The sequence below is a fragment of the Gigantopelta aegis genome, chromosome 6 (assembly GCF_016097555.1).
Source record: "Gigantopelta aegis isolate Gae_Host chromosome 6, Gae_host_genome, whole genome shotgun sequence".
Taxonomy (NCBI): Eukaryota; Metazoa; Mollusca; class Gastropoda; order Neomphalida; family Peltospiridae; genus Gigantopelta; species Gigantopelta aegis.
The window spans coordinates 1,980,768-2,124,946 of record NC_054704.1 but is presented as its reverse complement, the minus strand read 5'-3'; the positions used below and the strand labels follow the sequence as shown (position 1 = coordinate 2,124,946).

At 39.8% G+C, this 144,179-nt stretch overlaps 3 protein-coding genes across 5 annotated transcripts in view; all 3 read right to left on the bottom strand.

Moving 5' to 3' along the window:
- Window positions 1–38,674, bottom strand: part of LOC121375073 (digestive cysteine proteinase 2-like) — a 38,990-nt gene extending 316 nt beyond the window's left edge. Inside the window, exons 1-10 of one of the 2 annotated variants that reach the window (XM_041502300.1) lie at window positions 38,541–38,674; window positions 36,539–36,685; window positions 33,377–33,549; window positions 25,414–25,657; window positions 17,403–17,598; window positions 10,443–10,633; window positions 9,104–9,195; window positions 8,645–8,806; window positions 2,962–3,151; window positions 1–689 (exon numbers count right to left, since the gene is read on the bottom strand). The exon at window positions 1–689 is cut by the window's left edge and continues 316 nt beyond it. In XM_041502300.1, coding sequence (XP_041358234.1) covers window positions 502–689; window positions 2,962–3,151; window positions 8,645–8,806; window positions 9,104–9,195; window positions 10,443–10,633; window positions 17,403–17,598; window positions 25,414–25,657; window positions 33,377–33,549; window positions 36,539–36,685; window positions 38,541–38,586 — 1,629 coding nt within the window. In that variant the 5' untranslated portion in view covers window positions 38,587–38,674 and the 3' untranslated portion in view covers window positions 1–501. Of the gene's footprint in view, window positions 690–901; window positions 979–2,961; window positions 3,152–8,644; window positions 8,807–9,103; window positions 9,196–10,442; window positions 10,634–17,402; window positions 17,599–25,413; window positions 25,658–33,376; window positions 33,550–36,538; window positions 36,686–38,540 lie in introns of those variants that run through there. The other variant, XM_041502301.1, reaches the window with a different exon arrangement.
- Window positions 38,675–52,703: 14,029 nt separating this feature from the next.
- Window positions 52,704–107,059, bottom strand: LOC121374331. 2 transcript variants are annotated; one of them, XM_041501399.1, is made up of 3 exons: window positions 107,024–107,059; window positions 95,876–96,285; window positions 52,704–55,411 (listed from the first exon to the last, which is right to left on the bottom strand). In XM_041501399.1, the coding sequence occupies exons 2-3, from the start codon at window positions 96,183–96,185 to the stop codon at window positions 53,106–53,108; spliced, it is 2,616 nt and encodes an 871-aa protein (XP_041357333.1). In that variant the 5' UTR covers window positions 96,186–96,285; window positions 107,024–107,059; the 3' UTR covers window positions 52,704–53,105. The 2 variants fall into 2 exon arrangements, with proteins under 2 accessions (XP_041357333.1, XP_041357331.1); XM_041501397.1 differs by lacking the exon at window positions 107,024–107,059 and adding an exon at window positions 100,223–100,376.
- Window positions 107,060–125,715: 18,656 nt separating this feature from the next.
- On the bottom strand, window positions 125,716–134,969 carry LOC121375826. Its single transcript, XM_041503486.1, has 2 exons — window positions 134,216–134,969; window positions 125,716–128,565 (listed from the first exon to the last, which is right to left on the bottom strand). Exons 1-2 carry the CDS (start codon window positions 134,529–134,531, stop codon window positions 126,836–126,838), a joined length of 2,046 nt encoding a protein of 681 aa, XP_041359420.1. The 5' UTR covers window positions 134,532–134,969; the 3' UTR covers window positions 125,716–126,835.
- Window positions 134,970–144,179: the final 9,210 nt, after the last annotated feature.

Sequence of the window (144,179 nt, the reverse complement as noted above, 5' to 3'; positions counted from 1 at the left end):
AACACCAAATTAAATCCAAAAACCTTTGCCATTAATAAGAAACACCAATAGGCAAGCAACAGTTATGGAAACACTTGAGACAGATGTTCATTTTGCCATGCAGCTAAATTACGGGAATGTCTACTTTTGAGCACTTAGCTACTGTAGTTAATATAATAACAAATGTTGATATTTAAAAAAAAAAATTCTAATACATAACAAATAACAGTGTAAACACTAAACCACATATAAACTATATATTCATATTATATTAACTATATTTCTAAGAAAAGTACGGGTAAAAAATATTGCTGCATACAAAACTATCAAAATAATTTGAATTTCAATGGAGTAAATAAATTATTATCTATTAACGTTAATAACGAATCACCTGAGTTCTTTTGGACAGGAAACAATTTTCAACAAGGAAATTAAAATTGTCACTAATTTGACTTTTTGTTATTTTTGGTGGAGACTATTTTAAACAATGAAATTAAAAGTGACTAAATAACTTGACATAGACTATTTAATCTTCACAAACGTGGGACTCGTGGCGACTCCGCAGATGTTGTCTTTCTGGGATATGAGCACGTAGCCGTCATTTCCCCAGTACGTGGACCAGGAGTTCTTGATGAGCCAGTACGCCTGTCCATTCATCACACCGTAACCCACCGCCAGCACAGAGTGGTCCAAGTCATCGGGCTTGTTACCTGCAGATACACACATTAATACTTAGTACAGAGTGGTCCAAGTCATCCGGCTTGTTACCTGCAACAACACACATTAATACTTAGTACAGAGTGGTCCAAGTCATCGGGCTTGTTACCTGCAGATACACACATTAATACTTAGTACAGAGTGGTCAAGTCATCGGGCTTGTTACCTGCAGATACACACATTAATACTTAGTACAGAGTGGTCCAAGTCATCGGGCTTGTTACCTGCAGATACACACATTAATACTTAGTACAGAGTGGTCCAAGTCATCGGGCTTGTTACCTGCAGATACACACATTAATACTTAGTACAGAGTGGTCCAAGTCATTGGGCTTGTTACCTGCAACAACACACACATTAATACTTGGTTAAAACAATACAAACATTAATGTTTATTACTAAGGAAAAAAAGAAAGAAATGTTTTATTTAACAACGCACTCAACACATTTTATTTATGGTGATATGGCGTCAGACATATGGTTAAGGACCACAAAGATTTTGAGAGGAAACCTGCTGTCGCCACCACATGGGCTACTCTTTCCGATTAGCAGCAAGGGATCGTTTATTTGCGCTTCCCACAGGCAGGATAGCACAAACCATGGCCTTTGTTGAACCAGTTATGGATCACTGGTCGGTGTAAGTGGTTTACACCTACCCATTGAGCCTTGCAGAGCACTCACTCAGGGTTTGGAGTCGGTATCTGGATTAAAAATCCCATGCCTTGACTGGGATCTGAACCCAGTACTTACCAGCCTGTAGACCGATGGCCTAACCATAACACCACCGAGGCCGGTATATTACTAAGGAAGCAACTGATCTGGTTTGTTACTACCTGTCAGAAATGTCGAGAACAGTACTTGGTTCTCCATAACAGTGTACCACACAAGGCTTATTTCAAGGTCTGTAGTCGAGACTTGGTTACTGACGTCTGGCTCCTCAGCTGCGCTATTCTATCATCCTGTTTATATTGATCACATGCAAGTTGTACTCTATCGTCATGCTCTGTACACATCCGTCTAATAAATGTTATATCCACCCATACTAACAAACATCCATATACTGAAAACATGGTAAAAATGTACAGGAAAAAGAAGAGACATGAATATGTTAAAAACACTAAAAAGTTAAAGACTTTGAACATCTTCCATAGTAAAACAAAGTAGAAGATCATGCTGTAGTGAGTACATATGTTCTGTATTTGGCCTATAATTATGAAACAGTCATGTTTGGCACACCTCTAAACCTGTCGAGGTCATTGCTAGTATGTAGCTGAAGCTCTGTTTTAAGTAAGGACTCCGATGACTTTCTGTACTTCTTACAACACAGACGATCATAGCACATTCCTTTCTCAAGGTTCTCTACAGTACTCACCACAGGTAGGATCATAGCACATTCCATTCTCAAGGTTCTCTACAGTACTCACCACTGGTAGGATCATAGCACATTCCATTCTCAAGGTTCTCTACAGTACTCACCACTGGTAGGATCATAGCACATTCCATTCTCAAGGTTCTCTACAGTACTCACCACAGGTAGGATCATAGCACATTCCATTCTCAAGGTTCTCTACAGTACTCACCACAGGTAGGATCATAGCACATTCCATTCTCAAGGTTCTCTACAGTACTCACCACTGGTAGGATCATAGCACATTCCATTCTCAAGGTTCTCTACAGTACTCACCACAGGTAGGATCATAGCACATTCCATTCACAAGGTTCTCTACAGTACTCACCACTGGTAGGATCATAGCACATTCCATTCTCAAGGTTCTCTACAGTACTCACCACAGGTAGGATCATAGCACATTCCATTCTCAACGTTCTCTACAGTACTCACCACAGGTAGGATCATATCACATTCCATTCTCATGGTTCTCTACAGTACTCACCACAGGTAGGATCATATCACATTCCGAGGTTCTCTACAGTACTCACCACAGGTAGGATCATAGCACTCCATTCTCAAGGTTCTCTACAGTACTCACCACAGGTAGGATCATAGCACATTCCAAGGTTCTCTACAGTACTCACCACAGGAAGATCATAGCACATTCTCAAGGTTCTCTACAGTACTCACCACAGGTAGGATCAAAGCACATTCTCAAGGTTCTCTATAGTACTCACCACAGGTAGGGTCATAGCACATTCCAAGGTTCTCTACAGTACTCACCACAGGTAGGGTCATAGCACATTCCAAGGTTCTCTACAGTACTCACCACAGGTAGGGTCATAGCACATTCCAAGGTTCTCTACAGTACTCACCACAGGTAGGATCATAGAACACTCCGTTAGCGTAGAACGAGAAAGACTTGAGCGCGGCGTCGATGCTCACAGAAATGGGCCCCTCCTTGGCGAGTGCCACTTTGAGAGCCTGTAGGTCCCCCGATGTGACGTTCACGTAGCCGCTCAGGTTCACGACCGGCTTCACATTGTCAGAGTGACACCGCCCGTCCTGTACAAATAAACACAGAAAAATTAAAATATCAACTCAGGTTTGTCAATAGCTTCAGGTTTTTCAAGTGAGCAGGTTTTCAAGTGAGCAATGTCCATCCTAAAAACAAAGAAATATTCAGAGTTTTGATAATTTAAGTGATAATACCCATTCTGTATTAAAAAAAAAGCCCCAAAAGGTTTCTTATCTAATTCTATGGACTAAGTATTACATTTATAGATTATATTAGACGTCTAACAGTCATGGTTTATCAATGTCCTGGGGTTTTATCAAAGAAAACATTCCTTTCATTTGTGAGAGCCAATTAACTTGTAATTAATTAACTACAAACCACAGTATAATACACCTGTGAGAGCCAATTAACTTGTAATTAATTAACTACACGCCACAGTATAATACACCTGTGAGAGTCAATTAACCTGTAACTAATTAACTACAAACCACAGTATAATACACCTGTGAGAGTCAATTAACCTGTAACTAATTAACTACACGCCACAGTATAATACACCTGTGAGAGTCAATTAACCTGTAACTAACTAACTACACACCACAGTACAATACACCTGTGAGAGCCAATTAACCTGTGACTAACTAACTACACACCACAGTACAATACACCTGTGAGAGTCAATTAACCTGTGACTAACTAACTACACACCACAGTACAATACACCTGTGAGAGCCAATTAACCTGTGACTAACTAACTACACACCACAGTACAATACACCTGTGAGAGCCAATTAACCTGTAACTAACTAACTACACACCACAGTACAATACACCTGTGAGAGCCAATTAACTTGTAACTAACTAACTACACACCACAGTACAATACACCTGTGAGAGCCAATTAACCTGTGACTAATTCAACTACACACCACAGTATAATACACCTGTGAGAGTCAATTAACCTGTAACTAATTAACTACACACCACAGTACAATACACCTGTGAGAGTCAATTAACCTGTAACTAATTAACTACACACCACAGTATAATACACCTGTGAGAGTCAATTAACCTGTAACTAATTAACTACACACCACAGTATAATACACCTGTGAGTCAATTAACCTGTAACTAATTAACTACACACCACAGTACAATACACCTGTGAGAGCCAATTAACCTGTAACTAATTAACTACACACCACAGTACAATACACCTGTGAGAGCCAATTAACCTGTAACTAATTAACTACAAACCACAGTATAATACACCTGTGAGTGCCAATTAACCTGTAACTAACTAACTACAAACCACAGTATAATACACCTGTGAGTGCCAATTAACCTGTAACTAATTAACTACAAACCACCGTATAATACACCTGTGAGAGCCAATTAACCTGTAACTAACTAACTACAAACCACAGTACAATACACCTGTGAGAGCCAATTAACCTGTAACTAATTAACTACAAACCACAGTATAATACACCTGTGAGAGCCAATTAACCTGTAACTAATTCAACTACACACCACAGTATAATACACCTGTGAGAGCCAATTAACCTGTAACTAATTAACTACAAACCACAGTACAATACACCTGTGAGAGCCAATTAACCTGTAACTAATTAACTACACACCACAGTACAATACACCTGTGAGAGCCAATTAATCTGTAACTAATTAACTACAAACCACCGTATAATACACCTGTGAGAGCCAATTAACCTGTAACTAATTAACTACAAACCACAGTACAATACACCTGTGAGCCAATTAACCTGTAACTAATTAACTACAAACCACAGTACAATACACCTGTGAGAGCCAATTAACCTGTAACTAACTAACTACACACCACAGTACAATACACCTGTGAGAGCCAATTAACCTGTAACTAATTAACTACAAACCACAGTACAATACACCTGTGAGCCAATTAACCTGTAACTAATTCAACTACACACCACAGTACAATACACCTGTGAGAGCCAATTAACCTGTAACTAATTAACTACAAACCACCGTATAATACACCTGTGAGAGCCAATTAACCTGTAACTAATTAACTACAAACCACAGTACAATACACCTGTGAGAGCCAATTAACCTGTAACTAATTAACTACACACCACAGTATAATACACCTGTGAGAGTCAATTAACCTGTAACTAATTAACTACACACCACAGTACAATACACCTGTGAGAGCCAATTAACCTGTAACTAATTCAACTACACACCACAGTATAATACACCTGTGAGAGCCAATTAACCTGTAACTAATTCAACTACACACCACAGTACAATACACCTGTGAGAGCCAATTAACCTGTAACTAATTAACTACACACCACAGTATAATACACCTGTGAGAGCCAATTAACCTGTAACTAATTAACTACACACCACCGTATAATACACCTGTGAGAGTCAATTAACCTGTAACTAACCAACTACAAGCCACAGTATAATACACCTGTGAGAGCCAATTAACCTGTAACTAATTAACTACAAACCACCGTATAATACACCTGTGAGAGCCAATTAACCTGTAACTAATTAACTACAAACCACCGTATAATACACCTGTGAGAGCCAATTAACCTGTGACTAATTAACTACACACCACAGTACAATACACCTGTGAGAGCCAATTAACCTGTAACTAATTAACTACAAACCACAGTATAATACACCTGTGAGAGCCAATTAACCTGTAACTAATTAACTACAAACCACAGTACAATACACCTGTGAGAGCCAATTAACTTGTAACTAATTAACTACAAACCACAGTACAATACACCTGTGAGAGCCAATTAACCTGTAACTAACTAACTACACACCACAGTACAATACACCTGTGAGAGCCAATTAACCTGTAACTAATTAACTACACACCACAGTACAATACACCTGTGAGAGCCAATTAACCTGTAACTAACCAACTACAAGCCACAGTATAATACACCTGTGAGAGCCAATTAACCTGTAACTAATTAACTACAAACCACCGTATAATACACCTGTGAGAGCCAATTAACCTGTAACTAACTAACTACACATCACAGTACAATACACCTGTGAGAGCCAATTAACCTGTAACTAACTAACTACACACCACAGTACAATACACCTGTGAGAGCCAATTAACCTGTAACTAACTAACTACACACCACAGTACAATACACCTGTGAGAGCCAATTAACCTGTAACTAATTAACTACAAACCACAGTACAATACACCTGTGAGAGCCAATTAACCTGTGACTAACTAACTACACACCACAGTACAATACACCTGTGAGAGCCAATTAACCTGTAACTAATTCAACTACACACCACAGTACAATACACCTGTGAGAGCCAATTAACCTGTAACTAATTAACTACAAACCACCGTATAATACACCTGTGAGAGCCAATTAACCTGTAACTAACTAACTACACACCACAGTACAATACACCTGTGAGAGCCAATTAACCTGTAACTAACTAACTACACACCACAGTACAATACACCTGTGAGAGCCAATTAACCTGTAACTAATTCAACTACACACCACAGTATAATATACCTGTGAGAGCCAATTAACCTGTAACTAATTAACTACACACCACAGTACAATACACCTGTGAGAGCCAATTAACCTGTAACTAATTAACTACACACCACAGTACAATACACCTGTGAGAGCCAATTAACCTGTAACTAATTAACTACAAACCACCGTATAATACACCTGTGAGAGCCAATTAACCTGTAACTAACTAACTACACACCACAGTACAATACACCTGTGAGAGCCAATTAACCTGTAACTAACTAACTACACACCACAGTACAATACACCTGTGAGAGCCAATTAACCTGTAACTAATTCAACTACAAACCACAGTATAATACACCTGTGAGAGCCAATTAACCTGTAACTAATTCAACTACACACCACAGTATAATACACCTGTGAGAGCCAATTAACCTGTAACTAATTAACTACACACCACAGTACAATACACCTGTGAGAGCCAATTAACCTGTAACTAATTAACTACAAACCACAGTACAATACACCTGTGAGAGCCAATTAACCTGTAACTAATTCAACTACAAACCACAGTATAATACACCTGTGAGAGCCAATTAACCTGTAACTAATTAACTACAAACCACAGTACAATATACCTGTGAGAGCCAATTAACCTGTAACTAATTAACTACAAACCACAGTATAATACACCTGTGAGAGCCAATTAACCTGTAACTAATTAACTACAAACCACAGTACAATATACCTGTGAGAGCCAATTAACCTGTAACTAATTAACTACAAACCACAGTACAATACACCTGTGAGAGCCAATTAACCTGTAACTAACTAACTACACACCACAGTATAATACACCTGTGAGAGCCAATTAACCTGTAACTAACTACACACCACAGTACAATACACCTGTGAGAGCCAATTAACCTGTAACTAACTAACTACACACCACAGTACAATACACCTGTGAGAGCCAATTAACCTGTAACTAATTCAACTACACACCACAGTACAATACACCTGTGAGAGCCAATTAACCTGTAACTAATTAACTACACACCACAGTACAATACACCTGTGAGAGCCAATTAACCTGTAACTAATTAACTACACACCACAGTACAATACACCTGTGAGAGCCAATTAACCTGTAACTAATTAACTACAAACCACCGTATAATACACCTGTGAGAGCCAATTAACCTGTAACTAACTAACTACACACCACAGTACAATACACCTGTGAGAGCCAATTAACCTGTAACTAACTAACTACACACCACAGTACAATACACCTGTGAGAGCCAATTAACCTGTAACTAATTCAACTACAAATCACAGTATAATACACCTGTGAGAGCCAATTAACCTGTAACTAATTCAACTACACACCACAGTATAATACACCTGTGAGAGCCAATTAACCTGTAACTAATTAACTACACACCACAGTACAATACACCTGTGAGAGCCAATTAACCTGTAACTAATTAACTACAAACCACAGTACAATACACCTGTGAGAGCCAATTAACCTGTAACTAATTCAACTACAAACCACAGTATAATACACCTGTGAGAGCCAATTAACCTGTAACTAATTAACTACAAACCACAGTACAATATACCTGTGAGAGCCAATTAACCTGTAACTAATTAACTACAAACCACAGTATAATACACCTGTGAGAGCCAATTAACCTGTAACTAATTAACTACAAACCACAGTACAATACACCTGTGAGAGCCAATTAACCTGTAACTAATTAACTACAAACCACAGTACAATACACCTGTGAGAGCCAATTAACCTGTAACTAATTAACTACAAACCACAGTATAATACACCTCTGTGAGAGCCAATTAACCTGTAACTAATTAACTACAAACCAATACACCTGTGAGTGCCAATTAACCTGTAACTAATTAACTACAAACCAATACACCTGTGAGAGCCAATTAACCTGTAACTAATTAACTACAAACCACAGCCAGGTACTGCCCGTACTGCCCCTCCGAGGTGATCCCACCGTTCTTCATGATCCACATGTACGAGCGGAAGTCCTCCCCACCATCACACCCATTGTTACCCTCACCCCACGAGCAATCCATCAGCTCCTGCTGCGACAGTCGAACCAGGGTCCCAGTCTGTGGATGCAATCACAAAATAATGAGAACAATTTTAACAGAAGAAAACAAAAAACAAAATTCTGTAATACTATTAAAATATAAGTAAACATATAACATTAAAAATAAAACATAAAATAAGATAAGCTGTAAATATATGAAATTAGATTTGAAAATAAGTGAAATCAGTCAAAGAGAAATGATGGCAGGCAGTAAATATGATGGCAGGCAGTAAATATGAAAGGGGTCAGTTTACAGACAGTAAAATAAAAAGTACACAATGATCTGTCAGCTATTTACCAACTGCGTGTGCAGTACCTTTAAGAAATTGGCCCCCTCAATTGTTCCCGTTGTTCCAAAACTCCAGCACGATCCACACACAGCCTGGTCTTTGACTGGCGTCACAGCACCTGGACAAAAACAAAAACACCCAAGCAATTCTCATACCCAATCTCCATTTAAATAGCCTGGTTAAATTGCATCACAGATCTGTTTATGTTTATCATACATTACTTAAATCAGCTCTTTATTCAGGGCCATGTCAATATGACCCAGAATATGCGCCAGAAAGCATCTACAACTGTGTAATGTCCATCAACAGGTCAGCACATATCACAATCTTCAAGCCACGCAGGACTCATTGAAAAGAGAAACAATCCACAAGATTTCATCCGACAACCCACCACATCTCAAATGGATGCTACACCACAGAGTTTCCACCCCCTCACTCACCGAGAATTACAACACACAGTGACCAACACAATGGGTGTAGACTATATTCTCAACACACTGACACTAGTACTGTAGACTATATTCTCAACTCACTGACACTAGTACTGTAGATTATATTCTCAACTCAACCGACACCAGTGATGTAGACTATATTCTCAACTCACCGACACTAGTACTGTAGACTATATTCTCAACTCACTGACACTAGTACTGTAGATTATATTCTCAACTCAACCGACACCAGTCCTGTAGACTCTATTCTCAGCTCACTGACACCAGTGATGTAGACTATATTCTCAACTCACCGACACTAGTACTGTAGACTATATTCTCAACTCACTGACACTAGTACTGTAGACTATATTCTCAACTCACTGACACCAGTGCTGTAGACTATATTCTCAACTTACTGACACTAGTACTGTAGATTATATTCTCAAATCACTGACACTAGTACTGTATATTATATTCTCAACTCACCGACACCAGAGATGTAGATTATATTCTCAACTCACCGACACCAGTGCTGTAGACTATAATCTCAACTCACCGACACTAGTACTGTAGACTATATTCTCAACTCACTGACACCAGCAGTGTAGACTATATTCTCAACTCACTGACACCAATGATGTAAACTATTTACAACTCACTGACACTAGTAGTGTAGACTATTCTCAACTCACTGACACTAGTATTTTAGACTATATTCTCAACTCACCAACACCAGTGATGTAGACTATATTCTCAACTCACTGACACCAGCAGTGTAGACTATTTACAACTCACTGACACCAGCAGTGTAAACTATATTCTGAACTCACTGACACCAATGGTGTACACTATTTACAACTCACTGACACTAGTAGTGTAGACTATTCTCAACTCACTGACACCAATAGTGTAGCCTGTATTTCCGACTCACCGTACAGCCTCCAGTCAAGTTGGTCTGGGACGTCCGAGAGGTTATACTTGGACATGTCGAATGGGAGGCCGCCATGATTGGGCGTGTATGTGTAACCTCGCATCAACCTCATCTCTCCCTCACTGCGATCGGCCAGGTGGTTCACAGCCAGGGTGAAGGTCAGACCAGCTCGGTTCTTAGAGTTGATGAATCTAGACAACATAAAACACATCTGTAAAGCAGATGACAAACTGACAGCACCATGTCAATGTAACACATGTAACTGGTGGCTGTTGGGGAACAGGTTTATAGAAACAGGTCTAGAGAAACAGGGATGAAATCAGAGGCTGCACCTAGTGTTTAGTAGCAAACAGGGATGAAATCAGAGGCTACACCTAGTGTTTAGTAGCAAACAGTGATGAAATCAGTGGCTACACCTAGTGTTTAGTAGCATGCAGGGATGAAATCAGAGGCTACACCTAGTGTTTAGTAGCATGCAGGGATGAAATCAGAGGCTGCACCTAGTGTTTAGTAGCACATAGGGATGAAATCAGAGGCTGCACCTAGTGTTTAGTAGCAAACAGTGATGAAATCAGAGGCAACACCTAGTGTTTAGTAGCAAACAGTGATGAAATCAGAGGCTACACCGAGTGTTTAGTAGCAAACAGTGATGAAATCAGAGGCTACACCTAGTGTTTAGTAGCAAGCAGGGATGAAATCAGAGGGTACACCTAGTGTTTAGTAGCATGCAGGGATGAAATCAGAGGCTACACCTAGTGTTTAGTAGCAAACAGTGATGAAATCAGAGGCTACACCTAGTGTTTAGCAGCATGTAGGGATGAAATCAGAGGCTACACCTAGTGTTTAGTAGCAAACAGTGATGAAATCAGAGGCTACACCTAGTGTTTAGTAGCAAGCAGGGATGAAATCTGAGGCTACACCTAGTGTTTAGTAGCAAACACTGATGAAATCACAGACTGTACCTTGTGTTTAGCAGCAAACAGGGATGAAATCAGAGGCTACACCTAGTGTTTAGTAGCAAACAGTGATGAAATCAAGAGGCTGCACCTAGAGTTTAGTAGCAAACAGGGATGAAATCAGAGGCTGCACCTAGTGTTTAGTAGCAAACAGTGATGAAATCAAGAGGCTACATCTAGTGTTTAGTAGCAAACAGTGATGAAATCAGAGGCTACAACTAGTGTTTAGTAGCAAACAGTGATGAAATCAGAGGCTACACCTAGTGTTTAGTAGCAAGCAGGGATGAAATCAGAGGCTATACCTAGTGTTTAGTAGCAAACTGTGATGAAATCAGAGGCTACACCTAGTGTTTAGTAGCAAACAGTGATGAAATCAGAGGCTACACCGAGTGTTTAGTAGCAAACAGTGATGAAATCAGAGGCTACACCTAGTGTTTAGTAGCAAACAGTGATGAAATCAGAGACTACACCTAGTGTTTAGTAGCAAACAGTGATGAAATCAGAGGCTACACCTAGTGTTTAGTAGCAAACAGTGATGAAATCAAGAGGCTGCACATAGAGTTTAGTAGCAAACAGCGATGAAATCAGAGGCTACACCTAGTGTTTAGTAGCAAACAGTGATGAAATCAAGAGGTTGAACCTAGAGTTTAGTAGCAAACAGTGATGAAATCAGAGGCTACACCTAGTGTTTAATAGCATGCAGGGATGAAATCAGAGGCTGCACCTAGTGTTTAGTAGCAAACAGTGATGAAATCAAGAGGCTACATCTAGTGTTTAGTAGCAAACAGTGATGAAATCAGAGGCTACAACTAGTGTTTAGTAGCAAACAGTGATGAAATCAGAGGCTGCACTTAGTGTTTAGTAGCAAACAGTGATGAAATCAAGAGGCTACACCTAGTGTTTAGTAGCAAACAGGGATGTAATCAAAGGCTGCACCTAGTGATTAGTAGCAAACAGGGATGAAACCCATACATATGAAATCGGCCCCTTGTGTTTAGTAGCATGCAGGGATGAAATCAGAGGTTACACCTAGTGTTTAGTAGTAAACAGCGATGAAATCAGAGGCTACACCTAGTGTTTAGTAGAAAACAGGGATGAAATCAAAGGCTGCACCTAGTGTTTAGTAGCAAACAGGGATGAAATCAGAGGCTACACCTAGTGTTTAGTAGCAAACAGGGATGAAATCAGAGGCTACACCTAGTGTTTAGTAGCAAACAGTGATGAAATCAAGAGACTGCACCTACAGTTTAGTAGCAAACAGCGATGAAATCAGAGGTTGAACCTTGTGTTTAGTAGCAAACAATGATAAAATCAGAGGCTACACCTAGTGGTTAGTAGCAAGCAGGGATCTAATCAGAGGCTACACCTAGTGTTTAATAGCATGTAGGGATGAAATCAGAGGCTACACCTAGTGTTTAGTAGCATGCAGGGATGAAATCAGAGGCTACACCTAGTGTTTAGTAGCATGCAGGGTTGAAATCAGAGGCTACACCAAGTGTTTAGTAGCAAACAGTGATGAAATCAGAGGCTACACCTAGTGTTTAGTAGCATGCAGGGATGAAATCAGAGGCTACACCTAGTGTTTAGTAGCAAACAGGGATGAAATCAGAGGCTGCACCTAGTGTTTAGTAGCAAACAGTGATGAAATCAAGAGGCTGCACCTAGAGTTTAGTAGCAAACAGTGATGAAATCAGAGGCTACACCTAGTGTTTAATAGCAAACAGGGATGAAATTAGAGGCTGCACCTAGTGTTTAGTAGCAAACAGTGATGAAATCAAGAGGCCACACCTAGAGTTTAGTAGCAAACAGTGATGAAATCAGAGGCTACACCGAGTGTTTAGTAGCATGCAGGGATGAAATCAGAGGCTACATCTAGTGTTTAGTAGCAAACAGTGATGAGATCAGAGGCTACAACTAGTGTTTAGTAGCAAACAAGGATGTAATCAAAGGCTGCACCTAGTGTTTAGTAGCAAACAGGGATGAAACCCATACATATGAAATCGGCCCCTTGTGTTTAGTAGCATGCAGGGATGAAATCAGAGGTTACACCTAGTGTTTAGTAGCAAACAGTGATGAAATCAAGAGGCTACATCTAGTGTTTAGTAGCAAACAGTGATGAAATCAGAGGCTACAACTAGTGTTTAGTAGCAAACAGTGATGAAATCAGAGGCTGCACTTAGTGTTTAGTAGCAAACAGTGATGAAATCAAGAGGCTACACCTAGTGTTTAGTAGCAAACAGGGATGTAATCAAAGGCTGCACCTAGTGATTAGTAGCAAACAGGGATGAAACCCATACATATGAAATCGGCCCCTTGTGTTTAGTAGCATGCAGGGATGAAATCAGAGGTTACACCTAGTGTTTAGTAGTAAACAGCGATGAAATCAGAGGCTACACCTAGTGTTTAGTAGAAAACAGGGATGAAATCAAAGGCTGCACCTAGTGTTTAGTAGCAAACAGTGATGAAATCAGAGGCTACACCTAGTGTTTAGTAGCAAACAGGGATGAAATCAGAGGCTACACCTAGTGTTTAGTAGCAAACAGTGATGAAATCAAGAGACTGCACCTACAGTTTAGTAGCAAACAGCGATGAAATCAGAGGTTGAACCTTGTGTTTAGTAGCAAACAATGATAAAATCAGAGACTACACCTAGTGGTTAGTAGCAAGCAGGGATCTAATCAGAGGCTACACCTAGTGTTTAATAGCATGTAGGGATGAAATCAGAGGCTACACCTAGTGTTTAGTAGCATGCAGGGATGAAATCAGAGGCTACACCTAGTGTTTAGTAGCATGCAGGGATGAAATCAGAGGCTACACCTAGTGTTTAGTAGCAAACAGTGATGAAATCAGAGGCTACACCTAGTGTTTAGTAGCATGCAGGGATGAAATCAGAGGCTACACCTAGTGTTTAGTAGCAAACAGGGATGAAATCAGAGGCTGCACCTAGTGTTTAGTAGCAAACAGTGATGAAATCAAGAGGCTGCACCTAGAGTTTAGTAGCAAACAGCGATGAAATCAGAGGCTACATCTCTAAAGTTTAGTAGCAAACAGTGATGAAATCAGAGGCTACACCTAGTGTTTAGTAGCAAACAGGGATGAAATTAGAGGCTGCACCTAGTGTTTAGTAGCAAACAGTGATGAAATCAAGAGGCCACACCTAGAGTTTAGTAGCAAACAGTGATGAAATCAGAGGCTACACCGAGTGTTTAGTAGCATGCAGGGATGAAATCAGAGGCTACATCTAGTGTTTAGTAGCAAACAGTGATGAAATCAGAGGCTACAACTAGTGTTTAGTAGCAAACAAGGATGTAATCAAAGGCTGCACCTAGTGTTTAGTAGCAAACAGGGATGAAACCCATACATATGAAATCGGCCCCTTGTGTTTAGTAGCATGCAGGGATGAAATCAGAGGTTACACCTAGTGTTTAGTAGCAAACAGCGATGAAATCAGAGGTTGCACCTAGTGTTTAGTAGCAAACAGCGATGAAATCAGAGGTTACACCTAGTGCTTAGTAGAAAACAGTGATGAAATCAAAGGCTGCACCTAGTGTTTAGTAGCAAACAGGGATGAAATCAGAGGCCACACCTAGTGTTTAGTAGCAAACAGTGATGAAATCAAAAGGCTGCACCTAGTGTTTAGTAGCAAACAGCAATGAAATCAAGAGGCCACACCTAGAGTTTAGTAGCAAACAATGATGAAATCAGAGGCTGCATTTAGTATTTAGTAGCAAACAGTGATGAAATCAAGAGGCCACACCGAGTGTTTAGTAGCATGCAGGGATGAAATCAGAGGTTACACCTAGTGTTTAGTAGCAAACAGCGATGAAATCAGATGTTGCACCTAGTGTTTATTAGCAAACAGCGATGAAATCAGAGGCTACACCTAGTGTTTAGTAGCAAACAGCGATGAAATCAGAGGCTGTACCTAGTGTTTAGTAGCAAACAGTGATGAAACCAAGAGGCTACACCTAGTGTTTAGTAGCAAACAGGGATGAAATCAAAGGCTGCACCTAGTGTTTAGTAGCAAACAGGGATGAAATCAGAGGCTGCACCTAGTGTTTTGTAGCAAACAGGCATGAAATCAGAGGCTACACCTAGTGTTTAGTAGCAAACAAGGATGAAATCAGAGGCTACACCTAGTGTTTAGTAGCAATCAGTGATGAAATCAGAGGCTACACCTAGTGTTTAGTAGCAATCAGTGATGAAATCAGAGGCTACACCTAGTGTTTAGTAGCAATCAGTGATGAAATCAGAGGCTACACCTAGTGTTTAGTAGCAATCAGTGATGAAATCAGAGGCTACACCTAGTGTTTAGTAGCAAACAGGGATGAAATCAGAGGCTACACCTAGTGTTTAGTAGCAAACAGTGATGAAATCAGAGGTTGCACCTAGTGTTTAGTAGGAAGCATGGATGAAATCAGAGGCTACACCTAGTGTTTAGTAACAGTGATAAAATCAGAGGCTACACCTAGTGTTTAGCAGCAAGGACTCTTGTATACCGTATTGTTCCTATTTGTAGCGCTCCCTCTAATATAAGCGCCCCCTATGATCACGAGAAATGTATCATGAAACGGTGCCCGTAAAATAGTAAAACTGGCTTACCTGACTGCCGACTTGCAATGATTATAATCGGTAAACAAATAAAATCCAAACAGGTGAAGCACTACGACACTAGTATGGGCGAACAATATGTCACACATGTCGTTTATCAAATGTATGTCGCTGTTATCTCCACGCAGAATGAATGCAAGACATTTCGTTAACGCTATTCAAAACCGGAAGTACAAACATACCGGAAGTACAAACATACCAGTAGGTATTTACACCGACACCGTAACACCGTTTAAAAAACAGGTAAATGATACTCTAATTAGCGTGCCCCCTTTGTGTTTTGCATCGCGCCCGGGCACTACAAATAGGAACAATACGGTATGTACTTTCCATCAGTCACACGGCAGGACTAGGAATACTGTACGGTGATGAATCATACAGTACTGTGTTTAAGAGAAAATAACCTCACTCTTCCACCATGGAGATTAATGTCATCTTACAGTAATCACTGAAGCCAGCAAGCAGTACCACAAAATTTATAGAGAATAACTACAATGTAGTTAATGATATCGCATATCTGCTTTATCCTGTGAAGGTATTAATGGAAAAGTTCTCATTCGGCCTGCACAGGATAAAGCAGATATCAGAAGTCATTAACTTGTTATTATCTTTATCCTGCAGACCCAAAACATTAAATGGAAAAGCTATTATTTCTGTTATTTCAGCCACATTGTACGATGACCTAGAGGTCAAATGAGCGATTTTGTAATGTAGCTATGCATGTCTCACCTCAGATTCTGTCTGACCATCAATACACACCCTCTCATGTCTCACCTCAGATCTGTCTGACCATCAATACACACCATCTCATGTCTCACCTCAGATTCTGTCTGACCATCAATACACACCATCTCATGTCTCACCTCAGATCTGTCTGACCATCAATACACACCATCTCATGTCTCACCTCAGATTCTGTCTGACCATCAATACACACCATCTCATGTCTCACCTCAGATTCTGTCTGACCATCAATACACACCATCTCATGTCTCACGTAGGATCTGTCTGACCATCAATACACACCATCTCATGTCTCACCTCAGATTCTGTCTGACCATCAATACACACCATCTCATGTCTCACCTCAGATCTGTCTGACCATCACACACACCATCTCGTGTCTCACCTCAGATTCCGTCTGATCATCAATACACACAATCTCATGTCTCACCTAGGATCTGTCTGACCATCAATACACACCATCTCATGTCTCACCTCAGATCTGTCTGACCATCAATACACACCATCTCATGTCTCACCTCAGATCTGTCTGACCATCACACACACCATCTCGTGTCTCACCTCAGATTCCGTCTGATCATCACACACACCATCTCGTGTCTCACCTCAGATTCTGTCTGAACTTCACACACACCATCTCGTGTCTCACCTCAGATTCTGTCTGAACGTCTGTTTACGCAGCTCGCTCTCCTTGTGGGAAGAATACTCTTTGTGGTGCACCTTCTTGAAGTTGTCAAAACTCTCGTGCACGTGGTCGTCATAGCGATTGATGTACTCGTGCATCGGGTTGAAGAGAATGATCCGACTCTTGTCTCCGGGACCTGGGAACCCGGCACATGTCAGATCTGAAATAAGATCAACACAAACAGAACATAAACCACACGCTTCACTGCTACAAACAGAACATAAACCACATGCTTCACTGCTAGAAGCAGAACATCAACCACACACTTCACTGCTACAAGCAGAACATCAACCACACGCTTCACTGCTAGAAGCAGAACATCAACCACACACTTCACTGCTACAAGCAGAACATCAACCACACGCTTCACTGCTACAAACAGAACATCAACCACACGCTTCACTGCTAGAAGCAGAACATCAACCACACACTTCACTGCTAGAAGCAGAACATCAACCACACACTTCACTGCTACAAACAGAACATCAACCACACACTTCACTGCTACAAGCAGAACATCAACCACACGCTTCACTGCTACAAGCAGAACATCAACCACACGCTTCACTGCTACAAGCAGAACATCAACCACACACTTCACTGCTACAAGCAGAACATCAACCACACGCTTCACTGCTACAAGCAGAACATCAACCACACGCTTCACTGCTACAAGCAGAACATCAACCACACGCTTCACTGCTACAAGCAGAACATCAACCACACGCTTCACTGCTACAAGCAGAACATCAACCACACGCTTCACTGCTACAAACAGAACATCAACCACACGCTTCACTGCTACAAGCAGAACATCAACCACACACTTCACTGCTACAAGCAGAACATCAACCACATGCTTCACTGCTACAAGCAGAACATCAACCACACACTTCACTGCTACAAACAGAACATCAACCACACGCTTCACTGCTACAACAGAACATAAAGCACATGCTTCACTGCTACAAACAGTGGCATACAGTCCTTAAGTGGATGTTCCAAATCAATTATCAAAAATGTGCTATAGTTACAGAAGTCAATGGAAAAGCCTCAGAATCGGACACTGACTGCACATTACAGTTCTCAATGTTGTAACTAGTATTTGCAGCATTATAAGGCAACTGCAACCATCTTCAGATTCTTCTATACTCTACAATTCGCTGCATGAGAGCCAGAAGGACGTAAGTGCATAAAAATTCATTTTTAAAAAGCCAAGATAATGAAGGAAAACTGTTTTTCTTGATCAGTAGATAAGATGTCAAATTTCTTTTCATGACAATGAAAGCTGAACATATTTACGATTTCTTTGTATATCTGCGGTATTTATAGCATTTTAGGTGTTTTAGTTATTTGCTTAAATAGTTGTAGTTACAACAATTTGTTTTTAAAAAGGAGAAAGCTTGTAAATAGAGCAGATTTAGAAGCAAACATTCAAAAAGGAATACAAGTAGAAGTACGTATTAATAAAATCACCGCTTAAACAAAATATTACGTGAAAAAGTTATTTTACTTTTGTTAATAATACGATAAATAAAATAAAACTACTCTGACTCGTGAAAACCTTGTTTTCTTTGACCCACCCCTGATTTTGTGTGACTAAGTCTGGTGCAGGGGTTCTGCCAGAGGGTAAAAAGGTATGGTGCCATACCCAAATATTTTTGCAGAATTTTTTTTCAAGTTAACTTTTTGACCAAATTAATTACTCTTATCATTACTGTATGATTTTCTTAATCCTAACCCTAAACGTAACCCATTTTCTTTTTGAAGGAGGACCCCCCCATACCCCTGTTGACTGGTTGCATTCAATTCCATAGAGCCATACCCAAAAATTTCTTTCTGGCAGAAATACTGTGGTGGTAGTGCTCCATGTTTGTTGTTTGATGATGATGCATCAGAATCAAACAACTTGTCCATACAAAAACTTTTTCTAGGCAAGTATTCGTTCCTGATGAGTCATCAGAAAAGCTGATGTCATGTTGTGTGCAGTGTTCTTTCCATGTTCTTTGAGCCATGGGAGTCCTTTTGCAGATAGTTCCTGGTTCTGCTGCCTCAGGGTGTAGTACAAGCGATTACAATTAGAGATCGGTTAATGCAGGATAATAGTTAATGTAATAAATATAACTTACATCACTTCATTTGTCCATGATTATATATAAACCACACCCACCATTGTTTTGCACGTGTGTATTTTGTATAACTATGTTGTATTATTTATATTATGTATCCAGCTGATGAGTTGTAAAACTCAAAGCAAATAAAGAACTTGAACTTGAAGTACTAGTTTCAAGAATACCTGGTTTATCAGCTAGTGCAACAGACAAACCAGAATAGTTAAGCAAACTGAAGCTGGTATCCTTTAATGAAGAAACTGTGTTTAGCAGCTTATTGGTTTGGGATACACTGGGTTCAAGTGAAGCTCATTCGAAGGATATAGGGTTTACATTTCCAACGAGGGTGTGTACTGAATATCAAATCCAGAAGTAGTAAACACTATACCATGTCCACCTGTTGAGTATGCAGGATTATCTCCAGGTTATATTGAGTTAACTAACCACTACAGCTTCTGCTGTGCGTTGGTCTGGGTTCTGTTGTGTGTTCAGTGCACACTCCTAGTTTTGTTGTGTATTTGGTGACCTCTCTGGGTTCTGTTGTGTGTCCAGTGATCTCTCCAGGTTATAGTGCGTGTTCAGTGATCTCTCCAGGTTCTGTTGTGTGTCCAGTGATCTCTCCAGGTAGTACTAAACCAAATAACTTCCGGCTGGGTCAAAGTTCGAGGTGCACCGAACTTTTGATAGAGAAGTGAACACCACAAGTCCTGTGATTGGTTATAAATGTGAGTGTTGGTTGTAAAAAATAATAGTTTCATCTGGGTTAAAAAAATATGCAATTTTATTTCATCTAGTACCAATGTGTCAATTAGCCTTGTGCTTGAAACATGTATGGGGTACCTGTAAAAAAAAGTACTCACATTTTGTGCGGAACTAGGGTAGTCATAGACGCTACCCATTATCTCAGAAACGAGCAGCTTGACCCCCAATGTTTTCTGATTCACTTTAAGTGTGAGGGGTGGTAGTATTTATATCTGTGGCATTGATACGGTTGATATGCTGCAGGTAGGAGTTTTAGCTACATATGTTACTATTGTCGTCTATGGGATTTGATTTGGTAGTATACACCCTCCAGGTTCTATTGTGTGTTCAGTGATCTGTCCAGGTTCTGTTGTGTGTCCAGTGATCTTTCAGGTTATGTTGTGTATTTGGTGATCTCTCTGGGTTCTGTTATGTGTCCAGTGGTCTCTCCAGGTTATATTGTGTGTTCAGTGATCTCTCCAGGTACCGTTGTGCGTCTGGTGATCTCTCCAAGTTATATTGCAGTGATCTCTCCAGGTTCTGTTGTGTGTCCAGTGATCTCTCCAGGTTCTATTGTGTGTGTTCAGTGATCTCTCCAGGTTCTATTGTGTGTCCAGTGTTCTCTCCAGGTTCTATTGTGTGTTTAGTGATCTCTCCAGGTTCTGTTGAGTGTCCAGTGATTTTTCCAGGTTCTGTTGTGCCTCCAGTGATCTCTCCAGGTTATGATGTGTGTTCAGTTATCTCTTCAGGTTCTGTTGTGTGTTCAGTGATCTCTCCAGGTTCTGTTGCGAGTCCAGTGATATTTCTAGGTTCTGTTGTGTGTTCAGTGATCTCTCCAGGTTCTATCGTGTTCAGTGATCTCTTCAGGTTCTACTGTGTTCAGAGATCTCTCCAGATTATGTATGATGTGTGTTCGGTGATATCTCCAGACTATGTTATGTGCAGTGTTCTCTCCGTGTTTTATTGAGTGTTAAGTGATCAATCCTGAGGTTTCTGTTGTGTGTGCTAAATTATTTTCTGGGTCTGTTGTGAGAGATATGTCATGTTCAAGTTCTCTTGTGTGTGCCACGTCATGTTCAGCTTTTGTTGTGAGTTCTCTATTATGTTCAGGTTCTGTTGTGAGTGCTATGTTATGTTCAGGTTCTGTTGCAAGTGACTGGATAAGGGCCGTGGTATGTGCTGTCCTGTCTGTGGGGAAGTGCAAATAAAAGATACCTTTCTGCATTAGGAAAAATGTAGCGGGATTCCTCTGATGACTACGAGTCATAATTACCAAATGTTTGACATCCAATAGCCGATGATTAATTAATCAATGTGCTCTAGTGGTGTTGTTAAACAAAACAAACAAATAAACTATCACAAGTGCTATTTTCTATGGTGATTATTTTCTCATGTTCAGCTTTTTGCTATGTTATGTTCAGGTCTTGTTGTCACTGATGTGCCAAGTTCTGCTGTGTATGCTATATATCATGTTCAGGTCCTGTTGCATGAGCTATGTCATGTTCAGGTCCTGTTGTGTGAGCTATGTCATGTTCAGGTCCTGTTGTGTGAGCTATGTCATGTTCAGGTCCTGTTGTGTGAGCTATGTCATGTTCAGCTTCTGTTGTGCATGCTATGTTGTGCTAATGTTTTGGTGTATGTGTGTGTGTGTGTGTGTTGTGTCATGTTCACGTTCAACATTCTGTTGCAAATATTCCTTAACTGTAAAAGTTGACAAAAAGTTCATAGATCTTGCTATCGTTTATGTTGAGGTCACATTCACTTTATTCACCTTTTAATCTTAACGTCTGATTACACTGTCTTCTATTACTGGACTTTGCCCTGGATAACTTACAATTGCATTTGTATGTGACATATTGTTAATCCATAATGCCTACATGTAGGGCAATCCTGTAGATCTTCAAAGACAGCTGAAAGACGGAACTTGATCACCGTAACATACAATTAAATACATCCAAAATCAGTGTAATTATGCTTGCACATTGGTCGTATATGCCACATACAACATTATTATGAATTAAAATTGTACCTACAAATACAAATTACATGTTGGAAACTTTGCTTCGATTAAAAAACCTCAAGAAAATTCACCAAAACATGTCTATTATTATAATTATGGTGCACATAAAATAGCAAACCATACAAACATTAATGTTACTGCAATTCCTATTTATATATATAGACACGATTCTTGTCTGTTGTCAAATGGTTCGTTGCATGCAGTATCAAACAAAAAATCCATATTAGACCGGGATCTCACAGCGACAAAAGTCATATTATTTTTAGGATTCAAGCACATACAAATATTGACATAATGTATGCTCTATTGTACTTCACATTTGTAATTTCTATCACAAACCGATAACAAAGAATGCATATGGGTCGTATTTGGTACATACGACCTATATCAGACATAATTATATAATGAACTGTCTTTAAAAAGGGTGTATCTACCACATACGACCAGTCGTGTTTACATAATGGACAGCAAGCAAATCGGAGGAAAGTCGTATATGTCAGTTACGTCTATATTCGTGCAAATTGGTATCTGTGATTCACTTACGGCCATTTAAATCCTTATGTATAAGCAATGCTATTAGGGACACAGCTACGATTTTTTGTGACAATATGTAATCGGGAATGGCAATTCCAAATATGCAAAAAAGATGTTTTAGGTCGTATCTGCCACTTATGACCTTTTAGCTCTGACGCAACAAATTATGAGCACTGATTAAGACTAAGATGAAGAATAGGCTAGCTGTCTTAGCAGGCCAATATGAGGATAGCGGAGATGTGTGCAGTATACAGAGAGAACAGAACCTGGGGAGGTCACTGAGATCACACTGAAAGGTGATGAGAAGAGTGAGTCAGAGAACAGACTCATTGAGTCAGAGAACACACCTATTGAGTCAGAGAACAGACCCATTGAGTCAGAGAACAGACCCATTGAGTCAGAGAACACTCATTGAGTCAGAGAACACACCCATTGAGTCAGAGAACACACCCATTGAGTCAGAGAACAGACCCATTGAGTCAGAGAACAGACCCATTGAGTCAGAGAACAGACCCATTGAGTCAGAGAACAGACCCATTGAGTCAGAGAACAGAGTCAGTGAGAAGATAGTCTGTACCAGAATGACAGTGTGTGTTGATCTGTTATAGGATTCGAATCACTGTCTTCACTTTCAGAATCCACTGAGCTACCTCACACCCTGGTAAAACAGTGAGTAAAGTGTGTTCTCTACCACTGAGCTACCTCCCACCCTGGTAAAACAGCGAGTAAAGTGTGTTCTCTACCACTGAGCTACCTCCCACCCTGGTAAAACAGCGAGTAAAGTGTGTTCTCTACCACTGAGCTACCTCCCACTCTACCACTGAGCTACCTCCCACTCTACCACTGAACTACCCCCCACCCTGGTAAAACAGCAAGTAAAGTGTGTACTCTACCACTGAGCTACCTCCCACTCTACCACTGAGCTACCTCCCACTCTACCACTGAACTACCCCCCACCCTGGTAAAACAGCAAGTAAAGTGTGTCCTCTACCACTGAGCTACCTCCCACTCTACCACTGAGCTACCTCCCACCCTGGTAAAACAGCGAGTAAAGTGTGTTCTCTACCACTGAGCTACCTCCCACCCTGGTAAAACAGCGAGTAAAGTGTGTTCTCTACCACTGAGCTACCTCCCACCCTGATAAAACAGCGAGTAAAGTGTGTTCTCTACCACCGAGCTACCTCCCACCCTGGTAAAACAGCGAGTAAAGTGTGTTCTCTACCACTGAGCTACCCCCCCACCCTGGTAAAACAGCGAGTAAAGTGTGTTCTCTACCAGTGAGCTACCCCTCCCTGGTACAACAGCGAGTAAAGTGTGTTCTCTACCACTGAGCTACCTCCCACCCTGGTAAAACAGCGAGTAAAGTTTGTTCTCTACCACTGAGCTACCTCCCACCCTGGTACAACAGCGAGTAAAGTGTGTTCTCTACCACTGAGCTACCTCCCACCCTGGTAAAACAGCGAGTAAAGTGTGTTCTCTACCACTGAGCTACCTCCCACCCTACCACTGAGCTACCTCCCACTCTACCACTGAGCTACCTCCCACTCTACCACTGAACTACCCCCCACCCTGGTAAAACAGCAAGTAAAGTGTGTACTCTACCACTGAGCTACCTCCCACTCTACCACTGAGCTACCTCCCACTCTACCACTGAACTACCCCCCACCCTGGTAAAACAGCAAGTAAAGTGTGTCCTCTACCACTGAGCTACCTCCCACTCTACCACTGAGCTACCTCCCACCCTGGTAAAACAGCGAGTAAAGTGTGTTCTCTACCACTGAGCTACCTCCCACCCTGGTAAAACAGCGAGTAAAGTGTGTTCTCTACCACTGAGCTACCTCCCACCCTGATAAAACAGCGAGTAAAGTGTGTTCTCTACCACCGAGCTACCTCCCACCCTGGTAAAACAGCGAGTAAAGTGTGTTCTCTACCACTGAGCTACCCCCCCACCCTGGTAAAACAGCGAGTAAAGTGTGTTCTCTACCAGTGAGCTACCCCTCCCTGGTACAACAGCGAGTAAAGTGTGTTCTCTACCACTGAGCTACCTCCCACTCTACCACTGAGCTACCTCCCACCCTGATAAAACAGCGAGTAAAGTGTGTTCTCTACCACCGAGCTACCTCCCACCCTGGTAAAACAGCGAGTAAAGTGTGTTCTCTACCACTGAGCTACCCCCCCACCCTGGTAAAACAGCGAGTAAAGTGTGTTCTCTACCAGTGAGCTACCCCTCCCTGGTACAACAGCGAGTAAAGTGTGTTCTCTACCACTGAGCTACCTCCCACCCTGGTAAAACAGCGAGTAAAGTTTGTTCTCTACCACTGAGCTACCTCCCACCCTGGTACAACAGCGAGTAAAGTGTGTTCTCTACCACTGAGCTACCTCCCACCCTGGTAAAACAGCGAGTAAAGTGTGTTCTCTACCACTGAGCTACCTCCCACCCTACCACTGAGCTACCTCCCACCCTACCACTGAGCTACCTCCCACCCTGGTAAAACAGCGAGTAAAGTGTTTTCTCTACCACTGAGCTACCTCCCACCCTGGTACAACAGCGAGTAAAGTGTGTTCTTACTCTCGGGTACTGCAAACTGCTGCTCGGGGATGGGTTTGTTGGAGATGAAGTTGCTGCTGTAGTCGAGGATGTACTTGTCGAAGTGTGAGCCAAGCAGCGAGTCGTAGCCCATCATCATGTATCGCACCGGTTTCCTCGTCCCCACCTCCACCCACATCGTGTACGTGCTGCTCTTCTTCCACTCCATGTCAATCAGCTGCCACTTCTCACACTTTACCCCGCCCACTATCTCCATGCCTACTTTCTAAAACATAATAAACACAGGTCACTCCACCCACTATCTCCATGCCTACTTTCTAAAACATAATAAACACAGGTGACTCCACCCATTATCTCCGTGCCTACTTTCTAAAACATAATAAACACAGGTGACTCCACCCATTATCTCCGTGCCTACTTTCTAAAACATAATACACATAGGTGACTCCACCCACTATCTCCGTGCCTACTTTCTAAAACATAATAAACACAGGTGACTCCATCCACTATCTCCGTACCTACTTTCTAAAACATAATCAACACAGGTGACTCCATCCACTATCTCTGTACCTACTTTCTAAAACATAATAAACACAGGTGACTCCGCCCACTATCTCTGTACCAACTTTCTAAAACATAATAAACATAGGTGACTCCGCCCACTATCTCTGTACCTACTTTCTAAACATAATAAACATAAGTGATTCTGCAATCTAATTAAAATTAGCTCCACTATTACATGTGGATCTAACACCAGCCAGTTGGAGCTCATGTCCACCAATCAAAACCTTACTTGCAGAATCCTGCCAGTGATTTAAAAATAATTTGAAAACATTCTGAATTATCCTGAGGGTATACGACATGTTTCGTGTGAATTACGAATGCCTTAAAACATGTTTTATTTTATAAAATAAATAATTTGTAATGTAAAACTGAAGACTGATTCAGTTGGGTTTTTTTTTATAAATAAATAAATAATTTTTAATGTAAAATTGAAGATTGATAATCCACCCGTACGTATTGGTATGGTTCGCTGTACTGCGGCCACTAAAACAGACTCGCCTGATATTTTTAGAATTTGTATGCTCCCAAATAACGTTATAAAAGGCGAAGTGTGATTGGTCAATATTTAAATTATTATTTACAGACGAAATGTTACCTGGACATTGGGGACTACGCAGTGTTGTTAGTTTTAAATCACTGGCAGGATTCTGCAAGTAAGGTTTTGATTGGTGGACATGAGCTCCAACTGGCTGGTGTTAGATCCACATGTAATAGTGGAGCTAATTTTAATTAGATTGGTGATTCTGTCCACTATCTCTGTACCTACGTTCTAAAACATAATAAACATAAATGACTCCACCCACTATCTCTGTACCTACTTTCTAAAACAAAATAAACACAGGTGACTTCATCCATGACTCCATCCACTATCTCTGTACCTACTTTCTAAAACATAATAAACACAGGTGACTCCATCCACTATTAGAAAATTTGTTTCTAATTTTCATTATTATTCATACTTACCTAGTGCTAGCACAGCAAATATGCTATTCAACCTGAGTCATACCTACACACTGCAGAATTCTCTCCCTTCCGGATATGCGCAATGCTATCCTTGCACGGGCTACCTGTAACTTCATTCTCGGTTCAAAGTCCACCCAAATCCACCGAGGGAAAGCCTCATAGGGGTGGGTGGGAGGTATAGTTTGTTGTGCTAGCACTAGGTAAGTATGAATAATAATGAAAATTAGAAACAAATTTTCTAATAGTCTTATTCAACTTACTGTGCTAGCACAACAAATATGCTATAACGGATGTGCAATGACACCGTTAGAGCACGTGAATTCAACATTAATGGGAGGAGGTAAGAAAATAGAGGACTTACCCGTACCCAAAAAGCTCCTTTGAAGTAATGACATGGAGATAGGACGAACCACGACATACGGTAACAAGGAGTCAAAAACAAAACTTTTGGGAATAAAAAGGGGCTTTCCAAAAGAAAAACTCATCCCCATGAAAGGGAGGGAAAACATCTCCCCAGGGAGAGGAAACGGTAGACAACACTATGAAAAACAAAAACCCATCCCTCAGAAAAGGGTGGAGTGTTAAACATGTCCGAAGCGTGAATTGATGGCAGTCGGACGGAAAAGAGGTCGACCCCTTTCCGTTGCCCTGCGCACAGACATGACGTGTTGAGCTGCAATGACTGTCTGGATCATACGCGTACCGTCAGTACCAACCGCCATATCCCGGAAATAGAAACGGTCAAAAGTGTGCCGTCCTTTCCAAACCCCTGCATTCATGACCTTTATATCTAAAGAGTCATGAAAATTCAGGGAAGCAGAAATGGCTCGGATCTCATGTGGTTTAACAGAGAAATTCCGTAACACATGATCACCCGCCATCTCATATGCTAACTTGATGGTAGCTGCTATCCATCGAGACAAAGCATTTTTTGTGACATCACCCGGCCTAATGGTATAAGAAATAAACAATCTCTTTTTACCCTGCCGCCGGTTTTTCGTACGCTACAAATAATACTTCAATGCTCTCACCGGGCAAAGAAGTATATCCGAGTTGTCAGATGACAGTGTACGAGATAAACTGTGAATGACAGTAGGTGGAAACTCTTCCCCCGGAGACTGGTTTTTAGCAACAAAGATAGGGTCGGTACGTAAAGTGACAGACCCGTCCGAATTGTAATCAACCAAGTCATGCAAAAAAGCATGCATCTCACTGATCTGACGAGAAGCTGCCAGTGAAACCAGAAACAGAGTCTTCCACGTCAAGGCACGAAGACTAGCAAACCTCAACGGCTCATAAGGCGCACCCTTAAGAGCATGTAACACAAGAAAGACATTCCATTTCGGAATAATGGAAGGTCGTTCAACCGTGGATTGCAATGATTTAAGTAAATCATGCAACACCAAGTTCATAGAAAAGTCACGACATCCACACTGTTTAAGAGTAGTGAAAATCGCAGCTCTGACTTTTCACTGTCGTGAATGTCTTGGACCAACACCAGAAAGTACTCCGCTAAATCGTTGACAGTAGGCGATAAGGGATTGAAATCCCGTGCATTCGCCCCAACGAACCCACATACGCCAGTGACACTGATAAACCGACTCGGTAGATCTGCGCTTTGCTGAAGAGACGAGCTGCGCAATTCTTATCGAAAAACCTCTGCGTCGCAAGGAAGCCCTGATAACCTCCACGCATGAAGCCGGAAGACCTCCGGCTTCGGATGCCACACCGTCTGACTCAGTCGCTGGCTGAGTAGATCGGACAACACTGGTAACCGGAACGGGACTGCCACTAACAGTGACAGGAGCTATGGAAACCAGGGCTGCGCCACCCACAGAGGAGCTATCAACGTCACGTGACAAGGTTCCTGGACCACTTTGGTCAACACCTTGCCGAGTAAGACAGGAGGAGGGAAGGCATAAAAATCCAGTCCCGCCCAATCCATACTCAACGTGTCGTACTCCAACGCCAATGTGTCCGGTACCGGGGACACGAACACCGGCAATTGGTTGTTCAACCGTGTGGCAAACATGTCCACCTGTGGACTGCCCCACACCCGAAGAACTGCTGCGACCACCCCTTTGTTCAACATCCACTCCGTCTAACAGGGGTATGTCGACTGAGGGCATCGGCTAACACATTCACCGATGAAGGAATGTGTTTCGCCCACAGAGTCGTCCCTAGTTGGTCGCAGAATTCCAAAATCGCAAGAGCTTTTCAACCCAAAGTCTCCAATTTGGTTCCACCCCAACGATTGAGATATGCCACTACCGACGTATTGTCGCATCTCAACAGAATTCAACGGTGTCGAAGAACACACTGGAAATGAAGACAAGCACGATGCACTGCCTCCATCTCCAAACAGTTGATATGAAGCTTCCTCTCGGAGAGATTCCATACCCCTGAAATGTGTTGATCCAACAGATGCACCCCATACCCGTGCAGCGACGCATCCGTGAAAAGGATCAGATCTGGAGCAGGGGGGTGCAACGGAACCAATAGGGCCATGCACTTGTCCAACAGGCACTCCTGTATCGGATGAGTGAACCATGGACCCAGAGGCACTATCGTGTCCCAATTGTGACCGTCCCACCGTGGGGACAAATGCCACTGGAGTGGTCGTTTGAATCGTCTGAACCGCACGATCAATGAGGCCAGAGATTCGAGGTGGAAACGCGCATCGGTGGGACGAACCGACGCTACCACAAGATCGAAGACCACTCCGAGATATGTGAAAATCTGAGCCGGCATTAACTCCGATTTCACCCAATTGGGAATAAAACCCAATTGGAGGATCGTGTCCAAAACCAACCCGACATTGGTCTGACACTCCTGTTGCGACGAAGCTGGGATCAACCAATCGTCTAGATAGGTATGCATTCGAACCCCTAATGAATGAACATGACCTACCACCGCATGGGGACTCGTCGCCAAACCGAACGGGAGCACACAAAACTTGTACGCTTTCCCGTTGAACAGGAAGCGCAGAAACTTCCAAAACGCCTTGTGCACCGGGACATGGAGGTATGCGTCTTTCAGATCGATCGAACCGCTTACCACCCGTAGGCGCAACGCCTTTGGTGGACTGAGAACGGAACGCAGTACGACGTTTGCGTCCTCGCTTAGCGGAAGACGGGTTGTTACCTGGTTGCCTCCTAGTGTCAGGAACCCTAGGGATCTGAGCCGACTGTAAAAAAGCAGCCTTTTTCACAGGAGGAGGCTTGAACCCTGAAAACGTGGACCGACGTTTACCACGTAAATTTTACCGTACCGAACGTGTACGAAAAAACGTCTTCACAACGTTTGACGCACATCAATGTCACAAAGTGAACTGTGCGCCTCCTGTGTAAGTGGTATACCCGGCTCCTCACGAGGAGTGACCAAATTCAAAGAACGGTTCCCGAAGGAGACACCCTTGAATGTAGGCTGGGCCTCAACCTGAGGTATAGCATCCCCACATACCTGTCGGACCTGGTCCCTGACAAAAGCCAGAACCACCGGATAATCGCACTCCTCCTCTACCTCCGAACCGAAGTGAGAGAGAGCTGGGTCAGCGACAGAATCCGGTCCAACCGAGGCTTCCTCTGAAGCCAGGTAACTGTCCATTGGATCCCGAAGATCTACATGGACTCCTTCCCCTAATCGAGACAACCTGGGGCAGCGTCTCCCGAGACGGAAACAATAGGAACCGAACAACAATCCCTAACCGCATCGTCAAACTGCTGTCGAGACGCAGTTTCTGCTGGTTTTGGCAGAAAACCAGGGGGGTGGGGTGGGGGAGGAATGGGAGCCGCACCTGACAGTCCCGTCTGCGAAAGCAATGATCACAACTGAGGCGAAGCGTTAAAAAAATCCACAAAACTCCGAAACAACGTTTCCTAAAAACCTAATGGTCGTTCCTGCGCCAAGTGCGGAACGGTCGGAGTTTGCAGCCACAGAGTACCCCCAGCCGAGGGGTATCTGTGCGAACCTCATCCTCTATCGAGTAAAGTCGAAGAGGTAGGGACCAAAGACGGTGCAAACTGTGAGGAGATGGCCATTGCTACCAAGATCTGTTTATTTGTGACTCACTAATTTGTTTGTTTGTTGTTGCTTTTAGCATGAAATCCATGACTCCGCATCAACCATGCCAGAATTCCTGACAATTCAAGTAAATAGTTCAGATTGATGATGAAATACACAATACATGTACCACATTGACAAAAGATGATTTTGGAGTTTGGAACTGCACATTGTGACATTCCGGAAATAGAACTGGTTAAAGGTCAATACTTCATAGAATTTGCTTGTTTACATTTGAAAATATGTTGTAGGTGTGTTGCAGGATGACACTTGAATTTTGTACATGAATATATATATATATATATATATATATATATATATATATATATATATATTCATCTCTCCATCCATCCATCTGTCTGTCCATCTATCAATCAATCTGTTTATCCATCCATCTATATGTTTGTTCATCTATTCATCCATCCATACTGTTCATCCATCCATCCATTCATACTGATCATCCATCCATACATCTGTCCATCCGTCCATCCATCCATCTGTCTTATCTATCCATCCATCCGTCTGTCCGTCCATCTGTATGTTTGTTCTTCTATCCATCCATCTATCATGTCTATTCATCCATCTGTTCATCTATCCATCCATCTATCCATTCATCCATCCATCATCTATCTGTATGTTTGTTCATCCATCCATCCGTCTGTCTATCTATCCATCTGTATGTTTGTTCATCCGTTCATTTATTCATTCATCCTTTTGTCTGTCCATCTATCCATCTATGTGTTTGTTCATCCATCCACTCGCCCATCAATCCATCCACATAAATGTCTGCATATCTGTCCATCCATCTGAAGAAGGGGTGTCACAAAACTAGCGAACTAATAGTGTTACCATAAACAATGTTTTTTTAAAACTACAATATTTTTATTATTTAAGCATATAGAACAGAAAATCCAATTACGTTTGGTGCATATATGACACCGCACTCAGCATTGGTTTAACTACGCTGACTTATCCAGGTCAAAAACAAAGCCAGTATTTCAAAAGTGGGACACTTTTGACGGGCTCGTACCGATCTCGGTTTTCATTGGCTTATCACAAGTATAGAATTCCCCAACAAGAGATCACGTGAGATTTCGCAATTTTTGAACAAATTTAACTGTCTTGATTGAGGGGTCGTCTCATATCTCCAAAACATATTTATATCCATAGAGGTATGGTACAACGCCTTTCCAGGGGTTGGTGGGTGGGGGATTTGCCTTGAAATTTTGACAGTTGCCAGCTGTTGGCATATGCGTTACATGTAAGGGGGTGTTACTAATTACTTAACGCTCTAGGGGTAGAGGAAGAGGGTACTGTGTTCGATTTACTTAACATTTTTCAAGACTATATGTTAGTTTTATTCATTATTCATAAGGTGTTTTTTGGAAATGCGCGGTCAGTCTAGGATCGTTCCCTATCGGCGGGTATACAAAAAGACCATGGTATGTGATATCCTGTCTGTGGGATGGTACATATAAACAATCCCTTGCTAAAAAAAAATGTAGCGGGTTTCCAAGGTGCATGTGCAGGGATTCCAGCGGGGTTGGGGTTATAGACTGTGTTGAGCGAAGTTTACGTGGGGCCATGCTCCCCACCAAAAATACATTTCAGTTTTTTTAAAGCTTGGGCAAGTAAGAGTTTCGACCTCCAATACCCTGCCCCTGCACATACACCCGATTCCTCTCTAAGATTATATGTCAAAATTACGAAATGTTAGACATCCAACAGCAGATTGCAGGAAGGATAGGATATGTTTTATTTAACGACGCACTCAACACATTTTATTTACGGTTGTATGGGGTTGGATGATTATTAAATCAATATGATTTATCTTTGATGTCGTTAACCCCCCCCGCCCCCCCGCCTCCAACTTTACCCTTTCCAAAGAAAATAATATTTATTTGAAGTTGTCGATTTTAACACGTAAAATTAAGAAGTGAAAACGTTAATTGTCTACTTTAGTATATTTTATTTTAAAAATATATACATGATTAATGTGTTACTAGTATACAAACTAAACTTTCAAAGTTCTACTAACACTTTATAAAATATCAATTCTGAAATAGGAAGGTACGACTGTCGATAATACGTTGGCAAGATCAAACTACAGTGCAAGATTTCTCTTTTAATTTTTTGAGACGAATCCTACAATTTGAAATCGGCAAACGCACTTGTTAACTGAAACTGACAACAGACTGTCGTTTGTGCTTTGCCGAGCTATGGTGGCAGAGACGACGAATCAAGCATATACGTTTGATGATATCTGTTCATAGCGAACACACATGACTTTTTTAAAAGTGCATTTGAGCTTGTATTTCACATTTGTACATGATGTTATAATATGGTAACCAGAGAATGTAACTTTAAATGATTATAAAACCCCATGGATACTTACTTTGAATTTGCTCAAGTCTGGCAGGACACCTTGTATGGAGACAGTGAAGTTCTGAGTGCCATTAACTTGAAAGCAGGAGTTTTTGTTCTTCACCGTATAGGTTGACATTGGGGCGATTTTGTATGTTTTTCCAAACGGTTTCTGGTCTGCACGCTGAATGCTAACCACCATGCCTATAGGAAAACAATATTACTAAACTGAAAAATAGTTCTTATAGGCAAACAATATAACTGAAATAAACGGCTCTGAAATGTATCCAGGATTTTTTGCCATGGTCCCATGTCTGATGGGACTGGGAACAACAATGCGTGTAACTCATACATGGTCCCATGTCTGATGGGACTGGGAACAACAATGCGTGTAACTCATACATGGTCCCATGTATAGCTGATGGGACTGGGAACAACCAATGCGTGTAACTCATACATGGTCCCATGTATAGCTGATGGGATTGGGAACAACCAATGCGTGTAACTCATACTTGGGATATGTTTTCACGCCACTGAATGATGCAGTACACCACTGTTAAATTACTTTATTGGAACAGACATAATTAATTAAATATATATATATATATACTCTTCAAAAAAAGAAACGCAAAAGGGTACAAATGGGTTATAACTCCGATTTTATGTTTCCTACCGGTTCATGCTTTGTGAATATAAGGTCATTGCATGTCCCAAACACATTCCCACGGTTACATTCGATAAAACGCAGCTACTGTACAATAAAGTTCCAAAATGTGAATATTCGCAAAAACGCAGCCACGTGCAAACCATGTCACCACTGCACGTGCGTTGTCTGCACGTGCAACATGAACACCGACAGTATAAAAGTGCAGGGTGTTCGCTTGCCTGGCCTCTGTATCTGGCCGACAGTTGACAATCCAGGATATGCCACGTCTCAGTGAACCGCAGAGAAACAATGCCATCGGCCGACTAGACGCAGGCGAATCCAGAACGGCCGTTGCCAGGGCATTCCATGTGTCCCCAAGCACCATCTCCAGACTGTGGGACCGTTACCAGCAACATGGATCAACACGTGACCTCCCTAGATCCGGTCGACCATGGGTCACTACCGCCGGGCAGGACCGCTACATCCGGGTACGCCACCTTCGGGAACGATTGACTACTGCCACCTCCACAGCCGCAGCAATACCAGGTTTGCGCAGGATATATCCGACCAGACCGTACGGAACCGCCTACGTGAGGTAGGAATTCGTGCCAGACGTCCAGTTCGAGGTGTCATCTTAACACCACAACACCGTCGACTCCGACTGCAGTGGTGCCAGATTCATCGACAATGGCCTCAACTGCGATGGAGACAGGTGTGGTTCAGTGACGAGTCCCGATTTCTGCTCCGACGTCATGATGGAAGATGTCGCGTGTATAGGCGTCGTGGTGAACGTTATGCGGCAAAACTGCGTGCAGGAAATGGACAGATTCGGCGGGGGTAGTGTCATGGTGTGGGCAGCCATCTCACACACTGGCAGAACTGACCTGGTCCACGTGCAGGGCAACCTGAATGCACAGGGCTACATTGACCAGATCCTCCGGCCACACATCGTTCCAGTTATGGCCAACGCCAACGCAGTGTTCCAACATGACAACGCCAGGCCTCACACAGCACGTCTCACAACGGCTTTCCTACAGAACAACAACATTAATGTCCTTCCTTGGCCATCGATATCACCTGATTTGAACCCAATTGAGCATCTATGGGACGAGTTGGACCGACGCCTCCGACAGCGACAACCACAGCCCCAGACCCTGCCCGAGCTGGCAGCAGCCTTGCAGGCCGAGTGGGCCACCATCCCCCGGGACGTCATCCGTACTCTGGTTGCTTCAATGGGCAGGCGGTGCCAGGCAGTTGTCAACACACGCGGAGGCCACACCCGGTATTGACTCCAGATGACCTTGACCTTGGTGGTGTGTCCTATCACTTAATCACAATGGACTAGAGTGAATTGTGAACAATCCTGCAACATTTGGTAATTATCGGACCCATTCAATAATTAAATCAATTCTCCAAATGTTACGACAATGTGGTTTTGCGTTTCTTCTTTTGAAGAGTATATTACTGGTTGTAGTGCACTTAATGTGTCAAATTCACTGTTCAATACAGCAATAAGCTTGAAAGAAAACCAAGGATATATAAAGAGGTGGGGGTGTGGGAGGGGGGGATTTAGGTCAGGTGCTTTGGTTGTATGGTTGAACTTCTTCTTGGCAGACCCGCAGACCCAATGGGTCTACCACTGTCCCATGACTGGTATATCAAACACCATGGCATGTGATGTCCTGTCTGCGGGAAAGTGCATAAAAGATCCATTGTTGCCAATTGAGAAATGTAGCAGATTTTCTCTTACTACATGTCACTGTGACCCAATGTTTGACATCCAATTAGTCAATGAAACTTCCATTATTAATCCTCTCAACACCTCGGTACAAATTCCAATCTGGCTAATGACATATACGTTACACACAGGTGTGTTGATACTGTGATAAATTGTGAGTACTTACCTCCATAGTAGTCAATCCTACTCCTGTTGTTTGTATGATACTGTGTTACATGGCGACTACTTACCTCCATAGTAGTCAATCCTACCCCTGTTGTTCGTATGATACTGTGTTACATGGCGACTACTTACCTCCATAGTAGTCAATCCTACCCCTGTTGTTCGTATGATACTGTGTTACATGGCGACTACTTACCTCCATAGTAGTCAATCCTACCCCTGTTGTTCGTATGATACTGTTGTACATGGCAACTACTTACCTCCATAGTAGTCAATCCTACCCTTTGTTCGTATGATACTGTGTTAAACTGGCGACTACTTACCTCCATAGTAGTCAATCCTACTCCTGTTGTTCATATGATACCGTGTTAAACTGGCGACTACTTACCTCCATAGTAGTCAATCCTACTCCTGTTGTTTGTATGATACTGTTGTACATGGCGACTACTTACCTCCATAGTAGTCAATCCTACCCCTGTTGTTCGTATGATACTGTGTTAAACTGGCGACTACTTACCTCCATAGTAGTCAATCCTACTCCTGTTGTTCATATGATACTGTGTTAAACTGGCGACTACTTACCTCCATAGTAGTCAATCCTACTCCTGTTGTTTGTATGATACTGTGTTAAACTGGTGACTACTTACCTCCATAGTAGTCGATCCTACTCCTGTTGTTCGTAGAGTCATAGTACGCGGCAAACGGCTCCACTATTTCCGCATATGGCAGTTGTAGTACACCTTGTACCATGTACGTTTTGCCAAAGTCTGGGGGACTGTCAGCGAAACATGTCTCTACAAATATAGATGTGCTGAACTGTAGTAAGCCGCCACTGTCACACAACATGTATTACATATACTGTACATGTGAAATAAGCAGTTTAATGTATCTTGTAATTTATGAAAATGTATTATTGTAATTAAAGTAGTGTACCGTAATCACAACAGATACATTATACATATTAAAATAACAATCATTATAATGTGTTAATAAATTATGAATGAATATCTTTAGCATATTTAGAATTAATTCCTTACAAGCAGATTTCAATAGTTTTCCATTGCTGCAAACTTAATCCAGTTTGCAGTATCTCTCTTATGTAATGAACAGCCACAGGTTCAACCAGTTTTGAATAGGTGTCAGGTTTCTTCTTCTTGTGCTTGTACAAGACAACATGCAAGTTTAATGTCATGAGTGAACTTTAAATTTTAAATCTATCAAAACTGCCAGTTCTAAAGTCTGAACTACGTTGTTAACAACTACGATAAATTATTCTCCTACCTTTAATTACCATTAGATTTCCCCCACATTTTGTACAGACAGAAGTCTTGAAAAACCCCATTACAATGACACATATTACACATACAAGATGATAACTATGTAACCAATATTGACTTCACTGAGATTGCAAAGGGCAAAAAGCATGTAATTTTGGGCTGATTGCAAAAGGGGTGAAAGGATGTAATCTAACATCATAACATGTGCTGTGATATAAAAGCACTTGTGATGACGTCATATTAATTACATCACATACTTCGGAGGCTTCCACCCCTCTTGAAGAGTATTCCATAAAAAAGTAACATAGCAGACGGCAAAAAACTGCATACTTTTGTCCTAAGAGATCTTAGGAAAATCAGATAGGTGACATGTTTATCATCTAGTATGTGGAATTTGTGTCATTGTAATGGGGTTTTTTTTCACAATTTGTATGGACTAAATCCTGAGTAAAATCTAATGGTAATTAAAGGTAGGAGAATAATTTATCGTAGTTGTTAACAATGTGGTTCAGACTTTAACAATCTGTTTGCAATTAACATTTCTCAATTTTAAAATCAAATTAACCAATTCATGATAGTAAATGAAATTATTAGGTTGTAATTTTGTATGGACAAGTTCTTTAGGCTATACTATTTACATTTCAAAACAACAACAAAAGGTGCTAAGCTTAATTTTGGTCAAATATGCAAATATGATAGAGCACCTTTAAAGGGACATCCCTGAGTTTGCTGCAATTTTAAAGATGTTAGTGGCTGTATATTAAACATGTTTCTGATCCTTCTCAGGGGCGTGAGTGAGCTGGACCTGGGAGGGGGGTGGGGGTGGGCAGGGGTTAGAATATGAACCAAGTAGACCTTTTCTATTTTGTTTTTGCACCACCAGAAACTCCATTTGTATAAACCTGTATGTTTTAGTTCTGAAAGCGGACCATTTGCTTCAGCAGGGGAGGGGGGGGGGGGTCGTCCGAACCCCCCCCCCCAGCCTACGCCCCTGGTTCTAATATTTTACTAGGTTAAATTTCATCTTATTTCCTAAAATATTTTGTTACAAAATCCAGTTTGGGCTTCTAAAAAATATTAAGACGACCAGAAACATATTGAATATACAGACACTGATATAAGTTTAATCGTATAAATAATTTATTAATAGGAAACATCTTACAATGCAGCAAACTCGGGAATGTCCCTTTAATTTTAATTTCAATTTTAAGACGTTACATAACAAGGAAGTTGTTCTGCCCGACGCCGGCTAACTAAAACGCCTGCTGCGAGGTTGAGGCCACAACCGACAACACCCGCTGTTAAAAGGACACAACCTTGTAGACTGGTATCTCAGAGTTAATTAACAAGATGAAAGGGAAGAAACATTTACCGACAAACAGCAGGATCACAGCAACACAACACGCTTTCAGAACCATCTTGAACAGACTCCTATCACATGACAGGTCACGGGGTCCGTGTCACGGGATTCGCTTCACGCCCGACTCGAGGCAGTCTGAGGGCTGTTCCATCACATCGGGTTGGGGGTAAAACTGCGTCACTAACACGCATCCTTTATTCAACGGACAGGAGGACGTGATATTCATGTAAGGGCGGATCCACCGGTGTAGTCAGGGAGCACAACAAGACATTTTGTTTCCACTACCACATTTGCCTGGACATCACCATGTATAGCGTAACATGCAAAATATGCCGTGGTCACCCCCCCCCCCCCCCCCCAAAAAAAAAAAAAAGTTCATCCGGCACGATATTTATTATTACGATGTTTATTGCTGTGCCGTAACAATAAATGTCTAAATGTTTTTAAAAAACCCCGGATTGTAGATGTTTACCTTGTTAAACTACCCACCTGCATGTGAATAGCCCGCAATATAAAATCCTGGCTACGCCGAAGTATCCCCGCCTGTTACCGACCCCTGTCAGGCTGCTGGTGCTCTCTTGCACCTGACAGTACAGGCGGTCCCTTCTCCCACCCACTCCAAACCTTTCCTGTCCTGGACGGAGGAGCCCATGACAAGCGTGCGCTAAAACAGCTTGCTCTGAATGTGCACGTTGATCCCTATACCATACCATACACCAAAGTGCGGATACAGGCCTCGGTGGTGTCGTGCGTGCTTAATCCATTGGACATAAGATTGGTAGGTACAGGGTTCGCAGCCCGGTACCAGCTCTCACCTTAGAGCGAGATTTAACGACTCGCTGGGTAGGTGTGAGACCACTACCCCAGCTTCTCTCTCACTAACAGCTAACGACTAACAACTGACCCACTGTACTGGACAGATAGCCCAGATCTATAGCTGAGGTGTGTTTTCCTAGGACAGCATGCTTGAACCTTTTAAAATTGGATATAAGAAAAACAAAAGAGAGACACACAGACCGAGAGATACAGACAGACAGAGACAGAGAGAGAGGGAGAGACACACAGACAGAGAGAGAGAGAGACAGACAGACAGAGAGAGGGAGAGACAGACAGACAGAGAGAGACAGACATACAATGAGAGAGAGGGAGAGACAGACAGACATACAGAGAGAGAGGGAGAGACAGACAGACAGAGAGAGAGAGGGAGAGACAGACAGACAGAGAGAGAGAGAGAGAGAGAGAGAGAGAGAGAGAGAGAGAGAGAGAGAGAGAGAGAGAGAGAGAGAGGGAGAGACAAACAGACAGAGAGAGAGGGAGAGACAGACAGACAGACAGAGAGAGAGAGGGAGAGACAGACAGAGAGAGAGGGAGATACAGACAGACAGACAGACAGAGAGAGAGAGAGAGAGAGAGAGAGAGAGAGAGAGAGAGAGAGAGAGAGAGAGAGAGAGAGAGAGAGAGCGAGAGAGAGAGAGAGGGAGAGACAGACAGACAGAGAGAGAGAGAGGGAGAGACAGACAGACAGAGAGAGAGGGAGAGACAGACAGACAGACATAGAGAGAGGGAGAGACAGACATACAGACAGACAGACAGAGAGGGAGAGACAGACAGACAGACAGAGAGGGAGAGACAGACAGACAGACAGACCAAAACTTCCAAAAATGCAGCGATGCGTGTTTTCTTTCTTTTCTTTTGTTGTTGTTGGTGTTTTTTGTGGGTGTTTTGTTTGTTGTTTGTGTTTATGTCCTCATCTGCCTTGGTCCCTTTTCATTTGTTTTGGTGCCCCCTCATTTGCCTTGGTGCTATAAATGCTTCTCTTCACATTTTCCATATAGCCACGGCAACTTTATGTCTTGGACTTTGTCCTCAATGTCATGGTGCGTAACAATATTATCATTTGAAGCAAGGGGACATTACTTCTGGTAGGGGTCTGATGTACGATCGGTCTGGGATACCCTAGTTCCAGCCAGCGCACCATGACCGGTAATAAAAGGCCGTGAAATATGCTATCCTGTCTGTGGGATGGTGTGTATAAAAGGTCCTTTGCTACTAATGGGGTAAATGTAGCGGGTGTCCTCTCTAAGACTAAAACGTCAGAATTACCAAATGTTTAACATCCAATAGCCGATTATTTATAAATCAATGTGCTCTAGTGGTATCGTTAAACAAAACAAACTTTACTTTAATATTTAACATTCGTGTGATCTGAGAAAACTGTGCTATAAAGTGGCAGACCCGTACAAATGGATACTAAATTGGGTTAATCTACAAACCTGTATCACAGTTGAATAATGTCGGTCACTTTGACACGGGGAAATACCCTTAAAGCGGCAGTATCCGGAATAGTTTTATTATTTAAGCACATAGAACAGAAAATCCAATTACGTTTGGTGCATATATGACGTCGCACTCCGCATTGGTTTCACTACGCTGGCTTATCCAGATCAAAAACAAAGTCAGTATTTCGAAAGTGGGACACTTTTGACGGGCTCCTACCGATCTCGGTTTTCATTGGCTTATCACAAGTATAGAATTCCCCAACAAGAGATCTCGTGAGATTTCGCAATTTTTGAACAAATTTAACTGTCTTGATTGAGGGGTCGTCTCATATCTCCAAAACATATTTATATCCATAGAGGTATGGTACAACGCCTTTCCAGGGGTCGGTGGGTGGGGGATTTGCCTTGAAATTTTGACAGTGGCGTAACATTTTTCAAGACTATATGTTATTTTTATTCATTACTTAGACCTAAAAAGGTATTTTTTTTAGAAATGCGCGGTCAGTCTAGGATCGATACCCATCGGCGGGTATATAAAAGACCATGGTATGTGATATCCTGTCTGTTGGGTGGTACATATACATGATTAATGTGTTACTAGTATACAAACTAAACTGTGAAAGTTCTACTAACACTTTATAAAATATTAATTCTGAAATAGGAAGGTACAATTGTCGATAATACGTCGTCAAGATCAAACCGGTTTTAACGAAAGACTAGTACCGTATCCTCAACCGAACGTTCTTCGTACAGCACAAGATTTCTCTTTTAATTTTTTAGAGACGAACCCTACAATTTGAAATCGGCAAACGCACATGTTAAAGGGACATTCCTGAGTTTGTTGCACTTTTTACGATGTTATCGACTAACTAAGACTTTTTAACGATCGTAATTACATATCAAATATATTTTTCTGCATAAAATATTAATGGCTGTATATTAAACGTGTTTCTGATTGTTCTAATATTTGTACTAGGTTAAATTTCACTTTATTTCCAAAAATATAATTTTTTCGTATGTACAAAATTATTTGAAGACAAAATCCAGTTTGGGCTTTTACAAATATTAAGACGACCAGAAACACATTGAATATACAGACGCTGATATTCTAAACCAGAAAATATATTTAATATGTAAGTTTAATCGTAGAAATATTTTATTAGTCGGAAACATCTTACAATGCAGCAAACTCAGGAATGTCCTTTAACTGAAACTGACAACAGGCCAATCTAACTGTCGTTTGTGCTTTGCCGAGTTATTGCGACACAAGCGACGAATCGAGCGTATACTTTTGACGATCTCCGTTCATAGCGAACACACATGATTTTTTTAAAGGGACACACCCTAGTTACGGCTAGTTGTTAACCATTACGGCGTTGTTTTTCGCTATTAAACCCATTTTTCACAAATAAAATTGCACTTTACTTACCGTTTATTATTTAGAATATACATTTCCATTCACCTGAAGTGTTTTTTGGTAATCCTGGTAATCCTGGTGTTTGTAATACCACAAAATACATTTTTCGTATTTCTGAAAAACTCACGCGCGTCTGAGAAAAAACCGTTGGGCAGACAAGGTCTAATCTATTTTTAGAGGGGATATTGGTATACCACGTGACCATTATCATTTTGGTTCGGTTTGTTTTCTCGTGCACGGTTCGCGCAATGAACATCCGATTTGTTGTTGTTCATTTGTAAGATTTTTCTTCACAGTTCGTGAACATTTTCAGTAACAATAAAGTTCAGACAAGTAAGTATCTCAATACAAAACGTTACAAACCCTTAATACCAATAATTTTGCTAAGTCCTACGATATCTGGAGAGGGGATACAACCAGGACAGAACAGTTGGAACATGTCCAGGAGAGGTGCAAAGAACGCACCCCCAAGTCTGTGAAATTTGTCGTAACGTAGGCATTGCTGTGCTTCGAGCGACATCTACCGGTGACATCAGAATACAAACTTTCAAAATTATTTCAAGCAATTGGGACATGGGGATTCCCATGGTATTTATCGATATAAAACCTGCTTTTTCACTCCATTTGATAAAAACGTGATCTAAGTGTGTTACAGGTTTGTAGATTAACCAAATTATAATTTATTTTCGCTGGATGGAACTAGGGTGTGCGGCTTTAAAAGTGCATTTGAGCTTGTATTTCATATGTGTACATGATGTTATAATATGATAACCAGAGAATGTAACTTTAATTGTCAAACTCAACAAATAATATTAGCTCATACTGAAAGCCGATGCATTAATGGTAAGGTATTACCTAATTGACGTCAAGACATACGAATACCAGTCTTGTTTTGAAAATGACACAAATTGTGGGCTAATCTGTTACAGCGCGATACTTAGTCCATTTTAATGTTAGTTTTACAAATACCGTAAATCCTTCAATAGAGCGTCTCGAAATTAATTTCTTTCTTTTTTTCTTCTTTTTTTTGGTTGCTTTTTTTAGCGTCGTGTCATGATTAGAAGCCTGCCTTCTGTACAGGCCAACTTCAGCTATTGTATCTTTGTCCGGTTGAAGGGACATTCCCGAGTTTGCTGCATTGTAAGATGTTTCCGACTAATAAAATACTTCTACGATTAATCTTGCATATTAAATATATTTTTTTGTTTAGAATATCAGTGCCTGTATATTCAATGTGTTTCTGGTCGTCTTAATATTTATAAGAAGCCCAAACGGGATTTTGTCTTCAAATAATTTCGTACGTACGAAAAAACAATATTTTAGGAAATAAGATGAAATTTAACCTAGTACAAATATTAGAACGATTAGAAACACATTTAATATGCAGCCACTAATATTTTATGCAGAAAAATATATTTGATATGTAATTACAATCGTTAAAATGTCTCTGTTAGTCGATAACATCTTAAAATATGTAGCAAAGTCAGGAATGTCCCTTTAATGACCATGTTATATTCGTCATTTCCGTTGACAACAGCGAAGGAGAATGGTTTTTCATTTTTCAGTGAAACAGGTACCAAAACGTTAGGAAAGTCACAAAAGTTTGCATGCAAAAATAGAAGCCTAAGCTTCTATTTCATAATGTACGGTATATAAACATGATTGAAAAGTCAAAAACTTTGTTGACCATAATTAGGCCAAAAAAAATAATAGTTGTGGCCTCGGTGGCGTCGTGGTTAGGCCATCGGTCTACAGGCCGGTAGGTACTGGGTTCGGATCCCAGTCGAGGCATGGGATTTTTAATCCAGATACCGACTCCAAACCCTGTGTGAGTGCTCCGCAAGGATCAATGGGTAGGTGTAAACCACTTGCACCGACCAGTGATCCATAACTGGTTCAACAAAGGCCATGGTTTGTGCTATCCTGCCTGTGGGAAGCGCAAATAAAAGATCCCTTGCTGCTAATCGGAAAGAGTAGCCTATGTAGTGGCGACAGCGGGTTTCCTCTCAAAATATGTGTGGTCCTTAACCATATGTCGGACCGGCCTCGGTGGCGTCGTGGTTAGGCCATCGGTCTACAGGCTGGTAGGTACTGGGTTCGGATCCCAGTCGAGGCATGGGATTTTTAATCCAGATACCGACTCCAAACCCTGAGTGAGTGCTCCGCAAGGCTCAATGGGTAGGTGTAAACCACTTGCACCGACCAGTGATCCATAACTGGTTCAACAAAGGCCATGGTTTGTGCTATCCTGCCTGTGGGAAGCGCAAATAAAAGATCCCTTGCTGCCAATCGGAAGAGTAGCCCATGTAGTGGCGACAGCGGGTTTCCTCTCAAAGTATGTGTGGTCCTTAACCATATGTCTGACGCCATATAACCGTAAATAAAATGTGTTGAGTGCGTCGTTAAATAAAACACTTCTTTCTTTCTTTCTTTAACCATATGTCTGACGCCATATAACCGTAAATAAAATGTGTTGAGTGCGTCGTTAAATAAAACATTTCTTTCTGATCTAAAAAAACCGTGCGATCCTAACGTTTTTAAAGAAAATGAAAAATAAATAAATAAATAAAAAGTCGATCGACCCTAAAAATAGGCATTGTTTACTTAGCTTTTTTACAAGAAGACTTCCTAGGTACGTTTTTAAATCATTACCTTAGAAAAAGGTAACATATTAACTACTTAGATCACATTTTAACTTTTGACAAAATCCAAAAATTACCAGATTTTTGGTAAGAAGTCAAAACCTCCACATAACTTAAAAAAATAATGTTCCATTTGGTCAATTTCATCATCTACCAAAACTGAAGTGCAAAGGGATATCTTGAAAAACGTTCTTGACGTTAGCTGACTTTGGTGGTCGGATATGGGGTCAAAGGTCATCAAGGTGCAACACTGTTTTCATCAGAATGACATAACATCATAAATAGTTGTCAAAACCATAGGTATTCACAATACTTAATGATACATTTGTCTGCTGCATATTCAGCTCCTTTGCGGGATACAGTGGCGGATCCACTGGGGATGTGGGTAATGACATGTGGCCGAAGGCCATAAAAGTTTCCGAAGGGATTTCTAGTATTCTTCATTGTAAAAAAATAAAGAAGAAAGATATATAACTGTTGCAAAATTTAGGGGCTCTCCCCCCCTCCCCCCGTCTTTGATCCACCACTGGGAAACGTAGCTAGTATATCTTCTTGCAGAAAAGCTAAATAAACAATGTCTATCTTTATTCTGAGATTACAATTTTTTGGGGGTCGTAATTAAAGGCATTCCCTCATGACGTCATAATTTGACCTCTGTTGACTCTGAAAATTATCCAATCTAAACCGTCTTTATTTTATTGTATAGGGGAAACTACAAGCTTCATTTTGGTGTATAAAATGCTATGATAAATTGATATCTCGCCAAGATATGTCAATTGTAATCCCCCCTACCCCTAATTTTCGGTCACTTTTTTACCATATTAATTTTGTACATACGGTAAAATTTCTCACTTATTGCCAAGAATGAGAATGTCCACCCTGATTTTTATGATGGCCCAGGTGGTCCCCTCACCAAATATGGAAGGTGATTTAAACTGGGAACTGGGAAACTCTATTAACGTGCCCCTATCCACAGAGGTTCAGGCACGCCCACTACGGATTTAGCCTCTGACTTCGCCAGTGACCAACTCCGGAGCGGGGGGTGGTGATTTAAAGGACCTCTAATGCATGCAACAAGTGGCCAGCTCCAGGAATATAAGTTTGAAACCACCATAACAATAGAGTAACCTCCCCTGTATTGGTCACTGGTAAACCGCTGGCTTGATGCGCTGTCCATTTGGGATCGATCCCCGTCAGTAATTCCACTGGGCTATTTCTTGTTCCAGCCAGTGCACCACGACTGGTATATCAAAGGCCGTGGTATGTGCTATCCTGTCTGTGGGATGGTGCATATAATTTTAAGATCCGTTGCTACTAATGGAAAAATGTAGCGGGTTTCCTCTCTAAAACTATATATCAAAATTACCAAATGTTTGACATCCAATCCAATCAATGTGCTCTAGTGGTGTCATTTAAGAAAACAAACTTTGATCACTGGAATAGTAGGTAAAACAAATGATATATTCGTGGATGTGCATTCATGTATGTTTCACTGTTTTGTAAAACGTAGTGCCGGACATATTCTATTCTATTCTATTCTATTTGACCATAGTTTGACACCCAATAGCCGATGTATTGTTCGTGTTGGGATGTCGTTAAACATCTATTCTATTCCATGCTAGTACCGGCCAATGAGCTTCTATAAACATTTACATTGACAGGAATATTACTCTTTGACAATGGCCACCACCCTCTTCATTCCGGTATTATAGCAATACCTACTCTACATGTCTACGTAATTATCTTGTAGCATTTATTTCATTATTACACTGTTAATGTGCATTTCAGCATTTCCTTTACTTTATGGCCAATTAAAACTGTTTTCAATGTAACGTGCTTAAAATAGAGACATATCTCCTGTGATGGTTTCGACATGACTGATTAAGAGTTTAGCTGACAAAGCTAGTACAAATGCCTGTCTCATTAAGAGTTTAACTGACAAAGCCAGTACAAACGCCTGTCTCAGTAAGAGTCTAGTTTACCAAGCCAGTACCAAACGCTTGTCTCATTAAGTCTAGCTGACCAAGAGAGTACAAACGCCTATATCATTAAGAGTCTAGCTGATCAATACTACAAACGCCTGTCTCATTAAGAGTTTAGTTGACAAAGCCAGTACAAGCTATTATTTCATTAAGAGTGAAACAGGAATATATTTATTTTGAATATCGCCTGTTTCCCAAAATTGGTGCCGTCACCAGGATAATCTTTAAAAAAATTAACCAGGATTTAGGTCATTTGAATATATTATGAAGTAGTATTTAGAAAACCCCTGAAAAAACCCCTGGCTGTCATGGAAAGAATACTAGATGAATCTTGTAGGGCAGCTATGTGTTTTATTGATGAAGATAATTCCTTAAATTTTCCCAATGCAAGGAAGTGTATATAATCCAGATACATCTCAAAATCATCGATGCCAAACGATTGTTTATACAGGTAGTTTAGGATATGAAAAAGAAAGAGCATCTTCTAAAACTCAGGGCCTCGTTCCACGAAGCGATCTTAGCGCTAGGATCACCGTAAGTGTATACAGTCGTTATACACTTAATGTGATCTTAGGGCTAAGATCGCTTAGTGGAACAGGTCCCAGGAGCGTAACTATACAGGTCCAGTGGCGGTTAAAAAATGCATTTAGGGAAACGATAGTACAATAGGTTGAAAAGAGTTTCAAGTCTGAAGTGTTTAGAGTGCTGGAGACCTAAACAGATTAGATAGTGGCAAGGGGAGGATCTAAATATTGAAGAAATCCCCACATTAAGATGATGCCAGGAGAGAAAGCCTTCTTGGAGCAATTAAAGAGCATTGGAATATCCATTGGAAGTTATGAGTATTGTGTAGTACGTGGAATTATCTTGTGGTTGAGGGTGACAAAATACTATACAGAATAGTTAGTGGTCAGCACAAAATTGTTATACAGATTGGGGCACCTCAAAATATCAGGAAAGAAATTCTGCACAAACTGCACAACTGTAGGACCTCAGGACAACTCATTCGAGACAAAACAATAGTAAAGTGTAGATTCTACTGACCTGGTCTAGCGGGAGATGTGGGTTCATGGTATCAATTATCTGATTTTTGTTACAGAAGGGAGTGAGGCCTTTGATTTCGAACTTCTTCAATATTATGTTCTTCCTCTGTGTCACAATATGTTTTTGAATAACCTTTGCATGGTCTTCGTTTTTAATGGTTTGGTTGTTTTTCATAGGTTTAAGCAGCTGGTCTGCTGAGCGCTCACCTCTGAGATATATTAAACGGTTAGTTAATCAAGAGTTTAGTTGACCAAATCAGGACAAATTCATTTAATCAAGAGTTTAGTTGACCAAGTCAGTACACGTTCGTTTAATAAGGAGATTAGTTGACCAAGTCAGTACACATTCGTTTAATAAGGAGTTTAGTTGACCAAGTCAGTACACATTCGTTTAATAAGGAGATTAGTTGACCAAGTCAGTACACATTTGTTTAATAAGGAGTTTAGTTGACCAAGTCAGTACACATTTGTTTAATAAGGAGTTTAGTTGACCAAGTCAGTACACATTCGTTTAATCAAGAGTTTAGTTGACCAAGTCAGTACAAATTCATTTAATCAAGAGTTTAGTTGACCAAGTTAGTACACATTCGTTTAATAAGGAGTTTAGTTGACCAAGTCAGTACACATTCGTTTAATAAGGAGTTTAGTTGACCAAGTCAGTACACATTCGTTTAATAAGGAGTTTAGTTGACCAAGTCAGGACAAATTAATTTAATCAAGAGTTTAGTTGACCAAGTCAGTACAAATTCGTTTAATCAAGAGTTTAATTGACCAAGTCAGTACACATTTGTTTAATAAGGAGTTTAGTTGACCAAGTCAGGACAAATTCATTTAATCAAGAGTTTAGTTGACCAAGTCAGTACACATTCGTTTAATCAAGAGTTTAGTTGACCAAGTCAGTACACATTTGTTTAATAAGGAGTTTAGTTGACCAAGTCAGGACAAATTCATTTAATCAAGAGTTTAGTTGACTAAGTCAGTACAAATTCATTTAATCAAGAGTTTAGTTGACCAAGTCATTACAAACGTCTGTCTCCAGATACGTGCTCCTTCCACTTGAAATCACCGTACAGTGTATCGAGAAATCACGTTTTATGTAAGAGAGCATTTTAGGGGCCATTCAGATATTACGTAACGGTCAAGGGTGTGTACTGGGAGTGTAGGCCCAAACGTTATGTGGCGTTACAGGCGGGTGGGTGTATGTACTGGACAGCGTTACATAACGAATTAATGTTAACTCATTCTAATATGTTCCCCTCATGAACGCTCTATGCCAGAACAACAATAAGCCTGTAGGTGGTTATAGCTAGACGTATACACACACTAACGAATCTTAACGATTGATTATAAGTCGAGTTGAAATATGCTTAATTTAGCAGGGTTTTTTTTTTTTTATCAGATCAGTGATTAATAAACAGCACAAAGTAACTCAACTTTGTTATTTAATATCATACTGCAAACAATGTTAATCAATAGTTCCTCAGTACATTTCAGACGTGCGAGATTAAAATCATTTAAATAATACGTCAGAACGGAAACAACTAATATAAACGCGATATTTTGTTTTAAAGTCAAAATTCCATAGCACCACCCACCCACCCGCCTGTTACCGACCACGGCAGTCCCTCTTCCTTCCCATCCCCACCTTTCCTGTCCTGGACAGAGGAGCCGACTCTTGTGCCCAGGATTGGCGTGCGCTACAACAACTTGCTCTGAATGTGCACGTAAAGCCCTATGACCTGACCTGACCTGACCTTTTAAAGTCTAAAATAATTTACGTTAGACAAAATAGTTTACTAGTCACTTAATTTATTGATACAATTCAATTGGTGAATACCGGAATTTTACAATTAGAACATACAACCTTCTGTAAGAGACACGATTCGCTTACTTTAAACGTATAAACTTAATGACATTAAATACACATTGCTTGTTTCGGGGGGGGGGGGGTAAGGTTATATGCTGGGGAGTGTGGTGTAGCGTTATGGAGCGTTACGGGGGGGGGGGGGTGTTTGTCTAATTTAAAAAATAGCGTTACGTAGTATTTTAACGTCCCCTGACAGGGGGTGACTGTCACGTGTTTAAAACAATCTCCAGGTGTAATAATTATCTCACACCACTGTCAATAAATACCACCAGACTGCATACGAATGTTCCATCGTGCTGATAGTTTACTGTCTTCTCATTGCCTATTTCTCGCCCTGTCAGTGATTCGTAGCTCTGTCAGCGATTCGTAGCTCGGTTAGTGATTCGTAGCTCTGTCAGTGATTCGTAACTCTGTCAGTGATTCGTAGCTCTGTCAGCGATTCGTAGCCCTGTCAGTGATGCGTAGCTCTGTCAGTGATTCGTAGCTATGTCAGTGATTCGTAGCTCTGTCGGTGATTCGGAGCGCTATCAGTGATTCGTAGCTCTGTCAGCGATTCGTAGCCCTGTCAGTGATGCGTAGCTCTGTCAGTGATTCGTAGCCCTGTCAGTGATTCATAGCTCTTTCAGTGATTCGTAGCCCTGTCGGCGATTCGTAGCTCTGTCGGTGATTAGTAGCGCTGTCAGTGATTTGTAGCCCTGTCAGTGATTCGTAGCTCTGTCAGTGATTCGTAGCCTTGTCAGTGATTCGTAGCCATGTCAGTGATTCGTAGCTCTGTCAGCGATTCGTAGCCCTGTCAGTGATGCGTAGCTCTGTCAGTGATTCGTAGCCCTGTCAGTGATTCGTAGCTCTTTCAGTGATTCGTAGCCCTGTCGGTGATGCGTAGCTCTGTCAGTGATTCGTAGCCCTGTCAGTGATTCGTAGCTCTTTCAGTGATTCGTAGCCCTGTCGGTGATTCGTAGCTCTGTCAGTGATTCGTAGCTCTGTCAGCGATTCGTAGCTCTGTCAGCGATTCGTAGCCCTGTCAGTGATTCGTAGCCCTGTCAGTGATGCGTAGCTCTGTCAGTGATTCGTAGCCCTGTCAGTGATTCGTAGCCCTGTCAGCGATTCGTAGCCCTGTCAGTGATTCGTAGCTCTATCAGTGATTCGTAGCCCTGTCAGTGATTCGTAGCCCTGTCAGTGATTCGTAGCCCTGTCAGTGATTCGTAGCCCTGTCAGTGATTCGTAGCTCTGTCAGCGATTCGTAGCCCTGTCAGTGATTCGTAGCCCTGTCAGTGATTCGTAGCTCTATCAGTGATTCGTAGCCCTGTCAGTGATTCGTAGCTCTATCAGTGATTCGTAGCCCTGTCAGTTCTAAGCAGTAGGACTACTGCATGACTGTTGTATAAAATAAACAAGCCCAAACACACACCAAAACAATCCAACAACGTAGAATATCCTGTCGTGTCTGATGGAAAGTACTCTTTACTATTTACCGGGAGTACAGCGTGTTTTTTTCTCTCCTTTTCTGAACCACGTGTCCCAAATATGAGAAGTGAAACATGTAAAATCTAGTAGTTAAACAATAAGATATATTATAGTAATAATTAATTCCATTCTTTGAAAGGAAAAAAACATTATCAATTACCCTTCTTTATTTTTGTATCTCAGCTTGGTTATAAATTCATCTATACTATGGTTATCATAGTGTGGTTGTTGACTTATTAAAAACAGGAATTTTGTGGTCGTGTAGAATTATAGAAGTATTGCACGTGCACCTGTGTGTGGCTGTGGAGATCGTGTAACATGCGTTCATCAGAGAACTATTCAAGCACGCCTATTGTGGACACAACTTCTGAATTCACCAGAAAGTTTCGGACAAGACGCACCTGGTTCAGACTTTACCTTTTAGTTCATCAACAAACTTCAGGGCTAGTAATCAGAGGAGCATTTGCTCTCCCATTAAAAAAAAGAAGAACACGTAATGAAAAAAGGTCCTTGAATTTAGACTTGTCTTGCTAAAAAAAGAACCCTATACTGGCCCGATTATTACTTTTTCATACACCCCCACCCCCCGCCAATTATTCATATTTGATACGGCCCTGAAGTTATGAACATCAAAGGTTCCCCAACTGAATCACTGCGTCTTGTCCGAAACTTTGTCCACACACAGGTTCAACACTCGATACAGGAAGGTTGAAACTAGATGTCGCCAACGTTGCTTTTAGATTTGTTATGACTTGTAACGAATAAGATATATTATAGTAATAATTAATTCCATTCTTTGAAAGGAAAAAAACATTATCAATTACCCTTCTTTATTTTTGTATCTCAGCTTGGTTATAAATTCATCTATACTATGGTTATCATAGTGTGGTTGTTGACTTATTAAAAACAGGAATTTTGTGGTCGTGTAGAATTATAGAAGTATTGCACGTGTACAGAGCTATTACTGGCTATTATAAAGGTTGTGTCTTATTCGTTACAAGTCATAACAAATCTAAAAGCAACGTTGGCGACATCTAGTTTCAACCTTCCTGTATCGAGTGTTGAACCTGTGTGTGGCTGTGGAGATCGTGTAACATGCGTTCATCAGAGAACTATTCAAGCACGCCTATTGTGGACACAACTTCTGAATTCACCAGAAAGTTTCGGACAAGACGCACCTGGTTCAGACTTTACCTTTTAGTTCATCAACAAACTTCAGGGCTAGTAATCAGAGGAGCATTTGCTCTCCCATAAAAAAAAAAAGAACACGTAATGAAAAAAGGTCCTTGAATTTAGACTTGTCTTGCTAAAAAAAGAACCCTATACTGGCCCGATTATTACTTTTTCATACACCCCCACCCCCCGCCAATTATTCATATTTGATACAGCCCTGAAGTTATGAACATCAAAGGTTCCCCAACTGAATCACTGGAAAGAGAGGCCTGTTCATACCCGTGTCGAAAAAAATTAAGAAAACGGCATTTCGTTCAAAACACAATACACAATTATATTTTCATAGGAAGCATACATTATTTTAAACATTCTACTAAAAGTACCAACGTCAGAAAGTTAATATACAAACAAGTAAGATGTATATTACTGTTTCATATATAACACGTAAACGTGCCGTTCGAAACACAATATGTAAACAATGTGTATGAAATGCATATCAAAGAAATACTTCTTTAAAAAGGGATTTTAAATTTTTTGTTTTAGAACTGAATATTTCTCTTTTTATCACATTTTTGCAAGCTGAGACATGCTTTGATCTGGAAAAAAATCCACTGAATTAAATCATACACCCACGATAGACCCATGGGACAGATCCGGTTGTTCATATATAAATAAATGCTGATTTAGTGGTGTCAACAACAATAACAACATTAGGCCTTCTTCGGTCTCCAGCCACCAATAAAATCTAATATTTTCTTTATTTCTAAGGCATTTAGTTCTGGAAATCCTCCCTTGAGAAGTTTCTTGTCCAAGGAACACAACATGTTTCCATCTATCTGCTCGTTGGAGAATCGTATAACGACTCGGTCTTTCATTCCGATGAACCGTAAACATTTCGCCACGTCCTTCACACTAAGATGACGGACATCGTTTGGAGGAACAAAGTCGTCATCATGGAAGTCGCCATACTCGGCGTAGCTGTAGTCGCTACCGTTGGTGTTGCCGTACTCCCCCCTGGAGCCCATGGAGATGGCGGAGTCATCGCCGTGTTTGCCGTACACGTCGCTGAGTCCGTTGACTGACACGGACCTGTTGTACTTCCTGTAGGCGGTGTCGACGTCGTGGTATCGGCAGTGTCCAGCGCTCTGGGAGTAGTACAGCGGGCTGCCGGGCTCGGGACCCACGCGGTCGTCTGCGGGAGAGTGGGCGCAATACTCACTGACGCAGACGTCGTGGTCCTGGTGCGCGTCTCTGACGTCAGAGAACGAGTCGGTGAAGTGGAACATCTCCATGACGTTCATGTGTTTCTTGAGGTTGTGGCTGCGCACCGTGGCGTTAGGGTCCATGTTGAGGTTCCTCTGGGAGCGAGTCTTGTACTTGAGGCTGCAGTTCTTCGGTCGCTCCAGATCCAGATCGTCCATGAACCTGCCGTCGTAACTCTGCGGTATATGAGCTCTCCACGGCGGAGGTTTCGCCTTGTGCGACTCGTACAGGTGCGACGTGCTCACGTACTTGCTGGCCGACGTCCCGTACGGCCGGTCCTTGGAGTAGGCGAAGCTGAACAGGTCATCGATGTCGATGGGACATGTATCCTGGTAAGGATCTCGAACTCCGTAGTGCGACGTCGGTTCGCTGCTCACTTTGTGCAGCCGTCTCTCTGGCTCTCGCGGTGCTGAAGGCGGCTTCCGGCGCAGGATGACATCAGCGCCGGCGAGGTAAGGAGAGTCGAAGTTGTCTCTAAGGGATGCTGGGACCATGTACCCGTCCTCATCCTCGTCGTCATCCTGCAGGTCGCGGAGATCTCGGAACATCTTGGGCGGTTTCGGGGCGGGCGGCAGCTGCTCGTAGATTGAATCGTCCGTCATGTCTGCGTGCACGGCGTCTCTGGAGGAAGAAGACACACTGTCGTGCGGTACAGGCGGCAGGTCGCGCTCCTGAATGTGTGGCTTGTAGATGGACCCATACTGATCTGCCGGGGCAGACGGTTTGGCAGCAGACGACTTGTACACTTGGCTGGTCTCAGTTCTGTACGTCTCCGAGTCGTTGTCCGAGCTCTTGGCCGTGCTGCTTTTACGGTCTTCTGAGTCTTCCTTGTCGGCGTCCTTATCGAGGCCGCTGTAGAAGTCCTCGTAGCTGACGTCACTGCGCGACAGTCTCTTGGAGAACACGTCGTCGCCTTTGAGAACCTTTAATTTAGCTCGCTCGCGTTTCGTCCTCCGCACGCTCAGTTTGTCCAGTATGACCGACGTCTTAGATTTCTTAACCTCCTTGTCCGCCCTCTTGGGCAGCTCAATACTGTCACCTCCGTAAGGAGATTCTTGAGAAAAAATTTCTCCATGACTGACCATTTCAACAGGCTCAGTCCTAATACACTTCCGTCTCTTAGCCACTTGCTTAAAGAATAGAAAATCACTGTCAACAGGTATTTCACCGACGAGTTTATTCCCGTCCCCAGTGTTACCGGAATGATCGGAACTCACAACAACGTACTTCTCGTCTCTCATGCTTTCCAATCGAACTACACCACTGGGACAGTCGGCCTTCTCGATCCACACGGAATATATGAGCTGCACGTTGACCGGGAAACCAAAGGCCTTGATGAGGTCGAGGAGTTCGTACACGGCGTCGTAGTTGGCCACTGTGGAGTCTCCGACCGGACTGAAGACCCCGGACATGATGAGCGGGATCATGATCTCCTTGCCCACCGGGTCGTAACACTGCAGGTAGCGCATGTCCTGGTCCTTCCTCGACGTCTTGCTCGACTTGAGCATCTTCCGGAAGAATCCCTTCGACTTGGACTTCTTGTTGTCCATGTAGATCGTTCCCCTGGAGAGCACCTCGCCAGGTTTGATCTCGCACGGCATCCAGCAGCTGGCGCCATTCTCGTCGGTGCTCATCTGGTAGCCAACTGTCGTCGTCCGCACCAGGAAGCGCCGAGGTTTAACGCTGTTGATGCTGTTGATGGTGTCGAAGTATTCCACGGGCCGACCGTCGCTGGGAACGACTTCAAACCAGCCTGAAATAGAAAACATGAGAGTAATTAATGCCTGCTTTGTTTGTTTTGTGTCTGATCGTCTCTCTATCTGTCTGTCAGTCGGTCAGTCTATCTTCGCCCGTCCATTAGTACGCCAATATGTGTGTCTGATCATCTCTCTATCTGTCTGTCAGTCGGTCAGTCTATCTTCACCCGTCCATTAGTACGCCAATATGTGTGTCTGGTCATCTCTCTATCTGTCTGTCAGTCAGTCAGTCTATCTTCACCCGTCCACCAGTACGCCAATATGTGTGTCTGATCATCTCTCTATCTGTCTGTCAGTCGGTCAGTCTATCTTCACCCGTCCATTAGTACGCCAATATGTGTGTCTGATCATCTCTCTATCTGTCTGTCAGTCGGTCAGTCTATCTTCACCCGTCCATTAGTACGCCAATATGTGTCTGATTATCTCTCTATCTGTCTGTCAGTCGGTCAGTCTGTCTTCGCCCGTCCACCAGTACGCCAATATGTGTGTCTGATCATCTCTCTATCTGTCTGTCAGTCGGTCAGTCTATCTTCACCCGTCCATTAGTACGCCAATATGTGTGTCTTATCATCTCTCTATCTGTCTGTCAGTCAGTCAGTCTATCTTCACCCGTCCACCAGTACGCCAATATGTGTGTCTGATCATCTCTCTATCTGTCTGTCAGTCGGTCAGTCTATCTTCACCCGTCCATTAGTACGCCAATATGTGTGTCTGATCATCTCTCTATCTGTCTGTCAGTCAGTCAGTCTATCTTCACCCGTCCACCAGTACGCCAATATGTGTGTCTGATCATCTCTCTATCTGTCTGTCAGTCGGTCAGTCTATCTTCACCCGTCCATTAGTACGCCAATATGTGTCTGATCATCTCTCTATCTGTCTGTCAGTCGGTCAGTCTATCTTCACCCGTCCACCAGTACGCCAATATGTGTGTCTGAGCATCTCTATCTCTACATGTCCATCCATACGTGCATCTGTCTACGTTTGTATGTATATCCATTTATTTTGTTTGTGTCTTTAACGAAACATTTGAATATACATATTATTTACATAAATGATAAAGCTAATAATACTGTAAAACAAACATTTAAATAAACACGTCGACTGTACACAACCGACCTCAATGGTGTCGTGGTTAAGCGATCGGACATAAGGCTGGTAGGTACAGGGTTCACGGCCTGTTACCGGCTCCCACCCAGAGCGAGTTTTAACGACTCAATGGGTAGGTGTAAGACCACTACACCCTCTTCTCTTTCAGTAACCACTAACAACTAACCCTCTTTCCTGGACAGACAGCCCAGATAGCTAATGTGTGTGCCTAGGACAGAGTGCTTGAACCTTAATTGGATATAAGCACGAAACTAACTTGAAATGGAAGGACTATACACATGCACATACGAATAAGAATGGGCGTTAACTCTCTACCAGCTACTATATAGGTGGGCGTTGGAGCAAATAGTCTATTTTTGTAATGAAAATCGGACAAAACCTGATAAAACTGGTTCGACACTTGGACTCGCCCCACTGAAATTGCCTGTGTACCTCCATGTTGTGATTTGAAAAATAACCCTGCTGTACAGAAATGCAATAGTTGCTGTATTGACAAAACAGCCCCAGATAATGAAGTCAGAATGTTCCACAAAGTTGACGATATTATGTTATAGGTACTGAAACGAAACGTATTTGTCTTAAAACCATCCACTTAAAAATATAATAATACCCCCCTCCCCCCCCCCCCCCCCCCCCCCCACACACACACTTCAGACTTGATTAATATGAGAAATGCAGACAACTCACAGGTATAGAAAGGTGTAATGCAAGAAGTTCGCTTGGCTGAAATCCAGGTCAACTAATCAATAACTGTATGTATTGTATGTATTACTACTTTCACTTAATATCTACTTCAATGTGTTTGGCATTCAGAGACATCAAGAGGTGATTACTCGTGAAAATCAGAGACTTTTCTGTCAGTCAATGTTTATCATGGATGGATTCCATCACAAAGACATCGGTTGTACCCATGACAGGTGTGCGTGGACATTATATATATATATATATAGATATGATGGGGAGCACATTCATATAAAACCAGGAATCGGTCATAAAACCACAGAAACAAGAAAACACAATTATTGTTTAATTGTAAACACATATAACGATACTTGACTTTAAAGAAAAGAAAACAAATACTTCAAAGTAAAATAAAAGAGGGTTTAACTTTGATATTTAAGCTCACAAACATGTACAAATTACGGGCAACACCCAGAACACACACAACATCAAACATAGATAGTCTATCATTGGCTGGATCCGCCACAAGAGGGCGCACGTGCGCAACCCCAGAATCCAAATTAATGGCAGTCGTCTGTTACAGCTGAAACACAAAGCGTATTATTTCGAGAATAATTCGTCAAATCCTGACTTAACAAGATGATCCACAAGACCGCAGCCCAATTAAGCACGTAACTGTCTTCTCGACAAACTGCCCTTCCTTCTTTTTAAATTTCGTTTTCACAGAGTCTACACGGGCTGTTTGCTGTGCAAGCACTCGCTGCGGACCTTGTGTATTCCGCAGATAAAGCGCAACTTACCAGGAGACCACTTCCCGCGTAATTTGATGACAGAGGAGAGATTTCACGCCTCCATATTAACCGTTGTGTTTCCGGTTCTTGTTAATCCCCAAAGATTTTGTTTTATCTTTTAAAGTGCCGTACTTTGAGGTGCTTTTACCATTTCCACAGACCTAATGTGTTGTGTGCCATGAGAATATAGGATGTATTTCTTTAGAACAAAGCCACCATCTATACAGAATGCATCACAACACAACAGGCATTACAAGCAGAAAGCTGATATTTTATTAAAAGAAAAATGAATATTAAATATTTTGTAGTATGCTTTTAGATGTACTATTAAAGATTTCTGTGACATCATGATGTGTTGACGTAAACCTAGTGATATTTGATTTTGAAGGGACCACCCCATCATCCTATGAACCGCACTGTTGGCTCACACGGTGGTTGTGGCGTCACCGAAAAACAAAAAAAGAAAACAATTCAGACTTAAATACTATATTTAAACATTAACGGCAACTATATAACAGCTGCTGTTAGCACGGCAGGATGAGCGAATTATACAGGCCCGTTCCAGTGTTTTAAGTGTGTGAGTGGGAGGGGGGGGGGGGGGTTACAATATATGAGGCATGTAATATATATATATATATATATATATATATATATCTCATGCCCCACACGGCATTGACGATCCTGATAATAATAAAGTTTTTTGTGGCAAAGTAAATTCGAAGGGGGCATGACTTCTTTTGCCCTGGCTACGCCAGTGTAGTATGGGACAAATTGTCTATACAGTACACCTCATGTTTCAATGCATAACACGTAACCGTGTTTGTGAAAATCAAAATAATCACACGCCAAAACAATATTGTATGCACCTTTAGTACTTTTTATATTAACGCAATAAGCTTACGTCATATTAGATTGGTTTACAGGTACCAGCGATCTTAGGCGGATATTAAAAAAATAAATAAAATTAATTTGTTTTGATCATACTACATATAACAAAGTCATCTTAGCCTTTGAGTAGGTTTTACGAGTCTGTTATCTCTAGGCAACCAAATATTGAAGCCATGCACTAGGCGTTGTTAGAGGATCGTTAATACGTTACATGAGGAGGATTTCAATTTATTATTGAACATGCTCGAATAGTCACGCTTTAATTGCGCAGGTATCTTTGTAATACAGTTATAAACTTTGACAGTCATAATGTGGGTATAAAGTGCACGTACCGGTGAAGTGACACAAGGCTTCTGTCCTACATTAAGAACTGTATTACGTCTTTAGTTTAAAGATACTAAACGCTTTGGTCGTCCAAAGGTTTGTAAGTACTAGACAGGATTTCGTCTCTATATCATATCGTACGTACCAAAACAAACATGTCTACATGTATTAGAACTAGAATGATGTTTCACATAGTACAAACACCAGGACGATCAAACACATTTAATACACATCAACAGATATTCTATGCAGACACAATGTATGCAATATGCAATATTAGTCATTAAGACGTCTCTGTTAGTCGGTAACACCGTAACAATGGCAACAAACCCAGAACAGGCCCTTTAAATAAGGAGACAGTTTTACACTACGGTAAAAAATAATTAAACTTTCTCAAGAAATAATTTATTTGAATCTTTATGGAAATGCTGACATGCTGCCTTAGAATGTTTTCTTGTCTGATAAGCATGTGAATGATTGGAACGTAAGAACGAGAATGAAACAGAGAGTGAATGAATATAAATGATATAAATAAGGGAAGGAGATAGTAAATGAAAGAAAGAGTGATTTGAGAGCGAATGAAAACTAATAAATGAGAGTCAAATAATAGACGAGAGAGAGAGAGAGAGAGAGAGAGAGAGAGAGAGAGAGAGAGAGAGAGAGAGAGAGAGAGAGAGAGAGAGGGAGGGCGGGGGGGGGAGAGACAGAGAGCGACGGAGAGACAGAGGGACAGAGAGAGAGTGACAGAGGGAGACACACACACACACACACACACAGAGAGAGAGAGAGAGAGAGAGAGAGAGAGAGAGAGAGAGAGAGAGAGAGAGAGAGAGAGAGAGACGGAGAGAGAGAGACGGATTGGAGTCAATGGACTTCTGTGAAGTGGCTAACATTTTCAAGAATATTTAAGCCAGCCTTTACATTACAAAACTTTCAAACATCCTTTCACTGACAAATGATATTTCTGTGCATGCCAATCTGTTACAAAAAGACTTGCACAAACACGTGTTTTTGAGATCTTGGCAAATCTTTTAAACAGCACCGTATGTAGAATGTAGCGCTATGCATATTAAAATTTGAACTACACATGCTCATAGCCTCAAACACTTAAATATCTTATAATGTGTGACTAATGCATTAATATGTTTGCTTGGGAAGTAAACGGAAAGACGTCGGGGGGGGGGGGGGGGGGGGATTATTCGCTACAAGGCGACATTTCTATTAAAATAAATCTTACCTTTAAACTAACAGCGAAAAATCACGACAAATTGATCTTTTTGTAATGTTTTTAAACATCTTACGTACTCGATGTGGATGGTTAAAAAGCGCACAGGAAGAGACATGTTTCGGAGGTTGACTCTGTGCCGTGAGAAACGTGTATGTAGCCGGTGGGTGAGTGTGAATCTCGAAATAGCCGAGTCTGACTCGCAGGGAACTATGTTCCACACGTGATGACGTCTTCACTTCGATCGTGTTAAGAATGCAGATCGGTCCCTAACGAGTCACTGCGATGTGGACAATGTTTACAGTGACGTAACGACAACATCGACATCCTAGAATGGACACCACTGCGCGGGTAGTAAAACAGAAATACATGTAGTAAAAATAGCAGTGAGTTTAATCAGGCAATGCATGATGATCGCAATGAATTAAATAGTAATGCATGATGATCGCAATGAATTAAATAGTAATGCTTGATGATCGCAAAGTACGATAATCGAATCATCTTAGGAACAGTTTCCTTAGGCATGTGCCTAAAATTATCATAATATTATGCTTTATAATAAACCATCAAACTATAATTGTATTAGGTTACAAAGTTTGTTAGGTTTGCTGAATATTTAAAAATAGATATAAAGCCATTGTTTAATTTTATTTTATGAATGATTCGTAATGAAACAAGATCGCTCTCCTAATGGAGCAGATTATTGAAATTGGCGGGAAACTGCGAGCTGTTCCAATAAGTGACTGTATAATATAGAGGGTTTCAGAAATATTTGACCCAGGATACAAATTTACACCTACAAACGTAACCAGTTAATAACGACATCAATATCTATAAAAATATTGTAAATACATCAAATGCAAAATGTCCAATATTTTTTACTTTGAATTCTTAGTAACTTTAAATTCAAAATCGACGTAAATGAAAATGGTTAGAAATGTTCCTGTAACAAAAACATCAAAAGGATGACCACCATTAAACTAGTATTGTATGTCACTGCTTAAGAGGTGTGTAAATTCTGACCAATGGATAACTGTGTGAGACAAGAAACCAATTCGAGCAAGACAGGCCACCCTATCCCGACCAGCAACCAATAATGTTTAATATGGATATTGTTGTAAACATGGGCTTTTGGTGTACTTGTTGGAATACACAAGTCAGAAGTGGGTTTATTAATCTACAACCAATCACATTCCAAACAGACGGTCTATCTACTAGGCTGAATTCCACCTGAAGGCTGACTAATAACAGGTGTATTTATTTCACCGGGTACATTTTACATTTTGGCGACTCAAACAAAGATCCCCAAGACTCGCTTGTACTCAGCCATGATACTGAGTTTTTTTTAATGTAGTGATACTACTTTAGAATGCTTCTCCCTTATTATAAAGTGATTGGTCGAGTTTTAAGACATACAGCCATTTTAAAGAATGACGACACTTTTGACATCAGATAGCCTATAACCGAAAACAACAACTATATTGACCGACACCCGTTTACTGAGTGAGAAATCACAAAGTCGGAGTAATTCACGTTGCTGTCAATGTCACCTGGTTGGAGATCGGCGTGCACACGTCATGTTGACTCTGGCATAGGCTCCAAGAGCGCGACATTGCCGCAGACCTGGCGACAGCATCGCACTATGCCAACGTTTGTTTGATGGACTCTGGTATCCCGCCACAACTATGTCGTAGTTTGGACACCCCCCTCCACCGCGACCCCATGACAGGAAAAGTGGCCGCACTGCACATGCGCGAGGCCGTATCTGTGGGGTGGCAGCCATGTGTTATATTCCTGGATTTCGTCGGTAGTGTTGACACGAGCAAGTGCCCGCCATAATCTCAATGCATCAGATTGCGAGTTCATTAACTTGCTAAAATTTATAGTTAGCACCGATACGGTACATAGTGGACTGGGTGCAAGGAGTACTGCTTCGTCCTGTTTGAAACATGGTGAGAGAGAGAGAGAGAGAGAGAGAGAGAGAGAGAGAGAGAGAGAGAGAGAGAGAGAGAGAGAGAGAGAGAGAGAGAGAGAGAGAGAGAGAGAGAGAGACACACACACACACACACACACACATATATATATATACTGAGAGTGAATGAAAACTAATGGAGAGAGAGAGAGAGCGAGAGAGAGAGAGAGAGAGAGAGAGAGAGAGAGAGAGAGAGAGAGAGAGGGGGGGGGGGGGGGGATTGGACACGATTTTTTTTTAATATGGAAAATATCAACCGAGTGTATGTTAATCGGTATTTGTTGAGGCTCTGTCGAGACAAATACCGATTAACAAGACAAGGTTGATATTTTACATATTAAAAAACACGAGTAGCGAATTCTATTTATCCAATAACACTTCTAAAATAACATTTTACGGTTTACTAAATTTCCTTGTACTTTCAGAAATGAATTTTGACATTTTACGGATGGTGCTTATCCTATTACACTTAAATAGGTCTTTAAATTTTAGTGTGGTAGATTTTATTAATAATAATATGGCTTTCTAAGCCTTTAGTTCCATTTAAATAAGTAGTGATATTCATCTCCAATATCATTTCCTTCGGACACTTTACATAATCTGTTTTCAACTGGGGTGCTATTTCAGCATCCTGTTTTTATTTGTAAATTGTGATTTCAGAAGGGTGGTCCACAATTTTTAAGGCTATTAATAAAGTATTTTTCCAAATTTAAACCTTGTTTAAAAATAAACTATATTTTGCCTTTGGATGTAGACTTGATGTTTGCATCCGTGTTGAGTTAACTTTTAAATATTCTAATCTCATCAGTATAAAGATTGTGAAAATATGTTTCAACCCTTAAAAATTAACACTAAGTTTGGTTGACCTACAAACCTGTAACACATATGGATAAAGTTACAACAGAGTGAAGCAATAGTAGGTGATGTTGAAACAGGGGAAACTGTTAAAATGTAGATTTAAGCTCTTTTTTTATATCCCTTACTTTTCAGAGGTCCGTGCATTTTTCTTAAAGATATGCATTTCGTAGTTTTAAAACAACCCATGGTGACCAGAAACACTTCAGATGTACGAACATGTATAATCTAAACAATAAAATGTATAATCTAAACAATACAATGTATAATCTAAACAATACAATCGGAGTAATGTCCGATTTCAACTTTTAAAAACTGTTCTTATAGTGAAACATACGCCGTAGTGTTGAAAAACTAGTGTGTGTGGCTAGCTAGCACATCACTGAATAAAGACGCACGTCTTGTGCTACTACTGACGACTGTTTCTTCACACCAGACTAAGTACGATGTCACGTTGTCGTCATTATCAGTATGTGCTACTACTGACGACTGTTTCATCACACCAGACTAAGTACGATGTCACGTTGTCGTCGTTATCAGTATGTGCTACTACTGACGACTGTTTCTTCACACCAGACTAAGTACGATGTCACGTTGTCGTCGTTATCAGTATGTGCTACTACTGACGACTGTTTCATCACACCAGACTAAGTACGATGTCACGTTGTCGTCGTTATCAGTATGTGCTACTACTGACGACTGTTTCATCACACCAGACTAAGTACGATGTCACGTTGTCGTCGTTATCAGTATGTGCTACTACTGACGACTGTTTCATCACACCAGACTAAGTACGATGTCACGTTGTCGTCGTTATCAGAATGTGCTACTACTGACGACTGTTTCTTCACACCAGACTAAGTACGATGTCACGTTGTCGTCATTATCAGTATGTGCTACTACTGACGACTGTTTCATCACACCAGACTAAGTACGATGTCACGTTGTCGTCGTTATCCGTCAGTTAGTGCAACACAAATCACAAAGTGTGAATATTTTTAGAGAACACCTCAAAACATTACTTATGTCGTGGTGTTTACATGCTCTATGTCACAATGTTATTCCTTAATAAGAGACAAAACATCAACACCTGTCGAGAAAACACATCCGCGTTTCATTGTTTCTACTGACATCAGCCAATCAAATCTGGTATTTGTCTGCAATCGTCCATCTGTTCACAAGTTTAACCAATAATTGTGGATAATGACAGTTTCCGGTGTCACATGGTACACTCGTTACTACGCAACGTTTTCTGCACCTCGTTGTTATTTCTCGAAAACACACAGTAACCACAAGATAATAACAGCATTAGTTTGTATCAAACATAACCGTCTCACCGGAAAGATTCTTGGTATTCTTACAAACGATAGTACATTATAACATACCGCAATAACATGTATCCAAATTATAATCAAAATTACAATCAATTTGTTGTGGTTTTGGACTACATTTTCTGGACTGTCTGTTGGTAGCTAGCTAATGCTTTTATAATGTGAATTGTTTTAAACTAGTACAGACAGGTAGATACGTGAACGGGTACAATAACCCCGATACGTCCCAAACTCATTCAGAATGTAGATCTAATCGCATCGTGTTTGTATAGCAGTATTCCAATGAGAAGCCTAATATATTTGTTGTGTAGGTTATACTGACCTAACTACGATACGAAGTTCAAGTTTTGTAGGTTGGGTGATCAATAGGCTTCATAATCGTACGGTGCATACCCAATGTTGTATGGAAAATATTCACTGTTCACACAGAAATATACGTACAGATACCGCCTTAGAATAATACGAACCTTATTTTTAAATACACAAACACACATCACACACATACATACACACACCCCACACACCTCATACATCTAAACAGCAACTTTGATCCCACAAAGACTACGCGATGACGTCGCTGTCGTCACGCTAAATGTCAGGCAGTTCGCGTGTGACCGCTCTACCCTTTGTCCAGCGGTATGTGGGAGTTGTCAACATCCATTAGTCTCCAACAACGACATTCAAAGCGAAACGACAGGAGTGAAAGTACAAGTACAAGATTCCCGCATTAACACTTAATCTCGCTGGTCGTCAGAGGAACAGAGGTCAGCCGTGCACGTCTTGGTGTATATCTACACAACACATCTCACCCATTACAAATGGACATGACCTCATTTGAAAATACACACCTACGAAAATGTTTGGTTTTTGTAAATAATTTGACATAAGAACAAACGTAAAGTGTTTTGGAAATAAAAAACCCAACTATTTTTGTGGGCAATTTAGAAAACAATTGGCTCAGAAATAAACAACTTGTAGTAAATTCCATAGTATGAAAAAGGTGTTCCCTGCTGAAAGGTCTACAGTTACATGATATTTACTGGTACAAGAATACAAGACGAAGATAACAGAAAATATAAAAGCTACTGCTGAGGGTTTTAAAGTATGAATAACTCTAAACTAACGATATCATTTAAAAAAACAAAGCGAGGACAAGCAAAAGAAAACCATTTACCATAGCCTAAGACACATCGCATGTATACAGATTTAAATAAACAAATAAGAAAAAACGTGTTTTAGTGCGGCAATACAATAAAATACAATAATAAATAAAATAAAATGAAAGTAAGTATGGCCTAAACCTAAGCACTAAACTATAAGATATACATATTGCCACAAACAAGAATGACGTCGAAGCAGCTGTCTGACAAATGCTATGGACAGGTCAATATGATGTCAACAATCATTATAAGTATGCATTCAAACACACAGGCAGACTGCTTGTAATGGGTACACAGGTGAACTGGTCCTAGTGTCAGAGTAGTTGACGTCTTTAGGTTGATCTCAGGTGTAACTGGTCCTAGTGTCCGAGTAGCTGACGTCATTACGTTGATCTCAGGTGTAACTGGTCCTAGTGTCCGTGTCAGAGTAGCTGACGTCGTTAGGTTGATCTCCAGGTGTAACTGGTCCTAGTGTCAGAGTAGCTGACGTCGTTAGGTTGATATCCAGGTGTAACTGGTCCTAGTGTCCGAGTAGCTGACGTCGTTAGGTTGATCTCCAGGTGTAACTGGTCCTAGTGTCAGAGTATCTGACGTCGTTAGGTTGATCTCCAGGTGTAACTGGTCCTAGTGTCAGAGTAGCTGACGTCGTTAGGTTGATCTCCAGGTGTAACTGGTCCTAGTGTCAGAGTAGCTGACGTCGTTAGGTTGATCTCAGGTGTAACTGGTCCTAGTGTCAGAGTAGCTGACGTCATTAGGTTGATCTCAGGTGTAACTGGTCCTAGTGTCCGAGTAGTTGACGTCTTTAGGTTGATCTCAGGTGTAACTGGTCCTAGTGTCAGAGTAGCTGACGTCGTTAGGTTGATCTCCAGGTGTAACTGATCCTAGTGTCAGAGTAGCTGACGTCGTTAGGTTGATATCCAGGTGTAACTGATCCTAGTGTCAAGAGTAGCTGACGTCGTTAGGTTGATCTCCAGGTGTAACCGGTCCTAGTGTCAGAGTAGTTGACGTCTTTAGGTTGATCTCAGGTGTAACTGGTCCTAGTGTCAGAGTAGCTGACGTCATTAGGTTGATCTCCAGGTGTAACTGGTCCTAGTGTCAGAGTAGCTGACGTCATTAGGTTGATCTCAGGTGTAACTGGTCCTAGTGTCAGAGTAGCTGACGTCGTTAGGTTGATCTCCAGGTGTAACTGGTCCTAGTGTCAGAGTAGCTGACGTCGTTGGGTTGATCTCCAGGTGTAACTGGTCCTAGTGTCAGAGTAGCTGACGTCGTTAGGTTGATCTCCAGGTGTAACTGGTCCTAGTGTCCGAGTAGCTGACGTCGTTAGGTTGATCTCCAGGTGTAACTGATCCTAGTGTCAGAGTAGCTGACGTCGTTAGGTTGATCTCCAGGTGTAACTGATCCTAGTGTCAAGAGTAGCTGACGTCGTTAGGTTGATCTCCAGGTGTAACCGGTCCTAGTGTCAGAGTAGTTGACGTCTTTAGGTTGATCTCAGGTGTAACTGGTCCTAGTGTCAGAGTAGCTGACGTCATTAGGTTGATCTCCAGGTGTAACTGGTCCTAGTGTCAGAGTAGCTGACGTCATTAGGTTGATCTCAGGTGTAACTGGTCCTAGTGTCAGAGTAGCTGACGTCGTTAGGTTGATCTCCAGGTGTAACTGGTCCTAGTGTCAGAGTAGCTGACGTCGTTGGGTTGATCTCCAGGTGTAACTGGTCCTAGTGTCAGAGTAGCTGACGTCGTTAGGTTGATCTCCAGGTGTAACTGGTCCTAGTGTCAGAGTAGCTGACGTCGTTAGGTTGATCTCCAGGTGTAACTGGTCCTAGTGTCAAGAGTAGCTGACGTCGTTAGGTTGATCTCCAGGTGTAACTGGTCCTAGTGTCAGAGTAGTTGACGTCTTTAGGTTGATCTCAGGTGTAACTGGTCCTAGTGTCAAGAGTAGCTGACGTCATTAGGTTGATCTCAGGTGTAACTGGTCCTAGTGTCAGAGTAGCTGACGTCATTAGGTTGATCTCAGGTGTAACTGGTCCTAGTGTCTGAGTAGCTGACGTCATTAGGTTGATATCCAGGTGTAACTGGTCCTAGTGTCAAGAGTAGCTGACGTCATTAGGTTGATCTCAGGTTTAACTGGTCCTAGTGTCCGAGTAGCTGACGTCATTAGGTTGATCTCAGGTGTAACTGGTCCTAGTGTCCGAGTAGCTGACGTCGTTAGGTTGATATCCAGGTGTAACTGGTCCTAGTGTCAGAGTAGTTGACGTCTTTAGGTTGATCTCCAGGTGTAACTGGTCCTAGTGTCAGAGTAGCTGACGTCATTAGGTTGATCTCAGGTGTAACTGGTCCTAGTGTCAGAGTAGCTGACGTCATTAGGTTGATCTCCAGGTGTAACTGGTCCTAGTGTCAGAGTAGCAGACGTCATTAGGTTGATCTCAGGTGTAACTGGTCTTAGTGTCAGAGTAGCTGACGTCGTTAGGTTGATCTCCAGGTGTAACTGGTCCTAGTGTCAGAGTAGCTGACGTCGTTAGGTTGATCTCCAGGTGTAACTGGTCCTAGTGTCAGAGTAGCTGACGTCGTTAGGTTGATCTCCAGGTGTAACTGGTCCTAGCGTCAAGAGTAGCTGACGTCGTTAGGTTGATCTCCAGGTGTAACTGGTCCTAGTGTCAAGAGTAGCTGACGTCATTAGGTTGATCTCAGGTGTAACTGGTCCTAGTGTCAGAGTAGCTGACGTCATTAGGTTGATCTCAGGTGTAACTGGTCCTAGTGTCCGAGTAGCTGACGTCATTAGGTTGATATCCAGGTGTAACTGGTCCTAGTGTCAAGAGTAGCTGACGTCATTAGGTTGATCTCAGGTGTAACTGGTCCTAGTGTCCGAGTAGCTGACGTCATTAGGTTGATCTCAGGTGTAACTGGTCCTAGTGTCCGAGTAGCTGACGTCGTTAGGTTGATATCCAGGTGTAACTGGTCCTAGTGTCAGAGTAGTTGACGTCTTTAGGTTGATCTCCAGGTGTAACTGGTCCTAGTGTCAGAGTAGCTGCCGTCATTAGGTTGATCTCAGGTGTAACTGGTCCTAGTGTCAGAGTAGCTGACGTCATTAGGTTGATCTCCAGGTGTAACTGGTCCTAGTGTCAGAGTAGCTGACGTCATTAGGTTGATCTCCAGGTGTAACTGGTCCTAGTGTCAGAGTAGCTGACGTCATTAGGTTGATCTCAGGTGTAACTGGTCCTAGTGTCAGAGTAGTTGACGTCTTTAGGTTGATCTCAGGTGTAACTGGTCCTAGTGTCAGAGTAGCTGACGTCATTAGGTTGATCTCCAGGTGTAAATGGTCCTAGTGTCAAGAGTAGATGACGTCGTTAGGTTGATCTCAGGTGTAACTGGTCCTAGTGTCAGAGTAGCTGACGTCGTTAGGTTGATCTCAGGTGTAACTGGTCATAGTGTCAAGAGTAGCTGACGTCGTTAGGTTGATCTCAGGTGTAAATGGTCCTAGTGTCAGAGTAGCTGACGTCATTAGGTTGATCTCAGGTGTAAATGGTCCTAGTGTCAAGAGTAGCTGACGTCGTTAGGTTGATCTCAGGTGTAAATGGTCCTAGTGTCAGAGTAGATGACGTCGTTAGGTTGATCTCAGGTGTAACTGATCCTAGTGTCAAGAGTAGATGACGTCGTTAGGTTGATCTCAGGTGTAACTGGTCCTAGTGTCAGAGTAGCTGACGTCGTTAGGTTGATCTCAGGTGTAACTGGTCCTAGTGTCAGAGTAGCTGACGTCGTTAGGTTGATCTCCAGGTGTTATAAGTGCCCTTTTAACTGTACTTCCAGTGCGATTAGAACATGTCAGTAACATTGTGACGACATCTGTCTGACATTGGCGACTGGGCTGTTTTGTGATCGCTAGTACACGTACTTACTGAGGTCCGGATTGTCGTCGTGTTACAGACTGCCACACCCTGTCGACGGACAGATCCCGTGTTATATTGTACATTAAGGTACCGATAACTAACGTTTGTAATATATCTCAGAGAGTGTCAAATGATGCCAGTTCATAAATGGGTAATGACAGGATAATAATCAGGTATTCTTTAGCAAAATTCGATTAATGCCTACTGATCTTATCATAACACAAACAGACATATTAAACCAAAGCAAAATAAACAAAGAAAATCGCATTGGAAGATTCGATATATAATTTGTAGCGACATATTCCGAAAAGACACCAACTATGTCTAAATATCAACATCTACTATTTGTCTAAATATCAAAACCTACTCTATGTCTAAATATCAACATCGAATATATCCCCAGAAGGTAAGAAGATGATACATACGCCAACATCAAAGAGATTGTTTTGTGTGTGTGTTGGTTTTAATGCCAAAAGAGGACGTAATTCAGATGTAATACTCGTAATGTGTCCAAAATGCGTCATCTTTCTATTCCTAGTCTGAAGGTTAAACTTAGACCGAGTCGCTGGCCAAGACGTCGACAACGCCGCGACTTGAAAGCATTGTGATGAAGGTGTGGACGTCGTCTGGCACAAGACGTCGTTGTAGTCGCGGTATGTTGTGTGAGGTCCCACTGCCCTGTGGGATACAGGACAACACCCGCCATTGTACGGCCAGAGGCTGACAAACATGGCAGAAGACGAACACATCAAAACAAAGACGAGACATATTTTTCATGATTTCTAACTGGGAGCGCGTGCCAGTGTTTTACCCTCCCATTGACGAGACGATTGAACAACGAAAAACAACAATATAACAATTCAAAATATGTGTTTGCTCGTTTGTAGAATATAAACAAGTGTATGACGCAATTTGGTGTTGTAATACAGAACTTGACATTCTGGCTAATTATAGCGTGCTTATTTATATTTGTTTTCAGAAGGGTGAATCAGGAGACAAATTAATTTTGTTCCCAAAACAGAGTCTTGTCACGTACAACACTGTGTGAAGAAACGACTGTGCAGAAAACACACGAGTGAAGTGTTTAACGTTTGAATCAAAATTTGTTATCTATTTTAGCGTCAGTCTTTCTGATCAAACAAACCAGGTCTATATTTCTGCCTTCGTCAGTGCAGTGAAAAAGGGAACAAAAATAAAATTAAGACAAAAAAAAGTTGTTTAACGACAAGACAGCTCGTTTTTGATAAGCGACTGTTAACAAGTCAAAAACTAAATACAACCTTCAGCCAAATTGGTTCCTCTTATCAATCATCAACAAGGCATCTTTCATATACAGTGACTCAAAGGCCTTTTGTGTACTAGTCGTGAACAACTATCAGATGTATGTTATGTTTCTATTGATGTGATAACATGTACTCATATTAAAAGAGTTAAAATCTTTAAAGAACTGAACTCTGTGACTACGATCGTCGAGCACCGCTCCGCCGTTTACAATGAGATCTGATTGGCATACATGCATTTGTTACGATCGTACAAAAAGTATGCATCATACAGATATGAATGTAGGTTTTGATTTGTCGACCAGGGCGTGGCGTTGATAGTCCTTCTGCTGGTAACAAGGATGTACTTTTGTGACAAGCAGCACCTATACACAGAAACCTGTGAAGTCATTTATGGTAACAGTGACGACCTGCACAAAACGTTCCTTTGACACTTCTTGTGCAGATATACGATTATTATTATTACTTTATTATTATTGCGGCAGCAGTTTAAATTTGGAAATTGAAAGAGGTAACTGTTTACATCTATTATGCGGTGACATCATAGCTTTGTGGAACTATCTATTGAACTCGCTGGACATAAGCGTGATTTTAACGCCCCTTTAGTTCTATCATTTATAGTTGGGGGTTTTATGGCCTCAGCTGCTGTCTGGTAAATTAAACATCCCTCTTGTACGACTGAATAATAAAACAGTAATGAGCACTCGGTCAATATTAGAGGGTTGTTCGTTATAGAATCATGAAGTCTGAATAGCACACGGTTTCTTACACAGTCCTAGCTTCTAGAATTTATTAAAGAGAAATCAATAAGCAAGTACAGGTAATTTACTAGTCACCTGTAAGTTCAGGGCCGATCGCAGTAACCAAGGCAACAAAAATTAGCGCTATTGACATTCTGTTAGGTACGAATAAATGTTGGTCATTTTCTGTGTTTATAAAATCAAAATGTTGTTGTTATATTTATAATAAATTTGGAAGAAAAAGGTTTTCTGGAATGTATCTTAGAAATACTTGTCAGCAACGTTGTTAATATTGGCACTGTGTCCATTTTAAGAAATGAAAGCTAAATAAACCAATATTGTTTGACGTGGGGTTTGTCCAATTTCTCCCCATAACGGGTCGCATTGTTCGCTGACGACAGAGATATTCCGAACACACGCCAAGCAGCAGACGTCTTTTGGCGGGTTCGCGCCAATTCCGCGATGAGACCCGCCTCGGTGTTCAAACACGAGGTAGCGGAAACCCGCATATCCACAAGTTAAACACGACATCATCGAGCAGATAAGTCGAACAAGAAACATAGTTATGTCGCAGAAAAATAAACAGCAGAGGAATACATTGTACGTAGGTAAATCAATTTCTAATGAAAAGAATCATGCATTATTAAACTAGATACACGTATGTATTATGACACAATGAAAAAAAAAAAAAGAGTGTATCATTTATATTTAAATTGAAATGCATCAATAAATACATAACCAAATACCATCTCTGTGTTCAGCCAATGAACCACGTTGTTTCCAATATACATCAATACCGTTTTGATCGTGTATTATTTGTAATGTGTTATGTTCTCAACATACCCATTGAATCTGAACAGCAAAACCGTTATCCGCCATCAAGACCGTATCTCTGCTCAATGCAGAGTCGAATGGATATTTGGCAAAATAGTGATTGATTTTGTCTAGTGCGTCGTCTACAGGAGGACAGCCACTCCCGAGGAGATCCTTTACTGGAGATGTCATCATCCTTGCAGTACCACAAAGAGGACTGCCACTCCAGACTAGTTTACTAAATAAAAACTAGCAGAGAACAGAGCTTATTGGAATAAATATAGCTGTGATGACATGCACTTATGAATCACAATCAAAACAATGATAATAACAGGTGTTCGCAAAAGATGAGCATATCCTGCCCCATCGGTTGCACCTGTCATGAGTACTGCCACCGCAGCTGCCAAGTCCGTCATGTCATCTAAAACGATAACAAAATGTGCAAATTTCACAAAAGGGATGAAAACGTATGATCAAGTTCGAAATATGTTGAAAGTATTTTCGCATCTCGCTGAATTTTGTAATGTGCTGGGGTGCCGTTAACTAAATATCCTTTAGATCTACTTGTACATTTAATACACTTAAAGGGGCAATCCTGAGTTTGCTGCAACTTTTAATATGTTATCGACTAACAGCGACTTTTTAACGATTGTAATTACATATCAAATATATTTTTCTGCATAAAATATTAATGGCTGGATATTAAACGTGTTTCATTTTATTTCCTAACATAAATCCAGTTTGGGCTTCTTACACATATTAAGACGTTCAGAAACACATTGAATATAGAGACACTGATATTCTAAACAAGAACATGTATTTAATATGTAAGTTTAATCGTAGAAATATTTTATTAGTCGGAAACATCTTACAATGCAGCAAACTCAGGAATGTCCCTTTAAGGTAGGTGATTAAACATTATGTATAAATGCTTGTTGTTTAGACGCATACAAGTTAAATACATACTTTACAGCAATACACATTAATAAATACGGACCTTGGTCCGTTATACAACGCGTATGTACGGTTACACATATATGCATACACCTTATATAACAAACACTGGTTTATATATTTAAGTAACAAAACAAAAACAAAACCAAGAAAACCCAAGACTGCCTTTCTGCAATCGAGGTTTAGCTGTATAGCCGCTACCTACACGACACAGTTAGTCTTTGTAGGTATGCTGCTACTGGGTCAGTGGAGTTTGCGGCTCATTACGTTAGTCAGTGTGAGGTGTTTGTACAAGGTTTGTCGAAGACAAGAACACACACTTGAGCTCAAAGAAGCGGGACGTGTCGCCAGGTAATGGAGTCGACACGAACCTCCCGAGAGTAACTAATTGATTCACGGTCCTTACAAGCGATAGCCAGTCTCCACATTGTCACATGACTAACTTATTTTCTATCTCCACAAGTAACTGGTTCTCTGGTACTAGTGTAGTGATTAAACCATTGAACTTTACGCTAGGAGATACTGGGTTCGCCTCCCGGTATAGATCACACCCAGAGCGAGTTTAACGACTCACTGGGTAAGTATACGGCCACTACAGGTAGTACTAAACAAAATAACTTCCGGCTGGGTCAAAGTTCGAGGTGCACCCAACTTTTGATAGAGAAGTGAACACCATAAGTCCTGTGATTGGTGATAAATGTGAGTGTGTTGGTTGTAAAAAAAAAAGTTTCATCTGGGCAAAAAATGTATGCAATTTTATTTTATCTAGTACCAATGTGTCAAGTAGCCTTATGCTTGAAACATGTATGGGGTACCTGTAAAAAAAAGTACTCGAACTAGGGTAGTCTTAGACGCTACCCGTTATTTCAGAAATGAGCAGCTTGACCACAAATTTGTTTCTGATTCACTTTAAGGGTGAGGGGTGGTAGTATTTATATCCATGGCGTTTATGTCGATTGATACGCTGCAGGTAGGAGTTTTAGCCACATATGTTACTATTGTCGTCTATGGGATTTGATTTGGTAGTATGCACCCTAAACCACCTTCTTTCTCACCAATCACTAATCATTAAGCCAAGTCCTCAAGAAACAGCACATATAGCTGAGGTGTGTGTCCAGGACAGCGTGTTTAAACCGTAACAGGATAAAAGCACGAAAATATGTTGAAATCAAATGAAAGACAGTCACAAGTAATTTACTGTTTGACACTAACAATGATTTCGTAAGGTTCAAGCATGACGCACTGGGAAGACATATAAGCGTTGTTGGTGTCCACGTTGAGGATTAGCAATTGATGAGGCTGACATCTGTATTATGACCGTATACCTCGTCAGTGAGTGTCATCTCAACTTGGGTCGGACCCCAGGACCCGTGGTCTAGCCTAACACTGATGTAATGATCTTTGTCACTTGAGCATATTCTACGTGCCACAAACAATAAACATGAAGTCATTGTACTATAAAAACAATCAGATACAGTCAATGCTACTCGTTTAGAAATAATAAAATCTGGTTTCTGTCATTACCAATACAGCCATCAGATGGACGAAACCATAGCAACACAGTTTCAGTCCTTTCTGCAAGACGATTCGCTACAACTACCTCAACGTTGTTATACACACAACTATTGTAAAAGCTGACGTGTGTGGGTTACAGCTGCCTCAATCGTCACGTATAACAGAGCGACAGCTGATACTAGCTAATGCTGAAGGTATTCTCTGAGATATTGTAACCAACATTAATTTCACTTATTTCCACCTGGGATTGCAGCAATCTGTCCTGGACTCACACCTTGCCTATCTGGACTGTTTGTCCACGGCGTGGTTTAGTGGGTTAGTGAGGGAGAGGTCACTGTAGCGGCATTACAACACCCCATTGCGCCGTCAAAACGCACTATGGGTGAGAGCCCCTACACGGATGTGAACTCGGTACCTTTCAGCCTTAATTCCTTAGACAGCTTAGCATCAACACATGTAACTGCCTTAAATTGCAATGGCAAGTATTCATCTATCGATACGCTTCATACTTTTGCTGACCTCTGACCTGGCTAGTACGTCAGAGGTTTCCAAGTGTAAAGTCACTAATGCTGCTGTAAATATGTATCTCTGAGCAGAGATCTCCGGCCGCTTACCACACCGAGAAATGAGTGGATAGTGGAGCCACTGTCACCGGAGATCTAGCGCCATCACAGTCGGAAGGGTCACTTAAATATTTGAGCTCTTCTGTCCAGTCTTTAGAAAACATGTCCCACTATTCACTCCGTTGTTTTACTCGGACTGTGGGAAACAGAAGTGTTACTATTTGAGTCTGGAGAGGATATTTCTTTAGAGATTAATTCTCAGATGGAGTTATGTTAATCACAACTCCAAGGACAGATGGTATCCCATTGTCTGATGCAGACGTGAGCTCACGGAGGTGTGAAATCAAACACATTCCTGACCTACACACGAACACACACTGCACTGGAGTGGTCAGTGGCTTCTTGTTGGTGAAACATGGGAAGCAGAATCTTTTCAGATCATTTGTCATATATTTTGCATCGGCAAACTCACATGCGCATTTATGATACACAAAGTCTTCTATATTCTGTCTTTGTATTCTAACTGACAATAAAACCCAAATTAACCAAATGTATCTCAACAGTACACACCTTTTCTTATTTCTCCTTACAGAGGACAAAATCACTCCAGCTTAATGAAGAGATAAACCTCTGGGAAATGCATTCAATACATTTTATTAACGGGGGATATGTTTTAGTTTACAATTAACTTAACACTGCTATACGGTGTCATTCCAATACACTTCAATAAACTTGTTCTAGATCTATGCCAGTCCATACATAACTTGTTCTGGCTGTTAGTAGGGCAAACAGTATTATCTGTAACCTTTGCAGTTGAAACACAATATCAAGAAAATAGTAATTAAAAAATATTACAACATTCAATTGCCATTTGTTGGATTTTCATAAAATGTTCCATACGTCTGACAATAAAACTCAAGCAGGACAAAACAGGAAATGTAAAAATCATTTGCGGCAAAAATCGTTTAAAGAAACAAGCCAGAGGGGAAAATTGACGATTTTCGAATTCCCTTCATGTGTTTATCAATGAGGCGATCGAGCGGCCCACTGGTCAGTGTGTAGCCGAATAAGCCGGGTTTGTGCAAACCCAGGCCTGGTTGATTAACACATCGAGAACGGCAGGTCCAACATAGCGGCAAACAGTTCGCTCGATGATCTTAGAAACGAGGAAGTGTACTCAACATCGGGTCGCGAAATCTCTATGGCAATTTTAAATATAAACTCTCTTTTAATTTGTCAACATTTGAAGTAACTATGTGGTGAAAGGTTTCAAACTGGACACGAATTGTGAAAGCGAGACCTAAATAAAAAAAAGTGCCGTATAGAACTACATATCTGGCCCATTTTGGTACTCTTTGAAAATTCAGTGCACCCGATCTTTTGTTTCGTTTTACTGGATGTGACTGATTTATTTTAAAAGCGACGTAAAACCCCTTCCTTTTTCAGTAATACAATTTAATATGTAAAATAACATTTGACATCAGAATAGCAAGTCTGTGAAGAATATTGAATAATTTACAAACAATATATTTTAGGAATATAAGTTTAGACGCATACATGCTTTAGTTTTTACTAATCACACTTTTAATTGCACGACTTAACAGTACTGGCTCTGATATTTTAGATAAGTACTTGAGAGAGAGAGAGAGAGAGAGAGAGAGAGAGAGAGAGAGAGAGAGAGAGAGAGAGAGAGAGAGAGAGAGAGCGCCATGCTGATTACAAAATAACAAACCAATGCCACCCTGAAGGTCATTGGCTTGAGCCTTGGTAGAGTAACCTTAGCTAAGGACGTTCAGTGATGGTTCTTGTTTACCACATCAAATTTGATTATGCAACTCCGCAAATAAAATCAAACGCAAATAAGACGAAATACATGGTGAGAGAAAACCGAACTAAAAGCAAGTTTGACTCGGCTATCTCGAGTGACGTGCTGTGTTCGTCACATGACCCGTGTTGGGAGATCTAAACAAACAGCTTCTCTTAGTTAACCTGGGGACGATTAACGAAAACGTGAGCGAGACAAACACATTAATTATTTCAAACAAATATACTCCAGGCTTAGTTTGATCAGTAAATTTTAGACAATAATGTTTTTTAAAGTATGTCAAACACAGTGCCTCACCGCGTGTAGCAAATAGTTCGATAGATTAAATAATATGAGGTGCACTTCAAAGAAACCATTGGTGCTCTGTGTGAGAGAGCACACAGGACAATACATTGACGGACGGAATTAACAAACATACTTATATATTACTAACATTATAATACATTAAAAACGAACATTTCTCACGCCTTAAGGGAATGCAGTCTTCCCAAAATTCTAGTGTCACTGAGCCATGCCTAAATTGTATCTGTATATACCATTTACTTGTGTAGTTAAGGACACTACTGGAAGGATGTCACAGATTTAAAGATCCCCAGGACTCTTTCATAGACATACGACAGAGGCTGGGTTTCTATAGAAGTGCACTTTTCACGTGTCATGATTCACTTTCACCATCCACGCGTGAATAGAAGAACGAACAAGTCATTTGCAAAGTGCGGGCCACATAGGCGTTCACGTGTCACTTTACACCTTCATGTCATGGGTCACGCGTGAATAAAAAACAAACAAACGAATATGGTAGTTTTTTTGTGAAATGAAAAGCGAATTACAGTTACACTAGATTTGTAAGTATGCCTTTTAAAATCATTTTAGCCTTGTTGTTTGGCAAAAATAGCTTTGTAGTTGCGAAGTGAAACTACATAATGTAAAAACTATTACATTATATTGAAAATGTAAATACATGTACTGTAGTTTCTTCCTGCATGGATTTTGGGTTCATTTTACAAAAAAAGAAAAAAGAAGAAAGATTGATGTTTGGTTGCTAACTGGGTGGAAATGATTGATTGAATGTTTGTTTAACGACACCCCAGCACAAAAATACATATCGGCTATTGGGTGTCACAAATGGTAAGGGTGGAAATGATATGATTATGTTATGTTATGTTATGTTATGTTATGTTATGGCATGGCATGGCATGGCATGGTATGGTATGATATGATATGATGTGATGTGGTGTGAACTCAGTCTACGTGCACTTGGTGGAAACCGCCACGAAAGTGAATTGTGAGACGTTAATCGTGACACGTGAAAATTGAACTTCTATGGAAACCCTGCCTAAGACTAGGTTTGTCATTTCATAAAGCTCGAATCCCAAATATATATATATTATATGATTATCTGTACACGTACACGGATCATTGTTACACCATTTAGAGTACTTTGTACCTCCCCATCCCCAAGTGTGAGTGTGTCAAGTGCTAGGACTTGTCTTTGTGGACCTGTACAGGTTACTGAACATAAAGCTGTCATCACAAACAGTTTATTGCCCGTTGTCAATACACGAGGACACTAAATGTACACTCGATGTAACTATTTAGCACCGAGTGTGTCACGCTTGATCCCTTTGTAAAGTCAACACATAATACTAACACTCCAGCTATAATACGAATCGGCCTCAGTAGTATAGCAGCTATAATACGAATCGGCCTCGGTGGTATAACAGCTATAATACGAAACGGCCTCGGTGGTACAGCAGCTATAATACGAATCGGCCTCGGTGGTATAACAGCTATAATACGAAACGGCCTCGGTGGTACAACAGCTATAATACGAATCGGCCGTGGTATAACAGTTATAATACGAAACGGCCTCGGTGGTACAACAGCTATAATACGAATCGGCCTCGGTGGTATAACAATTATAATACGAAACGGCCTCGGTGGTATAACAGTTATAATACGAAACGGCCTCGGTAGTATAGCAGCTATAATACGAATCGGCCTCGGTGGTACAACAGTTATAATACGAAACGGCCTCGGTGGTACAACAGTTATAATACGAAACGGCCTCGGTCGTATAGCAGCTATAATACGAATCGGCCTCGGTGGTACAACAGTTATAATACGAAACGGCATCGGTGGTATAGCAGCTATAATACGAAACGGCCTCGGTGGTACAGCAGCTATAATACGAAACGGCCTCGGTGGTATAGCAGCTATAATACGAATCGGCCTCGGTGGTATAACAGCTATAATACGAAACGGCCTCGGTGGTATAGCAGCTATAATACGAATCGGCCTCGGTGGTATAACAGCTATAATACGAAACGGCCTCGGTGGTATAACAGCTATAATACGAAACGGCCTCGGTGGTACAACAGCTATAATACGAATCGGCCTGGGTGGTATAACAGTTATAATACGAAACGGCCTCGGTGGTACAACAGTTATAATACGAAACGGCCTCGGTGGTATAGCAGCTATAATACGAATCGGCCTCAGTGGTACAACAGTTATAATACGAAACGGCCTCGGTCGTATAGCAGCTATAATACGAATCGGCCTCGGTGGTACAACAGTTATAATACGAAACGGCCTCGGTGGTATAGCAGCTATAATACGAATCGGCCTCGGTGGTATAACAGCTATAATACGAAACGGCCTCGGTGGTATAGCAGCTATAATACGAATCGGCCTCGGTGGTATAACAGCTATAATACGAAACGGCCTCGGTGGTATAGCAGCTATAATACGAAACGGCCTCGGTAGTATAGCAGCTATAATACGAATCGGCCTCGGTAGTATAGCAGCTATAATACGAATCGGCCTCGGTGGTACAACAGCTATAATACGAATCGGCCTCGGTGGTATAACAATTATAATACGAAACGGCCTCGGTGTTACAACCGTTATAATACGAAACGGCCTCGGTGGTATAACAGTTATAATACGAAACGGCCTCGGTGGTACAACAGCTATAATACGAATCGGCCTGGGTGGTATAACAGTTATAATACGAAACGGCCTCGGTGGTACAACAGATATAATACGAAACGGCCTCGGTGGTATAGCAGCTATAATACGAATCGGCCTCGGTGGTACAACAGTTATAATACGAAACGGCCTCGGTCGTATAGCAGCTATAATACGAATCGGCCTCGGTGGTACAACAGTTATAATACGAAACGGCCTCGGTGGTATAGCAGCTATAATACGAAACGGCCTCGGTGGTATAGCAGCTATAATACGAAACGGCCTCGGTGGTATAGCAGCTATAATACGAATCGGCCTCGGTGGTATAACAGCTATAATACGAATCGGCCTCGGTAGTATAGCAGCTATAATACGAATCGGCCTCGGTGGTATAGCAGCTATAATACGAATCGGCCTCGGTGGTATAACAGCTATAATACCAAACGGCCTCGGTGGTATAGCAGCTATAATACGAATCGGCCTCGGTGGTATAACAGCTATAATACGAAACGGCCTCGGTGGTATAGCAGCTATAATACGAATCGGCCTCGGTGGTATAGCAGCTATAATACGAATCGGCCTCGGTGGTATAGCAGCTATAATACGAATCGGCCTCGGTGGTACAGCAGCTATAATACGAATCGGCCTCGGTGGTATAACAGCTATAATACGAATCGGCCTCGGTGGTACAGCAGCTATAATACGAATCGGCCTCGGTGGTATAAAGCTATAATACGAAACGGCCTCGGTAGTACAGCAGCTATAATACGAATCGGCCTCGGTGGTATAACAGTTATAATACGAAACGGCCTCGGTGGTACAGCAGCTATAATACGAATCGGCCTCGGTGGTATAACAGTTATAATACGAAACGGCCTCGGTGGTACAGCAGCTATAATACGAATCGGCCTCGGTGGTATAGCAGTTATAATACGAATCGGCCTCGGTGGTATAGCAGCTATAATACGAATCGGCCTCGGTGGTATAGCAGTTATAATACGAATCGGCCTCGGTGGTATAGCAGTTATAATACGAAACGGCCTCGGTGGTATAGCATCTATAATACGAATCGGCCTCGGTAGTATAGCAGTTATAATACGAAACGGCCTCGGTAGTATAGCAGCTATAATACGAATCGGCCTCGGTGGTATAGCAGCTATAATACGAATATGCCTCGGTAGTATAGCAGTTATAATACGAAACGGCCTCGGTAGTATAGCAGCTATAATACGAATCGGCCTCGGTAGTATAGCAGCTATAATACGAATATGCCTCGGTAGTATAGCAGTTATAATACGAAACGGCCTGGGTAGTATAGCAGCTATAATACGAATCGGCCTCGGTAGTATAGCAGCTATAATACGAATCGGCCTCGGTAGTATAGCAGCTATAATACGAATAGGCCTCGGTAGTATAGCAGCTATAATACGAATAGGCCTCGGTAGTACAGCAGCTATAATACGAATAGGCCTCGGTAGTATAGCAGCTATAATACGAATAGGCCTCGGTAGTACAGCAGCTATAATACGAATAGGCCTCGGTAGTATAGCAGCTATAATACGAATAGGCCTCGGTAGTACAGCAGCTATAATACGAATCGGCCTCGGTAGTACAGCAGCTATAATACGAATCGGCCTCGGTAGTACAGCAGCTATAATACGAATAGGCCTCGGTAGTATAGCAGCTATAATACGAATCGGCCTCGGTGGTATAGCAGCTATAATACGAATAGGCCTCGGTAGTATAGCAGTTATAATACGAATCGGCCTCGGTGGTATAACAGCTATAATACGAATCGGCCTCGGTGGTACAGCAGCTATAATACGAATCGGCCTCGGTGGTACAGCAGCTACGCCAACGGACTTAAGGCTGGTAGGTACTGGGTTCGCACTCCGGTACCGGCTCCTACCCAGGGCGAGTTTCACGACTCAATATTTAGGTGAACGGCCACTACACCGTCACTAACCACTAACAACTAACCAATATCCCTCTGTCCTGGACAGACAGCCCAGATATCTGAAGTGTATGCCTGGGACAGCGTGCTTGAACTTTAATTGAATATAAGCACGACAATAAGTTGAAATGAATGAATGAATGTGAATGATTACCAGCATCTCCAGTTATAATACGTTAAAACGCGGCTGTTGTCGTTGATACACAAAATTGGATTGGGTTACTGGGTAGGGATGACCTGTACTACTAAACTGGTATGTGCTGTCCTGTCTGTGATTTTTGTTTATACAAAACAAATTTAATGGGAATGAAAGCAAACTTGGCACATTTAAAACCACAGCTACTTGTCTAACATGTGGTTATTTCCACACTTAGTCTAGATACAGAGAGGAACCCCGATACTGCCACATAGGTTACTCCTACCGAAAAACAGCAAGATATCTTTTGTATCCATTTTCCCATGGAGAGGACATATCACGACTTTGATGTATCCGTCGCGGACCACCGGTCAGTACTCCAAAATATCACCATCATCATCACCCCAGCACCCCCACCATCATCATCACCCCCACCATCATCATCACCCCCAGCACCCCCACCATCATCATCACCCCAGCACCCCCACCATCATCAACACCCCAGCACCCCCACCATCATCATCACCCCAGCACTCCCATCATCATCATCATCACCACCCCATCCCCAATACAATGCTACCACTGTTCATGTCAGTACGGAGTACTGGGATTATTTGATAACGAAAGTGGTTTTGTATAATACATTTCACTGTGAACACCCAAGTCTTAAACACGAACACCAATATTTTGTCCATTGCATTGCGCATGCACGTACCTCATATATAAATATCTAACTCAAGTGGCAATGATTTTCAATAACGGGTAAAACACACTTGGCTGAACGAAACCTATTTGTATATTGATTTCATTGACCGTACACTCTGTTTTATTTCCAATATACAACGCATTACACGTCACCACACCATCATGTGTCGTGTCATTAATTATAGTATCTTAATATAGTCCGGCTTAGGAACTAGTTATAATACTATAACATACTGAAATACTATTTAAAATATTTCCATTTCTTTTTACGTCAAGCAAGCAGAAATAATGGGTGGGGTTGTAAAATGACTTAAAATGGAGACTGGTACACAATTTAATCTCACTTCCGTTCATCTAGGATTCAGTGATGATGATAATGATGATGTCGCTGATGATAAATCACAACTAATAAATTAGAACAAAACAGTAAACAGATTCGTATTGCCTACTGCAAACAAGAAGTTTGTAAAACGTTTAGGTCAATATCAAATCGCTGGGATAACCTGTCTAAATCTCACTCGCTTTGTGACGAAATTCTGGTCACGTGGGTGATAATCCGCGCTGAAAGTGACGGAGCACGCGCAGTTTAACCTAACAGCGAGTTTAATGTGTGCCGGGTAATTACCGCTTTGAGCTCGAAGACGTGAGGGCATTTTTAATTTGCTCTATGTACCACTTTTAAATGTGTCATTCTTCTGTAATCACGTCATCAGGAGATGAAATACCCCTATCCACCTATCTCCCTGAGCCAAAACGTAGCCGATATTCGGAAGACACGGGATCTAGACTGCATAGCAATTTAAGTTCGTGATGACATAATAATATACAAAACAAAAAGGTCACGTATAATTATGCCCTATCTACAGAAAACGCAGTACATGCCATGGACTTTAATAAACGAATATAAGCCGAGAGGATACATAGCTAATTGGAACTCCCATTGGTCGATACAGTATGCATAATTAACTATTAATACAATTCGAACTACCTTATTTCTTAGTATACCAGTAAACTAAGGTCTCACTACACAGATCACTTCCGGGTGAGAGTTGATTGATGACGGTCCACTATAGTTCCTAATTGTGGCACATGTTATGGTTCACATATTCACTTCTAGGAAATGGTGAAGAATTAAAACAATATGTATGTTTAATGGTAAGCCTTCTGGCTGTATTTTGCCCATGTTATTTTGTAATATTGTGCATCGACCTTTTGGGACATGGGTGTACAGCGCAAGAGACAGCCGGGGTGAATCGGTTAATGAACCACCTGTTAGGACCGGTACTACAGCCAGATGCGGTAATATAGCAAAAAACTGAGACGGAAATGTTCACAATTTTGGAGTGAATATAAATGTTTATATAATGTATGTTCGCAATGGTATATGTTGTTAGTGCCAACGAGAACCCGTTCTATGGGCAATCTTCGCTTGAAGTTGGGCAGTTTAACATGGGTTTCAATGGCAAATGACATCTGTGTAGTGAGACCTAATACACTAATGAAATAAATCGACTTTACGTTGTTTACTATAACTCAAGTAAAGAAGAAAAATATAACCCCTCCCCCTCAAAAAAAAAAAAAAAAAAAAAAAAAAAAAACAATCTCAAGAAAACAAAACCAAAAACCATTAAATTTGATCAGTATGTTTGGTTGGCGATTTTTCTATCGGTAATACCCTTTATACAATATGATTTTGTACTGATTGCTCAAAATATCTGTTATCGTGTGCATGTTGTGAAATACTTGTATATGCAATATAATGTGTTGTCTCGTGTTGTGGAATTAGAGGTGGGGGTCTTCATAGACTGGTATTTGAACGTAATATTGTGCAGACCACTTCCACTTGAGTTGTGTTAAGCCTCGTACGTGTATAATCAGATTTAAGATTAGAATGGGGTGTGGCTGGGATAATCAGCTGGCAGTTCAGATTATATATATAATGACGGTTCATTTAACTTCACTTTGTTTACATTATGAAGCACGCTGTTCTGGACACATTCCTCAACGATCTTGGATGTCTGTGGGTTAATAGTTACTTGATAATTAATAGTGAGAGAGACATACCCTTACACATTATCACTGAATCTTTGTGTCTGCCTCTCTCTCCCCCTCTCTCTGTCTCTGTGTATCTCTGTGTGTGTCTCTGTCTTACTGAGAGAGAGAGAGAGAGAGAGAGAGAGAGAGAGAGAGAGAGAGAGAGAGAGAGAGAGAGAGAGAGAGAGAGAGAGAGAGAGAGAGGGGGGGGGGGGGAGAGGAAACCGGTACCGGGACGTGAATCTAGGATCTAGTAACTTTAAATATTTAACGATGATTTGTACGGGTGACTATGTTAACGGTGACTGGTACGGGTGACTATGTTAACGATGATTGGTACGGGTGACTATGTTACCGATAATTGGTAAAGGTGACTATGTTAACGTTGATTGGTACGGGTGATGCATGGTGTATTTGTGGTAAAATAAATTACATTTAAAACATTAATCTATAACGTTTATTTATTTACTTGGTTTATGTCAACACGACAGTTCCCAAAAGTGTATAAACGTAATTACAGCTATAGATTACAATTATATATAACAAAACAATCAGTAATTACATATAACAAAACAATCAGTAATCCCATTGGCACTGCACCGACACACCACAATGTCGGCCGGCGACAGCGCGTAGCCACAGTTTAACACTTGTGTCGTGTAATTAAGCTGCACGACGCGCTTTTAAAGAACTGGGCGAATGAATCCGCTTTGAGAATAATCTCCGAGTGTTGTGTAAGACTGCGTTTGGCGGAGGACCAGCACACGCCGTGGTGTATGGTAATACCAATCCGATCATGGCAGCTACTCGGTCGTGGAGCCGTCACACACAGAGATTACTGATTAACTGGAGTACGTTCCATGGCCATCGGACTCATAGACTCAGAGCGTAACACTTTGCCATGTGCAGCTTCAGCAGAATGAAATACTGTATGCTGAATAGCTGTTGTTATTGCTATCGCATGCGTGCGGCTGTTGTAAAACACACACTAACTCCTAACCTTCTATCTATTTGGGTCATTCATCGGCTACTAGCATATATCCACCAACACAATCAGTTAAATGCATAATTATTTATTCTTGTATCCTTTTTACAATTACAAATCGGACTGGTGCGTTTTAATTGGAGTTCAGTATAGAGACATATGTGTTTCTATTTATAAACAATAAGAAAGAATATGGGAAAAATACGTTCACCATAGCGGTGTAATAGAATGATGAGCAACTCAATGAGACGTAGACGATAATTGTAGTGTCCTGAAATAAGTATATACGCCTCAGTGTAATGTAAGTATCTGTTTTGAAAAATTACCCCGTTATAGCCATGGCTATAAATGTTTTATACAAGTAAACGCAATGACGTTATTGGAATTAAACAAAACACACTGTTAAATACAGTAATATTAAAATAAAGGTTGCTATACACAGGATCCACAAAAATTATATGTACCATAGAAAGTATTACACAATGAAATGTAATGTTAGTTCATTAGTAATCAGTTTTGTGAACAAACAATTGTTTTACACCGACCATTTCAAATATCTGTACCCTAACCATGTTTCTTATTTAAAGAAATTTCACTTTCAATAGATCAGCTGATAGTATCGTATTCAGTACAGATTTGACAAGATAACACACTATTTTATGGTATAGTTTTAGAAATGATTTTAAATAAATTTTACGATATCATTCTTTGTCAATAGTTGATCCCATTGAAAGCAATGCTCGAATATCTTCATCTGAAGCAAATCTACCACGACCAATACCCTAGAGAGGAACACCCTTCGTATACTGTGGTGAAACACGCGGGGTGTAGACACCCTTCGTATACTGTGGTGAAACACACGGGGTGTAGAGACACCCTTCGTATACTGTGGTGAAACACACGGGGTGTAGAGACACCCTTCGTATACTGTGGTGAAACACGGGGTGTAGAGATCAGAGGAGAAAGAACACTGAATATGACACACGTTTTGGACGGCAAAAAGCAGCATTAAATGAGTTTGTTTTTGTTTAACAACACTACTAGAGCACATTAATTTATTAATCGTCAGCTATTAGATGTCAAACATTTGGTAATTATGACAGTCTAAGAATGGAAACCCGCTACATTTTTCCAACAGTAGCATAAACAGGATAGCACATACCATGACTTTTGATATACCAGTCGTGCACTGGGTGGAACGAGAAATAGCCCAATGGGCCACCGACGAGGATCGATCCTTACCACTGGGCTACGTCCCGCCCCGCATTAAGTGAATAAAATGTTCAACATATTGAATACCTGGTACTTTCTGACAGACGACATGCTGTTAACATCATAGCTGCGAGTGAAGTGTCGGTACAGTTCGTTCAACCGTTATTATCGTTTTAAGATTTAAGAATGATGAAGGATGCTAGGCAATGGGTCTCTAGAATTACAGACCACAAATAAATAAAAAAGAAAGAAAGAAGAAGACAAGAACGTTTGCTTTGGTGCAATGGAAGCATCCCGATTTAAAAGTTGAAACGTCAGAAAGATTTCAACTTCTGCTTTGATGCAATGCAAGCATCCCGATTCAGTAGTTGAAATGTCAGGATGATTTCTTTCCGGGAGAAAGTTCATCACCAGTTTCCTGAAATTGTTATTCTGAAAGAATATTTGATAATCTATTATCGTTAATATTTTCTTATATATTCTCTGTGGTATCTTTTTTGCTATGACTATATTGGATTTTGTTTTCATATTATGTTTTTTGTTTCGTAAATATTTTCTTATTTGCAGGGGTTGTCCATCTGATCTTAAACTCAAAGACTTTTTATATACTAGTATTTCCTAAACTGAAAGCCAAGTTACAAAAAAAATATTGTCTGCAACAATCACGACCTAACTGCTGTGAGGAGTCTTCAGATAAACTAGTTTATCAGCACTTTAACTAGAGCTAGGCTGGAGAAAATGCATTGAATTGCAAGGTGATCGTACAGAAAAAAAAGGTGATGACAAGTTTGGCAAAGATCAGGTTAAAGTAGGACGCACAATGGGTTTTCAATGCTCCTTATTATTCAAAAGGCAGAGTTAATCATTCAGATATTAAAACTCGTCTTATCCTTGAAGAAAGTATAATTAAATGATTAACTACAACGTTTAGACGCTGTAATAAGGAATGTTCATGGTAGATCAGCCCGTGAACGATGAATTCCACATTTACTTCTCCAGCTGAATCAATGATCAGACAACGGACTTCCACTAACTGATAATCTGTTCCTAACTCCTTCCGCTAACTAATACTCTACGAATAGCATCTTCCGTTGAATAATAATTAATTAATAACCACATCCGATACGTAATACTATCGGAGATAGCATTAAACTTGCCGAGACGCCGTTGTGTAGATCATCAGAGCGTGCACGTTGAGTTTAATACAATATTTCCTGTCCGGTATTTGACAACAATATGCACGTACACGCTTCGCTGAGCAGACAGGATTCTAACACTGGATTAATGATCCGAGCGATGGCTGTTAGAACGAAGTAAAAGCAAGAGACGTATGAACGATTTATAATACGTGTCTGTGTGTGTCTCAGTATCATGTGTCTAACACCTGTTTGCTGGGGCTTCTTTTTTTCATGTGGTTGTTGTTGTTGTTGTTATTGTTGTTGCTGTTGTTGTTGTTGTTGTTGTTGAACGTTGCACAAAGACGTATGTTTGCATAGCAATTTTATACAAAGACATATTTGAGTCTTTTTTACGAAAGGAAAAATTACTGTCCCAGAAATATATATTTTTTTTACCAATATAACAGTTCTGTGAGAAGGAATCGGACTGAAAATTAAATTTATGGAAGAGGAGATATTTCGGAATTCGTATCGCATGCATTTAACACTGATTTTCTAATATGTCTTTGTACTGGTAGACGGAATAGCATCCTGTTTCCAACCCGATTTTCAAGAATCGGACCTATACGCAGATTAGCATAAATTAGTTTGACGTCACGCATTTTAACTAAATCTTTCTGAAAATCTTACATTCAGGTACACAGGTCTTGTTGACTTGTAAACACATGACCCATTCGCAGCAACACATTATTACCTGGAGATCTTGCAAATTTACATATACGTTTAAATTTACATACTATTATTAATTGGGTTAATACCCTAAATTATCACATGGGTTTATGACATGGATATCATGAGTGAATTATAGGATACATACATACAAAAGCACACATATACACACACGCGCGCACACACACACACACACACGCGCGCGCGCGCACACACTTCCATATATACCTAAACCTAATTAATATGTAAACTAGTTAATAAAAATACGTATATCGTGATCACAACAGGTCACGCAGTACATGTAAACACGATAATTAAAAAAATTAAAAAAATTTCACTATGTTAATTGATTAAGTTTGGACAAACGTGTCAGGTCCCCACAGACCGCGAAAAACAATCGATGATTTCAAACTGAAGACGATGACTGGGATCTGAGTAAAGATCCGCTGCACAACCAGCAATCAGTCAACATTTACTGAGCTGACAAAATATTCCATTGAAATATCACTCAAGTGCAGCTGTGAGGTGCACGTGTCAACTCCCGCCAAACAACAAACATGGCGGGTAATCGAGACTTGCTGTTATTGGTACAGGCAGCGTTTTTCAGTGTTGTTTTTTGTTGTTAATAGATATCAGAATGCGATAACTTATTTACAATGGCTAATCGTCTTGTCATTGCATTCTCGTTTCAAGGTGAGAACAACTACAATGTTTTTGTTTTTATTTTGTGACACATACAAGAAAAAGATTGTTTATCGCTTCAAACTGTTTACCCAGCGGCTGTTAGAGTAGGCACCTTTACATTGATGAATTAATGAATTATATAGAAAGACACACACACACACACACACACACACACACACACGCATTCAGAGAGAGAGAGAGAGAGAGAGAGAGAGAGAGAGAGAGAGAGAGAGAGAGAGTAAGACGATCGGAGACAGAGAGGTCACATTACACAACTCACAGATATTCAGGTTGTTGTCATGATAATTATTATTACATAATATGGACATTGTTTCATAAAACATTTTGAAGTATTAAAACTACTGAAATAATAAAGCAATCTGCTTGTTATTCTGGTACAGTTGTAGCATCAGCAGAACCTTCCAGCAACAGTAGAACAAGAAAACTAACACACTAAAAGAAAAAGTGAAAAAGCCTAAAAATATATAGCGTTTATGTTAGGTACAATCAGTATTAGTTTTTGTATATTTCACAAGATTGGAGCTCGTAAATACGTTATATCTGATCTACAAAAAAGAAGTTTGTTTTGTTTAACAACACCACTAGAGCACATTGATTTAGTAATCATCGGCTATTGGATGTCAAACATTTAGTAATTCTGACATTTAGTCTTAGAGAGGAAACCCGTTACATTTTCCATCATTAGCAAGGAATCGTTTATATGCACCATCCACAGACAGGATAGCACATACCACGGCTAATCTTAGAAAGTCCTTATACAGACCAGGGAAGTCGTTTTAAAAATCCACTTGACATGGGGGCTGGTAGATTTCAAAATTCACTGACCATGACGAAGTCATATGTAAATCCAGAAGTTCTTGCTTAGAGTCATATCTGGGAATTTTGCTCAAAGACGCAGTTTTGTTTTTAATTTTGTCCCAAGACGTTTTTAGCAATAACATAATCTACATGCAAACAAAATGTGTGGGACGGGAGATATTCGGGAATTCCTATGACATCCATTCAATACTGATTATCTCCTGTCTTAGTACACATATTAAGTTCTATACCGCAAGAGTTTGAGAAATATGCCTGTCCCCAGCCAGCTAATCCAAATTAGTTGTTTCGTATTAAAACTTGAAAGCACACATACTTCCCATTGGCAGTGGATTGATATTTACTGCAGTCATAAACTAGTACTGATGATAAAACTAGTATTACCAATTATAAGAGTTTCTCTCTCTTGTTTTGGAACGTTGTATAATTCGAAACCGACATGTCCCTCGATCTGATGTCATTCGTGTTACCAAGACATTACATAAAATCCGTGGCAAAAACGGAAAACTGTTCAGTGTGAAAATCGATTCTGTTGGTGGAGATCACTTCCTGACTGAGTATCAGGGCAATCAATGTTGTTCTTGGATTACTTCAAGAACGTTTTGTCACTGATAGCTTTGCAAAGTATGCACTCGCCCTCCCTCCCCCTCCCACAATAATTCCCGTTACCACTAGTTAAACTGCTAAAACAGGTACATGCTGTTTGTTTCATTTCTTGTAATGATTACGGTAAATGTTTCTCAAGTTCTTTGGAGCCAGAATCCAATATTCTTTCACTGGTAGGGAGTAGTTGTTACTTTGTGAACACTGATGCCGCCATTCCTGCTACTGACGGAGTGGTGAAGTCGGCAGCCTTGGGAATCAGATATCATTTAACTGTTCACGTCTAGCCATTATTTTCAGAACACCCCCCCCCCCCCCCATTAAAACATTAGCTAGCAGTGATTAAATGATTTGCTAGTACGAGAATTACATGTAGTAAGAGGATTGACACACCACACACATTTCCAATCAACCTAACTGACTTTCATTAATTCACTCAGTATCATCACCATAGAAAGCATATTAAATATTTAAGTCCTGGGATATATAGCTAACAAAATGTGAACAATAAATCTTGACATTTTCAACAATCATCGTATTGTTTGTTTATGTATTTATGCATTTTTTATTATTATTATTATTATTATTTTTTTTTTTTGGGGGGAGGGGGGTAATTATTATTATTATTATTTTGTTATTATTTTTTTTTTTTTTTGGGGTGGGGGTGGGGTGCTGTTGTTCGCAACTCGGTTGTTCACTCTATTTTGAGAATGACTTATTTCTGTGAAATATAGAATCCAGGGCCCAGTTTTACGAAGCAATCGCAGTTATGCACTTAATGTGATCTTAAAGCTAAGATCGCTTCGTAAAACAGGGTCTTGGTGACAATTATACAAAGTCATGACAAGATTGTAAAATCACCAGAACCATGCACTATGCACCACACATAACCAGAGTATGAAATCGTTGCTCGTATGCAGTATGTATAAATAAGCCATACATCACAAGACGTGAACAATTCTGAGGTGTGTTTTATTTTAATGACAAACTCACTATTAATCTTCGTGACGGTCAGCAAAAGCTGATCTTATCGATCACATAAACGTGTGGTAATAGTTTACCTGTGTAAACATTATATAGAAAAACTCTACTTATATATAGAACTGATTCACAAACATTATATAGAAAAACTTTACTTATATATAGAACTGATTCACAAACATTATATAGAAAAACTCTACTTATATATAGAACTGATTCACAAACATGGGTCAAATGTCTGTATTTAATTCCACTACTAACCGGTACATTCATCTTCATTTCACATAGAAATCAGACGTTTAGTACTGTTGTATCAAAAACATTAATACAGTTGATCATCATTGTTCCAAGTCCTCGCTTGAGGTGCTTGCGTCGCAGGATCGAACCACTTCGGTGGATCCATTCAACTGATTGTTTTTTTTCGTTCTAACTAATGCATCACAGCTGGTCAGAGGCCATGGTATGTACTTCCCTGTCTTTGGGAAAACGCATATGAAATATCCCTTGCTACATTAGGAAAAATATAGCGGGTTTCCTCTAATGACTACATGTCAGAATTACCAACTGTCCAATAGCAGATGATTAATTAATAAATGTCCTCTAGTGGTGTGGTTAAACAAAACAAACTTTGTTTTCATTATCCCTCAGTTAAATAAAAAGTAGATATTTTTACAATCAACTCTTTTTCTAATGTCTTTCTACACCGATCGCTTCTAGGTCTACGATTGTTCCTACTTGTAACAAATGTTATGATTTACATAATCACTTCCAGTAGCTGGTCAAGAATTGCGAGTTTTATTGTTCACTGGTAATCCCTCTATGTGTAGTTTACCGATATTATTTCGTAATACTATGCATTAACGTTTTGGAGCGTGGGTATACAGCGGAATGGGTGACAGGTGTGAATTGGTTCCTGCACCACGTGTGAGGACAGATACCACATCCTGATAGTGTCATCTAGTTAAACAAAAAGAAACACCCCAAAACCCCGACCCCCCCAAAAAAAAACCAAACAAACAAAACACAAAAACACAAAACACAACAACAACAAAAACCCACATAAAAAACCCAACAAAGACGTGATTATTTTCAATTTTGCAATGAAAATAAATGAAGATATAATATTTCTTTGGGAATGAGAATGGTGTATGTCGTTACTGCCAACGAGAACCCGTTAAATAAGCATTCCGAAATTAAAGCTGGACAATTGAACATGGATTTTAATGACAGATGACATCTTTGTAGTGAGACGTAAAAGGAAATAACCTGTTACTGCTTACAGTCATGATCGGCAATAAAATACTTCGTATAGTTATATATATATATTTATTGCGAGGAGTAGTGGCATAGCAACACAGTCACGGCTTGATCCAAACGTCTTGTACAGATGCATTTTCTTGTGCGATAACATTTGGACAGATATATGAGGGTTTTAGATGTAATAATCACACGATGGACAGATATATGAGGGGGTGAACAGAATGGGGTTTCTGTTTGAAGTATAAAATTAAATGAAATTATTTTACTTTATTATGTGAGCAATGTGTATTGAATAGTGCATCACCACCCTCCACAAATGACGATCTATAACCGCCACTGGAACTTAACGACGATCAGCTGACCACTGTACACGATGGCTTGGTCTACAACAGTCAGGTGACCTTTAACGAGAAACAATTAATTCACTTCCACCGTATGTTGTTAGTGACGAGAAGAATCTCTCCACGGTTTTAAAACACTTACAAACACCATATGAAACACCCACAGCATCATTGTACGATACCACCCCTAGAACCAGTATCAGACATCACAGTGTTCGACAAATGTTTGAAAATCGTTAACCTTCACAGAAGCTTTTGCTAGTGCCCATGTAGTATAGTGTTTTCCCTAGCTTGTTTTAGAATGGTGCATCACCATACCTCAATAGTCTAGCACCATCTTGCCTTAATCAGCACCATGCCTCAATAGTCTAGCACCATCTTGCCTTAATCAGCACCATGCCTCAATAGTCTAGCACCATCTTGCCTTAATCAGCACCATGCCTCAATAGTCTAGCACCATCTTGCCTTAATCAGCACCATACCTCAATAGTCTAGCACCATCTTGCCTTAATCAGCACCATGCTGCCCTAAGATTAAACAAGCCTTTTTCACTAATTAATTCTAAAATTGACTTTATAAAACACGCACAAAGGTATTATGAATTAAGAAAATGTCTTTTATATCTTTTACCATTCAGTTATTAAAGTAAGCATATAAATTACATTAATGTTTATTTCAATAAATTTTTCTCTATGTTTAATGAATAACAAGTGCCCTGAAAATGATGAAAATGCCCCAAACGTGTTTGGTCTACCATGCCTTGCCAAATTTCTAGTGAAATCTCTATGTATTATAGTAATACAGCTGATAATTTCTAGTGAAATCACTATGTATTATAGTAATACAGCTGATAATTTCCACTAGCCCAGACCAAAACTTCAGTAGCCAAGACGGCGAGCTAGTGGATTTGTCAAATCCCATCAGACGAAACGTCCATAGCAGCCTCGTACGAGACCACCACTACAATCACCAAATGAAACCACAGAGAAACGGAGACCGTATGACCCCACATAAAGACTGTCATTGGAAACCCTCTCTATATAAAACTACTCTGAGGAACATAATACATAACCAACATAGAAACATTGTTCAAAACACGTATAATTCAATCAACTGCTGACAAAATCACCATGAGTTGTTTAAAACTCAAAACTAAATCCTTCAGGTAAAAATTCAGTTCATTATCACATGTATCGGTTTAAGAGGAATAGAGATTCAGTGGAAGAGGAACGTGGCTGTATGCTGTCTTATTGTCTACAATATGATTTAGTCACTCCACTTCTAAAACAAACTCTTGACCCTTATCTCCGACCTCACTGCTATGTGGAACAAATACTGTAACACATTTTGAATGAATAATTAAATTGTTTACACATTTCTAATATATACTAATTTACTGTCTTGATTTCTACGTCGTATATTTAACATTTTACTCCTGACGGTGATGGTGATGGTAATGGGAGTGGGGATAGAGCGGCAAGAAGCAGACGACAAACAAAGAAAGATATTTGAGCGGTAGACTTTACAAACTCGTATATGACGGCTGGGGACGAACTATGGTCCTGACATTTCCTCTCCACCACAAAGGCGAGTCCTAAAGGATCCTACCCGTCATTGTGATGGTCAGTATCTATCTGACTCCCACTCTGACTGCAGTGCAGGACATATCAAGGGAGGAGTTGAGGCAAGGGAGTCACTGGGACTTGGCTTCATGTTCTGAGGGTTTCTGAAATTCAGACTCTGTTTCGGTACTGTCTAGTTATTTACCCTGACAGCTGGACGACCCAAGCCTGTTTGGTGCACGCCCTCGAGGACAGGGGAGAGGGGCTAGCCGTTGGTGGTTACTGAGACAGAGACGTCGGTGTATTTGGCTTATATCTTACTCTGGTTATCTAGTACGTATCAGCATTAATGCCAATAGTTTACACACTAAGTTCTCGAGGCCGTTAAATTTAATTACAACTGTTGATTGTATGAGAAAGCTATAAATGAGAAAGTATTCACCTTTGTAGAGAGCTGGTATTTCCAAATGGTCTCCTGTAGCAACATAGTCATTCGTCCGCTTGTCCCACTGCATTTGTCTGCCTATCACGATCTGCCGTCGTCTCACCTCCAGCACTCTGATGACGTCGCCGTGGTCGGGCCAGGCGGGCAGGTAGCTGGACACGTCTCCCTTGTGCAGTTTGACGGGGACGGGCAGGCGGCTGGAGGCCAGTATCTCCTGCAAGGAGCGGGGCCGGTCGTCCCACACGCTGTCCTGCCCACCCGTCGCCGAGGACCCGGGTATCACGTCGGGTATATCCTCGGCCGCCATCTTGCGTGTGCCTAACAACAGGACGCCGTCGCAGCGCGGCTGTTACTCCGGCTGTGCGAGTCTCGTTGCGACGTCTGCCTCATCGTGGTGAACTGTAAAACTGAACACACGAAACCAGCGTCAGCGCGTCGCTCAACACAGGTGTTTACATTTTACACAGCTGGCCTACGGAAAGGTAAATGTCGCGAGTGCTGCCGGGATACTCTCGATACATTATCGACACAAGGCGACTGAAGCTCTCTAGTGGCCGGTGGTCGTCCAGGCATGTAGCCTTAAATCTGCACACACATACAAACACAGACACACCATATTCACCACACTCAAACCGGTTTCGCTAGTCCGCCGTCCCCCCACTTATAGCGAGTTTATAATACAGCAGAGAGGATAATTATTATGTTATAGAACTGGTGTAACTCGGAGTAAATGAAGTCGGTGATATACCCAGCTAGTCATAATTCACAAACAGATAACACACAGCTCAGAACCTATTTCTATAAGGAAATCTGTCATTACATACATAAGTCAACCAACTAACTTGTCATAACCCTGTCAGATTTCACTGGCTATTTCACATGACTTTAGTTTCTTCTTTCTTCTCACTTTCCAATTTTTAACTAATAGAAATGTTTATGGTATTTAAATATGTCTTATGCTCAATAGTCGCAATTCGTCTTCTGTGGTAATGAATGCTCTAGTTTTGTAACGACTAACTATAACACTTTCCATGTGTATTTGTAAAATGGGCCATTGTGTTAATCCGCTTTACATACACGTTTCATTATATTCGTTATTTCTTATATTTTAATAGCCTTCAATTTATTTCCACACACAGGGGAAACCCCCAGGGGAAAATGATAACAATAACCGTGTAGGATTGGCACTTACTGGAAATTATAAATATGTATAATAAATGCAACGCAGCATTAAACAAGAACAAGAAAATCACACCACTCCGTAAATTGTACAAACACAAAATCGCTACATGTCGACAAAATATTAATACATATATGAAGTAAAGAGGTCAGTTTGATTTGGACTGTATCCAGACTATATCTCGGTCTGCCAACAAAACTATTGATAATAACACTTTGATGTGTTCTTACTTAACTAGATCCTTGGTACATACGGAAAATAATTATTACCCTATCCCATTTTCTTCTACCCGAGTAACACTTTAGTCTTGGTACAACTTCATACATTTTCACATCTAATGTATTCATCTTAGCTCATCTATATATCTGTCTGTCTGTCTGTCTGCCTGTCTATCCAGCATGCAAGGTTTAAACCAAACTCAAATAACTACACGTATTAGCAGTACTACTGTTATGACGAATTAGGTTAAAAAGCAGAAGCCAAATTCAAGATCCGTTTTGCTAAACAGTCAGAATGGTGGGTGATCTGAAAACGGTTCGCGAATTTCCATTTAGCCTTTTGGCGAATTGATAATTAAATATATTCGCCAAACTGTACTTGAATTAACATTTGGAAAATTAGAGAACGACAGCTGCCTAAAGTCTGACTTTGTATGCAAATTAATTATAATACAAAATAATAATGCATGTAATTATAATACAAAGTATATTAATTATAATACAGATTATGTTAACTATAATACAGTATGTTAATAAATAATACCGAGTATGTTAGTTATAATACAAAGTATATTAATTATAATACCGAATATATTAATTGTAATACAAAATATATTAATGATAATATAAAGTATATTAATTAAAATACAACGTATAGTAATATAATACAGAGTATATTAATTATAATACCAAGTATATTAATTATAATACAAAGTATATTAATTATAATACAAAATATATTAATTATAATATAAAGTATATTAATTAAAATACAACGTATATTAATATAATACAGAGTATATTAATTATAATACAAAGTATATTAATTATATTACAAAGTATATTAATTATAATACAAAATATATTAATTATAATACAAGGAATATTAATTATAATAGAAAATATATTAATTATAATACAAGGAATATTAATTAGAATAGAAAGTATAACATCTTAAACGTTATTAGCCATTTACAACAGCGATATTCTACACAAATAGTCAAATAAAAACATACAATACGACTGTATAAATACATTTTGGACAAAAATCTCCCCCAAAACTATTTTGGATTATAGGATTTTTATTTTTAAGGTCACACGAGAACTAAATGTTAAAGCCCTCTCTTGTTGAACTTATAAGAAATGTTATTTATATTTCAACAACAGAACACGACAGCTGACCTTCAAGCTGGACACACAGCATACAATACAGAAAGATCAATTTGTATATGTTCATAAATGTCCGGACATATCTCTACCTTCCGCAAGTAGGAATATTTATCACAAAACAAAGAGAAACTCACATTGTTTTAAAAATACTTTATTGCACTGAGATAACAAACCTAAGCCGGGGGCGCTCTTTATGAAATGCAGACATGACAGGAAGACTTCAGCGTAAGCTACAAGCAATTTGTGTTTGGTTGTTGAAACCTTCACCGTGTATGTAGATTCCAGCGACAAATGGTCGGGGTTTATCACCGGCATATCGGTGTGCGCGTCCCGTGATTTCAAACAGTGATACGGAATCATACACGGAAACCATAGGAAGGAAGGAAATGTTTTATTTAACGACGCACTCAACACATTTTATTTACGGTTATATGATGTCAGACATATGGTTAAGGACTACACAGATATATATATATATATATATATATATATATATATATATATATATATATATATATATATATATATATATGAATATGAAACCCGCTGTCGCCACTTCATGGGATACTCTTTTAGATTAGCAGCAAGGAATCTTTTATATGCACCATCCCACAAACAGGATAGTACATACCACGGACTTTGTTACGCCAGTCGTGGTGCACTTGCTGGAACGCGAAATAGCCCAATGGGGCCACCGACTGGGATCGATCCTAAACCGACCGCACGTCAAGTTCAAGTTCTTTATTGCTTTAAGTTTTCATAACTTATCAGCATAATACAGTGTCCAACAAAATAATAAATATATACAGGATATGTACAGGATTATGGTGGAGAGTGATTTAGTAAATAATAATAATAATAATAATAATTAATAAATTAAGGTTCTATTGACTTATATTATTTAATACATAGAAGTCATTATTAAGTAAGTATACTGAGAGATACATGCATCAAGCGAGCGCTTTACCACTGGACTACGTCCCACCACCAGAAACCATAACAAAATATCATACACTAACAATTGCCACGCTCGTGAATCCTAGTTGTATTAAATGTTTTATCCTAATGTGAAAGACCATAACAAAGTGTCATACACTAACAATTGCCACTCTCGTGGATCCTAGTTGTATTAACTGTTTTATCCTAATGTGAACGACCATAACAAAGTGTCATACACTAACAATTGCCACGCTCGTGGATCCTAGTTGTATTAACTGTTTTATCCTAATGTGAACGACCATAACAAAGTGTCATACACTAACAATTGCCACGCTCGTGGATCCTAGTTGTATTAACTGTTTTATCCTAATGTCAACGACCATAACAAAGTGTCATACACTAACAATTGCCACGCTCGTGGATCCTAGTTGTATTAACTGTTTTATCCTAATGTGAACGACAACACCGCCATCCGTGACCAAGACCGTATCTCTGCACAACGCAGTCCAATGGTAATTTAGAAAATAATGGTCGATTCCACGAATCACTCTATATATAGTGCCTCATCTATAGGAGGACAGCCACTTCTGAGGAGATCCTTTCCTGGACAGTATAAGCCATATTTTTATCTTTATTTATATACATGTGTATAGGTCACAACAACGTACTGTTCCGTCCACAGGTGGGGGCCTCCGGTTCCTACGGATCTGACCACGCCTATGTACAAAAATGCATATAACTAAACGAACATAATAAATATAGGAATACTCATGGTGAATTATGGTGATTAAATCGATAATAAATTACTAATGTACCTGTTAGGTTCAGCTAACTTACCGCTAATGATTGTGTGAACGCCATTCCACTGTACACCAAACAACGTCATGTACACGAGTAAGACGTTCTATTGTCTATGACGTCACAATTACTTTAACAAAAATTATATATATTAAACAATTTAATGTTACAATGAAACTTTCTTTTGTAGTCGGCTAGTAGAAGCGTCCTAGTACAAATGTTTTACATTTTTTAAACATCTACTTACTGTCCGTTATCTCTACATAGCAACCTGCCGTCTACGCATAGCAACGGTCGTCTACCTGGAAGTACCCGTTAGCTCCCTTGCTTTACGTATTTTTTTGATGGGTGTTAATCATTTTAAATTTATTATTATTATTATTATTTATTTATTTATTTATTATTATTATTATTTATTATTATTTAAAAAAATTTGTAAATGGGGCGAGGGGTCACATTTGTTTTATTACGGAAGAAACAAAAATATTTCTCAAAATATTTAATGAGTCCAGGTTTTAATTATGACCCTATTTGTAATTTCCTTGAGACCAAAAACACCTGTATGTTTCTTTATTTTAAAAAAAACATAGGTTGGCATCACTGGCGTAGCCAGAATTTTATATTAGGGGGTGGGGTGGGGAACTCACACTATGTATGTATGTATGTATGATTTTATAAAATTTAATAGTTTACAAAAAAATGTATTGGGGGATGGCTTCCCCCCCCCCCCCCCCCCCCCATGGCTACACCACTGCTGCTTGGCATTACTGATGGCAGAATAAATCTCATTTGAAGATTCACAAATAACTATAGTCAGTCTTCTAGACTCTACCACCTATTAAACGGGTTGCTTTGGTACAGTCCACCTGAAAAGTACTGTTTCCCGTTGCCTAATACGCGTAACCCCTGCGCATTGAATAGTACCGAGTCTTTGTTTTCCCAGGTTGATTTTGAATTAGCGCCGCCTTTAGAGTAAAGTTTGCGTAACGCTACTGGTGAAGACGGACTGGGATAATCCGCTGAGTCAGCAGGTAGTGCGGGACAAACCACTGAATGACGGACATTCTTCTAACTAACTCGGCGCACGGAACATGGAGAGAAAAAACTCCAACAGATCATTACTAGACTCGTAAACACAACACGGATCGTCGTGTAAACAAACTGGTGAATGGGTGTGGAAACATGACGGATGTACGACACTTTTAGTGAACATCAACAACTTAATTGTTCCTTTTCAAATTCCTACGCGCCAGCTTTCATTTACAAGGTATAGTTAAAACAAATCTCTATCTGTACTAGAGTACTAACCGAACACAATTTACATGTTTACACGGCCAGTGGAGTGCCAAGACCCACAGTCAATTCAACTTGATGTCTCTAGAGCAATTTTGGTCTGAGTGTACAAGGATCACTCCAGTTATTTTCAAGATGGCCGCCATTTGGATGACGTATTTCATTTCTGTAAAATTACTGTTATACCATATCTCATGAACTACTTTGCCAAATTTGACAAAATAATGGTGAAATTATATGTTTATGGGGAAATGGAATGTGTGTGGGAACATAAATAAATATTTTACCAAATAAATTTCATTGCAACAACTAAAATATTGACTTACACCACCAATTAAATTAACCCTTTAACCTTCTTGGCCTGTTCATGGTCAAATAGTACGGATGAAAAAAAACCCACCCAAAATAATGCCAATCGTGGGGGAAGGGGAGTTAAAGGGGGGGGGGGAGAAATTTGTACAATAACCCCCCCCCCCCCCCAAAAAAAAAAAAAACCCCGAAATTTAAATGATATTGTATTTGATACTGTTTTTGAGCGATGATGGGCGTGTTTGATGTTCATGTGTTACTTGTTCACGGTCAGCTGCTTCAAAAGCTGTTTGTCTGTTCTTGAGGGCGGGACGTAGCCCAGCGGTAGAGGTTTGGAATCAATCCCCGTCTGTGGGCCCATTGGGCTATTTCTCGTTCAAGCCAGTGCACCACGACTGGTATATCAAAGGCCGTGGAATGTACTATCCTGTCTGTGGGATGGTGTATAATTATAAAAGACCCCTTACTACTAATAGAAACATGTGGCGGGTTTCCTTTCTAAGACTATATATTAACGTTACCAAATGTTCGACATCCAATAGCTGATGATTAATAAAGCAATGTGCTCTAGTGTTGTCGTTAAACAAAACAGACTTTTCGTCCGTTAATTTTTTAATCTAGATCAGTTGTAATGGTCATATATGCAGATAGTTCAACAACGTGCTGGGGTGTAGTTAAACAACTTTCACTTTCTTCTTCTAGATCGTGCCTCTGTATTACGCACGCATATATTTACTACACTGCAGATTTCAAGTAAAACGTAAGGGTGTTTTCAATAGAAGCATTGTGCACTTTATTTGAATTTGTCTAAAGCGCCTAAATCTGCTTCTTGTAAACCTGCGCACTAAACCCAGTATAAACGAAGAATGCGTCTGTATGCGGAAACCCAAACAAGACAAACTGCCTGTTTGCGGCTTGCTAAGTCCAGATGTATCCACCTTGTTAACCACGCGAGATATGTAAAACCACGCGAGATATGTAAAACCGAAATCACTCTGACGATTGGCTCATTTGAAAAACTGGCCTTGTGTACTGGGAATGAAGATGTTTACACGGAGAGGCCAGAGATTCGAATTCGAGAATCTTTTACTAAGAATGTTCAACACCAGGTCCACTGTGAACATTATTAGAACTCTAGCCCATTTCAGAAGTGCGAAATATTAAATGATTAAAAAAGTCACTCGACTTTGTGTCTGGCGGTACACTGGCGGGTTCAATGGAAAGAGTCCTCAGTGAAAATTTTAATGGTATTTATTACAAATACTTACAGTCGACCTTTTTTTACCGTCTTACCTTACAAGAAAGTTGTTGACGTAATTACCTTTGTGTACTTCCCTTTATCTAGTACAGAGGTACGACTTTGATAAGTTCGACATCACCAGCACAGTAATGTATATTTAGATGTGTATGAATGTATCAGTGCAGACTGCGTTGTAAAAAGACACTGAGGAGAGTGAAGGAATGCATGAATGTTTAACAACACCCCTGCGCAAAAATACATCGGCTATTGGATATCAAACATGGGTAAATGTGTGAATGAAGTACTAAAGTCAAGAGTTAAATAAAAAAAACAGTATAAAGAACTATGCAAACAATACAAATATCACAGATAGGCAGAATTAAAATTTGTAATGAAATTCTGTATCTAAGAAATTTCAAAACAAGTGATTAATTGTTCCCCAAACATAGATTAAGGGGAGTCAGTTTTAAGATAATACAATTTTCATACGATATAAATTCACAAATTACTCTCCTTGAATGATTATTAAGGGAGTGGTGGGGAGCGGGAGTGATAGCTCCCCTTAAACGACGAGGCCTGCAGTGCGTGTGTGCATTGTAATCACATATGTGGTATGCTGTAGCTTTGTCCAAACACACGCGCACGCACAAAACCCAGAATCCCCAGCCCCTAAAGGATCGCGATGTAACCTAGGAAGGTTTATGTGTATCTCAAAAAACTACCCGAAATACTTGCAACTTGTATCTTGACACGCTGTGAGTTGTGTAATACCTCGAACAAAAATATCGAAAATAATATTAAATGAATAATATTGGTTTTAACTCTCCAACAACCTTTAGAAACAGCCAGTGATAAACAAAAGCCAACATCAGACGATATTATAGCGACATAGGAATGACACAAAATGAATAGTGTTGCGAGGAAGAATAGCAACAAATATTTGAAGCGAAGTTTGTTTTGTCTGACACCACTAGAGAATATTGATTTATTAATTATCGGCTGGTGGATGTTAAACACTTCTGTAATTCAGTAGTATATAGTCTTAGAGGAAACCCGCTACATTTGTCCATTAACAGCAAAGGATCTTTTATATTCACTTTGCCATAAAGATGACAGCACATATCACGATCTTGATATACCATTCGTGGAACATTAGTTGGAACAGGAAGAAAACAATCAAGGATTGGTTCGTACAAGCAAAGCAGCCCAGGCGAGCGCTCTACCAACTGACCTAGATCCCGCCCATTGAATATAACCAACGAGAATCAAACAGCATTAAACTGACAACATAAACACGACGAAACACAGAAGAACAAACGAGTATATTTGTAATTCCGCGTTGCATGAAGGCGGAACCCCAGTACAACGCGGAACAGAGATCAAAGTAGCGGGGAACACGAATCTGTATTGACCATGTGGATTTTCTTTGCTGTGGAATACGTCTGAAATGTGCACGACGCGCACTTTGCGGCGTTTAGCGGTGTTCCATGAGGTCTTGTTCTGTGGGCAGGTATCATGGTGTGTGTACAACATGACAGCAAACATGCGCGGGCACCTCCTTCCATTGTCCTCTCATTTTAGCACATACCTTGATTAAACAATATTTATTGCCGTTCAAAAATTAGCAGTCTTGGGATTGGCCAACGGGCATTAGTCAACACTAAGGCCTCGCCCAACATTTTACAATATGAAAATGTTACAAGAAGTGAAACATAATAATTATAACTAGATCCCAATTTACAAACAAAAAGAAAAAATGAAAGGGAAATAGAAAGAGAAAACAGCAAAGAGAATGCCAGTCACATGATGCACGTATTCTCTAAATTCGTTTGGATTGCAATTACTGGATAAAACATCTAACTCAAATGAGAATATGACCAATATTTGTCGAAGAAATTCGTGACCTGCACGTTGAAAACACGAATCATAAATATATAATACAGGTCTAGAGGTCGAACACTACAATTCGCAACATTATAGGAAAGTGTTTAAAAGTATAGGCCTAACGCCAATGCTGGTAAATGTGTATGTCGGTTGGTTCCAATCTAATTAAAATTAACTCCACTATTACATGTGGATCTAACAGCAGCCCGTTGAAGCTCATGTCGAGCTGACCTTTCATTCGACCAATCAAAACCTTACTTGCAAAATCATGCCAGTTATTTGAAAAGGATTTTGAAACATTCGGGATTATGCCGAGGGTATACGAAATGATTCGGGTGAATTTAGAAGTATGCCGGAAAGTAATTACATTACAAAATTTTATATAAAATTCGTTTGAAGACGAAAAATAAAACCGTGATGGTATAGCCATAAAATCTGTTTATACTAGTATACAATCCAGATTTTATTACTGCACTTTTCTCCCTGTTTTATAAGTTCGCCTATTGCATAAATAGTCTCGCCCGATATTTTTAGAATTTGTATGCTCCCGAATAACGCTATAAAAGGCGAACTGTAATTGGTCGATATTTAAATTGTTATTTATAGATGAAATGTCACCTGGATATGGGAGTCCACGCAATGCTGTTAGATCTACAGGTAGACCCAGTAGAGCTAATTTTAATCAGATTGGGTTGGTTCGTCCATTTGTTCGTTCGTTCGTTCGTTTGTTCTTTCATTCATTTGTTTGTTCGTTGATTCATGACATTTGCATAGCTAAGTATCCGGTTTTAATATGTATGGTGTTTTGTACCGGCCTTGGTGGTGTCGTGGTTAAGCTGGTAGGTACTGGGTTCCTAGACAGACATCCCAGATAGCTGAGGTGTGTGCCAGGACAGCGTGCTTACACCTTAATCGAATATAAGCACAAACATAAGTTGAAATGAAATGAATTTACGTATATGTGCGATTTTGGCGAATTTTGGTAGCCATTTTGGATAAAGGCAGCCATGTTGAATGTGAATATATTTAAGTTATAGTAAAGATATTCCCATGTATGTGTTCACTGCATGTTAAGAAAAGTTTGCTATTGTATTTGAATATACATATCATGGCGACCATTTTGAAAGTATGCATTGTACATCGATGTAAAAATGTTTAATATGTTGTTCAGGTAGGATTCAGCGGACACTTGGAATAAAAATCATTTCTGTTGCAATATGTTCTAGGTGAAGCCTTATTTTGACTGAACTACAACTGGAAGCAAATACACAAACTGATGTGTTATGTAATAAACGAGTTCGCATTCATCAAACGTTTCTCATTTGATAAAATATACTGACATCCAATAGCCGATGATGAATTAATCAATATGCTCGAGAGGTGTCCTTAAACGAAACAATCTTGTTAAAATATACTTCATGTTGCCTTCTATTGCTATTTTATATCGTATATATATATAATATAAAATAACTACAAATCGTATCTGCGCTTGAAAACTACAGGTTTAAACATTATCTTGCCTTGACGCTCACTAGTTGGTCGATGTATTTTTGTTTTATGTTGGAGTGTTGTTAAACTGTTATTTTATTCATGTTATTTGTTGTTTTTCTTTTCTGGGTTTTGCTTTTAACTCTTTGTTTTTCTTTCTTTCTTTTACTTTCTTTCTTTAATTTAATTTATTTTTATTTTTCTTAACGTACCAAAAGAACCGAAAAGATATCGGAAGTAGGAGAGGCACACAATGGCGTAGCCAGGATTTTATATTGGGGGGTGGGGTGGGGGGGGGGGGTTGGTGTATTGGTTGGGCAATCCTCACACTATGTATGTATGTATGTATGTATGTATGATTTATTTAAAAAAAAAAATAGTTTGATAGGGTCATGGGCCCCATGCCCCTCCCGATCCCTACCCCTTTGGGGGCACAATCTCCAGTGGGGTCAAATCTCACATTTTTATCTATATTTAAAAAATACCCGTACGTCCATCGCCAAGTGGGTAGGTAGGAACGGTTCCCATGTACAGAAACGTATATTATGTCTAAAAGAACATAATAAATAAACGAATACCCATGTTCAATTTTAATTGATTATCACGATAATAAATCACTACTTTACCTGTTAATTAGGTTTAGCTGACTTACCGCTAATCATTTTGTGAACGTCATGTATCTATTGTCTATGACGTCACAGTCTCTTCTTTTAAAAAATATATGTATCATTACACCATATTCGTTTAATGTTAAAATAAAACGTTCTATTGTAGTCGACTAGTTAAAGCCGCACATCCTAGTTCCATCCAGCGAAAATAAATTATAATTTGGTTAATCTACAAACCTGTAACACACTTAGATCACGTTTTTATCAAATGGAGTGAAAAAGCAGGTTTTATATCGATAAATACCATGGGAATCCCCATGTCCCAATTGCTTGAAATAATTTTGAAAGTTTGTATTCTGATGTCACCGGTAGATGTCGCTCGAAGCACAACAATGCCTACGTCACGACAAATTTCACAGACTTGGGGTGCGTTCTTTTCACACCTCCTGGACATCTTCCAACTGTTGTGTCCTGGTTGTATCCCCTCTCCAGATATCGTAGGACTTAGCAAAATTATTGGTTTTAAGGGTTTGTAACGTTTTGTATTGAGATACTTACTTGTCTGAACTTTATTGTTACTGAAAATGTTCACGAACTGTGAAGAAAAATCTCACAAATGAACAACAACAAATGATGTTGATCGCGCGAACCGTGCACGAGAAAACAAACCGAACCAAAATGATAACGGTCACGTGGTATACCAACGTCTGTGACATTGAAATGGAAATATCCCGTCTAAAAATAGATTAGACCTTGTCTGCTCAACGGTTTTTTTCTCAAACGTGCGCCCGTTTTTCAGAAATACGAAAAATGCATTTTGTGGTATTACTAACACCAGGATTACCAAAAAACACTTCAGGTGAATGGAAATGTATATTCTAAATAATAAACGGTAAGTAAAGTGCAATTTTATTTGTGAAAAAATGGGGTTAATAGCGAAAAACAACGCCGTAATGGTTAACAACTAGCCGTAACTAGGGTGTGTCCCTTTAAGGCATTATAGTTAATTGTTTAAAAAGAAAGACAGATAAGAAGTCTACTTAGCGCCGGTTTGTTATACATAGCAACCTACCGTGTACACATAGCAACGGCCGTTAACCTGGAAGCAGTATAATGTTAGCTCCCTTGGTTTCCGTTTCGTTATTTAAACAGTTTGGGTTGTTTTTGGCATAGATCCATGCTTATTAGGAACATGAATTAAAATATTTTCTTAAGCTTCATAACAGCTAAGATGTAATAATAAAAAATATAAAAAGCAACAAACAACAAAAACATTAGGCCTATATTTGATATTTCACCAGAAGTGTAGTTACTGTGTGGTTGTAATCATAATGAGACTCGGTGTTCACGACTCTTGTGACGGAAATGACGGTTGTAATCATAATGACACTCGGTGTTCGCGACTCTTGTGACGGAAATGACCAATTTAGATCATTTTCAAACAAACGGGTGGGCTTTTTTTCTGTATATCTATGTTATGTCATGTTTTAAATTTTAATTTTAAAATTAATATCACGGAAGTAACAAAAATGAATCTCAAAATATTTAAAATGAGTCGTGTTTTTAATGAACACCCTATTTGCAATTTCCTTTCACTATTTAAAGGGACATACCCTAGTTTCAACCCGTGAAAATTAACACTAAGTTTAGTTAAAGGGACATACCCTAGTTTCAACCCGTGAAAATTAACACTAAGTTTAGTTAAAGGGACAGACCCTAGTTTCAACCCGTGAAAATTAACACTAAGTTTAGTTAAAGGGACACTAAGTTTAGTTTAAAGGGACATACCCTAGTTTGAACCCGTGAAAATTAACACTAAGTTTAGTTAAAGGGACAGACCCTAGTTTCAACCCGTGAAAATTAACACTAAGTTTAGTTAAAGGGACATACCCTAGTTTGAACCCGTGAAAATTAACACTAAGTTTAGTTAAAGGGACATACCCTAGTTTGAACCCGTGAAAATTAACACTAAGTTTAGTTAAAGGGACAGACCCTAGTTTCAACCCGTGAAAATTAACACTAAGTTTAGTTAAAGGGACAGACCCTAGTTTGAACCCGTGAAAATTAACACTAACTTTAGTTAAAGGGACAGACCCTAGTTTGAACCCGTGAAAATTAACACTAACTTTAGTTAAAGGGACAGACCCTAGTTTCAACCCGTGAAAATTAACACTAACTTTAGTTAATCTACAAACCTGTAACTCATCTGGATAAAGTGACAACTGAGTGAAACATGAGTCTGTGACTTTGAAATGGTGAAATACTCCCTAAAAATAGACTAAAACTCGACACCATATCTGTTACTTTTCAAACACACGTGCGTTTTTAAAAATATGACAAATGCATTTTGTAATATTAAAAATACCAGGATGACCAAAAACACTTGGAAAGTACGGAAATTGATAATCCAAACAATAAAATCCAAGTAAAGTATGACTTAAGAAATATGCGTTAGTGTTTAAAAACTAGGGTATGTCAATTTAAAACATCTGTAGGACTATGTTAATTTATTTTTAAACCATAAATCTCAGTTTCACAAAGATTCACAAATAAGTGGCGTCAGTCTGCTAGCGTTCACCTATCTACTAAACGGGCTGATTGTTAGAGTAGTGTTTCCCGTTTACTAAGACGTATGACTGGCAGTACATTCAACTCTTTTGTTCTTAGTGACCAGGTGCTGCCAGTCGAAAACAAACAACCCAAACAAACAAACAAACAAACAACTCAAACAAACAAACAACCAACTCAAACAAACAAACAAACAACTCAAACAAAAAACAACTAAACAAACAAAAACAAAATAAAAACAAAAAAACAACAACAAAAAACCAACAACCTAAAATGACGGCTTTTCACTGATAACCGTGTTTAGAATTCTACACGTTAATAACATGTTATTTTAATGGATGATGCCACGTAATAGGTATAGGCCTTTTTATCAATGTAGAACACATATTTTATTTTTTTGCCAAAAAATGTACATTTTGTAGGCATACATACATATTTATATATAAAATAATATAATGTGCACACTGCGGGAAATGGTATGTAGCATCAGGTTACAATCGATAAAATTCTATAGTAAATGGGTAATGCATGCATAGCAATAATATACAATAATAACATATGTCATGTATCAATGTTGTCTGTTCTATGCGTGGTAGCAGTTTTCAAATACTTACACAATTTAATTAGCTGTTTTGAATTGTCGCTGGACAGTAGTTGCGTTAATTTAAATGTTGATGGTTTATTGTAATAAAAAGGTTTAATATATTTATCTCTTATGTTACTGAAGAAAGGACACACTAGAACAAAGTGATATTCGTCTTCTACTACATTCATATTGCACAGACGACACATTCTATTATTCCTGTCAATATTGTGCTATCTGCCCGTTTCTATAAAGAGATTATGGGAAGATAATCTATATTTACTCAAAATATGTTTGTATTTCAAGGCAATAGGTTTCTGCAGATAATGTTGTAAGCAATAATTATTAACAACGAATTTGTATAACAGACATTTTGGAGAATTGTTGAATACAGCATACATAGATTGGATAAATTGATCAGTCATTCTCTGTTTGAATAGTGATATAATGTATTGCGATTTTCTACATTTTGATTATACCATGTGACCAAAACCATTAGTGAGAAGCAGGTCTCTTATTTGACTAATCCAGTTAACAGAACGTGGTTTTCTTATGCACTCGTCATATAGGGTGTTATAACACTCTTTCAAAATACAGTTATCTGTATTCAACAAATTTATCCAATATTTAACCATACGGATGTTCCTACTTATGTACACAGGTGATCTACCTAATTCAAAATAGACAATCATATTAGCTAACCCTTATCGTGCCGTTGACATGTATACACGTCAAGCGTCATCACAATGACGTCACTTTGCATTGTTTTCATTTAAAAATCGTTTTCTAAATTAATTGTTGACATTTTTGTCAAAAACAAAGTAAGAAAATGTCAATAAATAGTCTTAGAATGACATATCCAAATATTTGCTAAATTGCTGTTGTACATCTTATGTTTTTTTTAAAACAAAAATGACCCGTCAAATGGCGCGTGCTATTGTTTGTTATTGTTTCTTGTTTTTTTTGGTAGCGGTTTCTTTTATCTCTACAAAGTTGTCATAATATACTATTATATATGAACTACATTATGACAGTTGCATTAAATTAGAAAAAGTATCACTTTTAATGCCTAAAAAAGGTACAAACACAATCAAATAATTGTAATCCGACGGCATAAACAGTCGTCGAAAAGCGCCATTTCCCTCTTTCTATTTATAAACAACAGGTCATGTGACAGCACATTTCCCGCCATACAATTTGACAGCAGTAGTACACATTGCTTGCATGTGCGGCTAACTGTTTTCATTAATAATTACAACGTGGTTACTTATACTACAGCAGACGATATTCTAACTAACTATGTTTACTTGAACAGTTACGTCGACTATATGATCGAATACGCACATGTGCTCGGTGTTCGTCGTTGTTTTGTTGTGTGTTGTTTTTCTGCCAGTTTTTCCTTTTCAACATTCACATTAGTATTAATCACTACTGAGTGGATATATATTTGTTCTCATTTTTAAAAAATGAATTACAAACGATAGGTTACGAATATCTGCTGAAGTAGTCTGCAGAATACCGTGACCTACATTATTTTCAATAACCAATCACAAAACATTCTCGTTGCGTGTCAAACATAATTATGTGGCGCCACCGGTTTTTTGTTTTTATTACTGTACCTGTCGCGGATCCAAGGATTTAGTGTGTGTGTGTGGGGGGTGGGGGTGGGGGTGGGGTGGGGGGGGGGGGGGGGGGGTGTGGGGGTGGGGTGTGGGGGGTGTGGGGGGGTGTGTGTGGGGGGGGGGCGTGCATGGCTTTTTATGAATAAGCGTATATAAGCAGTGAATTTTTTGTAATAATGTTGTATGGTGGATGACAATCTTTTAAAAATCAGGCATGTGTGCAGGGATTTTAGGTAGGGGTGTCTGGAGAGCGAAGTTTATAGGGGATTTCTGTAATGCTCCGACGGAATATGTATTGAGTTTTTTTTATTTTAATCTGCTCGAGCAGGGACCGGAAAGGGGGGGGGGGGGGGTCGACCCATTCCCTGCACACATATTTGCAAATGTTATACAGATAAATTAATCATCATGAGGTAAACTGTAGTTGTGTTGCACTGTTGGATCTACTGTATTTTTATAAATTTATTAGTACCAAAATCTAAAATTTGGGCGAATACGAGAGACATTCGGGCAAATTGAGCTGGCCTGAAACCTTTTCATCATGTACTAGTAGTTCCAACATTTCTCCCACAATACTAGTTGTAATTAAATCCATGTAAAATTGTGTAGTGCTTCGTTTGAAACCCTATATTATATATAGCTGGTTAGCAGTAACGCTAAAACTAATAAATGTTTTTTAGTAGGTGGTATTTTCGTTTAATTCGGGCACAAATTAGCCTGCCCTTCTCCCTCTCCCACCCCTACAAAACAAAACGGGATCCCGTACGCTTATGATTAGTACATCAGGCCTGTACGGTACCAATTGGTGTGGATGCGTCGGGGGTATACACACCCTTACCGCGAGTTCCAATTGTTTTTCCATGCAACAGTTATCGACCGTTTTTTAGAACATCGACACGGTCCTTTTTCGTGTTACGCAACACCCCAAAAATCGTGCGGTAACTATATGGACCTATATAAAATGTGAAAATTACAGTAGGATAATGGTTTGCAATAGATTCAGAGTAAGTAATCACGTTTTTTATTTTAAAAATACGGTAATAACTAAATTTTTTAAAATAACAATTAAAAAGAAAAACATTCCACGTACTTTAGCAGGGCGGACACTGTTGTGTAGGCAACGACCCGAAACATTGTTTTTGTCTCAAAAATCGTTAAACAAATTATTTAATGCAATTAAAATGTTGTATTCTGGATGTAATAATCACAAATCATAAAACGATCCTATATTGTTGATAAAAATATCAAACAAAAATCGCAAAAACTTGGAAGTGTAGTTGACCTATATTATCGACCCTTGACCCAGATACAATACTTTGCGGGACCAACTGCCAGTGATTTCTTCTTCTTTCACTCCGTCAATAAACATGTCAGAAGAAGTTGCACAAATATAAATTCATGATTCCGATAATAATGTTTTAAACATTTACTTGTGTGACATCTCAAGTGACCTATTGCGGTATGGAGCACATTTTCTACGTCCGCTCGGACTACTGTGCGTCACGCGTTTCACGTTTTTGACTTTTTAATCAGTTCCAACTACATTGTGTGCCACACATAAACACATTCTGACCTCCCTCTCCATGGGCCTAAGCGACAGGGCACAAAATTAAAAAAAAAATATATATGAATCGGCATAGGCCTAAGCGTACGGGCTCTCATTTTTGTTGGGCATGCAGGCACATTTCTGCCAGAGTTGAACGGAAATCCCTGAATCTAGATAACAACAATTATTATTCATATTAGCTTTACTGCCAAACAGCAGGGTCTCAGCAATGGTGTGTGTGTGTGTTTTATTTTTTATTTAACGACACCACTAGAGCACACTTATTAATCATCGGCTATTGGATGTCAAACATTTGGTAATTTTGACATACTAGTAGTCTTAGAGAGAAAACCCCCAACATTTTTCCATTAGTAGCAAGACATCTTTTATATACACCATCCCAAAGACAGGATAGTACATACCACAGCCTTTGATATACCAGTCATGGAGCACTGGCTGAAACGAGAAATAGCCCAGTGAGCCCGCTGATGGGAATCAATCCCAAACCAACTGCGCTTTACCACTGGGCTGCATCCCGCCCCTGGTGTGGGAGGAATGCATTGGGGGGGGGGGGGGGGGGTGTTGTTAAAATAATAGAAAAATAGTTTATTGATACTGATGTTTTAAGTATGTAACTTTCCTGAAATGACTGCAAAATGGTGTCTTGCACCTTCCATGCTCATTGGTTCATTGTTTAAATCCTAGTTACAGCCCTGAACAGCTATATAGGGTTGCAAATGAATCACTACATATTTTTACATGGATTACAACTAGTACTGTGTCAGAGTAAAATGATGGAAATACATGGTTAAAAGGTTTTAGGCCAGCTCATTTGCCCGAAATGCTATACCTGGATAGTATTCAAATAATATATAAAGGCAAATAGATGACCAGTGTATATAACTTGTGAAGGTCCCCTAGGTGGGGATGGAGGTCACAATAGTTATATAGAAATTGCATATTCGTGACCCATTTCCTTGTGAATTTGGTCATTCTACCCCTCTCCTAAAGGTGGGGCACAAATAGCGGAAATTAAGCCAATTATCGTGTCCAGGAATACCATACAAATATCAATTTTGCGAATTTCGTTAATGTCGTGTCCCCTGCCCCCCCCCCCCCCCCCTCAGGTAGGAGACAAATTCATTAAACCATCTATCATATAGACAAATGCATTTAAACTATTATGTTTTCAGAAATACTAGACCATTTCCAACCAAATTTATTTGATAGTTGCTCTCACCCATGGAAAACCCAAAACCATGAATTTGGTCATTTTAATCCCCCTAGGAAAATGGGTGCTCCGCACTCCATGTGTTTGGTAGTTGTGGTCAGCAATTTACTCAGGTGACCGTTTAGATCTATTTTGTATCATGCATAAGTGTTTAACACTGGATACACATTATGTATACGGTACATATCGAATTTTAATTAGGGCTCACATGTTGATGTTTGTTTCTTTGGGTTTAAAACATTTTTTAGATGAATGGACAATTTTTTTTTTTTTTTTACAATTGTGACCGTGTGAAGCACTATGGCAAGTATCTTGTGTCACAATAAATTACGGAAATGCATAAAATCCTTTTTACTATTTCTATTATTCTAATATCAGTGTCCAGGGTTTCTGCCCGAGGGTATGAAGGGTAAAATTATGTACCCTAAAATCTTGAGAATTAATGGATACGTTTTAATAATTTTTAGAATGATTATAGTAAGATAGCTGCTGCTTAAAGTGTGTACATGAAATACAGTGTCCAATTTTAAAAAGATTCCAAACGTCATAACCACCTAGTAGCGGCAGTTATGATGTGGAGTTTTCAAGTACCCTCAAATTATTGATTACTGGTGTCCTTTACTTTTGACCGTATGACCCAAAAGTTGCATGCACACAGCAAATAGTTTCCAGTTTTACATACCTTACCATGGTAACCAATAGTTTGCATTGGTTACCATGGTAACAGTTTCGATCTGGGTACCATGGTAACATATAGTTTTGAACTGGTTACCATGGTAACAGAATTAATAAGCTTCATATATCTTTTCTACAGGCATAGTACAATTGTGTCACTATACATTGTTGTTTTTTCTCAGTCCTTGAAAATGAGATTTTTTTAGAAATTTTCTGTTTTGCATTGGTTACCGTGGTAACAGAATTCACAATTTTCACCCATCTCTTGTAAACAGCTGGGAGCTTATTATTACATCATTATACAGTGATTTGTATTCAAATAAATTCATTTAAAACATTTCATATGGGAAACGGTTCCTCTTTTTGCATTGGTTACCATGATAACAGAATTAATTATGTTCATTTGAAAATGACAGGAAGTGAAAGGGCATATACCTTTTTTAAAATCTTGTGTCATTTGACAAAGATATATAAAGTAATAGAGATAGTATACATATTTTTAGTGTCAAGTTACAAAAATGCGTTGATGGTAGTATGTGCATTTGACCCTATTATTCAAAAATAAAATTGGCTGTCTACTTAATTCTTTTTCTAAATCGAGTAGTATGGTTAATAGATCACACCATAGACTTAAATTAAAAGCAAAATATTAATTTTTAATTAAAGTTTTCATAATTATTAATGAAAATATGGTATATTGAAATTTGCAGGTGTTGCCATGGTAACATAAATAATATAACTGACTATAAAATATTAGCCTTACGTAGGTGGATATTCTTAGTATATATGTGTGTAATTTCATGCTGAAATGTCAATTGATTTTAATAATATTACCAGAAATGTATAATAGTTAATGTTGGAAATTATGTTCATAATTTACAAAAATGTGTTGATAGCCGAATGCGCATCTGACTCTATTTTTCAGAAAAAACGTGGTTGTCAACTTAATTTTTTCTTTATATCAAGCAGTATGGTTAATAAATCACAGCATAGACTTAAATTAAAAGAAAAATATTAGTTTTTAATTAAAGTTTTCATAATTATTAATGAAAATATGGTATATTGAAATTTACAGGTGTTGCCATGGTAACATAAATAATATAACTGACTATAAAATGTTAGCCTTACGTAGGTGGATATTCTTAGTATATATGTGTGTAATTTCATGCTGAAATGTCAACTGATTTTAATAATATTACCAGAAATGTATAATAGTTAATGCTGGAAATTATGTTCATAATTTACAAAAATGCGATGATAGCCGAATGCGCATCTGACCCTATTTTTCAGACAAACCGCGGTTGTCGACTTAATTTTTTCTTTACATCAAGCAGTATGGTTAATAAATCACAGCATAGACTTAAATTTAAAAAAAAGAAAAGTTTTTAATTAAAGTTTTCATAATTATTAATGAAAATATGGTATATTGAAATTTGCAGGTGTTGCCATGGTAACATAAATAATATAACTGACTATAAAATGTTAGCCTTATGTAGGTGGATATTCTTAGTATATATGTGTGTAATTTCATGCTGAAATGTCAACTGATTTTAATAATATTACCAGAAATGTATAATAATTAATGTTGGAAATTATGTTCATAATTTACAAAAATGTGTTGATAGCCGAATGCGCATCTGACCCTATTTTTCAGAAAAAAACGCGGTTGTCAACTTAATTTTTTCTTTACATCAAGCAGTATGGTTAATAAATCACAGCACAGATTTAAATTAAAAGACAAATATTAGTTTTTAATTAAAGTTTCATAATTATTAATGAAAATATGGTATATTGAAATTTGCAGCTGTTGCCATGGTAACATAAATAATATAACTGACTATAAAATGTTAGCGTTACGTAGATGGATATTCTTAGTATATATGTGTGTAATTTCATGCTGAAATGTCAACTGATTTTAATAATATTACTAAAAATGTATAATAGTTAATGTTGGACATTATCTTCATAATTTACAAAAAAGCGTTGATGACAGTATGTGCATTGCACCCTATTATTCTGAAAAAAATGGCAGTCTGCTTAATTTTTTCTTTAAATCAATCACTATGCTTAATAAATCACAGCATACACTTAAATTAAACAAAAAATAGTAGTGTTTTATTCATGTTTTCTTAATTATTAATGAAAAAATTGTATATTGAAATTTGCAGCTGTTGCCATGGTAACATAAATAAAATAACCATCTACAAAATGCTATCATTACGTAGGTGGATCATTATGGTATATATGGGTGTAATTTCATGTTAAAATGCCCATGGATTTTAATAAAATTACTAGAAATGTAGAACAGGTGAAAATTCTTTAAATTTAGCAAAAAGAATGCGGCAGGATAAGGGTTAGTAGTGCTCCTTTTCACGCCTAAAATACGTTTACAAAATTGTAAATGTAGGATCTCGTGACTGTTTGCTTTGTTAAAACCCCAAACTTCACAGCCATAATTTAAAATACTACTAACATATGTATCAAACAGTGACAGTAATGTTTCTGCATTTAAGAAATAGTTACTAGTTTTACCAAATAGAGCAGTCATAGCTTTTCTACCTTGGTTGCATATTACCTTCTGAGCGGTATTACATTTTCCATTATAATGAACACAGACCCCAAGATAGTTAAAACTGTCAACAATTTCTAAATCGGTTTCGTGGTATGTCCACCTTTCTTCAGGTTTCACATTTCCACCTTTTCTGAATACTACAATTTTACTTTTATTAATATTTACTTTTAAATTCCATTTGTTTGAGTATATATACTTATACTAAGTAACTTACATTTTCAAAATTATACATTGCCAAAGGATATTTTCTGTGAGACATATGTATTTATTTTGAGAATACTCGAAATAGACGTTATGGAGGTGGCGAAACCCACTGCACCTAATAAACCCGTAGTGTTATCTATTCTAACCAGTGGTATGTGCTGAGGTGGCGAAACCCAGAGCACCTAATAAACCCGTAGTGTAATCTATTCTAACCAGTGGTATGTTCTGAGGTGGCAAAACCCACTCTACCTAATAAACCCGTTGTGTTATCTATTCTAACCAGTGGTATGTGCTGAGGTGGCGGAACCCACTCTACCTAATAATCTTGTAGTGTTATCTATTCTAACCAGTGGTATGTGCTGAGGTGGCGGAACCCACTCTACCTAATAATCCTGTAGTGTTATCTATTCTAACCAGTGGTATGTGCTGCGATATTTATCCCCTTTTTGATTTATACTAATACCCTACGACTGGTATATTAAAGGGAACGTCCTGTCAGTGGGAGGGTACATAGGCCTAGATATTAGTAAATGATGCAATGTTGCATTTTGTAGAGGTCGCAATAGACGGGTTTCTCTCTTACTGTGTAAATTATACTGAAGTGCATCAAACCAACATTCCTTTCATTTGCTTCCATTCGTTATCCTTGATCATCGTCACTAGAATTTAAGTCATTTTCTTATTACCGTCTTTGCTGAAATTCAGGGGAACAAACTCTACAAATACATGAGTGCAAGAGTTGTTTCTATTTTGTGTTATTTTAAACATTTCTTTTCTGGAAATGAATTTAATGTTTTCATATTCCACACACAACACCCTTTCAAACAAGCTAGCGTGCACTAAAATGTAGAGAGAAAAAAATAAAAGAAAGAAAGAAACAAACAAACAAAACAAAACAAATCAACGACAAACAAACAAACAAACAAAACCAAAGAAATCAACAATAAAATTAATACAATTTTTTTCTCTCCAAAAGCTACAGTTTTTATGTATAGTTTTAGAAGATGGAAGACGAAACGAAAATGATACTCTTTGTACGCTTGTATGGTTGGTGGCACCTATAGTGTACATTTATTGATTTATTGAAAGTAAAAAGGAAAGGGTATGATTTGGTAAATCAATCGATAGTTTCTTTAAACGCGTATTTGTTTATAGATATAGTATAGTATTTACAACTCAGTGTCACTGTCGGCTGCTCTGGTATTTGTTTATAGATACTAGTATTTACAACTCAATGTCACTGTCGGCTGCTCTCGTATTTGTTTATAGATATAGTATAGTATTTACAACTCAGTGTCACTGTCGACTGCTCTGGTATTTGTTTATAGATACTAGTATTTACAACTCAATGTCACTGTCGGCTGCTCTCGTATTTGTTTATAGATACTGGTATTTACAACTCATTGTCACTGTCGGCTGCTCTCGTATTTGTTTATAGATACTGGTATTTACAACTCAATGTCACTGTAGGCTGCTCTCGTATTTGCTTATAGATACTGGTATTTACAACTCAATGTCACAGTAGGCTGCTCTCGTATTTCTTTATAGATACTGGTATTTACAACTCAGTGTCACTGTAAGCTGATCTCGTATTTGTTTATAGATACTAGTATTTACAACTCAATGTCACTGTCGGCTGCTCTCGTATTTGTTTATAGATACTGGTATTTACAACTCAGTGTCACTACAGGCTGCTCTTGTATTTGTTTATAGATACTAGTATTTACAACTCAATGTCACTGTCGGCTGCTCTGGTATTTGTTTATAGATACTAGTATTTACAACTCAATGTCACTGTCGGCTGCTCTCGTATTTGTTTATAGATATAGTATAGTATTTACAACTCAGTGTCACTGTCGGCTGCTCTCGTATTTGTTTATAGATACTGGTATTTACAACTCATTGTCACTGTCGGCTGCTCTCGTATTTGTTTATACATACTGGTATTTACAACTCAGTGTCACTGTAGGCTGATCTCGTATTTGTTTATAGATACTAGTATTTACAACTCAATGTCACTGTCGGCTGCTCTCGTATTTGTTTATAGATACTGGTATTTACAACTCAGTGTCACTACAGGCTGCTCTCGTATTTGTTTATAGATACTAGTATTTACAACTCAATGTCACAGTAGGCTGCTCTCGTATTTGTTTATAGATACTGGTATTTACAACTCAGTGTCACTGTAGGCTGATCTCGTATTTGTTTATAGATACTAGTATTTACAACTCAATGTCACTGTCGGCTGCTCTCGTATTTGTTTATAGATATTGGTATTTACAACTCATTGTCACTACAGGCTGCTCTCGTATTTGTTTATAGATACTGGTATTTACAACTCATTGTCACTGTAGGCTGCTGTCGTATTTGTTTATAGATACTAGTATTTACAACTCATTGTCACTACATGCTGCTCTCGTATTTGTTTGTAGATACTGGTATTTACAAGTCATTGTCACTACAGGCTGCTGTCGTATTTGTTTATAGATAGTAGTATTTACAGCTCAGTGTCACTGTAGGCTGCTCTCGTGCACTTAACGTGGTTGTAACGCTAAGATCGCTTCGTAAATCGGGGCTAAGGGTCGTAGCTAGCGGGACGCTCTTTTAATTGAACAGCGCCCTGTTTGTCCAGCTGGAGAACACCCGTCCAGTACTGTGCCCTAATTAGTGTTTTAATTGGCCACCCCTAGTCATGTTACACTAGTCATGTTACACTAGACATATTACACTAGACATGTTATACTAGTCATGATACACTAGTCATGTTACACTAGTCATGTTACACTAGACATATTACACTAGACATGTTATACTAGTCATGATACACTAGACACGGTGGCCCTCCCTGTTTACACAGTGAACACGTTGGGACATGTCTCGCCACCCATGTGTGCAAGTGACATCATACTTTGTTCTTTGCATCCGTGCCAGTGGCGATCATATTATATGACACAGTTAACACGTGCCCTGGCCACAATATCCCGCTTAGTGGTAACCAAAACACAAGACCTTTGAGCAAATCGGGGCGGGACGTAGCCTAGTGGTAAACCGATCACTTGATGCGCGGTCGGTCTGGGATCGATCCCCATCGATGGGCCCATTGGGCTATTTTTCGTTCTAGCCAGTGCATCACGACTGGTATATCAAAGGCTGTGGTATGTGCTATCCTGTCTGTGGGATAGTGCAAATAAACGATCAATTGCCACTAGTGAAAAAATGTAGCGGATTTCTTCTCTAGACTATATATCAAAATTATTAAATGGTTGACATCCAATAGCCGATGATTAACAAATAAATATGCTCTAGTGGGGTCGTTAAACAAAACAAACTTAAATTTGTTTTAGTAACAACAGATGTTGGCTTGAGGAGCTGATGAGGAGAAATATGTTGTGTTTGACAGTGGAATCTCACGATAGCAGAATACATACACAAACGAATCACATCACCGAATTCATTATAATAGCATACTTTATTCCCTGGTCTGTTGTTCAGTTCCTTGCCATGCTCATCATATATAGACATAGGATCAACTAGTAAATGTAAATCTACAACTAAACCACAATTCTTATTACTATTATAATAAAATAAATATAGTTAAAAGTACACATATTTCATTTTCGTTTATCCTTAATAACCTCCATCTTCCGTATTGATGTAATTTTCTGCATGGAATTTAGGACAAACACGTGTAAACTGTCGCACGGCAGCCGGTGGGTATTTTTGTATAGACACGACATCCCATTTCATCCCATAGGTGCTCGATAGGAGAAACATCAGAACAAAGGGAAGTAATCCATGTGGTCGCTGTTCCTCTCCTGTAAGAACTGGTCTGTCAGCCTAGCACTAAGTGAACAATGGTTACCATGGTTACAGACGCCTTTAGGCATGTGATGTGGCAGAAATATCGGTTCCAAGACTAGGAGCCAAACCATCGTAACATTCTACACTCACTTCCAGCTATGACGCCGATTGGAACAGACGTTGTCGACTGCGCTCTGCAACTACCCCCCCCCCCCCCCCCCCCCCCCCCACACACACACCTGGGGGATTAATTGTGACTTAAGGCTCACTGCTAGAGTACAGAGTCTCGTACACCGGGTCACGGGCAACTGTGATCTTGGTGTACGGAGATACAATTCAGAAGAAAGGAAGGTGGATGAAGAGGAGACGCGCGCCAGGGGCGGTTCAGGGGGGGAGGAGGGTGCAACACCGACGGCTAGAAGAAGAACGAAGAGGCTCCTGCCCCAGCGGATCTTACTTCAGCGACCAGGACGGGACCGGACGACCTTGACACTGCAATATGTGACACCCCGTACCGGCGACCCGCTCCACCGGTCCACTTTTTAGCGTTTCCGGATGTGTCGCCGATTTTACAGACGACACCCGTTGAGACGCAGGCCCGGAAAGCAGCTGTACCAAAACCCGAGCGACCAACCTGTCAAGCCAAGCCAACCGTCTGCACTGCCGCCGAAACCGGACTTGGAACGAGCTGAGCAGTCGTCACTACAGGCCGGTCGTCTACATCAGCGATACGCTCAGCTCGTCAAGGTCAACCTTGAGGATGTTTGTCAACTGATCACACAACCGAAGCACGAGGCCTTCCAACCGCTTCCAGCGAGCCGTGCAGATGGAAACTTTGCGATCCACAAGGTCACGTTGCGGGAGGGACACGGACTTTGCCTTATAATCCGCCGGAAGGGACTTTACCACCAAGGTCTGCTACTCCATGAAATGGGCAACCCGACCATCTATCGCGTCAACAAGACCATCTCCGGGAAAGACTACCGCCCCATCGCCAAGATACTAGCAGCTTCCACATACCGGCAGTACCTCCCGCAACTGGACATCACCAACTTTATCGGGTCTCCGTGACGACATCCTCACCACCAACCTCCTTTGCCTCCGTGAGTATGGACTTAGTCAGACTTTAAACGTTTTGGCCGCCATTTCAAAAACTTGTTTTTTTTTTTTTTGTAAATAGTCTGTCACCCTTTACGTTTGGCAATCCGTCTAAATTGCTCCAATCACCTTCAACTTTGGATCAGCAGTCAAATTTTTTGTTTGGCCTTAATTTTAACAGGACATGGTTATTCTTAACTTTGCTAAATTTTTCCAAATTCCACCCACCTCAAACTTACCCTCCCCCTCCTGTCCCGGAATTGGTCACTGGCGAAGTCAGAGGCTAAGTCCGGGGTGGGCGTGCCTGAACCTTCATTGGATATGGGCACGTTAAACGAGTTTCGCAATCCGCATCGTAACATTACATTTACAACGAGTAATTATACCTGTCGTACGTTTGCCTGTTTGGCCTCTGATTCCCGCAGAGAATAAGGTCAATAAGGACAATATAAGCGGAAAACAATAATATGCATTCTTCGAACTATATTAGTTTTACTATTCGTAGTAAGAGAACTGTGGGTTAGTCAAAGATTTACGTTTACATGTCGACCGACACTCACGATGTTTTGTGACACTAATCCTGGTATCAATACCGCTGTTTGTTCACAGCCGGCTGAAGAACGGGTACCCCGAGTGTACGAGATACCTGTCTAAACGAGAACACTCCGGTTACCTCATCTGCCATGATTCACGTATAACAGCGCATATAATCCATGGCACGAGAGGCGATTCTATCGATGCCTACAAAATTCAACACGCCTATCCAGTAATATACTCTTCAAAAAAAGTAGGGGAACCTGAAATATTAATGTTAATATTAAAGTTACATTCTCTGGTTACCATATTATAACATCATGTACAAATGTGAAATACAAGCTCAAATGCACTTTTAAAAAAGTCGTGTGTGTTCGCTATGAACGGATGTCGTCAAACGTATATGCTTGATTCGTCGCCTGTGCCGCCATAGCTCGGCAAAGCACAAACGACAGTTTCAGTTAACACGTGCGTTTGCCGATTTCAAATTGTATGGTTCGTCTCAAAAAATTAAAAGAGAAATCTTGCGCTGTACGAAGAACGTTCGGTTGAGGATACGGTACTAGATAGAGTCTCGTTAAAACCGGTTTGATCTTGACAACGTATTATCGACAGTCGTACCTTCTTATTTCAGAATTGATATTTTATAAAGTGTTAGTAGAACTTTCAAAGTTTAGTTTGTATACTAGTAACACATTAATCATGTATATATTTTTAAAATAAAATATACTAGACAATGAACGTTTTCACTTCTTAAATTTACGTGTTAAAATCGACAAATTCAAATAAATATTATTTCGTTTGGAAAGGGTAAAGTTGAGGGGGGGGGGAGGTGGGTTGTTGTTTAACGACATCAAAGATAAAGCATATTGATTTAATAATCATCCGACCCCATACAACCGTAAATAAAATGTGTTGAGTGCGTCGTTAAATAAAGCATATCCTATCCTTCCTGCAATCTGCTGTTGGATGTCTAACATTTCGTAATTTTGACATATAATCTTAGAGAGGAATCGGGTACATGTGCAGGGGGAGGGTATTGGAGGTCGAAACTCTTACTTGCCCAAGCTTAAAAAAACTGAAATGTATTTTTGGGGGGAGCATGGCCCCACGTAAACTTCGCTCAACACAGTCTATAACCCCAACCCCGCTGAAATCCCTGCACACGCGCCTTGGAAACTCGCTATATTTTTTTTTAGCAAGGGATCGTTTATATGTACCATCCCACAGACAGGATATCACATACCATGGTCTTTTTGTATACCCGCCTATGGGGATCGATCCTAGATTGAGCGCGCATTTCCAAAAAAACACCTTTTTAGGTCTAAGTAATGAATAAAAATAACATATAGTCTTGAAAAATGTTACGTAAATCGAACACAGTACCCTCTTCCTTTACCCCTAGAGCGTTACGTAATTAGTAACGCCCCCTTACATATAACGCGTATACCAACAGCCGGCCACTGTCAAAATTTCAAGGCAAATCCCCCACTCACCGACCCCTGGAAAGGCGTTGTACCATACCTCTATGGATATAAATATGTTTTGGAGATATGAGACGACCCCTCAATCAAGACAGTTAAATTTGTTCAAAAATTGCGAAATCTCACGTGATCTCTTGTTGGGGAATTCTATACTTGTGATAAGCCAATGAAAACCGAGATCGGTACGAGCCCGTCAAAAGTGTCCCACTTTCAAAATACTGGCTTTGTTTTTGACCTGGATAAGCCAGCGTAGTGAAACCAATGCGGAGTGCGGCGTCATATATGCACCAAACGTAATTGGATTTTCTGTTCTATATGCTTAAATAATAAAAATATTCCAGGGAATGTAGTTTTAACTATTAGATCGAACATACGTTTCGACCGACAGACATCCTAGTAAAGAACGTTCAGATCTGTTTATCAGCACACCGAAACACATTCCATACTGTTCTGTTTTTAGTTATTTTTATTGTTTGAATTTGCGATTTACTGATAAAAAACCCGCCAACTTTCAAATTTCACTTCTGACCCCAATCATCCTTCAAGATCTTTGGTGATTATAAAACCTACTGTAATACTGAACTACCGGTTGTAATGTTTGCCCAATTAATTCACTATTATCATATAACCATTCCCCACAGCTAATATACCTTACAATTTTGGCAATTGTAAATTCTTATTAGAGTTGCCCTTTTTTCTGAAGAGTATACAATGAGTGTTGCGTTTTGATAGCAGTTCAGTGTAGTACACTTATACCAAGAAATAACTGGGAAGAAACAAGGAACACTTTTGTTTTGGAGACCGGTTTTAATTCACGACCAGCGAAGTAATATGTGTATAACATACCAAGATGTGATGTGAGGTTGAATGTCTACTGTGGGATTGAATGTCAGTAATCTAGGACTGAATGTCAGAAACATAGTTAACGTCCCGACTCGACGTGTAAATATGACGGTTGTGGTGGCAGTCACTAGCAGCTGGTACTATTTGTGTGGCCCTTTAGTATCTTTTTCCATTAGTATATTACAAACAATGGGGAAATACGTGTATATATTGCACCTTTAATAGAACATATCTGTTGGGGTAGTTAAATGTATCTTAATACAATAACACGATTACAATCGTTCACGACACAAACAACATTAACAAACATAACATCTTGTAAAATGTTAAGAATAATGCTATGAAACAGTTGTATGAACAAAATACCTTGAACAAGTCTTCGAAAATCGGTCCATTTTCCTTTAGTGAACTTTTTAATACTAAGCACACGCACTATTATCAATGACTAACTTGTCTGATATGTTGAAAAAAGAAGCTTCTATCAATTAGCCAGATGGAAAGAAATGTCTTGTATTGTGAACATCTCTGTACGTCTATGTGTCTGTACTTCTTCTTCTTCTTCTGTGTTCAAGCTATAGTTGATCATGCTTTAGATTTGGAGTCCAGTTGTGAAGATAAAAAACGCTGTCTCTGCCAAGTCTTCTTTGGAACCCCAAAGCTTGACAGCCAGTGTTGCTCCGTTCGGCCAGTGCTTTATCCTGTCTTCATTGTAGAGGGGGCAGTGTCTGCCAGTTTCAGGCGGTACATATGGGATCTGAGATGGCAGTGGCCGGTTCTAAAAATGGTTGTCTCTTGGTATCTTTCCAGATAATGGATTGGATTCTTGGTTGTAACGTGGGTGCATCGGAACTTTCTCTTAATTATGGATTTTGTTTCTCTGAAGAAGATTGGATGATTTGGCTGTTACATTGTGCTTCCCTACTTTGCCAGCCTGTCAGCATGTTCATTCCCTGCAATATGTGTCTGTACGTATGTGCCTACGTGTGTGTGTGTGTGTGTGTGTGTGTGTGTGTGTGTGTGTTTGTGTGTGACCCTTGAATCGTGGTTTACAGATTTAATTACTAGTAAATCACTGTGGTCTCCACCCACGTACGAACATAGCTATCTTCTTCCTCTCGATGTTGGTCAGTTCCGGGAATGACTCTTTGAGTTCAGCCTCGTCAAGCGTCTGCAGCAGCCGACCATCGACACATTCCTTCTGCATGCTGACGACGGTTTTCTCCTTGATTCCGATCTGCTGTAGCTGGTCGCACACCTCCCGAACGGACAGTCGGCTCAGACCCACCTTCTCCAGAAACCCCCGGTCACTCTCCACTCCCGAGTCCGCCGCTACAGACCGCGGCCTGGGCCAGAATGTCGACGAATCTGCTCCTAATGGAAGATCATCTACAGATTCAGAAAGATCATCACAAAGAAAGTCTTTCTCGCTGCGTAACTCACTCACAGACAATCTCGTTAATGAAGATATGTTCTTGTCGTTACCTTCATTCATCCACGTTGACGGTTCTCTGTTAGAAGAAAATGACGTATCCGAATCTGGCTCGAAGTCATAACCTTCATAAAAAGTAAACGTTTTCTCGGGTGACATATTTGGTATGAGCCTCTCATAATCGGTTGATCTACGATGTGTTATAGCAATTAGTGATTCGTAGTTGGAGCTGCTTCCTCTGGTGGTGGGGAGGTTCTCTTTCACATTGGGCGTAGCCTGTGTCGTACCTTGTGACGCAGACAGTGATGAAGGTTGTGACGTAGCCTGTGACGTAGCCCGTGGCGCAGATAGTGGCGTAGACTGTGACGTAGTGTCTGACGCAGAGACTGATGAAGTCTGTGGTGATTGCAGTGCCATGGCAGGTTGGTCCAGCGGTACGCTCATGCTCATCATAGCTTTTTTATTTGCACAGTCAGTGGAAGGAGAATGTAGGTTTTGAGTCCAAACCACTTCATACAAGTCACGGTCATCATGTCTTGATACGTGATTATTGTCAGCAGATGCATTAATAGAAGCAGGACTATAACGTCTTGGTGGAAGTGCTGGGCATTCATCTGCTGGTGTTATATGTTGTTGTTTGATGGATCCAGACCTAGACGTCTGACCATGATGAAACAGCTGTGATGTCTTCATAGACCTGGCGAATGTTTCTGCTGTCGACTTGCAGAACTTGAGCGCAGACGCGTACGCTTGATTCCACAGGAGTTCGTCAGAGTTCTTCGCGACTGTGAAGGTGAGCGGAACATCCACAGGTAGCTCGGTGAGCGTGTTCACCAGGTTGAAGACCGTGGCAGCGATCACAACAGGCTGGGAGAGTTCCTCCTTCAGACTTAATACGCCGGTGAACGAGCAGGGCGTGCTGGGTACTTTACCGTACACCAACTTTACAAGACACGGGAACGGAATCTTCTTGATAATGTCAGACATATGTAGGATCTGCATCGTTACCCTGGACGACGGCCCTGAGATCATGTAGAAGACTCCTTGTTGCTCCATGGGAAGGAGGAACTCCCGATCCTGGTCGTCTGTACACATGACGAACCTCTCGTCTTTCTCTTTAGTCTTTGGAATCAACCCTTTCGTTTTCACTTTCGTCATTGTTTTCACCAGCCGTCGCTTCGTGAGCACATCGCCTGGGAACAACATCCGGGGCACATAGGATACTTCCTTTCCATGTTTAATTTCTTTTGCTTCTACATTCTCCGACCCACCAATGAGAAACGTTTTACAGTTGGAAAGTGCAAGTTGCTCCACAAAACGGAAATGAGGAACAGGTTTGTCCTCCGAATTACGAAGAATCGCAAACCAGCCTGTAAACAAAACAAAGTTAAAGTTAAAGTTTGCTTTGTTTAACTACATCACTTGAGCACACTGATGTATTTTTCATCGGCTATTGGATGTAAAACATTTGGTAATTTTGACTTATAATCTTAGAGAGGAAACCTGTTACATTTTTCAATTAGTAGCAAGGCATCTTTTATATGCCCCATCCCACATACAGGACAACCAGTCGCGGTGTACTGACTAGAAGGAGAAATAGCCCGATGAGCCCGCCGACGAGGATCAGTTCTAGACCGACCGTGCATCAGGCAAGCGCTTTACGATTGGGTTCCGTCCCGGCCTTGTGAATGAAAGAAAGGCACAGGTGCGAGGAATGATCAAAGAATAAGAGATTCTCTTAGACAACACTGTAGAACTGTCTCAACAAGCAGTCACTGTTGGCTGTCAGTAACAGTAATGACAACACTTGTTTAAGTGAGAGGAAGAAACGTGCTACCTCTATTTAGTCTACCGTTAATATGATGATTAACAGCCAGAGGGAAGCACTTGTGAAAATATAAACCTTTATTATATACATAGCAACGGAATATGTAGATCTACAGAAACCATAAACGTGATGTTCGGTGAAAAGTCGTATTTTCACTGTATTTTAGCTACAGTGAAAATATAGAAATCATATCTCCCTTGTAAATTATTTCGAGTTTAAGATGAATACCAATGCATCTGGTTGTATTTGAAACATAACAAAATGTAACATAAATAACTGTACCTATAAAAATGGATATGGAAAGAAAGAAAGAAGTGTTTTATTTAACGACGCACTCAACACATTGTATTTACGGTTACATGGCGTCAGACATATGGTTAAGGACCACACAGATATTGAGAGAGGAAACCCGCTGTCGCCACTTCATGGGCTACTCTTTTCGATTAGCAGCAAGGGATCTTTTATATGCACCATCCCACAGACAGGGTAGTACATACCACGGCCTTTGATATGCCAGTCGTGGTGCACTGGCTGGAAGGAGAAATAGCCCAATGGGCCCACCGACGAGGATGGATCCCAGACCGACCGCGCAGGAAGCGAGTGCTGTACCACTGAGCTACGTCCCGTCCCTACACACGACAGAGTTGAGTGGATATTATGTATGGGTTATTGTGAACATGCACCAAACGATCATTGTGAAAATGCACCAAACGATCATTGTGAACATGCACCAAACGATTATTGTGAACATGCACCAAACGATCATTGTGAACAGAGTGACGAAGCCAGGTGTTCGTGAACATGAATCATATTCTGCCCCACCGGTGAAATTCACCATGCGCACAATCTACAGTTATTAAGTCCGTGGTTTTCATCTTAGTGAAGTTAAATGTGTATATTCACGAAGAAACACGAGAACGTGTTTGTCAGATCAAACTAGGGTGTGCTCTTCTGAAGTGTTTAGTTATGATCAACCGATCTTTGTGCTGTTCAGGTGAAATAAATGCACCTTTATACTGTTCATATATTACAAACCCATCCATGCACTGTTAGGTAAAATAAATCCACGTTTGTATTGTTTATCTATTTTTATTGAACAAACCCATTTTTGTACTGTTGCGGTATTATAATCCAACCGTTATACTACTGCGGTATTATAAACGAACATTTATATTGTTCAGATACCATTACACTAGGTTTACTGTTAGTATCTTAAACCCACCTTTGAACTATCCAGGTATTATAACCCAATCGTTATACAGTTCTGGTATCATTACACAATCGTTTTACTGTTCAAGTATTATAAACCCACCTTTATACTGTGCAGGTATTATGAACCAACCTCTATACTGCTGAGATATTATAAGCCCACTTGTATACTGGTCATGTATTATAAACCTACGTTTGTACTGTTGAGATATTATAAATCCATATTTACAAAGTTGACATATTATAAACACACCTTTATACTGTTGAGGTATAATAAACCCATCTTTATACTGTTCAGGTATTGTAAACCATTCTATATACTGTTGAGATATTATAAACCAATATATATACTGTTGAGATATTATAAACCATTCTATATACTGTTGAGATATTATAAACCATTCTATATACTGTTGAGATATTATAAACCCACCTTTATACTGATGAAGTATTATAAACCCACCTTTATACTGTTGAAGTATTATAAACCCACCTTTATACTGTTGAAGTATTATAAACCCACCTTTATACTGTTCAGGTATTATAAACCATTCTATATACTGTTGAGGTATTATAAAGCCACCTTTATACTATTGAGGTATTATAAACCCACCTTTATACTGTTGAAGTATTATAAACCCACCTTTATACTGTTCAGGTATTATAAACCCACCTTTATACTGTTGAAGTATTATAAACCCACCTATATACTGTTGAAGTATTATAAACCCACCTTTATACTGTTGAGGTATTATAAACCATTCTATATACTGTTGAGGTATTATAAACCCACCTTTATACTTTTCGGGTATTATAAACCCACCTTTATACTGTTGAAGTATTATAAACCCACCTTTATACTGTTCAGGTATTATAAACCCACCTTTATACTGTTCGGGTATTATAAACCCACCTTTATACTGTTTAGGTATTATAAACCCACCTTTATACTGTTGAAGTATTATAAACCCACCTTTATACTGTTCGTGTATTATAAACCCACCATTATACTGTTCGTGTATTATAAACCCAACTTTATACTGTTGAAGTATTATAAACCCACCTTTATACTGTTCAGGTATTATAAACCCACCTGTATACTGTTCAGGTATTACAAACCCACCTTTATACTGTTCAGGTATTATAAACCCAACTTTATACTGTTCAGGTATTATAAACCCACATTTATACTGTTCAGGTATTATAAACCAATCTGTATACTGTTGAGATATTATAAACCAATCTTTATAATGTTGAGATATTATAAACCAATCTTTATACTGTTGAGATATTATAAACCAATCTTTATACTGTTCAGATATTACAAACCAATCTTTATACTGTTCAGGTATTATAAACCCACCTTTATACTGTTGAGATATTATAAACCCACCTTTATACTGTTCAGGTATTATAAACCCACCTTTATACCGTTGAAGTATTTAAACCCACCTTTATACTGTTGAGGTATTATAAACCCACCTTTATACTGTTCAGTTATTATAAACCCACCTTTATACCGTTGAAGTATTATAAACCCACCTTTATACCGTTGAAGTATTATAAACCCACCTTTATACTGCTCAGGTATTATAAACTCACCTTTATACTGTTGACTTATTATAAACCCACCTTTATACTGTTCAGGTATAATAAACTCACCTTTATACTGTTCAGGTATTATAAACCAATATTTATACTGTTGAGGTATTATATACCCACCTTTATACTGTTCAGGTACTATAAATCCACGTTTATACTCTTGACGTATTATAAACCAATCTTTATACTGTTGAGATATTATAAACCAATATTTATACTGTTGAGATTTTATAAACCAAATTTTATACTCTTGAGATATTATAAACCAATATTTATAGTGTTGAGGTATTATATACCCGCCTTTGTACTGTTCAGGTATTATAAACCCACCTTTTTACTGTTCAGGCATTATAAACCCACCTTTATCCTGATCAGGTATTATAAACCCACCTTTATACTGTTGAGGTATTATAAACCCACTTTTATACTGTTGAAGTATTGTAAACCCACCTTTATACTGTTCAGGTATTATAAACCCACCTTTATACTGTTGAGGTATTATATACCCACCTTTATACTGTTCAGGTATTATAAACTCACCTTTATACTTTTGACGTATTATAAACCCAGCTTTATAAACCAATATTTATACTACTGAGATATTATAAACCAATATTTATACTACTGAGATATTATAAACCAATCTTTATACTGTTGAGGTATTATATACCCACCTTTATACTGTTGAAGTATTATAAACTCACCTTTATACTCTTGAGGTATTATAAACCCACCTTTATACTGTTGAGGTATTATAAACCAATCTTTATAGTGTTGAGATACTATGAACCAATATTTATACTGTTGAGATATTATAAACCAATCTTTATACTGTTGAGGTATTATATACCCACCTTTGTATTGTTCAGGTATTATAAACCCACCTTTTTACTGTTCAGGCATTATAAACCCACCTTTATACTGATCATGTATTATAAACCCACCTTTATACTGTTGAGGTATTATAAACCCACTTTTATACTGTTGAAGTATTGTAAACCCACCTTTATACTGTTCAGGTATTATAAACCCACCTTTATACTGTTGAGGTATTATATACCCACCTTTATACTGTTCAGGTATTATAAACTCACCTTTATACTCTTGACTTATTATAAACCCAGCTTTATAAACCAATATTTATACTACTGAGATATTATAAACCAATCTTTATACTGTTGAGGTATTATATACCCACCTTTATACTGTTCAGGTATTATAAACTCACCTTTATACTGTTCAGGTATTATAAACCAATATTTATACTGTTGAGGTATTATATACCCACCTTTATACTTTTCAGGTATTATAAATCCACGTTTATACCCTTGACGTATTATAAACCAATATTTATACTGTTCAGATATAATAAACCAATCTTTATACTGTGAGATATTATAAACCAATCTTTATACTGTTGAGATATTATAAACCAATATTTATACTGTTGAGATTTTATAAACCAAACTTTATACTCTTGAGATATTATAAACCAATATTTATAGTGTTGAGGTATTATATACCCACCTTTGTACTGTTCAGGTATTATAAACCCACCTTTTTACTGTTCAGGCATTATAAACCCACCTTTATACTGATCATGTATTATAAACCTACCTTTATACTGTTGAGGTATTATAAACCCACTTTTATACTGTTGAAGTATTGTAAACCCACCTTTATACTGTTCAGGTATTATAAACCCACCTTTATACTGTTGAGGTATTATATACCCACCTTTATACTGTTCAGGTATTATAAACTCACCTTTATACTCTTGACGTATTATAAACCCAGCTTTATAAACCAATATTTATACTACTGAGATATTATAAACCAATATTTATACTACTGAGATATTATAAACCAATCTTTATACTGTTGAGGTATTATATACCCACCTTTATACTGTTCAGGTATTATAAACTCACCTTTATACTCTTGAGGTATTATAAACCCACCTTTATACTGTTGAGGTATTATAAACCAATCTTTATACTGTTGAGATACTATGAACCAATATTTATACTGTTGAGATATTATAAACCAATCTTTATACTGTTGAGGTATTATATACCCACCTTTATACTGTTCAGGTATTATAAACTCACCTTTATAATCTTGAGGTATTATATACCCACCTTTATACTGTTCAGGTGTTATAAACCAATATTTATACTGTTGAGATATTATAAACCAATATTTATACTCTTGAGGTATTATAAACCCACCTTTTTACTGTTCATGTATTATAAACCATTCTTTATACTGTTCAAATATTATAAACCAATATTTATACTGTTGGGGTATTATAAACCCACCTTTATACTGTTCAGGTATTATAAACTCATCTTTATACTGTTGAGGTATTATACACCCACCTTTATACTGTTCAGGTATTATAATTGTATCTCCAATCTCATGGAAAGAATTCGATGTTTTGTCGTATACGACGCTGCGCGCCACCGCTCTGACGTCGTGCTGACGGTGTCCGTACAGCAGCAGAGGTTGCGTGAGGTCAAAGTTGAACTTGTTCAAGTTCAGGCTGCAGTTCGAGGTGTTACATTGAACCAGCACAGGAAGAGCGTGTGTTTTCAGAATATCCTCAATTCCGTACGACTGTGATTCCCACTGGATGTGTGGTTTAGTGACAGGGACGGTTAGATCCAGTGTGGAGATTTTCCTGGTGTCCGCCATTACGGATGTGATAGACGCCACGACACTGACTGTGACAGATTGTGCACCTCTGTATATCAAATTACTGATGGTTGTCCACACTGGATGAAGTCAGTATGTGCACCTGTGTCACGAACCAGGATTAGTAAAGCAATGCGAAATGCACTATGATTGCACTGAATTATGTGAGATACATTGTCAATGATCTATTAAACTATACGTGATAACAGCACAGTCCAACGCAGTGAAATCATTATGGACGCCCGACACGACCGCCACTGAGTAAACAGACACAATCTAATACAGCTTACATCACAGAGTTGACAGATACTCTTTCACTATGTAGTTCTATACACTAACCAAATCCGTCCCGAGTTTTCTTTCATACTGTGTCAAATCGCTTCCTAGTAGCGATGTAGAAATACCCGGGTGTTTTATTCACCATACCATCTTCCTGGTTGTTCGCTTCTAAGTAAAGAATTGAAATTTGTTCGTTATGCTCTACTTGATAAGTGGCAACATATAGAAAGGCTTTAATAGACGCGCCCGTGATACCGAGTAACATGCCGAACTGACACGCAGATGTAAAATAAAGCAGAAACACCCTCAGGACTGTAAACAAGAGTTCGTCTACCGAGACTGATCACAGTTTCCATTACACACAACTATGCACGCCATGCTTGTGGTTTCGGGGGTGTTTTTCCTTTTTAACTAAAACCGTAATTAATATATCTACATCAAACGATTCATAAAATTCGTCCCACGTTTGTAAGTAGAACAGCAAATATCTGTGTATCACAAAACATTACAATTTTGCACAAATCCAATTTATTACATTGTCGACTACAATCCACTGTACGTATTGTAAACGATGGTCGATCGGTCCACTGTACGTATTGTAAACGATGGTAGATCGGTCCACTGTACGTATTGCAAACGATGGTAGATCGGTCCACTGTACGTATTGTCAACGATGGTCGATCGGTCCACTGTACGTATTGTAAACGGGGGTCAATTGGTCCACTGTACGTATTGTCAACGATGGTCGATCGGTCCACTGTACGTATTGTAAACAATGGTCAATTGGTCCACTGTACGTATTGTAAACGATGGTAGATCGGTCCACTGTACGTATTGTAAACGATGGTCGATCGGTCCACTGTACGTATTGTAAACGATGGTAGATCGGTCCACTGTACGTATTGCAAACGATGGTAGATCGGTCCACTGTACGTATTGTCAACGATGGTCGATCGGTCCACTGTACGTATTGTCAACGGGGGTCAATTGGTCCACTGTACGTATTGTCAACGGGGGTCAATTGGTCCACTGTACGTATTGTCAACGATGGTCGATCGGTCCACTGTACGTATTGTAAACAATGGTCAATTGGTCCACTGTACGTATTGTAAACGATGGTAGATCGGTCCACTGTACGTATTGTAAACGATGGTCGATCGGTCCACTGTACGTATTGTAAACGATGGTAGATCGGTCCACTGTACGTATTGCAAACGATGGTAGATCGGTCCACTGTACGTATTGTCAACGATGGTCGATCGGTCCACTGTACGTATTGTAAACGGGGGTCAATTGGTCCACTGTACGTATTGTCAACGATGGTCGATCGGTCCACTGTACGTATTGTAAACAATGGTCAATTGGTCCACTGTACGTATTGTAAACGATGGTAGATCGGTCCACTGTACGTATTGTAAACAATGGTCAATTGGTCCACTGTACGTATTGTAAACGATGGTCGATCGGTCCACTGTACGTATTGTAAACAATGGTCAATTGGTCCACTGTACGTATTTTAAACGATGGTCGATCGGTCCACTGTACGTATTGTAAACGATGGTAGATCGGTCCACTGTACGTATTGTAAACGATGGTCGATCGGTCCACTGTACGTATTGTAAACGATGGTCGATCGGTCCACTGTACGTATTGTAAACGATGGTCGATCGGTCCACTGTACGTATTGTAAACGATGGTCGATCGGTCCACTGTACGTATTGTAAACGATGGTCGATCGGTCCACTGTACGTATTGTAAACGATGTGTCCACTGTACATATTGTAAACGATGGTTGATCGATCCACTGTACGTATTATAAACAATGGTCGATCGGTGCACTGTACGTATTGTAAACAATGGTCGATCGGTCCACTGTACGTATTGTAAACGATGATCGATCGGTGCACTGTACGTATTGTAAACGATGATCGATCGGTGCACTGTACGTATTGTAAACGATGATCGATCAGTCCACTGTACATATTGTAAACGATGATTTATCGGTCCACTGTACGTATTGTAAACGATGGTCGATCGGTCTTTCAGCACAACTCTTTTATTTTCAGGACGAAATGACTTTCTTTACTTCTTCAGCCAGGTTTACATTCACCTATTTATCCCTGGGGCAACTTTACCCTGTTGGGCAAAACTATCTCCAGGAGACAAATATCATCATATAAACGCCTTTTATGTTGTAAACAAGTCTAAAGGAGAGTTCGTTGATTTTAATAATCGATCTCTACAAACGATAGCTCCTGAAGAAGTAAGGAAGTGCTAATGTGATAGAAGGAAACAGGAGTATGGACTGAGATGTGGGTTAATCGACCATCGTTTTAGTAGACCTGAAGAAGTAAGGAAGTACATAATGTGATAGAAGAAAACAGGAGTATGGACTGAGATGTGGGTTAATCGACCATCGTTTTAGTAGACCTGAAGAAGTAAGGAAGTACAGAATGTGATAGAAGAAAACAGGAGTATGGACTGAGATGTGGGTTAATCGACCATCGTTTCAGTAGACCTGAAGAAGTAAGGAAGTACAGAATGTGATAGAAGAAAACAGGAACATGGACTGAGATGTGGGTTAATCGACCATCGTTTTAGTAGACCTGAAGAAGTAAGGAAGTACAGAATGTGATAGAAGAAAACAGGAGTATGGACTGAGATGTGGGTTAATCGACCATCGTTTTAGTAGACCTGAAGAAGTAAGGAAGTACAGAATGTGATAGAAGAAAACAGGAGTATGGACTGAGATGTGGGTTAATCGACCATGAATTACTTTCTTGCATTTCTATCATACACTATTTTAAACGCAAGCTTTATATCAAAGAGATATACTGACATCAAAAGAAACTACGATAAGCAGCTTTTGTATACAGTTTCAATGTTGTGTGCTACACACATTTTCAACCATTCACATTCTAAAGATTTTTTAAATCACCCGATATATTAAAGTTTTCTCAAGACAATATTGACTTGGTCGGAAGAAACATGTATTGAATCACAGCGAACATAGTGAGGTCGTATGTAAGACGGGTATACTGAAGGTCACCCACACATCAAGTGTTACAGTAGGGTATGTGTTTGAGTAACCCCGATGGAAGGAAACAAACACCCACCATATTGAAAATAGCACAACTCTTTGACTGCGCGTTAGGAACAAAAGGCCTCGACATTCATCGAATACCTGACACAGTGACAATTATTGCTTCTGCGATCTATAACAGTAGCCTTTTATTTTCCTTTCTTCTTTTCTATAACTTGAATAGTAAACGTCAGACCAGTTTATTGTTCCCCTTTAGTGTATAGGTGAGGTAAGCCATTTTAATACTTGTATTATGTTTATGCAGTGCACCATAGACACAATCAAGGCGATTTTCAAATGTTTTGTTGTTGTTCTTGTTTAATTTGGGGGGTGGGGGTGGGGGATCGGTTGCTTATTTTATTGGTTTTTGTGCGTGTTTTGTTTTTTGTTTTTTGTTTTGTTTTGTTTTTTGTTTGTTTTGTAACATAACTATCTAATGTAAATATTAGAACAAACAGTGGCGGATCCAGAAAATCCATTGGGGTGGGGGGAGGGAGGCAATGATATGAGGCGAAATGCCAAGGGAACTTTGGGGGAGGTTTGGAGGGGGATCGTAAAAAATGAAAATGAATATATAATAAAATATATAAATGTCACAAATTTAGTGGGGAGGGCCCCTGGGCCCCCCTAGATCCGCCTCTGACAAATACGCAACATATTTTAAATAATAAAAAAAAATGTATCTGGTTTATATCAGTGTTTGGGAAGAGTATTCTGCTTAAGAGAGTTGTTACTTTAAGAGCAGAATTACGTCCCTTGACAGTCGTTACCGACAGCCATGGAATGACTGAATGTTTGACAGTCCAGCACAAAGGTAAAGCTGAACTGAGTGTCACAGACACATGAACGGATAAAAGTCGACGAAACGTTTTGTAAAAACAACGTGTGGAGCTGTGGGGAATAAGAGATTAATTTTTAAAATATATTTGTCAACAGCAATGACAGAAGCAACAAAACCAGACAAATGAAAAGTTGTGGTATGCCATGTCCTTACTGAGGTAAAGTGCAAGTAAAACATCCCTTGTTGCTAATGGAAACATGTCGCGGGTTTCCTCTGTGACTGTGTCAGAAATTGACCCCTCCGTACAGCGTGATTGACAACCGCTCTGGACCAATCATGTTTCGCGGTTCAAAAACCGCGGGCCCAAATTTGCTTGGACGCCATTAGGTTAGACAACATAATTTTGTTCGATGTGTAACGTTTTTGTATAGTTGGCATTAAAATTAGTTAAAATTATTGTCTCCTCCAACTGAATTATAATCATAGTAAACATATACTTCTGCTGACAAGTGTTAATAGCGATGACAACTATGCGGAGCCTACGATTGACGTAAAATCAGTGTTTTCCTGCAAAACCGTCACATGGTATTGAAAGGAAGTTTTGCCGAAATCCATCAAAATTCAACTGATATATAAATTATACGAAGGTAAGAGTTTAAGAATCACTTTCCCTCCAATGTAATGGAATTTACTGACTCATTTAATCAGTCTTCGAAGTATATATTGTCGTTAAGAATCCGTCGTTAAACAATACACAGTAAGACGAATGGCCAAAATAAACGTTTTGGCAAGACCTCCGATCGTTCCAGCATTCAGTTAATTTAGGCGTAAGTTAAGTTTAGGGTTAGTGATAGTATTAACAAGCATGCTGGAACGTTTGAAAGTCTTAGCATGGGTAGGTGGGGGGTGGGTTGGGGGTAGGTGGGGGGTGGGGGGTGGGTGGGAATTGTGGGTTGGGGGGACCCTAGGTAATTCGTACGGGAATCGCACGGCTGTACAATCTTTTAGTCGCACCGCAGTTGTACGAAAAATCGTTCAAGTGAGAACTGGGCTTTGGGAGTAATTCAGACTTCCAAGACTTGGGGATTCAGTTTGACACCACCCATCAAATGGTAATCCTTAATTGCTCAGTTTCGAGGATAATGATTTGGAGATAGATGCCACAGAAAGATAAATTTTTGAATAGATATATTTACCTGTACCAGATTGCATGGGGATTAATACGTAAAGACCCTCTCTTTGAGAAAAAAGAAAATGTTAGGAAGTATTCTCATAATAAATATTAAACAAATTGTGCGAACTGCAATCTGTGGTTTAGTTTTATGTTTTATGTATTATATATATATATATATATATATATATATATATATATATATATATATATATATATATATATATACAGTGTTTCTGCCAGAAAGAATTTTTTGTGTATGGCGCTATGTTATTGAATGCAACCACAGTCAACAGGGGCTATGGGGGGTCTCCTCCACAAATAAAATGGGTTACATTTAGGGGGTTAGGCTTAAGAAAATCATACAATAATGATAAGAGTCATTAATTTTGTCAAAATGTTAACTTAAAAAACAAAACAAATTGGGTATGGCGCCATACCCATTTTAACCTCTGGCAGAAACCCTGAAATAATCGTTATATATGCGTTTAAAGAGTGTTCCATGATGCATCGTTTGGTGCAAAAATCATGGCCATAGGTTAACATAAACTGGGAGAAATTTTTACCAAGTGTGGTAGGGGTTAAAAATAAAAACACCCACTTAATAACGGGTATGACCACCTCTTGAATTGACCACTGCAGTGCATCGCAGGCGCATAGAATTGACTAAAGTGTTGATTTCTGCCTGTGGAATATTGTTCCATTCCTGAATGAGCGCTTGACGAAGTTCGTTGACGTTAGCGGGTGGGTTGGGACGATGCCTAAATCGTCTGTCCAGACTATCCCAGACATGCTCGATGGGGTTGAGATCAGGACTTTTAGCGGGCCAGTCATCAATGAAATCAATGTTATTTGTCCTAAGAAAATGTACAGTGTCTCTAGCTGTATGAGAGGTGGCATTATCTTTCTGAAAAAATCGAGATGTTGGCGTTGGGAACAGAGGAATGACGTGATGAGCGAGAATGTCATCGCGGTAACGTTGAGCATTTAAATTGCCATCAGTGACGACTAGTGGTGAACGATAACCATGGGCAATGGTTGCCCAGACCATGACAGAACCCCCACCTCCGAAACGATCTCGTTCAAGAACAACAGTCAGCATAGCGTTCATTTCTCCTACGGTAGACGCGCACCCTGCCATCACCACGTTGTAAAGAAAATCTGGATTCATCCGAAAAAAGTGTGTACACGTGCCCAATTAAGACGATTTAGACGATGACGTTGCGTTAAAACGCATCCGACGTAAGGACGTCGTGCATGTAAACCGTTCTCCCGCAGACGATTACGAACAGTTTGCCCACTGATTCGGTCATTATGAAGCCCAGGTGTGTTAACAGCAGTAGCAGTGGCAGTTTGGAATCGATTGCGCAAATGCGTGTTCATGATATAGCGGTCTTGACCACGCGTTGTAACACGCGGACGTCCACGACGTGGCAAGTCGTTGGTGCTTCCTGTCGTTCGAAATCTTACGCGAAGATTTCGTATCGCTCGACTAGAACTCCCAACATGCCTTGCAACGTCTTCTGTCGACATGCCAGCATCAAACATGCCAATCGCCCGTTCGCGTAAATTATTGGGTATTCCTAACAATGCTACAATGTAAAAAAACGTTATTTAAAAAAAAAAAAATTGAAGCGTTTTCGTTCACTTGACAACAATGTCAGTAAGACAAGTAAAACAAATTGACCGAATACTACACGGGACATGTCGAACCATGCATGCACGTGCAAATTGAATTTCACGTTGTCGACGATTAACAGTGCAAAAATAATCGATAAAATTCATGAATCCTGATAATACAGCTCAAGGCTAATACTACCTATATAATTTCATTACACAATGAATTCTTTAACACAACAATTACTATATGTACAAATCGGAAGTTTATTTCTTTGTTCAGTATATATATAAATGTTTTTAATTAAATTTTTATTTTGTATTATTATTATTGTTCTGTAGGCATGGGTTGTCTTATAATATTTATTACTATTTTTTATCTGCCTATGCCTCTAGAACAGATAAAGCTTTTTGAATACATTTTGTGTGACAGTAGGATAACTAATGGGCGGGTTGTGTGAGATTGGGGGGGGGGGGGGGGGGTGGTGCAGAAGCTTCAAGTTTGATTCCCAACAGTTGTTGCCACAACACATGTGTTTATAATTTATTTAAGCACTGTCGTATTGGCTTAATTGGCAAATATGTTACAGACTGTTCAGCTACTTTTTCGTACTTTTTGGTTTTTGTCCTATTTTTCCTACTTTTTCTTCAGAATACTTAGTTTTTCGTACTTTTTTGTTTGAAAATGCCAGGAATTGCTGTTAAAGTGTGCATATTCCTTGTAATATTATAAAAGTCATCAGTTACGGGAATTATTTTAATTTTTCTTGACATCTCCCAATTTGTGGCACCATATAATCTCAACATATTAAAATTACACCCTCAAAGTCAACATATTTTCCAATGATTAATATGATTATAATGTACAATGTGTATGTATGACTTCAGAATCTATAATACATTATGGAAAACTTAAATTAATCATGTTAACTCTGTTTTACTGTGCATCAGCATTCCTATGCATGTAAATATGTATATTGATTAATATAGTGTACAGTAATTTGAAATAACTATAACGTGACCGTTACATAAGATACACATTATTTTTGATAGAACACAAAATACATGTACAAACTAAGCACTACATAAAACGGTGTTTCGAGCATGAATAATGTCGCTACGTACTGTTTCAGACCGACTTTTTTTCTACGTTTTCCTACTTTTGTCCTACATTTTCTATATTTTCATTCCTAATTGTGTCCAACTTTTTCAAAAGGGTGTGCTTGACAGCCTGATTTTATAAAGAAGGGATGGGGCACCCAAACGTAAACAGCCCTAATAGGTCTTGTCAGAACGGAGACGGGCCAATATGTCAGTATACATAACTGGAGGCCAAAGATGTGATCCCCACCAACCCACCCTTTTTTTTCGTGTATGGCTTTGGTTTCATAAATAGGGCAAGTGCCGTATATCGGTTAATTCAAGCAGTGCAGCTATATAAGAATACACCCCCATAAATATCGCAATTCCACAATCTAAACCACTGCCTGCATAATTTTGGCACAGGCGACTGTGTCCTGCTATAGTTTTGTAACCTTTCGTGCATAAAATGTTGGTACACTGATAGCATTCCCACACGCCTTGTATTTTAATGTTACTGCTCACGTCCCTCCCCCTTTTTTTTTTATACAAAACATTTAACGCAACCCGACCAAAAATAAAGACGCCACGGTTTTAAACGGGTCGGGGCCTGGTCGTCGCCGCGCATTCTATTCTCTTGTTCCTCGGAATATCGGGATTCCATTAATATAAAAGTCGAACAACAACAACAACAACAACAACAACAACAAAATTAAGATGAAAAAGAAGAAAAAAGAAACAAACAAGACATTTTAATTTATCAGTTCTGACAAGAAAAACGAGCATAGGATGTTTTAAATGTTCTTTTGTTCGCCGTTCACTTCCGGGTTCTTGTGCTTCCATAAAATTTACTGAAGTAAAAATGGTTTCGTCGATCTAAATCACGTTGTCATCGTAAATGTACCCTGTAGTGAAATACTTGAATGTCTCCTCTTGTCGGCTTTTTATTTAAATAACGATATTTGTAAATAAATTAAGGAAAAAACGTAATCGGCAGATCGGTTGATTTTGCTATCGACCTATGCGAATTGGCAGCCATTATTGAATGTTTGTCTAACCTTGCATCACGTGTCACGGGGGGCGTGGTTAACTCATCATACGGAGGGGTCAATTACCAAATGTTTGACATCCAGTAACCGATGATTAATAAGTTAATGTGCTCTTGTGGTGTCTGTTGAGAAAAGTTACTTAAAAGTTTTAAAAAAATACTGAATATTATATGCTGTATTTGTCACTCTAATGGAAACATCTCGTACGCATATGTTAATCTTTACGGACAAATACCCTCACAACTCCTCCCTCCTCACTCCCCCCACCCCCACCCCCCCAACAACAACAAGAAACAAACAAAGTAACAAAAATAATAACAACTACAACAACATGAAACTGTCAGTGCACATGGAGAAATAACTAAACAGGGTTCATAATAACAGGCCCCATGTCTCAAGTTGAGATGGCAACACAATGTGAAGATTTGAACAACTTCATTTGAAGATGCAGTATGTAGATACCACAGTTCTGGTCCCCGTTCCACGAAGCGATCTTAGCCCTAAGATCACCTTAGGTGCATAGCTACCTTATGCACTTAAGGTGATCGTAGCACTAAGATCGCTTCGTGGAACGGGGCCCAGGAGATAA

Coding starts and splice junctions, on each gene's coding strand:
- LOC121374331 (XM_041501399.1), bottom strand. CDS start 96,185: ATGGCGGCCGAGGATATACCCGACGTGATACCCGGGTCCTCGGCGACG. Junction 55,412..95,875: donor AATACCAGCTCTCTACAAAG/GTGAATACTTTC, acceptor TTTCTATTTCAG/GCTGGTTTGAAGTCGTTCCC.
- LOC121375826 (XM_041503486.1), bottom strand. CDS start 134,531: ATGGCGGACACCAGGAAAATCTCCACACTGGATCTAACCGTCCCTGTC. Junction 128,566..134,215: donor AATACCTGAACAGTATAAAG/GTGGGTGTATAA, acceptor TTTTGTTTACAG/GCTGGTTTGCGATTCTTCGT.